Here is a 144179-nt window from a genome sequence, read left to right on the forward strand (position 1 = left end):
CATGATTTTGCCTTTATATCAGGACTTTGGTCTGTAAGGCTGTTCTTTGGTGGAAGATATGGGGGTCGAAGATTTGGGATTTGAGAAGGTCCAAGGACCAGTTGGGACTGTCACTGAAGGAGAGAATTCCACTAAGGAAAATGGGAAACTGGAAGAAGGGTCAGGCCATAATGAGCCCATAAAATTTGGATCACATGGTGATCGATGAAATGGCTAAAAAGGAAAGGAATGGGGTCAACGGCGATGGAACTTGTGAGAATTCTCCCTAGTGCAGAAGATGAGGTCAACGTAGCTTGTTTTCATCCTTCTGTCGGAGGTGGCCTTGTTTATGGAACTAAGGTAAGCAATTGGATTTGGTATCCTCCTCTTTTAACATATCTATAGCACATGTTTCCTTGTGTGGTAAGTTGGTAGGATGGGGTGAAAGTGATTTCATGTTCTAACTTTTGTTAGAAATAAGCTTTGACAACCATAACTCTTAGTACATATCCCACAGTTCTGGAGTAGGTTTATGTAACTTGTCTTTTTAACTATATTGACTTGATCTTGTCATTCTTCCTGATTGTATCATTCAAATGGGTTTTGAAATGATGAATTATGTTTGTTTGCTTTTTGAAAAATCCAAATTGTGGCCTGTTAATTGAAGATCATATACTCTTATTAACTAAAACAAATAGTACAAGCCTCAGAGAACTCTGTGGCCATATCTAGTCATTCTTTATACTGCCCAGTAATGTAGGACTTAAAAGTTTGTTTTGGAATTTGCTAAGCCAAACATTCTGCATTTCTTTGTCAGGATTGAGATCCATTTGACAAAATATAGTGAGCTTGATTGATTTTTAAATTTCAGAATTTCAATCTTTTCATTTCATCATAATTTGCCTTTTTCTTTCTTGAATGCATATCCATCGATAGTCAACATCACAACCTCACAACTTGCTCGTTTTGTTTCCTTCTACCATGCTTACGCTTTCCTTTTTTGTTTAGTGTATGTTAGTAGTCAAGCTTCACAACTTGTTCATTTACCTACAAAGCTTGGACTGGAGATTTGGAGATTTGGAGTGAATTAGAGATTTGGAGTCTCTAATTCATATACTGCTGATTCTCTCCATCTATTCGGTCTGGGTCATTCAATTGATATTCAATCTGTTTGTTTTAGGTTGATGCAAATTTCAAAAGAGGCAGAGGAGACCACAATAGTGATCCATTTGAGGCTACGTCACCGAGCAGGTTTTGTTTCTATTCGATTTGATTCATTGATTAATTGGTTTTAAATGATTTAATTAAGTGAATTCTATTTTTGATGTTTAGGTTTCGTCACAAACCTATAGTCTTGATGCGAATCTCTGCCTTTCTTCGTCTCTCTCAGGCGATTTAGGGTTTAGGAATAGAGTTTATGGTTTTGACTAGTTTCTATTTGGATTCTGTGCTATGTTATGATTTTGTTCTTGAAATTTTTTGGTGTAATTTGAGCCAGATCATATTGGCGCTCAAATTGTTGCTTGTATTTTGGTTAAGGTTTGCATTTCAATCTTGAATAGCTTTCGACTTTTGATTTAGATTGTTATTGATTAAGTGGTGGAATAAGAAATTTGTTTGAAGTTTTCTGTATGTTAATGTGTAGGCACTGATGGCAATGCCTGCTCTTGATTTCAACCTTTGTCACTTCCTAATTCCAGAAATAGTGGTATTGTTCTTTTATTCTCTACCGATTTACAATTTAATTGTTTCCACGAAAAACTGAGTAGTGCAGTGGTTGTTTGTAATCTTTCCCAAAATCTCAACTTGTTCTTGGTTTGGTTTTTCAAAAAGAGAGAATCTTTTTTGCTTGGTTTTTTTTGGTTTGAAACGTTTGTATTGTTTATTGGTGGTTTATAGCTGGTTGTTTCATCATGTTTGTTGGTTCGTCCATGGCTTAGATTTGTTTTTCTTACCCAACTTATGGGTGTTTGTACTATTGCAGTGCCATGCTTGCTGGCCCAAAATGGGCACCCTTTGCTTCTTGGCTCACTGATTGGTAATTATATCTTTGCTTTGTCTCAACTGAATCATCTCTTGGTAATCTAAAGTCTTTCACTTTAGGGATCTGCACTGGTTGACTTACTGAGCTTCACAGCTTTTGCGCTGAAGTTTTAAGTACATGCACTGTGTTTGAACATTCTTCTCGATTATGACTTCTTCTCTGTTTGTCACTTGGTCTAGAGTTTGATTGATGTGTAGTTCAACTCTCTCAATTTCTTTTTTTGACAATGTATAGTTCTTTCGATTAGGTGGATTTGGTGCTCACTATTTTTGTTCAAGATGCTAATCTCTTGTTCAAGAAGCATCTAACAATAATTGTCACACACTTGAAGCTGCCAGCAAGATTCAGTCAATTAGTGGTGGGATTTCTCTTCTGCAATTGATTATGGTGTTTTATTTTCTTCTCTTGGTGAATGTTAACTCATTAGTGGGATGTTGATTTGATTAAAATAAAGTCTGTTTCTTTGAGTAGTATGTGTGTGTGCATACATATATATATATATATATATATATATATGTGTGTGTTATGTATATATTTATGAGACCAGCACTATATATTTATGGGTCTCATTCTCCAGCAAGATATTCTTGTAGATATCTGGAGTGTGTGTGTGTGTGTATTTGATAACTCATAATAAATAGTGCTGGTGACGCCATTGCATAAAATAGTTTACCCTATGTTTAACTCTATTTGTGACCTTTTTCTTGTGTAATGCACATATAAATGTCAGAGAAGTTATTTATTAAAGCAGAGCAAATATTGCTGTAGAACTGCCGATAAGCACACATATTACATGTATGGTGTCACCAAGGTTCTTGGAATAGATGCGAGTGACAATATATGGGATTATTTGCTCATGAACTTGATGTTTAATTTATTTCCATGATTTCGATGAACGGATAAGTTTGATATTACTTTCACAAGAGTTGTGGTTTGCATTTCATGAGGTTCATTACTTTGTACTAACAAATTCTATTTGACCTATATTAGGGAGGGTGTCATTGGTTGCTGAGAAATGTGAGAAAGTGGACAGATAACTATTTAGTTGCTCGGTTTACATACTGCTAGTATTTAGTTGAGTTAGTTGAGATGTGGAACATGTGCTTTGTGCCGAATTATTGGCTAAAGATTTCTAGAGTTTGATCTTTGATTTATTGCATATCTGTGTGGGAGGTTTTTTTTTTTTTTTTGAACTATGCTTTACAGTTCCTATAATCACCAAGCAACACCTCTACTTTCCTTTGGTATTTATTTGCATATGTTTAGAAAAGAACCTTTTTTTAACATCTTGTGCATTCTTAATTTCAGCTTCTAGAAAAATTGTATAAGGAGAGATGGAATCCTGAGGATGGGGTAGGGTGCATTATTACATCTTCACAATCCTACTGAATTAGTGCTTGGAAGCTTCCAAAGCTAGACTCCAAATGGCCATAAGAGCAGCAAAGCTTGCAATGCTAGACTTCTTGAGAAAATTTCTAGATGTATATTGCTAGGAGAGTACTATTAGATGTATTTCTTTTGTGGATAAAAGATTACGTTTGCACAATCCATTTTGGTGCATGATTTGGATTATAACAATTAATTCTTCTATATATTGATCAATTACTGTTAATTTGGTCATTTTTGATTCCGCTTCCAGCATATATAATGCATTGAATCATTCTTTTAGTACAACAATAACCACACAAAGCTGTCATATGTACACAATATTTACAATAGCCTCAAAATTAAAACAGTTGTCTGAATGCAAAACAGATCACGGATGCTATGAAAAAACTGTTGTCTGAATAGCAGTCACACAACGGTTATAAAAAAAAACGACTCCTGAATCACAATCACATAACGGAAGTTGCTCGTTGTCTGAGTAACGTTCACACAATAGTTAATGTTGTCGACAGCCTATCGACATGCTGTCGACATGGATGCCTAGTTCTTCAGACGACGTTTTTCTAAATCATGTTTCATCAGACGGCAGCGAGATATATGACAGTCAGTTCTGTATCAGACGACAGTTTTTAGCCGTCGTCTGATTCAATTTTTGTACTAGTGTTCCCCACCTCTTGTTATTGTAAATTGGCTTTTTTGCTACTTATTAATAATATATCTAGCGAGCTATTCCAAATATATATATATATATATATATGACGGGCGATGGGGCCCTGGTTGTAGTGTGCTCCCATGGGGTTGTGTGGGTGTCTTGGCACCCCATTCAGACCATTACAAAGAGCTAATATCCTAATCCTTGTTAATTGGAAAAACAACAACAACAACAACAATAAAATGAGAGACTCATACAATTAGATCAAATCATAGTGAGTAGTGTTGGGCAAAACACACCTAAAATCCGGTAATAGACTGCACCGCACCGATTTTTTCGGCTTGTAACCAGACCGATTAAAAACAACGTTGTTATGAAGTCAAACCAAACTGACCTGCTTCATAACAGTTCAGACTCAGGTCCATGTCACAAAGACACAAACCCTCTGATATTAACTACCCAACCCGAATTGTAATTTATTTTATTTTTGAATTAATTTTATTACTTGTCTACTTATGATTGGTCATAAACCAAGCTTACCTTGACTTATATGCAGCCGATCTGCAGAAACCCTAACCTCTCTCAAAACTTTGCCACACAAACTCATTTGTCAAAACTCAAAACTCTCTCTTGACCTCTTCAAAACCACTTCTTCTCGTTCAAATCTCCAACCAAAAGATTTGCCCAATCCCTTCTTCTCTCTCCCTCGAGAGCCTGTGAGGGTAAGCTCTCTAAATTTTCTCATTTGTCTTGTTGTTTTTAGTCTTTTAGGATTGAATTATAATTGACTGAAGATATTGACTTCGATTTAGGATTGATTTATTGTTTTTTTGTCATTTCTGCTTGAAGATGTTTTAGATTGTTCTTTTCAAAAACTTATCACATTCAAAATCGAATGTGGTTTTTGAAAACATATTTAGGGCTTTTTATTAAAACTAGGGTTTCGACATTCATAGTCTCAAAGTGGGTTCTGGGTTTCAATATTGAGTTGGGGCTTTATGATTTAAGTGAAAATTTGAAATTAGGGTTTCAGAGTTTCATTATTGCAATGAGAATGCATAGTTCATAGTTTAGTTTTAGGCTTTCAAATGGGGGTTTAGGTTTGAGATGTTGCAGATTAGGTATATTAGGGCTTCTATCACAATGCCAAGGATCTAGTCTACATATGTGCAAGAGCAAGAAGATAGTCATGCAACAAACCTGCACCAATTCAAGCTGTGGAGTTGGAAAAAAGATGTCATGGCCAGTGATTAAGAATGAGCTGGACAAGTATCTAGTGGAAGCTCCAGAAGACCCTTCCAATCCAAAATTTCAAATTTTGGACTGGTGGAAGGTGAATGCTTCAAGATATCCCATTATGTTCAAAATATTCTAGGTTGTCTTTGTTCTACCAGCTTCAATAGTGGTTTTGAAGTCTGCCTTCAGCCTTAGAAAGAGAGTTGCGGATCCTTTCTGAGCTTTACTTACCCCTAAGATGGTTGAGGGGTTGGTCGATCTGCTCGAGTGATTGGCTAAGGGGAGGAGGATTTGATGCATACAAGGAGCTCACCAAAGATGAGATGGAGTTGTTCAATGAGTTGGAAAAACCTAAACCTATTTAGTGGAAAAACTAGAAAAACTTTTAGATTTCTCGCATGTATCCAGTCGCTTATGGAGACACGCCCTCACGCGTCTCCACAAACGACTGTAAGTAGGCCTCACGCTCCACCGACCTTGACCCCAACCCTGAATTGGGTACCAAGACCTATGCCAAATTGTTCGTTACAATAACCCCAACCATTCTTAAAACTACAATAAAGTCAAATCAAAGCCGTCTGATTTCTTCAAATCTTCTATTCACACTCCTCGCTTCGATTTGAACCACGTCATTTGGAAGGTTTGCTTTACGATGAATGGGCTTGAAAACCCAATTTGTTTTGTCGTCGGAGATACCCGGAACTAGATCGCTCTTGCTAGGTCGGCCTATGTGTGATGTCAAGTTGGAAATTTCTTCGAAACTCCTTCTCCGATGCAAATAGAGCCAAAACACACGACATACCTTAAAAGGAGGAAAAGGCGGTCCAAACCTGAGTAGTGGTGCGCCATCAGGTGGTCGGATGGTGAAGATCATGCAGGGTCAAGGTGAGGGTCGGGTCGGGTCAAAAATCTGGTCGGGTTAGAGAGAAACAGAAATAAGGTTTCTAACCGAAATGGAAACTTTCCGAAAATGGAAGGTGGAAAGTACTATTTATAATAGGTTTCCTAAAATAGTAACATGTGTTTTTCCAATCGTGACTTCCTCATATGAACTCTGATATTTGGGTATTGCGTGTCCATGGATTCGGTTTAACGTGCTCTGCAACTTTCTAGAAGAATTTTTTTTTTTAAAAGTGAGCAAAAAGAAAAAGTCAACTTTGGAAACCCCTAAAAATTCTGAAACGAAGGTAGAAGTAAATATTTTAATAATTTACCATCCAAATGACTGGTAAACAGGTAATTCTAGGTGCGAGGTGTAACATTATTTCCGTCAGAATTTTAGTTCTTGTAGTAGCATGGTTTTTTACAATTAAGCATGAGTGTACTGAAAAAAAGAAGAAGAAAAAATAATTTAGACACATCAAATTTTGGATAAATGAGATGATTTTTCTTCTTCTTCAAGAAGTACACAATATGATGTGGTAACGATTTAGTTGCTTGACATGGCATGCTGCATTAGAATGAGGTCACAAATTTTAGACACAATTTGAGGCCAACAATCATTTTTCATCTCCCTAGATACGATTATGTTTATAGTTAGGGCTGGCTTCAGCTCGGTAACTAAGTTTTTCAACGTTAGTTGATACCGAATGGAAACTCTTTCGTTTGCCTAAATTCTTAGTCGTAAATGTACCGGACTTTCCTGCTACCGAAATTGGGTATGCTGAGCTCTATGGTAGGTAGTAGAAAATTCTGGTGATGAAATATGGATTTTTTTTTTTATCTAGAGGTTCATTAGCCTAGATCTATAGATCTTGAGGTTTACAAATCTCAGATTTGTCAGCCAAGTGAATAAGATGAGTAATGCAATATGAGGAGAAAGACCAAGTGAATGAGATGAGTAATGTAATATGAGGAGAAAGAAGAAAGAGAAAAGAGGTGGAAGAAGGAAAAAAAAAAACTAAAGGAGGAGGATCAGAAGAATAAAGAGGACAGAGTTGAAGAAGAAAGAGAACAGAGCCACAAAGGTTGCAAAAGAGAGAAGAAAAAAAAAACATAAAGAAGGGTGGTAAGGACTAAATGTTATCTATGGGATAAGGGTTAAATGTTATCAATTAAACATGTAAGGAATAAAATGTTGTTTGTATGCAATGTAACAACTAAATAGTGAGGCATGGTGGTTGAGGCTGATTGTTTGCTTCTTAGAAAGAGATGGTTGAACCCTGCAAACAATAGAATGAAGGCACATTTAATTCGTAATTAAATTGCTTTATTTCCGTCGCTTCGGGCTAAGCCAGGCATCTGGTTTTCTTGAACCGGAACCTTGCTTTTTTAGACCGGTTCAGATTTGTTTGGTAAAATAAGAAAAAATCTTACCGTTTTTGACCGGTTTCAGTTTGTTCAGTAAAATAAACCAGCCCCAGTTATAGTTACAATTATTACTACCTAAATGATGTATATAATGTAAAAGTAAAATGAGAATTAGAATTGGTCTACTCATTTCATTTTATAGCCCCTTTATATAAGGAGAAAATTACAATGGAAATATCAATTACAATGATGACATTAAATGCTGATTGGTCTGTAATCCTTGTTGATAGATGGTAATCGCTAATTCCTTGATTCCATTTTAGCTAATCACTTTGACGAATGCACATAATGTGTTTTTCCTTTAACACTCCCCCTTATGCCAAGTCAAAGAAGAAATGGTGCATGAGTTGTTGCCTCACTAAAAACCTTGCCAAGTAACAATAAAAACCCTGTGAGACAAAAAAAATACATCTTGGTCTAATAAAAAGAGCACAACGCACATTTTACATTTGAGTATAACATGTGTGTGTTAGACTCCCCCTGACATCTACACCTCTCCCTGATACTTACATTAATCAGGGGAGCTGGGAAAGTCTTCGCATTCCTATGGTTTTCACATGTTTCTCAAATATGGCCTTAGGAAATGATTTGGTGAACAAATCTGTCACATTCTCTTCAGACCTTACTTGATTCACTTGAATCTTGAGGAGGGCCTGTTGTTGCTGATTGTAGAAAAACTTTGGCGATATGTGTTTTGTATTATCACCCTTGATATATTCTAGCTTCATCTGTTCGATACAAGCTGCCTTATCTTCATAAATGCAAGTAGGCTCTTCAATGGTATAACTCAAACCACTAGTCCCTCGAATATGTGTAATGATAGCTCTTAATCATACATACTCACGAACCGCCTCGTGTAGAGCAATGATCTCTGAGTGGTTTGAGGAGGTAGCCACAAAGGTTTAGTTGGTTGATCTCCAAGATATCGCCGTGTTCCCAATGGTAAATATATAACCAGTTTGGGAACGACCTTTATGTGGGTCAGAGAGATACCCTGCATCAGTAAAACCAACCAAAACGTCATTTGGCATTTCGGTGTAGCGAGTGGCGTTTTAACCATCAACATTTCCTTTAGGGATTGCAGTTCCATCTTCAGTCCCTCTTGTCTCTCTGTAGGGAAAGAACATTCCCAAGTCAATGGTTCCTGATTACAAGCATTTTTATGCGCGTAATTACGTTCTAAACACTATAATTAAGCTAATCTCCAAAGTAATTATTATGTAATTAATCCATTTTTATTTATGTTGTAGTAAATAAGCGGAGTTGTGGATTTCGGAAGAAGTTGTGCGAAATTAGAGAAAAAATGAGGTTTTCGACAAAAGGACGAAAAATCAACTGATTGACCATCGGGTCAACCAAGTAAACTTGGCCCAATAGCATACAAGTGAAGAGCCAAACCCATTTGTATTAGAGTTTTTTTATTGAAACCTCCAAATTTACTCATTTGACCTCTATGCTTTTTACACCTCTTATCAAATTTTCAAATACTAAATTTACTCACTAAACCTCACTAAACTTCCTCAAATAACCTCACTATAGAATTTGCAAACAAATTATTATCTTTAAAATAAAAAATTTAGTCATTTCAATGATTTAATCACTCTATAAATCTTAACTAAATATACATTTCTCAATCAAACTTGAGTTTAAAAAAATTAATGTCTAATCAATAAGAAAATGCCATGAACTATTATGTTTTTTTTCTATTTTAGCTGTGCAAAAAAAAAAATGACGAAACCATTTGTTTTTATTCTCAAAAAAAAAAAATCATTTGTTTTTTATTTTTTTTTTCTGTATTTTTTGTACCACATGATTAATTATTTAAATATTTTTTTATTTTTTATTTTTATAGCAAATATGATGGATTAACTTAGATTTGGGTCATAAATCATAAGATGATTTATTTTGTTTTCCCTCACCAATATGCGTTCAACATATATATCATACATTTTTATGTCACATGATCTTAATTAGGGGTCGTCAACGGGCCGGGCCGGGCCGGGCTTTATTAAAAATCAAAGGATCCAAGCCCGTCCATATAAAGCGGGCCTTGCGGGCTTTTTCGGGCCGGGCCGGGCTTGGCCTTGCGGGCTTTTTTGGGCCGGGCCTTGCGGGCTTTATTTATAAATAAATATTTAAAGACACAAGTTTTTTTTTTTAATCAAGCTTTGGAAATTCAATGGATAATGATCAAATACAACCAAAGATAATAGATCTATATAACTATATTGTACCAAAAAAAATCTATATTTATATATAGATACTAATTTATTGATAAATAAATTTTTAAAGACACTAATTTTTTATAAACCTATATTTATATATCATACACTCCAAAGAGCAACCCCTATCAATTCAAAGAAAATGGAAAAACCGACCGTTGGATGGGTTTATTACAATAAATTATGAGTATGGTAAAAAATTTAGCCAATTTCACCATATTTTAGAATCCGATCGGATTGGTCAACCGTAGTCACTTATATGTTTTATTGGTTGACCGATGGCGTGGCAACCGCGAAACGTGCTTATTTTTTCACATCACGTTTGTATATATTCCATCGATGGATGTGCGTGGACATAAGATAAAAAAAAATTAATTTTAATTACAAACACATTGGTGTATACCAATTTTATTCCTTTAGTTGTATGACTTATACATTGCATTTAAATTGTTTAGGTTCATTCTAAAGCAACCATGAAGTAGAAAATGAATTCGGAGAAACCAACCGCTCGATGGAGAGATTGTAATGTTTTATGGTGATTGTAGAAAATCTAGCCAATTTCGTTATTGTTTCGAATTCGATCAACTAGGTCAAACTTAGTTACTCTTATAAACCTATATTTATATATCATACACTCCAAAGAGCAACCCCTATCAATTCAAAGAAAATGGAAAAACCGACCGTTGGATGAGTTTATTACAATAAATTATGCGTGTGGTTAAAAATTTAGTCAATTTCACCATAGTTTTGAACCCGATCTAATTGGTCAACCGTAGTCACTTATATGTTTTATTGGTTGACCAATGGCGTGACAACCTCGAAACGTGCTTATTTTTTTCACATCACCTTTGTATATATCCCATCTATGGATGTGCTTGGACATAAGATACAAAAAATTAATTTTAATTACAAACACATTGGTGTATACCAATTTTATTCCTTTAGTTGTATGACTTATACATTGCATTTAAATTGTTTAGGTTCATTCTAAAGCAACCATGAAGTAGAAAATGAATTCGGAGAAACCAACCGCTCGATGGAGAGATTGTAATGTTTTATGGTGATTGTAGAAAATCTAGCCAATTTCGTTATTGTTTCGAATTCGATCAACTAGGTCAAACTTAGTTACTCTTATAAACCTATATTTATATATCATACACTCCAAAGAGCAACCCCTATCAATTCAAAGAAAATGGAAAAACCGACTGTTGGATGAGTTTATTACAATAAATTATGCGTGTGGTTAAAAATTTAGTCAATTTCACCATAGTTTTGAACCCGATCTAATTGGTCAACCGTAGTCACTTATATGTTTTCTTGGTTGACCAATGGCGTGACAACCTCGAAACGTGCTTATTTTTTCACATCACCTTTGTATATATCCCATCTATGGATGTGCTTGGACATAAGATTCAAAAAATTAATTTTAATTACAAACACATTGGCATATACCAATTTTACTCCTAAAGTTGTATGACATATACATTGCATTTAAATTGTTTAGGTTCATTCTAAAGCAACCATGAAGTGGAAAATGAATTCAGAAAAACCAACCGCTCGATTGAGAGATTGTAATGTTTTATGGTGGTTGTAGAAAATTCAGCTAATTTGGTTATCGTTTAGAATTCGATCAACTAGGTCAAACTTAGTTACTCTTATAAACCTATATTTATATATCATACACTCCAAAGAGCAACCCATATCAATTCAAATAAAATGGAAAAACCGACCGTTGGATGAGTTTATTACAATAAATTATGCGTGTGGTTAAAAATTTAGTCAATTTCACCATAGTTTTGAACCCGATCTAATTGGTCAACCGATTACCGATATGTAGAATATATATATATATGCACATATTCTATATAGAATAATAGAAGTATAAGAACTTCCACACACACACACACACACACACACACACACACACATATATATATATCTATATATATTATTATATTAAATATATAAACACACACACATATAAATATATATACATATATATAAACACACACACACACACACATATATATTATATATATAAACAAACACACACATATATATATATATATATCTATATATATATCTCTATATAAACACACACACACACACATATATATATCTCTATATATATATATTATATATATAAACACACACACATATATAAATATATATATATACATATATATAAACACACACACACACACACACACATATATATATATATCTCTATATATATATTATATATATAAACACACACACACACACACACACACATATATATATATATATATAAACACACACAAATATATATATCTATGTGTGTGTGTATATATATATATTTATAAACACACACACACATAACTACAAATATATATATATATATAATATTTTACGGGCTTTTACGGGCCGGGCCTACGGGCCGGGCCGGGTTTTTGCGGGCTTTAGGCGGGCCGGCCCTCGGCCCACCAAGGCGGGCTTTTGCGGGTTTTTTGACGGGCCGGGCCGGGCTAAAAGCCCTCCGGGCCGGCGGGCCTCCATCGGCCCACTTGATCCGCGGGCTTTTTGATGAGGCCTAATCTTAATCATATTTTTAACTCTTATTATATATATATATATATATATATATATATATATATATATATATGAATGTTTTAATGAGTATGTAGTGAAATTGGAAAATGAAAATAGATAAGGAAAATAATAAGGAATACAATCTAATATTATTGAATTGGAAAGTCTACATAAAATAAATATAATATTTTTTGGGTATAATTATTGTCCTTAATAGTCATTTTATAATAGGTTATATATGTCATTTAATAATTCATAATAGAGTGAGGTCAAGTGAGCAGATTTGGAGGTCCAAATAGAAACTCTCTTTGTATTACATCATTGTATTCAAATTTCAAATTCAAAATTGATGTAATAACAATAATAATTAGTGGACCACACACCTCACACACATTACACATGTGGGTGGAGATATTTATTTGTGTTCACACTAGGCACACACTCACTTACATTTTTGCCCTCCTATTTTCTTTATATTTTCCAAAATGTTTTCTACACTTCTAATTCTCTATTTTTTTATTAGGTTGTTTTAGTCTTTTCATTTTACCAAGTTTCTACTTGTTTTTGAGCCATTGGATCTAGGGTACAAGTCCAATATTGACCCTAGAACCCAATGAGGTATTTAAACACCATTGCACACACATTGCACAAGCTTAAGACCCATTTTTCTACCCCTAGGCCTTTGGCTGAATTTAGAGACCTCTTTTCCATTTTCCATCTTCTCTCTCATACTCTCTAGCTCTCATCCATTTTTGAATCTCTTATCATTTTCTCTCAAAATTGGAAGGAGCAATTAAGGGGCTTTCACTTCACATCATCAAGGCTTCATCACCACAAGGGATTTTGGCTTTAGTAAAGAGTGGGGGCTTAATATCAAGTTGGGTTCATGTTTACCTATAGCAACTTGTGAGCTTAATTTGTGTTCCCTCTCTCCTCTATCATTTCTCTTAACTTCTTATGTATTGGATGATGTATTTGATAATGGGTTGTGAGTAGTTCAATTTTGGGAGTGAGGGTTGTGAAGCCCTAACTCATCTTGTATAAAAGTTGATGCTTTACTTTTAATAAATGCAATTTCCATTGTGTATGCTTTAAATCATAATTTATTGGTCCTTAGAAGCATGTTTCTAGGCTTTGTCACCCTTTGAAATTATGCTGTGGGCAATTGTGATGAATAGATTGATAAATTAACAACTTATTAGTCTTGTGGCATCTCCGATTTAAGTGTGGTGACCATTAGCTAGCTTAATTGTAGCTAAGCTTGCTTGGGTCTCTATTATCTTGCTCTCTAGGCCTCTAATTTTGGATATTGCGGCCTTAACCGGCGTAATGCCTAGATTAGAGAGTTGATTGTGGCCTTAACCGGCATAGTCAATATACACCGAAAGGATAATTGGTTTAGTAGTCTTAACCGGTACTAGATACGAGACTCGACACATATAGGAAATGCATGCATTTGTGAAATTGGCATCGATATTTACAAGATAGTTATGTGAATCACCCGACACTCCCATGTTTCCATTAATTTGAAAATCCAAATTTAATTTCTTGCATGATAATTAGTTGTTTGCTTTTATTTTAGTTTGCATTTAATTTAGTTAATTCCTAGTTCAAAACTCCCAAATAAAATTCTACCTTCCATTGTGCATAACTCATTTGGGCTACAAGTTAGTGGCTTTGATTAGGCTTAGTGTGAGCTAAGCCAAGCATTCTCGAGGCTTGGTGCCTTCAAATTTTATTTTACTTATTTTATTTTTATTTTTCATTGTATGCATTTGAGTTATCCTAGAGCCAATTACCTCGGTTAGGTCCAACGCCTAATCCCCGAGGTACGATAAACTAAGGTCCAAATACTTCCCTTACTTGACACAATTCGTACGCTTGCGAGAGTTTATGATTCAAGTCAGCTCCTTTTATGTATCAGAAAATGTTCTTGATACTATTCCAGTGACACAGTGTTAACGCTGAGCTAAATCGAGCTAACAAGTTCACTGAGAATGCAATGTCTGGTCGATTACATTAGGCTAAGTACAATAATGTGCCTACTGCACTTAAATAGAGAATTTCAGCTCCCAACACGTCTTTGTCATCTTTCTGATCTTTCTTTGCATCCAAACTTCGACCGATCATGAGAGTGCTAACAGGATGCGCTTTATCCATGTTTAATCGCCTAAGCATCTTTTGGATATACGCAGACTGGTGAATGAGTATTCCATAAACTTGGTGTTCTAACTCAAGGCCTAGACAGAATCGAGTTTTCCCAAGATCCTTCATTTCAAATTCGAATTTCAGGTAGCTAGCGATTTCTCTTATTTCATTAAGAGTACCTATGATGTTCATATCATCGACATATACAGCTACAATTGCAAATCTGGAACTTGTTTTCTTTATGAATACGCAGGGGCACAATTCATAGTTCTTATATCCCTTCCTAATCAAGTAGTCACTTAGATGGGTATACCACATCCGCCTGGATTGTTTCAATCCGTAAAGTGAGCATTTCAATTTAATTGCAAACACACTCCATGTTTTAGAGTCACTTGACATGGGTAATGTAAGGCCATCAGGCACTTTCATATATATATATATATATATATATATATATATATATATCTGAATCTAGATCCCCATAGAGATATGCAGTAACCACATTCATGAGCTGCATTTCTAGTCCTTCGGAAACTACCAAGCTAACTAAGTAGCGGAACTTTATAACGTCCATTATGGGAGAGTATGTCTCCTCGTAGTCAATTCTAAGGCGTTGTAAGAAACCTTGTGCCACAAGGGAGCCTTGTACCTCAGGACTTCATTCTTCTCATTACGCTTTCTGACAAAGACCTATTTTTGTCCTACAGGCTTTACACTTGGTGGGGTTAGCACTATCAGACCAAATACCTGTCTCTTTGCCAGAGAATCTAGTTTTGCCTAGATTGCTTCTTTCCATTTGGGCCAATATGCTCTTTGTTGACATACTGCAACAGAGCGTGGTTCGATATCATTGTGTTATATGATTTCTTGAGCAACAATTAATGTATGCAAATACATCATCAATGTGTATGGAAGATCTTTCTATCAACTCATACGCACTCTCATAATCCATTAAGATTTCTTTGTTCTCTGGAATCATTTCAAACATCGGAGCGTCCTCCAGTATTGATCATGGACATAACTATAATTAGAGACAATCTCATGAGAGGGATTCTCTACATTGATGATTAATGGATCGGTTTGTGTCTTACTCGCCATTTTCTTCCTTGGGTGAGTGTCAATCGAACCAAGTGGCCTCACCCTCTTCCTTTGGGGAGCCACGGCCTCAACCACACCTCCGCTAAGTGTGGTTGCAGTGCCTCTATCTGCTGCACCGTGCCCCTTATTGGGGACTTCTAACCTTGTAGGCATATTTGCAGCTGGTATATGTGATCTAGTCACTTTTGTAATATCAGTAAACGCATCAGGCATCTAATCTGCTACGTTCTGAAGATCGATTATTCTTTCCACTTCACTTTCACATTGTGAAGTGCGGGGATCAAAATAAGACAGAGTGGGGATAAACCACGATAATTCCTATCTCATCAAAGTGACAATCTACAAATCTAGCAGTAAAGAGATCGCTTGTCAAGGGTTCCAAGCAGCGGATAATTGTTGGGGATTAGTATCCAACAGAAATACTTAATCATCTCTGAGGACCCATTTTGGTGTGTTGTGGGGGTGCAATAGGCACATATACTGCGCAACCAAATATGCGTAAGTGTGAAATGTTAGGCACATATACTGCTCAACTAAATATGCGTAAGTGTGAAATGTTAGGCTCATATCCAGTTACCAACTAGTATGCAGAAAATGGTTGGCTAGCAGTGGTCTGAAACAAATAAGTAAAGTTGCGTGCAATATTGCATAACCCCATGCAGATTTAGGCAAGTTGGTGCGCATAACCAATGCGGCCACCATCTGTAGCCTTTTGATGCTGGCTTCTGCGAGACCATTTTGTGTATGCACATGGGGTACATGATGCTCTACATCGATCCCAATAGACATGCAATAATCATCAAATGCTTTTGATGTAAACTCTCCAGCGTTATCAAGCCTTATAGACTTGATAGGGTGATGATCAGGGTGGTGAGCCCTTAAGCGTATAATCTGTGCTAGGAGTTTTGCAAATGCAGCATTTCTTGCAGACAATAATGCGACATGTGACCAGCGTGTCGAAGCATCTACCAGAACCATAAAGTACTTGAATGGTCCGCATTCTGGATGGATAGGTCCACAGATATCTCCTTGTATCATTTGTAAGAATGGAATGTTTTGTTTTGTGTCTTTAGCATAGGAAGGTCTCGATCCTATTTTTGCTAAAGAGCAGGCTTTGCAAAATGAGTGATCTGCCTTTGAAATAGTCAATGAGGCATAATGGGAGGGAGGTAGTGCTTCTGGTACTTTAGAAGGCAATGGCTGCATTTGAGCAGTACTAGAACTAACACCTTGGCGCCTTGCAGTGTGGCGGATTTTTGTCTCATTTTATTTTTCACTCAAAAGAAGGGATGTCTGTGTGAGTTTTTTAAAATACAGATCATCATGTCACTACCAGGGTTCCTTACCCGGTCATACCAAAGCTTGTATGATTCAGTGTCCCACATTTCATTGTTGGTGATAGTATAGGATTCAATGATCCGAATAGTAGTGAGGTACAATCCACTAGATTGACTCATAAGTTTCTCTAAAATGGGTTTCCTTCCACATTTATTGGAGGTAATATAAAGGTATTCAGTTCCATTCTCACAGTGTGTTTCTACATGATAACCGTTGGCACGAATATCTTTGAAACTTAACAAGGCTCGATTAGCTCTTGGTGTATATAGAGCGTCTGTGACTTTAAATGTTGTGCTATTAGGCAGCAAAAATTTAGCAGTTCCTCGCCCTAGTCACAGAGGAATTATAGACTATTAATTCAATGAATAATTGCCTATTCTTTAATATGGTGTGGGTAGTCCCACTATCAACTAAGCACTCAAGTTCTCCTCGATTCATTCCTACAAATAAATGGGAGGTATTATTAATTAATTTAGAAAATATATCTCATGTTCTTTAGAGTATTTCTATTTTATTAGAATGATAATCTTTTCATTCTAATAATTTTTTTTCTCTAGATGTATTGCTTTACATCTTTATAGTGCTATTTCGAACCATGTAAATATTTGTAGTAAATAAAAATCGAATAAATTCAATGCTTCAAAATAAAATCCGAAATTTATTAATAAGCCAACGATAATCAAATCAAGGTCTTGTTCAGAAATCTAATTCATCAAACCATTATTCAAATAAACTTTAAAACCAAGTAATAGTCTAATTAAAAATGAGGCATTATGCCTTCACATCTGTCTTTGGAAAATAAAATAAATAAAGCAGATCAGTCAAGATTAAGAGCATCTATTGACTGAGCAAGTTTCTCATTGCCATTGAAGTCTGGAATTTTGAGGTTGACATCTAGGTCACGACCTCCTTCTTCCATATAGTGAGTCTCTTGTTCTTTAGACTCCCTATATCTCTAGTAATTGGATGCTACTCTGTTGCTTGCTTGGTAGTTCTTGTACCAATGCCTAATGACTCCACACCTATAGCATGGTTCATTGTCAACTCTTTTCTTTTTGATAGAAGGATTCTTAGGTGCCTTTTGCACCTTGTTTCTATGACCCCCACGTCCCTTTCCACGTGGTGCATTGTAGCAACGTGGGTAGGAATGAGCACGTCCAAACCCCTTTGCATTGGGGTTCTTTCCACCTTTCATTTTACCATAATTAGCCTCGAAAATTTTCTTTGTTCCAATGGGCCTGACATTGTTGTTCAAGAGAACCTCATTATGCCTCTCAGCCACTTGCAGTAGGTTGATTAGCTTATTGAAGGTTGTGATTCTTTTGTTGTCATACTTTCAGTCTATACTAGTTTGCTAGTATAAATGCTGAAGTAGGAAAAGTGGAAAGAGTCTTCTGGATCATATCATCTTCTATGAGTTCCTTTCCACAGAAATTTACATGTGCCTTTAGGCGCAACTTGTCCTTGTTGAAGTCATTGACCATTTTGTAGTCAAGTAAGCAGATTTCATTCCACTGAACGGTCAGTTCTGGGAGCAAGGTGTCATGAATGTTCCTAAAACGTCCCTTAAGGGTATCCCACAGTTCTTTGGGTGTCTTCAACTGGAAGTACTCCCAGCGTAGACTATATCAATATGTCGCCTCGGAAACATTAAGGCATTTGCTTTCACCTTATTAGATGGTTCATCATCTTTGGGGTCGGTAATGGTGGCAGTGTAGTCTTTTGCCACAAAGGCAGTTTCCATATCTGAAATCCAACAATGGTACTCAAGTCCTTTTGAGTCCAAGATGTCAAATTCAGGTAGAGTTGGATTATCCATCTACATAAACAAGAGGGAAGATATAAATTACGCAGTCATAAAGACATCCACGTGAATTATTTTCCAAAAATATGAATTAGATTTCAAGACCAAGATTCGTAGTAGTCACATTTTTTCGATGCTATGTGAAAATGATTTATCACGGTAAGTATGTACGTATAATGTGCATGAATTTTCATTATCATGGAAAAACACAATTTTTGTATAGCATTCTAGATAAGGAATAAGCATAGCACGTAATAAAGAATAAAACATATCATATATAAAAATATAATTACATGGCATGCTCAAATTGCACAAATATACAACAAAAGATATGCTACATATATCATGTGTAAAAATAAAATAGAAACAATAGCATAATATAAAGACATGCTTAGGAATAATTATATAAGCATAAATAAAATAAAACATGCTCAAAATTTCATGATAAAAACATAAACAATAAAATATAACCCATGCTTAAAAATAGTAAACATAAATGAAAATCACATGCTTTAGATTTCACGAATATATATCACATATATAACAAGCAATAAAATAGCATGCTCAAAAAAATTCTAATTATAAATAATTAAATATACCATAATATGAAATTAAATAAATAAAAGTGAACATACTTGGTTTCGAGAAAATAAAACAATCCTAGAGCACGCGGGTGTTGATGCAGGAGTGCATAGCGATTTTTTTTGTTTTTTTCTTCAGTAGTGGGCCAGGGCCTTCTTCCTTTTTTCTTTTATTCTTCTTGTTGGGCTGCGTCACCAATGAAGCCTGCTTTTGTTTTGTTTGTTTTTTTTTTTTCATCTGGGCTGGGTCACAATCGTGGGTCACGGGCCCTTTTTTTTTTCTTTTTTCTTTTTTCTTTTTTTTTTCTCTAGGCCTTCTGTTATGTTTTTTCTTTGTTGTTTTTTTTCTTTCTTTTTCTTCTTCGAGGCAGAGCTGTTGTGTCGGTGCCGGAGACTGCAAAGTGAACTAGGTGAGCGAAGGGCCAAGGTGGGCTGGTGACTGGGCTAGGCGGGGGCGGGGTTGTTGTAGGCATGTGTTGAGGCCGTGCGTCCTGCTACAAGGCGAGGAAGTAGCGCCGTTTGGTGATGCAAGCGTGGAAACCACTCGATGGTTTTAGCAGGCGTGGGGATCTGGGTCGAGGCCGGTTGTGGGAGGCTGCAAAACGCTGAGCAGAGGCTGTACAGGCGCGGATGGGCTACAGCAAAGGTGAGAGAATGTGCGTCGGAGGCTTGACGCTGGTGGCTATGTGTTGGAGGCGGTGCTGCAAAGGTGAGGGGGCTATGCGTCGGAGGCGCGATGCTGGTGGCCAGAGGCTGGGCAAGGCTAGGCCCTTGTGGGCTGGGCTACAGGCTGGGAGGAGGCCGGTCTGGACTGAGCAGGGGAGGCCAGTTTGGACAGGAATTATTATTTTTGTATTGGGTGGCGGCAAAAAAGAAAAAGTTTTTTCTTTTAGGGTTTTGTTTGTTTTTTTTTAAGCGAGGGCTTTTTTCTCTTGGCTATTTGCTCTGAGCGTGCTGATAACGTGTAAAAGTAGGCCTCACCATTTGGCCATTCGGCCCTAAACCTACCCTAAGCCCGCCCGGCCCGTAGGGCCAAAGCCAGACCCGGCCCTTATATTAGGGTGGGCCGGCCCAACCCTTTTTAAAATAGGGTAGGGTATGGGTTATGCAATTGAAGCCCGGCCCGGCCCTAAAAGCCCGACCCGGCCCTACCCTAAAATTTATATTTTATTTATATTTATTTTCTATATTACATATTTACATAAAAAGAAATAAGAAATATGTTATTTTAGATAATGGGTATTAGATTGAACCCAATTAATTTATGAGGCCTGTTTTGCCTAGACTGAACCCAAAGCCCAAAGTGTTGTCAACTAGGTCATTGACTAGAGTCACTCGACCTAAAGACCCTAAAGACTTCCAATTCGCATCAGCCACCCTATACTGCCATATCTTATCGACTCATCCATTTGAGAGAGAGAGAGAGAGAGAGAGAGAGAAGTTGTCCGATCCGCGGCCAAGTGCGGATCTAGGATTGAAACTTTGGGCGGGCTAGGATTTCTTCAAAAAAAAAAATGAAACTATGAAAGGAAAAGAAAAAAGCGCCTCAGATTCTCGGAAAGCGGTAGACACATTGACTCAAGCTTTTGCCATTCACTTAATCCCTTTGTGTTCCACTTCGTATTTCCAGACTTGGAATATCAAACAAGACAACAAGTGCAGCTAAAAAAAGCAGCAAATAGGTTGGTTCAATGAAACCGCTTGACAGTTTACACAAATCAATCACAATTCATTGACAGATCACAGATATGTTCCCATTTCATACAATCATACCTCCATTTATAAGTTCTCTAGTTGGATCATCCACTTAATCAATTAATCAACATTCAAACCCACTTGATCAATTAATCAAACATTCAAACCCACTTACCCACATCAGATTTAACCCACAGGCCACAACAATTAAACAATAAAATGATAAATTGCAGATTTGCAAGACAAGGAGAAGGAGAGAACGCTCAACAGTCAACACTGCATACCAGATTTTCAGAATTCCAGACGATGAGACGAAGAGAATTTGACCGCAAGTCCCGAAGTCCGGAACCTTCATTCTTCAGTGAGTTCAATCCACGAAATCTTCACCTGAATACAACCTACGAACATGAATTTCACATCAATCCTTAAACCCTATAAATTGCCCCAAATTGGATTGATTCAATTAAACAAAATCTTACATTGAATCATTGCCCCAAATTGATGTTGATGTCTTGGAGAAGCCGAGAATGCCAGAGCCCAGAGGCCAGAGCTACATATTTGCAGAAGTTTAGAGGAGGGGGAGGACTTGAGGAGTCGACAGCCGAGGGTCGGATTAGACGAAGTGACGAACTGGGGTCGGAGCGTAGTCGAAGAATCAAAGTCGAGTTAGTCGACTAGTAGAGTGAACAAGAACAAAAAAATTGGACGGGCTTGGGCTGGAGTTATAGACAATACCCAACTAAAAAAAAATGTATACATCTAATTTTTTTTTTTAGCCCAAAATTCTCGGACGGGCTTGAGCCCGCCCCACTTATAGCCTGGATCCGCCCATGTCCGTGGCGCCGACTCCGAGACCCCGTCGCTGCCTTTCACCGATCTGGTAATCCATCCTCCTTCTCCAATCCGTAAAGCCCTCCTCCTCCGCCTGCAGTCCAGTCCGTCGCAGACCCCGAGACCCATCCTCCTTCCTCGACCTCCTTCGCCGATCCCGAGACCCATCCTCCTTCTCTGATTCGTAAACACTTCCTCCTCCGCCTGCAGTTCAACCCATCGTAGACCTCGACCCATCCTCCGCCTGCAGTTCAACCCTTCGCTGCCTGTCGCAGACCTCGAGACCCATCCTCCTCCGCCTTGCAGTCCAACCAGTAGCAGCCCTCCGCAAACTCCGAGGCCTGGCACCGCCCTCCGCCGATCCTGAGACCCAGTCGCCGCCCTTCCTGACGCCTTTACCAATATAAAACGCAAGCATTCGACTATTCGAGAATAAAGACTGAAGCTTTTGCTTATGGGTAGCATGATGATGGAGATTGGAAAATAAAGACTGAAGCTTTCCAGTTTCACAACTGTGGGTAGTGAAATAACCCGATTGTTTGTCTAGGTACGCCAATTAGCTACTCAATTTAACATTTCCTTTGGTTTTACAGAGAATTTTTCTAGTTACAGTTCAAATTTGATGACCTACTTGTTGGTGTTTTCTGATTTTCTGTTTGGGTTGAGAGATAGAGAGAGACGGAAGAAGACTCCCACTTGTTGGTGTATTGTTTTGAACTGCACATTACGGTTCTTATAACTAAGTATTGTTTTGAACGAGTCAATCCCAAATATGTGCATAAGTAATCTGCACTTGTTGGTTTATAGATGGTTTAATGTATTGTTTTTTAACATATTTTTGTTTTGTGTTTTAACAGATTCATGGGAAGAGAGGATTATTGGATCTTGACTACGGAAGTCTTCAAGAATGACACCTTTCCTACTATTTTTTTTCTTGAACTGATGTAGGCTACATCATTTAGTAACTTTAGTTTATGTAAATATTGTAATTGATGATATGAAGATTTCAGAATTCAGACTATAAGTCTATGATATTGAAGACATTCAGTGATTTCAGTTATTCAAATTAAGAGTTTAGATCTTTGAGAGTTTGAGTTAAAAAGTGTTAAATTGTTAAACAGAGAAAGGCCCGGCCCGGCCCTTTCAACCCTTGTGAAATGGGCCTTAAGGGCGGGTAAGGGTTTACATATTGAAGCCCTGGCCCGGCCCGGCCCTAAGTTTTGTTGACTTGGTCAAAGCCCGGCCCGGCCCGACCCTAAGCCCTAAAATTTAGGGTAGGGCTGGCCCAAGCCCGGCCCATGATGACCCCTATGTAAAAGTAAAATGAGAATTGGAATTGGTTTATTCATTTCATTTCATAGCCTCTTTATATAGGGAGAGAATTACAACGGAAATATCAATTACAATGATGACATTAAATGCTGATTGGTCCGTAATCCTTGCTGATAGATGGTAATCGCTAATTCCTTGATTCTATCTCCGTCAGTCACTTAGACAAAAACACATAATGTGCTTTTCCTTTAACACATAATGCTTTTTTTGATGACTTTTAGCATGTGGTCATGTTCTTATTACCCTTTAATTTAGATGGACATCTGCACCTTGGTTTTATTTTTATTTATTTATTTATTTTTTATTTTGATGTTCTTTTTGCATCTATCTATTGTACTCTGTGTCAATATACTGATTGTTGTCTTTTTTTTCTTTGAACAAATTGTCGTCTTTTCCTTGAAAAAAAAAACAAACAAACAAATTATGAAACATTGCAAGATCAATTTCAGATAGAAATTGAAAAAAAAAATTTGATTGATACGCTTGCCAGTGAGTGGCTAGGGTGAAATATTTTTTTTGGTCAGAAGTTTAGGGTGAAATCCTTCAGGTTTCTGGAAGTTGCAGATTATATAATCAATCAACTCAAGAAAGAAGGGAGAAAAAAAGGTCTATATATATATGGTCTTGGCTCCGCTATGTTTATGCAGCTCCAAATTTTGTGCAACTATTTCTGGAACAACTTCTCCTTTGCGAAAATAGACAAAAAAAAAAAAAAAAAACAATGGCATACTAGTTAGCTAGCTGAAACTCTGAAAGAAACCAACGTAGGAACGCCCTTTTGAAAGCTCTGGCCAGGCGGAAGCGAAATCTCTGGTGTTGAGAAAGCAGAGATGGCCTTTATGCTTTCGCCTGGGGTCTCGCGAATCGTTACTATTGTATTGAGGGTCCTGGCTGCCATTGTTCTGTTTGTATCACTCGTGATGCTCGTCGCCAATAATCAGGATTATCCAGACCCTAGTGACAACGGAAACACTAAAACCGCTCGTTTTTATGATCAAGTTGGATTCCAGTATGTATATATATGCATGTCAAATTGATCCATCACCAGTGTGTATATATATGCATGTCTATACACATGTCAAATTGATCCATCACCAGTGTGTATATATATGCATGTCAAATTGATCCATCACCAGTGTCAATCATCCCCATGCATCATCAACTTGTACTCTCATGTATGCTATATCAACATTATAGACGAAACTCAGTTTATTTCATTAATTAAATGCAGATACATGGCCGCCACAACAGCTCTCGGAATTGGGTTTTCAATCTATGGAACCGTTGTTGTAGCTTTGCGCATCAAGAGAGGAAATGATGAAGGGAACCTGTTGATTGATTTCTATGGCCAGAAGGTATGGGTGCTATTTGTGCGGTTACTTAATTTGCACTTTTCATTATGTTTATTTTATTTTATTTTTGATACAAAAAAAGAAAAATTACAACAAAAAATCACAAACACAACCCCGCCCAGCTGATCCAAATGAAACATTAGAAACACAAAAATGGGGAGATAAGAAAACCAAACAGCAGGCTTATGAATTCTATCATAGTCAAGATCCACTAATTTGTCAGTAACGAAATTCGCTTTCCTATAGATGTGCTTGAACAAAATAAATTAAAACTTGGGAGCCATGGGAAGGATAACTTTTCATTATGTTATTATTTCATCAATACAGTATCAAAAACATAGGCCTGTTTGATAAATTAATTTAAGGCGTATGAAACTAGATTGTCAAGAGGACATGACTTCGCTCGATATGAGCTTTACCGGCCTGGAGAAATTCACCTCGATAAAACGAAATCTGGGAACAAGAAAAAAGAAGTTAATTTGGTTGTTTGATTTATAAATTGAGAGGATGGATGATACTTATTGGGTTTTTGTCCATTTACCCCATTTCTAATGGGTTTTTTCCCACTTACCCTATTAAATTTTTTTAATTCCTCCTTACCCCCAAAACACTTTAAGGAAGTTTTCTCTAATACCCCATTAAGTTTTTTTTAATAGACTAATTTACCCTCACCCCTTTGTTACTTAGGGGGAGAGAGAGAGAGAGAGAGAGAGAGAGAGAGAGAGAGAGAGAGAGAGAGAGAGAGAGAGAGAGAGAGAGAGAGAGAGAGAGAGAGAGAGAGAGAGAGAGAGAGAGAGAGAGAGAGAGAGAGAGAGAGAGAGAGAGAGAGAGAGAGAGAGAGAGAGACTTCGCCGGAATCCTGCGACCGGTGACCGAAATCAGGTAAAAGAATCTCGTGACTTCACCTGAATTCGGTCACCGGATTCCAATTACCTACCGCCGCCCACCAGACTTTCTAAAAACCTCGCCAGATGTCCCCAAAGAGATCGTCGGAGATTTCATAGGTCGCCGGAACTTTGCCCACAATAGCAGTCTATAAACCTTTATTGCCCCCAATAGATGTCTATTGTCTTGCCCCCAGTAGAACTTTAGGTCGCCGGAATAGAAACTAATCTTCCTAAAATTAGACAAATAAAACTTTGATTAGAAAAAAACCAAGAGATTATATCAATTCAAAACGTCTATTGCCCACCCAATAGACATTCAAATTTTTTTCTCTTTCCTTCAGCTCCATTCAAAATAAAAAATTGATTTGGGCACCCAGTCTTCTTCTTTCCCCTTCTTTCCCGGTTGCAGACCATCGGAACCCTTACTTCTTTGTTATCTTCTTCGGTTTCAGAATTTTTCCATCATAATTTCTTTTGATTGATCTGCACCCACAAAATCGTTCAATCACAACCTTAGATTTCAAAACAAAAGGAATTAGCAACTTAAAGAGAGTGATAGAGAGAGAGAGAAAGTACAAACGCAAAACATGACGCCGGCGATGCCGAAGATGATAACGACTACGTCGGTGTTGGAAAACGATGGGGAAGAAGGCCGACGGAGGGATGAGTGTCGCCGTTCCGTTGCTGTTCAGATCGATCGGCTCGGTCACCAGAATCGAAAAAGGCTCCAAAAGATCGGCTGCCAAGTTCTTCCATGGCTCTACCTTCCCTGAAATGTAGTACCAGAAATTCTGTTACCGTGGGAATCCACCAGCGTCGTGCTGGAGAGAGAGAGAGAGAGAGAGGTGCCGATGACGGGTCGTGCTGGAGTGAGAGAGATGAAGAGTGGCATTGCTGTAGTTTATTAATTAGATTGGGGATAAAATAATCATTTCATTTTTAATTGGGTTAGTGGGAATAAAAATATGTTGGTTGGGTATGTAAGTGAGATAATTTTTACTCATTTTAGTGCTTTGAGTCAAAGATCTATAATTATTTATGGTTTCATAGTCATCCTTTTTTTTTCAATCAGTCATACTAATTGGTAATTAATCGAAAACTATCTGGATGATGTATATAGCAATTGGAGTTTTTTGCATTTTTGTATTGTAATTCTATTGCTTTCAAATATAGCAACTGGAGTTGCGAGTTGACTCCTTTCGATAACAATCAATCACCAATTTTGGCAGGTTTTGTCGAATTTATTAGTTACAGGAGCTGTTGCAGGATTTCTTACGGTCCAAGCTGTGGAAAAAGCTCTCTCTGATTACGTGGGCGACACGTTCGCGGTGCTGGTCACTAACAACTATTATTGGGGTATGTATAAGACGTGTTCTGGACTTGTCCTCCTTGGCTTCTTCTTGTCTGTAGCACTGTCGATCCTGTCTTCCCATACCCTTGTCAGGAGGAATTATTAGACTCACAAGTCACAACATGCTTGAGTATCGTTGTAGCTTGTACCCACTAATTAATGAAGAGTCTCTACTCGTTGCGTTTGGGTCTTGTGTCACAGCGATCATATAATCATATATATACCAAAATGAGACTTTACGATTTTTCCTTCTTTCGAGGAGAATAAATAATTTTTCTGGTTAAAATCTTTCGACCATACTATTTCAATGCTTACAGAGAGTGTTGCATGCGTTAGGATTCAACTTCTTCATAGTGTTGATGCCACACATGGACAAATCAAAAGCGTTCCTAATTAGCGACTCTCATTAAGTGCTTGGATTGCACACTTATTCAATGACTGAAAGTAAAACAAAAAGAATTCGAACATGAAATAAACCCTAGCTAGTCTATATAAGACTCATCTTCACGTAGCTTACATGCGTAAGGATATCGTTTAAGAACTCTTGGTTGTTTGCCAATATTACTCCGATAAAGGAATGCCACAAACTAGGACTGGGATTTGGAACCGTAAAACCGGAGGAATCGCACCAAACCGGACCGAAAGTCTCAGTTTGGTTCGGTTATACGACATATGTGTTTGAATTTTTCTCGGTTCGGTTCATGGAGTTGTCAACTCGGTTCGGTTCCGGTGCTTGATTTAAAAACCTCCTTGGAACCGAAATACAGATGTCAGTGTATAATTGGATAATAAGGCCGAGCTTATTTTTGTAAAATAGAAAGCACCTCACGTGATCAGGCACGAAGTTATGCGATCACAACCTTCCATCTTATGTCATAATCTCCTATCCATTCGATCAAAAAATTTTAGGGTTATCTCTTCCCTCAAACTCTCACTCTCTGAGTCTCCATTCGATCACAAACGGAGACGACTCTGACTCTCTCACTCTCTCATCCCTAATTCAGCAATCCTATGATCAAAACCCAGACGAGCGAAACATCGAGTCTTAGATTTGTGTTGGCCATCTGCAATTTGGTTGATGCATCTCCGCCTGGGATTTGGTTGATGATCCGTCTTCGATTTGGGTCATGGCTGAATATAAGCTTTCAATCCTTTCATTTTTCTCGCTATACTCTCATCACTCTACAATTTCCCGTGAAATCTGACAACTTTTTCATTTTCGTTTGAAGTTTGAACCCAGTCCTGCAGTGAGTGTAGTCTAACGATTTTAGCCTATGATTTCTTCCCGTGAGCACTTCGAGTGAAATTGGTAAGCTCCAGAGTCCATGAATATTGTTCATTTATTGGTATTCCATCATTTTGGATATGTTGTTGACTAAGGTCTTTGTATTGGCTTTGGAAGACGATCAATTATTTTATTACTTAAGCATCTTTCTCTTAGGTGATGTCTGGGTAATGGTACAATTGTGACCATTTTCTGGGCTACAAAATCTTTTTATAATGAATTCAGTGGTAGATATAGTTCAGTAAGTATATCTGGTAGACAAATGAGTTTGGTTAATTTGTCTGGTCCATGCATCTAGTGCAGTTGAGATTAATTATAGCTGTGAAGTTACTGAGTTTGGTTAATTTTTCTGGTCCATGCATGACAGTGAGAAATTAATTCTTGTGATGGTGACTTTTTGCATGGTGTGGGAGCTAGATGCATGAAAGTTTAGCAGAGAGGGAGAATTCCAGTAGTAACATGATTTCTGGGTTTTGGATTAAGGTTGGTTGGGAAGAATTGATGGCTAGGGATTCAAAGATAATGCTTGATCTCTTGCTTGATGTTTCTGGGCTGTTGTGGCTTGGTTTCCTACAGCAATGAACTCGCCTTTTATAGCGGTGATAGACGAGGAGCATTTGTGCCAAGAACCAGAGGCTTTGAAAGGGTATTCTCAGTTTTGGTGGGATCATTCTAAAGCTTTCAGCTTTTGTTTTCCCCATGAAACCAAAAGAGTGAAAGCTTGCTTTGGCTATGAGGGTGAAGACCAGTGGCACAGGTATAGGACGGTGATGGGGATCCCAGATTTTGTGCTGCTGTGATCTTTGAGAGATCATAATCCCCTAATTTGTGTTATTGTAAATTGTGATCACAAAAATCTAAGAGTTATTGGCAATTGAGGCAGGATTTCGGAGGATGCGAGTTGGGAAGCTTTTGCATAGATTTGGGGTTCTTACCAGAAAAGGATGGAGCAATAATCCCAGCAACAGCTTGGTGGAACAGCGTTCCTAGTTTGGGGAAGACGACTCCAACGAGTTTTTGGGCTACAGACTCTGGTGTAATGGACTTTGGGTAGGGGAGTGACTCTAGTGGGCTCTAAGTCTTGTTGGGCCTGCTTTCACCTCTCTACTAGCCCATGTTAAGATGTTGGCCCTCAAAGCATGAATTTTGGTTCCTAAGTCCAAAATTATCGACGGGCCTTATCATAACAACGGGCCTCGCATGATCCGTTACCTTCCACACCACATCCTGCCGTATAAGCCCCAAACGTAGCTTGGGTCTACGCGTATCGCATGGTAAATAAGCGTGTTGGCTCCTTTGGAAATACCTGTCAATCTTTTGAGTATTTAGGCATCTCGTATTGTTTATTAAATAGAGAACTTCCTTTTGACGTGAAATGGGCTTGCTTGAAGGCTTAATTAGGTTTAGAGGTCGATGACTCGTTCCCTTTGCCTGTCATTAGTTAAATTCGAACTTGTGGAAATTTGGGTACCAACAATTCTATATATGGTACAGTTGTAATTTAAAACTCCCTCAAGTATTGTATTTTTTCGGTACTTAGGCTACAGGTTTTTTTGTCTCCAAATTGCTGGAATCTCTTTGGCAACATTTTGAGACTTGAGTTCTCTCCTCTCCCCCAGATTGTCTCGTCTCTTCGCTCAACCTGCAAAGATTCCCTCTTATTTACACACGTCAAATTCCCTGACTACAAATCTGGCAAGGTAAAAAAATTTCTTATTTTGTGGAATGGTGGAAGTGGAATATGATTTTATAATTATAGTTGCATCTTTATGCATTATGTTCTACATTTTGCAGTTTGGAAGCACAATATCGTCATGAACATGCATCTTTCACAACAGCTGTTGGTTTGAACAAGTCCCCTGCCATTAACTTTTCAGCAACCAGCGGTACCCCCACCATTGCTTTTGTCTCATTGTAAAGACCAGTTGAATGGAAATGTTTGCTGCATCTAATTGGAAAATTTTTAACCTAACAATGCTTCCAAACATAGTTTGAAATTTAGTAATAGTTGGTGCCATGGGTGAATTTTTATTAGTTCATTGTCCATGACTTTATCATGTATATGTATGTATATAATTGCGAGTTTTATTTCTACAAACCAGATAGAGCATATAGAGCTTCGGTGACATTAATACTTGTGCCATTTGGCAACATAAATTGAGCAGGTCCTCGACCATGAATCAATTGTGATGATCCAGCCATCGTAGTCACAGAAAATCGACTAGGCGTCATCGATAGAAATCTTTGCCTATGTCGCAATATAGTATGTGTGGTGCCACTATCAACAAGGCATTCCAACTCTCCAGGAAACATACTGAAAAATAATAAAGTTCGGAATTAAAACATGTCCATGACATCGAATAATAATACGATACTTTATTAATAAAGATAGCCAATGATTACATCAAAGGTCCCAAAAAGTCTAATCCAAAATAAAATCAAACTAAGACACATTGTAGTCACTCTATCAGTTTGGTAACTCCAATCAAATATGACCAGGAAAGTAGAGAGAGATGTTGGTGGAGCGAGACTCTCTTAAGTACCATTAATCTCAATGACTTTCCTAAACATCATATTTCATTGGGTGCACCACATAAGAAAGAGTTTAATACAATTGTCATTTATTGACTAAGGCATATTGCCATTACAAAAGTTCTTGAAAAATAAAAGGACTAATCTAATCAAAGTCTGCAGCATCCTTATGCACTTCATCGTCAGCTTTGAAGTCCTCTATGATGAGATGGATGTCTCTACCATTTTCTTCTTCTTCTGCAAGGTACACTTCTTGCTCCCTTAAGTCCCTGTATGCCCTGTATCTTGAAGCTAGTTGCTCACTTGCCTTGCCTTGCATTGCTTGAACCAATGCTCACTTGATCCACATCGATGACACATGTCATTGTGGTTGCCTCCCTTTAACTGAGGTGCACGTTGTGGGCGTTCCCTAGAAGGGTTGGTGCCACCACCACGACCCATGGCGCCTCCACCACGAGCCATGGTGCCACTACCATAACCACCTCTCCCACGTGTGTCATTGCCACCACGTGTATCCTCACCAAACCTGCGGTTTCCTTCCTTGTTAGGGCGGTTATATGGACCCATACGTCCCTCATATCCCTTATTCTTAGGGTTCTGCTCCTTGCGTCCTATTTTGGGTACATTATAATTCGTCTCATGAACGCTTTTAGTTCCAATAGGCCTTGAATTATAATTCCTCACGAGTATGTTATCATGTTTCTCAACTACAGATATGAGATTGATAAGCTGATGAAACCTCGTGATCAGTCCAGCATTGACTTCAGTGCGGTATGGCTTTGATACCACAAGGGTTGAAACGGGGAAGGTGGAGTGAGTTTTCTCAATTAGCTCTTACTCTGTGACAGGTTGTCCACAAAACCTCAACATGGACTGTAGGCGAAGAGCTCCTGAAATATATTCAGCAACAGACTTGAAATCAGCAAAGCGCAGATTGTTCCATTCAACCTTCAAGTCAGGGAGGAGGGAATCTTGGACATTGCCAAAGTGCTCTTCTAGCGCTATCCATAGCTCTCTTGCATCCTTGATCGACATATACTCCAATCTGAATGCCTTTTCCATATGGCGTCGCATCAAGATAACTGCTTGAGCATGCTTTGTAGGTGTTCACACAAACACACGATCCGGGTTAGGTGCCTGGATTATGGGTAATATTCCCTTAGAAGTGAGGTGCGGTTCTTAACATCAGTTACCCAACTGTGGTAATCCGAGCCTGTTGAGTCAAGCATGGGAAAGTTGAGTCTAGATTCGTTCGACATCCTGAAAATAAGAAGAGAAGATATATTAGTTTCGAAGCTAAACTTCCACGAAAACTAAAATAATAAGATTTCCGAGCTATGCTACCAAGAAAACAATTTCCAAGAATCTCTTTTGGATTAGACCAAACAATAATGTTTTAATATGGTCACAATTTGTTGCTTACGGACGCTCTTAATCCGAGCATTATGAACACTCTTAGTTCATACGAACACTCTTAGTTCGTTAAGTATGAATCCCCACAATTCTACTTTATTAAATAATCGAACTCATGTTCGTATATTGAAAATCCTGTAGAAAATAAAGGAATTTAAAAGACAAGAAAGCAAGAACTTTAATCTTTAAAACTTACTTGTTGAAATTCGGAGCAGATTCGCTTCTGAATAGCTCCCACTTCGAATGGTGTATAGATCTCAAAATGATTCCAATATGAATGAAATTTGGAGGTCAGATAGAAGAGGCAGAGACGAACAACTTTGATGAGGAAGGATTTTGATCTGAGGTCCCGATCAAGAAGTTTCGGGGGGTGCAAACAGGCTGATATGCACAGGAATGAGTGTGCTGCTGTGCTGCAAGGGCAGCAAGCGTGCGATGATGTTGTAGGGGCAGTAGGAGGCATATGGGTGCTCAAGGGCTGCAGGAGCACTGCACGGTATGGCTAGCAAGGGCTAGGTGCTTGCGGTAGTTTTTGGTGAAAGAAATTTCGGGTGTTAGAGTTTTTTTTCTGGCTAGGGCTTGGGTTAGAGCATCGTGCTGATAACATGTTGTAGAGAATTGGATAATTGTATTGTATTCATCTCACCATGAGGTTTATATAGGGTTACATCATGTATACAAAAAGCAATACATAATAGCTATGCTAATCAATCGCACATTACAAGTATGTCAATTGCATACATTACGAGTCTGTCAATCGCATACATTACGAGTTTGTTAATCGCATACATTATGCAATACCTATTGCATGAATAGTCATTATCATTTACAACAGAAATTGCATTTTCTAACTATAACAGGTAGAGGAGGAAAATGTAAACTCGATCAGGTTCAAAACCTTCCATGACACCTATTCTACTAAAGCAGTTGTAGCTCCAACAAAACAAGACTTACTCAGGGAGTCAGGGTCCATGAGACTTTCCTTTTATTAAAGGGGCAGACCTCCATTTATAAGGAAGAATTAACGTCAATACAATAAGGATGAAGGGCTAAACGAAACCCCTCCAAATTAAAAAAACAAAGCAACCTACATACAAAACTTAGCAGCACTAAATGAAACTCAGTGAAGAAAATGAAAATGAAGTAACCCATTTAAGTTGATCCCCGATAACAAAGGTCCACAAGGAAATGGAGAACCTTGCATGATGCAACATGAGAATCTTGGGTTGATGGCCAAAGAGGATGACCTCTTGAGGTGGTTATTACCATAGCAGGTGCTCCCAAAGGCAGTAGGGGTGTCCGCGTGGTCAGGAACAATCTGAAACCTAATTCTGGGGATCGATACTCACCTGTCCTCTCCATCTTCAGTGATATCTTTGACTTCTACTGCTAGTAATTGTTCCCAAGTTGTTGTTGGGTTGGGACAAGATCCCATTGTCTAAGACGGGTCTCATACCTCACTTTTAATTATTAGGCTTGTTTGTGGTAGGGCTGGCCTCGGGTCGATTCTGCAGTTTCATTTACTGAACCCGGATCCGGAATCGACAAGTGGTTATCGGTTCGGGTTCGCTGTTATTTTTATCAAGAACCAATATAGAACCGAACAGACCATTCTCGGGTCGGTTTCTCTGTTTCTCAGTTCCATTATCAATTCAGTGCCCAGCTCGGTTTCTCGATTTTCGGTTCCAATCTCAGATCGGTTCCAAAATCGGTTCCTCGATTTTTCCATATAAAAACACTGCTTTTCAGCAGTTTCTAGTTTCCAGTTTTCCTGATTTCCATACATACAATCAAATGATTCAATATTGCACAGTCTATTCACTCATTCAAACTCAACATTATGTACAATCTACATATTCAACAATCAACATCAACATAGCAAATAAGCAATTTCCTGCAAACTCTCAAACTGTCAAAGCATGAAAGATGAAACTGATGAAAGCATTAAACCATCAAACACTCAAAACTCTCAAACTCTCAAACTGTCAAACACTCAACACACAAGCAATTTCCAGCAATACAACTATAAACTGAAATAAGCAATTTCCTGCAAACTCCCAAACTGTCAAAGCATGAAAGATGAAACATCTTCACCATTAAACCATCAAACACTCAAAACTCTAAAACTGTCAAAGCAAGTCTGCAATAATACACATTCCCAGCAAACTGCAACACATAAAAATAAACAATAGACTTTCCAATTTGAACAATGCAGCTGCATTAATTTACAGCAAACTAAAATACTGAAAGTCTGAAACTCATGAGCTTCCTCCCTACTTTCTGTTGTACCAGTAGCCAAATCGTGCTTTGAGAGCATGAAGTCTTGACAATTTCCTCTATCATCACTGCGCATAACCACATATGGACTATTCAGAATCAGAGTTATGTTCTCCATTGTCAAAGTAGTCAGCTGCACATTCAATCACCAGAAGATAAATGTTAAGAGTTGGAAAAGACATATTGTATTAAAGCACACTAACTGGCCCTCACTTAGTTTCAATATGCTACAACTGAAAATCTGCATCTTTTTTTTTTTGGTAGGATACAAACAATACAATGGACAACTGGAAAAGAAGTCCCCTAACAAAAACTAGAGAACCGCAGCTATGAGCTAACTAAAGCCAAAACAATTTAACAGAGGCTAAAGTCGCCAAACCATTATTATTGAAAGTAATTGTACAACACCTTCAAATCAAGATCATACCGAGGAAAAGTCAAAAACTTTTATGCACTTTGAAACTCCAGCAGTGGCGAACAACTCATAATCACGGTCAAATTCAATGCTTGATACTATATTGAGCTAGATTTATTGATTTTAAAGCAAACCTACATTGGTAGCTCTGCAATGACAGTAAAGTACAGTAGGCAATGTAGAACCTTTCCATGTTTAGCAAAATAGACATTGCAGAATTGATTTTGTACTGATATTCTACCTAATCCTCAATTTGTAAAAATAAAATTGAACTTCAAATGAAGCAAAAATGTTCAGACCTTTATGCAACCTTGATTGTTGAGTGAATTGGTTCATTTTTTCTGCCTTTTCTTCTTGGTTGTAGGGGCTGAAGCTGAAGTTTCAGAACTCTTGGTTGCTCTGCCACTTGGTGTAGATCTAGATGCAACAGTAGTGTTCTTGGCCTTCTCTTTCTCTCTCTCCTTTTTTTTCATGGTCTGCACAATGTGAAAACTCACAACAGTAAATCACATAGATTTTGAAACTAGTTTCTTGTACCAAATTCAAAAACAGTAAACTTCTTCTCTCCTATTTTTCTCTTGGTAGCAGAGCTCTAAGCCGTAGAAGCTTTCCTTTGTTGACTCAATTTTGGAACAGTGTTGTTGGCTGCTTGTTGAGATGTTTCAGGGTTGCTGCTTGCAACCACAATTTCATTGCAAGCGGATGGTTCAGAATTGGAAGCGGATTGGTCAGAGGAGCTAGCAGATGCTTCCGACATGGTAGTAGAGATCTCCAAGGCAATAAGCAAGAAGCAATATGTAAGAAAAATCCAAACAGTTGTTAAAAGTATGAACTATGTCAACAGTTACAAAAAAAATGTCAGAACAACATGCATAAATTCATAGCTAATCAATACTTACTGAACTATATCTACCAATGATAGTGAGAAGCTTTGGAATAACAGCTTCCAATTGTTATAAGATTCCAACCATGGTATCAGATTTCTAGTTTCTCTTTCATTCCAATTGTTATAATATCAAGCATGAAGCAAGTGAAGAACTCAAGAACACAACTGAGAAGAAAGAAATTTAACAGAAATAATAGAGCTAGATAAGTAATGAAGTACCTGAGAATATTAAAGAAAGAAACTTTGGAATCTTAAAGAAAGAAGCTTTGGAATCTGAACAGAGAAGATTTCTGGGGAAGAAATGGGGAATGTCAGAAAGTAATTAAAAACTTTCTGGAAGTAAAACTCATCATACAATTTCACAACAAGCTACACCCTCCAAATAAAACCCAATCCCTTTGGAAGCAAACATCTATTTCTATCCATGATACGAGATTTGTGTAGATTAAATGAATACCTTTCTCAAATTGAAGGGTTTCTCTTCTAACTTCTCAAATTCAGTTTCATCCGCAGGTGAACCAGTTTCAGATGTTGCTTGTTTCAATATAAGCAAATCCCAATATTAGCTTACCATCTGGTTTGTAGAAATAAAACTCGCAATTATATACATACATATACATGATAAAGTCATGGACAATGAACTAATAAAAATTCACCCAAGGCACCAACTATTACTAAATTTCAAACTATGTTTGGAAGCATTGTTAGGTTAAAAATTTTCCAATTAGATGCAGCAAACATTTCCATTCAACTGGTCTTTACAATGAGACAAAAGCAATGGTGGGGGTACCGCTGGTTGCTGAAAAGTTAATGGCAGGGGACTTGTTCAAACCAACAGCTGTTGTGAAAGATGCATGTTCATGACGATATTGTGCTTCCAAACTGCAAAATGTAGAACATAATGCATAAAGATGCAACTATAATTATAAAATCATATTCCACTTCCACCATTCCACAAAATAAGAAAATTTTTTACCTTGCCAGATTTGTAGTCAGGGAATTTGACGTGTGTAAATAAGAGGGAATCTTTGCAGGTTGAGCGAAGAGACGAGACAATCTGGGGGAGAGGAGAGAATTCAAGTCTCAAAATGTTGCCAAAGAGATTCCAGCAATTTGGAGACAAAAAAACCTGTAGCCTAAGTACTGAAAAAATACAATACTTGAGGGAGTTTTAAATTACAACTGTACCATATATAGAATTGTTGATACCCAAATTTCCACAAGTTCGAATTTAACTAATGACAGGCAAAGGGAACGAGTCATCGACCTCGTAACCTAATTAAGCCTTCAAGCAAGCCCATTTCACGTCAAAAGGAAGTTCTCTATTTAATAAACAATACGAGATGCCTAAATACTCAAACGATTGACAGGTATTTCCAAAGGAGCCAACGCGCTTATTTACCATGCGATACGCGTAGACCCAAGCTACGTTTGGGGCTTATACGGCGGGATGTGGTGTGGAAGGTAACGGATCATGCGAGGCCCATTGTTATGATAAGGCCCGTCGATAATTTTGGACTTAGGAACCAAAATTCATGCGTAGTAATCCACCAGGGATATCAATTTTGGAGTTATATGCCTGAAGCCCTGTATGGTGAGAGCGAGGATTTGGAATAACCATAGGGTATTCACTTAACAAATTACCACTACAAACCAATTTACCATAAAAGAAACAATAAAGATTGTAAAAAACTGACTGGTGAATTAAATTTAGTCGTTTGTTCAATCTTGTAACCTAAATAATTTCAACTGCTGGCTTGATACTGCATGTTTCTAAATATTCTTGTATTATCTTTCTTTTATAGTTTGTGTTTCTAAGTTTGGCACCAATTTGCAGGTGCAAAGCGGTTAATTGGTAGGAGATTCAGTGATTCAGCAGTTCAGAATGATGTGAAACTGTAGGTACAATTCTTGTACATATCGTATTGGCATTCCCATACAAAACTATGACAAAGCCCTTACTGATCTCGGAGAGTCACAGGTAAATGCATCTGCATATGCATGGGATTGCAATGTGTGTTGCAATCCCCGAGTCAGCTGTCAGTTTTATGTGGAGTCCGATTTTGGAAAGTAGGTTTTAGGTTTTATGTATTTATGTCTTTAAAAGATTTTTCTGAGTGTTAAAATCGTGGTGTTGATGCCCTAGGGTTTTTAGGACTTGTCTATTCACTACAACACAGACGGTAATTTCCGACGACGAAAAATGGTCGGAAATAGGACAATTTCGTCGGAAATACCTTTTTCCGACGAAAAGTCGTCGGAACTGTCACGGTCGGAAATAATGTTCTTCCGAGAGAGTATTTTTTTGTAGTGATTCCTAATTGATTTTCTTTAAGATTTATTGGATTTCATATATGGAAAGTTACTTTCCTAATTAAAAGACAATTATCTTTGCTAGAGATGTTTTGCCGTTGGTGCTTGATATATATTCAGAAAATATGCACGGCAGAGGTGTGGATCTTTGGAGGCAAGAATTTTGATAGAGTCTTGCATGGTTGTTTGAGTTTGTGTCTTCACAAAGAGTCAAAACACTTGGTCCATGTATAAGTGTTTGTGATCATAGTTTCATATGCATAATACTCTCTCGAGATCAGTAGGGAGACTGTAAAGAAAAAAGAACAAGACTTGAAGATCGTGCAAAGCAAAAGGAGTTCAAGAAGGAAGACAAATTTTGGAGTAGACTTTGTCTTATCTTTGTAGCCAAGCTTGTGCAATTCAAGTCTGTAAAAGAACATATCCTTTATAATAAGATGATTCTTATTTTGGGCTCTCAAGAGTAAGAGCACCGCAGTGTTTTTAATCTCAGAGGTTGAGGCTTTCACTGCGTAACCAAAATTTGTGTTCTGTTTGTCTATTTTGGTTTCTGCTGCCCAGTAAGGATTGATCCATAGCCTGCAATCCCCGTTTTTCCAGAAAACGTATTCTGTCCTTGTATTTTTTGGCCATTCAAGGTCATTGAAGGTCCTAGTGACAGGCCCTTGATTGCGGTTACCCAAAATGGTGAAGAAAAACATTTTGCTGCAGAAGAAATCTCATCCATGGTTCTCGGAAAGATGCGAGACATAGCTGAGGCCTACCTTGGCTCAACAGTAAGAAATGCAGTTATTACTGTCCCTGCTTACTTCAATGATTCACAGCGTCAGGCTACAAAAGATGCTGGTGGCATTGCTGGCCTAAATATGATGCGGATTATAAATGAACCAACTGCCGCAGCCATTGCTTATGGCCTTGACAAGAAGGCCAGTGGGTATAGTAGGAGAAATGTGATGATATTTGATTTAGGTGGTGGTACCACTACTAGCAAAACAACAATTACCCACGGATTTTAATCTGTGGGTAATAAGACTATCTCACACTGATTTCAGTGTGTGATAGCTTTTACACACAGTGCACGCACAGATTGGTGTTACCGTGTGGTTTGGAGGGGGGGTAATGCTCATCTCACACGGATTATGTTGTCCGTGCGAAATACTAACGTGGGCCCCACTATAATTCCATAAATATAAATTACCAGAATGGAACGAAATCCGTGTGAACAACTCTATTTCACACGGATTTCTGTAGCAAATGTTTACCTATCTCACACGGATTTCTGTGTCAAATATATACTTATCTCACACGGATTATTTTATCTGTGTGAAGATTAGACGTGGGCCCCACTGTCTTTCCATGAATATAAATTACCGTAATGAAATGCAATCCGTGTGAATAACTTCCTATCTCACACGGATTTCTGTGTCAAATTCTTTTACCCTAACTCTCACTGATTTCTGTGTGTAAAAGTAATAGCATTTATAAAAAAAAAAATAAAAATAAAAATAAAAAAAAAAATCTGCTAATTAATTAGGAACCAATTTCGTTAATTTTCTTATTATGCTTTATGTTCTGTATTACTTAATTAAAGTTGACACAATCAGATCAATAACTCATAAAATAACAATAAATTAAGAAAAGAATATGCGAACTTATATTCATAGAGTCATCACATACAAATAGTTTCTTAATTGCAAATCCAAAAGGAAATACAATATCCTAGAAGCTATTTATGGACATTAGTTCCTTTACCACATGTGCAAAAGAAACTTCCTAAAAACAATGAGCGGGTGTGTTGAGGTGCTGGTGTTGCATCTGAGAGTGGAGGAAGTCTGAACTTCGCTTTCATAATCTTTTTCCTCATCAAGTTGGTGACAATTGAGATTCCATCTGCACCATAAAAATTCCATGAAGAATGGAATCAAACGTTATGACTAATAAAGATGTATATAGCTTCCCACTACAATCAACCATCAATAAATTAATAGCACAACTTCATTGCAACTTAACAACCAAATTGCAACCCATATTTTCAGAAAAAAAAAAAAAAAAAAAGATGCTGCAATATTATCCCTTGCAAAGTTCCTGTGCCTAGCGGCATTGCATCGCACTCATAACCTCTAAAATGAATAATTGATAAGTTAGTTCCAGTGCTTGATGTAGATAAGTTAGTTCTATCTAAACAATTAAACAGATGAAAAATCAAAATCCATTATCAATTTACTACCCCTCGCTAAACCAGGTTCACTTCTCACTCTTTATTCTTACTAACAACCAACAAGACTAGTTCAAAGTATCTGCAATTCATTAAGTATGTTAAGCACTGATCCTCATATTCTCCATCTCAAATTAACATAAAAGTAATGAGCTTGGCTTAATATTTTAATATACACAGATATTATCCTAAGAAACATCCACTACCATCAGAAGTCATCTTACAAGAATTTGGAAAATCAATACCCATTATCAATTTACTCATTATCTTCATCATATCCACCAAATCTACCTTAAAGTTTCTGCATTTAAACCAAAAGCAAAGCCTAAAGGCAATCCTAGACAGTAATCGAACACCTACACGACCCTTGGAAAAAGAAATCAAGGACAAGGCCATTACTTACCCTCTCTTCTTCTCAAAGAAGCATAACACAAGGGCCCCTGCTGAAATACATTTATCATGTTTGGATTTTTAAACTTCTACAACCCAATTCAATCATCAAATCAACTGAAGAGAACCAAAAGTATAAAACCCAAAGATATTAACGAAAATTATACCTGATTCAGGGAGTACTTCGATATCGAGCCCAGGAGTACTGCCTATAAACACCCAAAAGGCGAAAACCAAATCCAAAATTCAATCCATAAGACACTCAAATTCAGAAATAGATGAAATCCAAACTAGTAACACAATTACAGAAAAGAATGATTACAAAACAGAATGACTGATTTCGACATAAATGGAAGAACAAAATGAAAACAGAATATATCGATGCTCACCTCCGTTTTCCAAGTAAGACGACGTCGGTTTGAGAAAAAGCACAGGGTCCATCACGGGTTGTTGCCGGAAGTCAAGGAGGCTGCGTTAAACTCGTCAGAGGTCGGTGAGGTCTGTGATGGTGGAGGTGAGTCACGGTGGTGACCGAAAGTGGGTGTCGGAGGAGAGAGAAAACAGATCTAGTTCCTCTGTCCTCCATTAAACCAAAACAATTTGGAGATGAGAAAGAGGGAGGCAGAGAAGAGGAGCTGGGATATGAGAGAGAGGGGGAGGCGGAGAAGAGGGTGGGGGAGGGGGCAGTGGGTGGAGGAGATGAGAGAGAGGGAGACAGAGGAGAATTCGATTCGGAGGAGGCTTTTCAATTTACCCAATCTAGTTTTAACTTTTAAGTAGCAGTGATGCACGGAAATCTGTGTGTTTATAATATTTCACACAGATATCCGTGTGAAATACATATACATTTGTTACAGATATCCGTGTGAATTTACTTCAGTAACTCAATAGCTTCAGATTTGGATCAATTTGCTGGTTATAAGAGGAATTTCCACGGAAATCCGTGTGAAATACATTTACCTTTACCACTGATATCCGTGTGTATGTACCTCAGTAATCCACGGAAATCCGTGTGTAATACTACTAGGGGAGGGAAATTGAATTTGTTCAAAAAAGTGAGCGGGAAAAAATTTGCCACGAAAATCCGTGTGAGATACATATATATTTACTACTGATATATATCTCGGTAATATATAACTAGTCATGTTAATTATTGTTTACACACGGAATTCTGTAGCTAATGGTTCTTTTCACACGGATTTCCGTGTTAACATTTCACACAGATATCCGTGTGTGTTACTCATTTCACACAGATGTCTGTACAAAAAACCGGTCAACCCTTTAAACGCTTCTACTTCCCTAAGGGGAGCCGACCCTTGAGGAGATAAAATTTCAGAAATTTTTACATTAGTTGATATAGCTTCTACCCATGAGAGCATGAGAGTTTACAGATCAAAAAAATAAGTTACGAGCGATCGGTTATGAGCATATTAGTTTTATGTAGTATTTAAGGTTTATGGTTGACCTACTAGATCGAAACCCAAACGACCACGAAAATCGCTGAAATTTTGAACACAACCATTTATTCTTATCATGATAACATCCTACGATCGATTTTGATAAAGTGTATTTCCTACGCATTGTTGCTTATGGAATGTATACTTTTCATTATAACTAATAAATTAGTTATACCACATTAGTAGACATATAAGAATTTTGTGCAATCCAAAAAATAAAAATAAAAAATTGATAAATTTGACATTACTCATCTATTTATAGCGTATTAATAGGTACGGTGTAAAAAATTAACTCAATCTGCCGTTCTTTCAATATCAAATAAGTGGTGAACTTTATATACACATATACTTTTTCACACGGAATTCTGTAGCTAATTTTTCTTTTCACACGGATATCCGTGTGAATAGGTTTTAGTTTTTACACAGACATCAGTTACTGTTGTTTATTCACACGGATTTCTGTGTGTAGTCTCCTTTTTCACACGGAATTTTGTAGCTTATTGTTCTTTTCACACGGATTTCTGTGTTAACATTGCACACAGATATCTGTGTGTATTACTCATTTCACACAGATGTCTGTGTGTATTACTCATTTCACACAGATGTCTGTACCAAAAACTGGTCAACCCTTTAAAAGCTTCTACTTCCCTAAGGGGAGCCGACCCTTGAGGAGATAAAATTTCAGAAATTTTTACATTACTTGATATAGCTTCTACCCATGAGAGCATAAGAGTTTACAGATCAAAAAAAAAAGTTAGGAGTGTGCGGTTATGAGCATATTAGTTTTATGTAGTATTTAAAGTTTAGGGTTGACCTACTAGATCGAAACCCAAACGACCACGAAAATAGCTGAAATTTTGAACACAACCATTTATTCTTATCATGATAACATCCTACGATCGATTTTGATAAAGTGTATTTCCTACGCATTGTTGCTTATGGAATGTATACTTTTCATTATAACTAATAAATTAGTTATACCACATTAGTAGACATATAAGAATTTTGTGCAATCCAAAAAATAAAAATAAAAAATTGATAAATTTGACATTACTCATCTATTTATAGCGTATTAATAGGTACGGTGTAAAAAAATTAACTCAATCTGCCGTTCTTTCAATATCAAATAAGTGGTGAACTTTATATACACATATACTTTTTCACACGGAATTCTGTAGCTAATTTTTCTTTTCACACGGATATCCGTGTGAATAGGTTTTAGTTTTTACACAGACATCAGTTACTGTTGTTTATTCACACGGATTTCTGTGTGTAGTCTCCTTTTTCACACGGAATTTTGTAGCTTATTGTTCTTTTCACACGGATTTCTGTGTTAACATTGCACACAGATATCTGTGTGTATTACTCATTTCACACAGATGTCTGTGTGTATTACTCATTTCACACAGATGTCTGTACCAAAAACTGGTCAACCCTTTAAAAGCTTCTACTTCCCTAAGGGGAGCCGACCCTTGAGGAGATAAAATTTCAGAAATTTTTACATTACTTGATATAGCTTCTACCCATGAGAGCATAAGAGTTTACAGATCAAAAAAAAAAGTTAGGAGTGTGCGGTTATGAGCATATTAGTTTTATGTAGTATTTAAAGTTTAGGGTTGACCTACTAGATCGAAACCCAAACGACCACGAAAATAGCTGAAATTTTGAACACAACCATTTATTCTTATCATGATAACATCCTACGGTCGATTTTGATAAAGTCTATTTCCTACGCATTGTTGCTTATGGAAGGTATACTTTTCATTATAACTAATAAACTAGTTATACCACATTAGTAGACATATAAGAATTTTGTGCAATCCAAAAAATAAAAATTGAAAATTAATAAATTTGAGATGGGTATTTATAGCGTATTAATAGGTATGGTGTAAAAAAATTAACTCAAATTAAAGCCATTATTTCAATATCAAATAAAGTGGTTAACCTTATATACATCGATACTTCCCTAAGGGGAGTTAAACCACAAGGAGATAAATTTTACAAAATTTTTACATTATTTGGTATACCTCATATTCATGAGAGTATGAGAGCTGACAGATCGAAAAAATAAGTTGCGAATGAGCGGTTATGAGCATATTAGTTTTATGTGGTATTTAGGGTTAAGGCACCTATATTTTTTCACACGGAATTTTGTAGCTAATTGTTATTTTCACACAGATATCCGTGTGAAAATGTTTTAGTTTTTACACAGACATCAGTTACTATTGTTTATGCACACGGATTTCTGTGTGTAGTCTCCTTTTTGGCTTTTTCACACGGATTACTGTGTCAACATTTTCACACGGAAATCCGTGTGTATTACTCATTTCACACAGAAATCTGTATCAACTACTTATTGTAACGGAAATCCGTCCCTCCATAATTCACATAACATAAAAAATTAATGATTTCAAAATAAACTAATTTATAATACATACAGAAATCCGTGTGAATTGTTTTTCACACAGATATCCGTGTGAAAAGGTTTTAGTTTTTACACAGACATCAGTTACTATTGTTTATGCACACGGATTTCTGTGTGTAGTCTCCTTTTTGGCTTTTTCACACGGATTACTGTTTCAACATTTTCACACGGAAATCCGTGTGTATTACTCATTTCACACAGAAATCTGTATCAAATACTTATTGTAACGGAAATCCGTCCCTCCATAATTCACATAACATAAAAAATTAATGATTTCAAAATAAACTAATTTATAATACATACAGAAATCCGTGTGAATTGTTTTTCACACAGATATCCGTGTGAAAATGTTTTAGTTTTTACACAGATATCTGTGACTGTTGTTTATTCACACGGATATCCGTTGATATTGTTATTGTATAAATTATTGTGGGCCCCATTATGCTCATTTCACACGGATTTCTGTCAGTATTTCTATTTCACACGGATATCTGTGGCTTTTAACTACAGTAAATCCGTGTGTGTTGTTATTTTGCTAGTAGTGTACTTTAGATGTGTCATTAATTACCATTACTGGTGGTGTCTTTAAAGTGAAGGCCACATCTGGAGACACTCACCTTGGAGGTGAAGACTTCGATAACAGAATGGTGAATTACTGTGTTAAGCAATTTAAAAGGAAACATAATTTGGACCTTAGTGGTAACTCTAGAGCTCTTAGTAGGTTAAGAAATACCTGCGAGAAGGCAAAGAGGAGACTTTCTTTTATGACAGAGACTGACATTGAAATTGACTGTTTGCATCAAGGTATTGATTTCTATACTAGTATTACTCGAGGAAAATTTGAACAACTGAACATGGATTTCTTCAACAAGTGTGTGGAGCTTGTGGAGAAGTGTCTGGAGGATGCAAATATGGGCAAAAGCAGTGTACATGATGTTGTTCTTGCTGGTGGCTCTTCTAGAATTCCAAAAGTACAACAGATATTGCAGGATTTGTTCCAGGGGATGGAGTTATGCAAAGGCATTAATCCAGATGAGGCTGTGGCATGTGGTGCTGCTGTTGAAGCTGCTGTATAAAGTGGGAATGGAAATGGGGAGCTTCAAGACTTCACTCTCTTGGATGTCACCCCTTTCTCACTTGGCGTTGAGACTGGTTTTGAAGGTAATATGACAGTTCTCATTCCAAAAAACACTACAATTCCTGTCATGAAAAACCAATATTTAACTACTACATGTGACAATCAAGTTGCGGCCCGATTTCGTATTTATGAGGGCGAGAGTGCAATAGCAGTAGACAATAATCTCTTGGGTGAATTTTTGCGGCACGGCATTCCTCCAGCTCCCAAGGGCGTTCCTCAACTGAATACTTGCTTTCATATTGATTGTAATGGTTTATTGAGTGTCTTTGTTGAGTAGATGTCTACCGGCCAGAAGAAAGGGATCACAATCAAGAGATAAAAAATCTTGAGGGTATTGGAAAGTTGAGGTAAGAACTTAAAAATAATCTATGGCATACTAAGGACATTGCATTTTTAATAAAATCAATCTGGTGCTGGTGTTCCTATCTTTTTGACATTTTTGTTTTTGTTTTTATGCTTGATCCAGGTTATTGGAAGTTTACTCGGATTGAATCAAAATTTTGGGGCAGTGAGGTAGCCAGCTGACTTTTCTATGCTGTTTTGGTTCTGGGGTGTAAAGTGCCTATTTAATTGTTTTTCTTTTCCTGGGTAAGAGGCATAACTGATTGATTACTAGAATCATTAAGAACAATTTGAGTTCTACAATATCATTACTACTCACTGCATATGCATGTTTGACAATATATACACAATTGAATATCATGTTTTTGAATCACATTATGATGTGGGATCAGAAGTGGGACTTGGTAATTGATTAAGTAATCTGGAATTCACATCCAAAACCAATTGGCAATGGATGGAGTGGTCCAAACTCTTATAAACACATAGGCAAGGTCCCATTTTTGCCCATGTGGGATGTATATATTCTCAACATGCCCCCGCACGTGTGGCGAATTTTCAAGCCATACACGTGGACAACTTTGGGTGACGTGGAGCGCGTGTGCCACCAAGCACGTAGTAATGACAATGTATACTCTGATGTGGATATATGCAAGTTCCCTATAGTGGTAGAATATCACCGCCCTACCATGGTCCACAACATGATTTCTCACAGAAATTTGGGGATCCTTCTGGGAAGTTCTATGAAAGAAGCTCTAATAATATTTCAGAGAACAACAACAAAAGTTGTTATCCTCAACTTCCAATCAACAGGATTCTCAACTACAACAAGAAAAACAATGGCAAAGTGAAGACTTTTTCACAGCAGCAAAATGGTGGTTTTCAGCAAAATAACAAATTGCAACATCTTGGTGCCCTTACACAGGAGAGAGAAAATATTGACTTGAATAAGGGTGTTGCAGAGAATATGGGAAAACATGTCACTGCGGCGGAAATAAATAAGAAGGCTGGAATCAAAGGGGCTGAAGATAGCTTGGACAAGATCATGCTTAAACCTATGCACAGGTTAGAAAGAGAGAAAATGCAAGTCTTGGCAAAGGGAAACAATTATCAATATCGTACACTTGAAAGGAAAAAAGGAGGAAACAATGTTACAGAATGTGAGAGCTTGGACAAAGTTTTAGTAAAACATGTTCCCAGGCTGGAGAAAGAGAAGATGAAGATGAAATTTGGTGCCTTCACAAAACTTGGTGTTGTGCCTCCTGCAACCAACATGAATCAATCTCAACACAATGGTTCCGGCTCTACTGTAGAATGTCAAGCCCAGGCTGCCTTCTCACCTTTAAACCAATGCTAGTCTCCATTGATATCCCAACATGGCAACAAGCTATACTCAAAGAAATCAACACTGTGTTGATACAAGGCTCTTCACAGCTACACTCCACTCCTCCAGATAGACCATTAATGAATTGTAGGAAGATCTGTCATGAAATGGGGCTGCAACAATCACAGCAACTCATTCCACCCGGATAAGATAAACATGTCATGAAATGGGGCTGCAGCAAACCAATGCTAGTCTCCATTGATACCCCAACATGGCAACAAGCTATACTCAAAGAAATCAACACTGTGTTGATACAAGGCTCTTCACAGCTACACTCCACTCCTCCAGATAGACCATTAATGAATTGTAGGAAGATCTGTCATGAAATGGGGCTGCAACAATCACAGCAACTCATTCCACCCGGATAAGATAAACATGTCATGAAATGGGGCTACAGCAATCACAGCAACTCATTCCACCCGGATAAGTTAAACATCTCTGTGCTCTGTGCTCCTGTATTGACTACAATCTGATACAATGATAAAGTAATTTGGGATTCACATCCAAAACCAATTGGCAATGGATGGAGTGGCCCAAACCCTTATAAACACATAGGCAAGGTCCCATTTTTTCCCATGTGGGATGTATATATTCTCAACAGTACGTAATTGAGAGAAAATAGACTAGAAATAGAAAACGGACTTTTGGGGTTTTAGAGAGTAGCAGCATGTAGCTTGAGCGGAAAAGAAGATGTTAGAATAGACAACAGTTCAATTTATAGAACTGTACGATTAAATATCATGTTTGACATACACGTACGATTGAATATCATGTTCTTGAGACGTGATATGATGTAGTATCAGAGGTGGGATTTGGAAATTAAAATAAAATAGTGAGGAGCAATAGAAAAGGGAACTTGGTGTTTTAGACAGAAGAGGTTTATAGATTTGATTGATCAAAGAAACAGGTTGAACAAGCAGCAGGTAGAGAGTAAGGTATCTGGGAGAACTCATTTGCTTAATCCATCAAATTAGGGTTCAATAAAAGGTCATAAATAATCCTATTCTACTAACCTTAATGTATAAAAGTACAAAACTATACTAGTTAGTGATCACTACTCGATCATATGATTAGTATCTTCGTTTTTTTGGTAGATTGGCGTTTAAACTCCAACTTATTTGTTGACAGGGTTGAATGTGAACGAATGCTTAAGAAAATCGACAGATTTGCGAAGCTTATGGAAGCAAAATAGTCTACAGAACAAAAGGTTGTGCTGCTATATAAATTATCAGTTTTTGTTGCTTAAACAGTCCAGAAGCTCCATAAATAGCCACCATAAGCTCCAGGAGGCAATTTTGGTTTAACTAAAACAAATTAACACAGTCGAAATCTCAAACAGTCATGGCCTCATGGGACATGCATGTATTTCCTTTCGGCTCATACATCGTTACGCTCTTGGAAACAATCACCCAAGTGGTACAAGCTCCTCTCTGCTTCAACGTTTTCCAATCCCACATTATTTCCAATGTTCAGTCAAAATTCGAAAATCAATTCAAAAGGAGGTGCCAGTGATTTTAAGTAGATGCATGAGATGATGAGATTCTCTACAATCTACATATATCTTTTCTTAACCAACATCCCCATGCAATTTCATTAGTTCGGTGACTTCGGTCAAATGTTATTGGTGACATATCCATGAAAGTCATAACATCATGCTTAATCATCTAATCACTTAGATTTCCCTTTAACAAAGCATACACAAGCTCAATCATACTAGTTTTCTCTGTTCATGAAGGGATTCGAATGGTGGGAGACCTTGGTCAATTCTGGCCATCACCTAGAAAGAAAGACACATGTGTCAAGTCATGATTGTTTTTTTTTTTTCTTTTTTTCTATGAAGCAGGTTTTTATATATTTTTTTTATACAATGCTACCACTCTGAATCGAGACCTGATTTGGATAGAACTCTCCCCAATAAGTATTTTTCACAAGTGGATAATCGAACACTGGATCGCTTTGAATATTCAACTCACATTGCAGGCCTAACCAAGTTTCCACTAGACCAAATCTCTTGAGTGAAGCAAACGTTTTTTTGTTTTCATTTTTTTATTTTTTGGGGCCAATTCATTTTTCAGAGCCCCAAAGTTAAAGCGGCATACATTCTATAAAATAAAAAAATAAAAAAATTAGGGAGCTTCTATTCATACCTCCAAAATTGATATTTAGACCTCTTCCTTTTTCCAAGTAATAATTGACTTTGTCAGCTCATGTCAAATTACCAATAAAGACACAAATAAGGAAAAACAAAATCTCTTCTTATCTCTACGAGATGTTACTTGGGAAAAATTTTCTCCTCAAATGTAAACCCTAAAATATATATCTCCGAATATTATTTAATGATGAAGTCAAAATTTTTTGAATTTGAATTTGTCTTCGTAAAGTGATAGATTTCCTTACTCACATAGCTGACAATTTACAAGATCTATCACTGCGCTATAAAAAAAATGAAAAATAAAAGAAGAGAAAATGGGAAATACAAAGACACCTCAGTTGATGAGGCCCTAATCATTCTGAATGTAATCAAACATGTGAACGAGCGATGACAAAAAGCAGTACTCCAACACGTTTATATGACAAAAGCAGCAATGGGTAGTTGTCCACAAGGTCTTCCTGCACATCATCAGCGCAGAGCAATTTTATGTGGAACTATTCTATAAATATGATGAAAAATTCAACCATCTAATATAAATCCATGGAGAATGCACTAGACTCTTGGTTGATTATTGTAATTTCCTCCACTATCCCATACATATTTAAAACAAAAATACCATGCATATTCATTTCAAGCTGCTATGGAAACAAGTAGGACAGAATCAGTTTAGGGACAAGGACACCTAAATGCAATGAAAATAATACTTGGAAAACATATTTATACGAGATGATGAGCAAACATGGTATTGTTGCCTATGCTAACCAAGAGTCGACAATTCATTGAAAAAATGCTATCACCTCTGTTACTCGTAAATGGAGGATGAACTTTAAAAAAAAAAAAATTGCTGCAATTCCAAATCTTTAAAAACTGAAGGAGATCCAACTACTGATTTTTGAAAGTATGAATAGAATTGAAAAAAAAAAATGTCTTTTATTGATTTCATTGGATGATGGGCATTATAGGAAAATTAGAGAGATGTAGATAGCAAATTAGCAGAAGCTCCCAAAAAATTAAAGCGGGATAGAAAAAAAAATCCCAGCTTTAAAAGCCTTTTGCTTTGTCTTTAGAGGAAAAGAACTTTGCTTTTGCCTTCTCTATAATTCTTTGGTGGGTTTCTTGATGATGATCCCATTGTTCACCCAAAAATAAAAATTTTGAGGGCATAAAAGGATAGAGGCGAGAAATATCCCTGTGAAGACGCTCTGGTTTAGGCTTACTCTGCTCCACACTCGAGATCGTTAAGAACTCAAGAGGTCCTGCTTAAAGGTAAGGCCTTTCATTTTCTACTGATTACATGTAAGAACTTGATGTTTAAAGGTTAGACCTTTTATGCTTGAAGGTAGGACCTTTGAAGTCCTCTCTCCCTTTAATCATTTTGATTTTATAGTTTCGGATTTTTAGTTGGGTTTTAGACTGAATTTGAAGTGGGACTTTTAGGTATTGTTCAGAGAGAGGTCTCACATATTCTCTCCAGCCTAGTGATAATAGTATATTAACTTCTAAATTCGGATCAACCCTGCCATGAATTTTGGGGCTGGTTTAGATATAGTAGAGAGAAAACGTCAATGTGTTGCTTTATTTTCTAGAGAAAACATCACCAATGGTCACTGAGTTATGACATATTCGACACTTAACTCACTGTATTTTCAACAATATCACTTAACTCACTCAGTTTTACATCCGTCTTTCACTTAACTCACTGCCGTTAATTATGCAGTTAAAAACTATTAAAATTGAGGGTATATTTGTCTAAACACTAAAAAAATGCATTTCTAACTTTTTTTTTTTTAAAGACAAATTTTTTTTCAAATTATATTTAAGTAAAAAAAATCATTTTTCACTAGAAATCTCAGAAATTTAAAAAATTGAAAAAAGTCTAATAAATGTAAATTACGAGTATATTTGTCTAAACACTAAAAATATGCATTTCTAACTTCTTCTTTTTTTAAAAAAGACAATTTTTTTTCAAATTATACTTAAGTTAAAAAAATCATTTTTTATTAGAAATTTCAGAAATTTTAAAAAATTGAAAAAAAGTCTAATAAATGTAGTTTTTTTTAAGTTAAAAATGATTTTTAAGTGTTTTGACAAATATATCCTCAATTTTAACGGTTTCTAATGGTAGAATTAACGGCAGTGAGTTAAGTGAAAGACGGATGTAAAACTGAGTGAGTTAAGTGATATTGTTGAAAATACAGTGAGTTAAGTGTCGAATAAGTCATAACTCAGTGACCATTGATGATATTTCCCCTATTTTCTATGTTCAATTGGGTCTGTGTATAACTGAAATGCCAATTAAGAAAGAATTGAGTATAACTAAAACCTGATCAGGAACACTACTAATCTCAAACAAACTCATGAACATACTACTGTTTTGTCCAATTATGGGACATGTTTTTATTTGTTTTTGATACATGGGGCCTATACCTCAAACCATCTAAAGGATTGAATTTGGATAGCCTTTATGGATTGTTTAGTTGTTATTGTGTAGTGTCATGATAAATAATCCCATGGAGCTGTTATTCTAGTTTGAGAAACAATGACAATTTGGGGAACTTGTATAATAATTCAGCAACCTTGATTCCCCTTTTTCTTGTAGATCCGTCATTAGAGAAATGTGATTGTTAGCTATATATTGCATTTTAAGTTTAAGTTTATATGTTTATCAGTTCATAGCAGTTCTACAAAGTGAAAATGTAATCAATCATCCTTCTGCATTCTCCTTGTTTAACTTTCTCTTTGATCGTTTTTCTTGTTTGCTCTCCAGCTTTTGAGATGAGTATGGGTGGAAAAGAAGGTCATGCAATCGGGATTGATCTCGGGACAACATATTCGTGTGTGGCAGTGTGGAAACACGACCTTGTGGAAGTCATAGTGAATGAGCAGGGCGACAGAATGACTCCATCTTATGTTGCTTTCACTGATTCTGAACGAATGATAGGTGATGCAGCATATAACCAAGTCATCAGAAACCCTGCAAACTCAATCTTTGGTAAGTTTATTCTCACATCCATTATTGCAGTTAAGTACCCTAACAGTATATTTAGAGAGTAGTTCTATAAAACATGGAATGATTGATTATACCATAGATAAACCATGTTTAGTAAAGAGATGTATAGTCTATATCTTTTAATGATAGAAATTATCTTAATAACTGATAACAGATTCTTCTGACATCAATTTGATCCAGAAATATGCATACAACAAGATTTTTTACTCGTCTTCAGGAATTCCCCATTTATTGCTAAAACATGCATACAAATTTATTTATGCATGTCTAGTCAATCAACTGTATTTTGTAGAAGTGCATGCAATGTGTGTGGGGTGAGTATTAGTGAAGTACACAAGTATAGCCATATGTCATAAAGGCAAATATATACATTATAAACTGTAGAAAATTCTTCAAAATAGCAACTTCAGCTTCATGTAGTTTCTGCGATAAATCATGGTGCATATGAATGATGCATATGTAACACTTTACTGGGATGAAAAACTTACTTGTGATGTTATGTCAGAGTTGGGCATGAGAAATCAAAATATCGATAAACATTTTTGATACGGCTATCTGACAATTAAAAGCCCATTCACCATACTAAATATTGTTTGGATGTAACATGGTTATTATTTTGTTAATTGATCATGTATATGAGCTAACTGAAATTTCCAGTGTTATTCCACTCCTTTCTAAAGTTTGTCTCCATTCTCTTGATCTAATTTAGTTTCTTACTATGATATCATTTTGCAGATGCAAAGAGGTTACTTGGTAGAAGATTTAGTGATGCATTTGTTCAAAGTGATATTAAGCTCTGGCCCTTCAAGGTCGTTGAAGGTCCTGCTGACAAGCCCATGATTGTGGTTACCCAAAAGGGTGAAGAGAAACAGTTTGCGGCTGAAGAAATCTCATCCATGGTTCTTGGAAAGATGCGGGAGATTGCTGAGGCCTATTTAGGCACAACTGTGAGGAATGCAGTCATCACTGCCCCTGCTTACTTCAATGACTCACAGCGTCAGGCTACTAATACTGCTGCTGTCACTGCTGGCCTAAAGGTGATGCGCATTATCAATGAACCAACTGCTGCAGCCATTGCTTATGGGATTGACAATAAAGTTGGTTGGTATAGCAAGAGAAATGTGATGATATTTGATTTAGGTGGTGGTACTATAGATGTCTCACTGCTAGCTATAAGTTCTGGTGTCTTTGAGGTCAAGGCTACGGCTGGAGACACCCATCTAGGAGGGCAAGATTTCAGTAACAAAATGGTTGATTACTGTGTTGAAGAATTCAAGGAGAAGCATAATGTGGATGTTAGTAGAAAATCCAGAGCTCTTAGTAGGTTAAGAAATGAATGTGAGAAGGCAAAGAGGAGGCTTTCGTTTACAACTACGACTGACATTGAAATTGATTGTTTGCATCATAATAATGATTTCTACATAACTATTACCCGTGCCAAATTTGAACAACTCAACATGGAGTTCTTCAATAATTGTATGGAGCCTGTGAAGAAGTGTTTGAGAGATGCTAACATGGACATAAGCAGTGTCGATGATGTTGTTCTTGCTGGTGGCTCTTCTCGAATTCCCAAGATGCAGCAGCTTTTACAGAATCTGTTTCAGGGAAAGGAACTGTGCAAGGGCATTAATCCAGATGAGGCTGTGGCATATGGTGCCGCTCTTCAAGCTGCCAGTTTAAGTGGAAATGGAAAGGAGAATCTACAAAATTTGGCTCTCTTGGATGTCACCCCTCTATCACTTGGGGTGGAAGCACTACTGTCAAGTTCTGGCGATCAACATTTCATGACAGTTGTGATCCCAAGAAACACAAGGACTCCAGTCAGGAAGCAGCAAGTTTTGGGATCTAGTGCTCATGACAAGCAACAGGTTGTTCGCTTCTGCATTTACGAGGGTGAGAGTGAAAGCACCTTAAATAATAATTTTTTGGGGGAATTCAGTATCGACGGAATTCCTCCAGGTCCAGAATATGCTCACACGTTTGTTGTTTGCTTTGATATTGATGCAAATGGTATGTTGAGTGTGTGCGCTGAGGACAGTCTGAATGGGCGGAAGAGGGGGATTACTATCAATCGTGAAAAACCTTCGGGATTTGAGAATATGAAGGAGTGGTAATCTCTATACTTACTATGACTGAAGATAGCAACTATTCTCGGGCAATTTGATCTGCAGGTTTAGCTATATTTGAACATTATTTTACTTTGTCCAGGTAAGCCACAAGTCTTTATTATGTGCCAGTTCTGTTTTTTTTTGAAGATGGATTGAAGTCCACTGGCACTTTTTTTTCTGGCTTTCATATGTTACCGTTATTGTGACTTGCTCGCCGTTTTACTAACATAACTTTTCTGGTTTGATTTTTGTTTTTGTTTTGCTTAGAGCTGGATAATACCTGCCTGATTTCTATAGCTATCCTTTTGTTTTCAGATCTATGATCTTACAAGCTACACGAGAAAAATCTGGCTGTTCTCAAATGTGATGTTTGCTTTAATATTGATGCAGATGGTATCTTGAGTGCCTTGGCTGAGGACATGTCCAGCGGCCAAAAGAAAGGGATTAATTACACTATTACAGCCAACAGTTACAAAACTTCCGACGGAATTGAGAAGTTAAGGCAAGTAATGATAATTTATGGCATACTAAGAATGAATACATAGTTTGTCTTGTAAAACAAAAACACTAATGACAGGTGAGCAGTAATTCTCTATTATTCGCTGGTTCTGTTTGTGGGGATGAATCAAAAGTTGGGAAAAGTGAGGCAGCTGGCGGTACTCTTTTTGTTTGCTGGTTGCACATGTAACATGCTTGTGCTTGTGCATTTTGCTAATTACTTTCCATGGTTTCATTCTCATTTTGCTAAGAGATCCTCCTGGTCATTCTAATTTGTTGCTTGCCTGACTAATACAATTTTACAGAAACAATGTTTTCTATCATCTTTATTTTTTTTATTTTTTATCTATTATCTCACTGCAGCTCAATGAATGAGACATGGTTCATAATATCTAGGATATATCCACAGTTAGACTTCAGGTCCAGCTTGTTTTTTCTATTAAATGCTTAAATTAGTATCATTGTGGTATGAATGGTAGGATCAATATTCATGTATTCTGGAGACATTGAGACAATAGGCGATATATTGCTGCATGGGGGTTCTACCATTCGATGAGAATTGTTGATTAAATCTGAAATAGTAACTTGCATGTAAGTTTACTGCCAATCTGCCATATACTCAAATGCAAACTAAAGGTAGCAGAAAGCTAGCTAGAAGCATAAATTAATCTGTATTGTCGGGTCATGAATGTAATTAGCAATACGAGTATACGACTAACAGAAAGTGAAAAGCCAGAACTACTAGATCTCTCTAGGGCTTTATAAATGTATAGAAGTTTGATCCTTTTCTCTTAGAAGGTAAAACTAAAACGTCATGTTCTTTACTAACTAATTATTTTTGGAGATTGATCGAAGACCAATATATACGAAATCCAGAATAAGTAGGTTTCTCGCCTAACTTATTTTCTCTCAAGTTACGCGGCTTACGCCCATAACCTTAACCCTAGCTTTCTTTCCCCTTGGATTCTTGCAAGACGGCCAAGCCATTCAATAGAGTAGTGTTCTTCGGCCTTCTCTGCCAACAGTAGTCTTGTCTTTCCAGAGAAGAATGAGCGGTAGTGAAGAAAAGGGTCATGCAATAGGGATTGATCTAGGTACATGCCACTCGTGCGTGGCAGTGTGGGAAGACGATCGTGTGGAAATCACAGTGAACGATCAAGGCAACAGGACCACCCCATCTTGTGTTGCCTTCACTCAAACCCACCGCTTTGTTGGCGATGCGGCGACCAAACAGGTCAACTCATCAGAAACCCTACCTACTCCATCTTCGGTAGGGTTCATCATTCTCCATTTATATATCAATATTTTATGTTCCAATTACTATATTTGCAAAATTGCATCTGAAATTAGCTTTCTAAGGATTCTTTTATATGGTTTGGGTAAACATTGCCAAGTGAGTAGTTCCATCAGTACTGCTAAACAATTCTAGTTAGAAAAAATAATCTAGTATAGAACGGTAACTAACCACATAAAGATTATGTAGTTCCGGCTTTTCATCAGTACTTGCACCGATATTGTTTTGAACTTAACCATAACTGTAATTATGGTGAACAAATTAATATTGGCAAGAAAGTAAAACGGATCGAATAGTTGTTATTTTGGAAGAGATGATCTAAGACAAGCAAACAGAAAGGAGATTTGGATTATTGGATTAAGTGTAGTCATCCAGAGACCTGTTACTACCTTTCAGGCTTCAGCCATTTTCAGTTTTGCTTTCATCACTAATTGCATACGTACATATTTTTCAGTGAACATACAATTTTTGTTTTCTATCACTAATCACATTCATCCTTTTATTAACTCCTTCATGTCTTATTTTAAAATTTAACATATATTCAGATGCAAAGAGGTTAATTGGTAGGAAATTCAGCGATGCCTCTATACAAAGTGACATGAAGTTATGGCCATTTAAGGTCATTTAAGGAGCTGCTAACAAGCTATGATTGTGGTTAACCACGAAGGTCAAGAGAAACAGTGTGCTGCCGAAGAAATCTCATCTATGATTCTCTCTAAGATGCGTGAGACTGCTGAAGCTTAGCTGGGATCAACTGTAAATGATGCCGTTAGCACCGTCCCTGGTTACTTTAAAGACGCACAACGTCAGGCTACAAAATCTGCTGGGGTCACTGCTGGTATGAATGTGATGCATATTGTCAACGAACCAACTGCAGCAGCCATTGCTTATGGCCTTAGCAAGAAGGCCGGTCGGTATAGCGAGAGACAGACGTGTGCTAATATTTGATTTGGGTGGCGGGAATTTAGATGTGTCACTGCTTACCATAAATAATGGTATCTTTGAAGAGGTGAAGACTTTGACAACACAGAATGGTGAATTATTGTCTTAAGCAATATAAGGAGAAGCATAATGTTGATGTGAGTGGAAACGCCACAGCTCTTAGGAGGTTGAAAAACGAATGTGAGAACGCAAAGAGGAGACTTTCCTTTTCCCGAGTAACAGATATTGAAATTGACCGTTTGGATGAGAGCATTGATTTCTATACAACTATTACTTGTGCCAAGTTTGAACAGATGAACATATGGACTTCTTCAAAACGTGCATGGAGCCTGTGGAGAAGCGTTTGAGGGATGCTAACATGGACACAAGCAGTGTTGATGACGTTGTTCTTGTTGGTGGCTCTTCTAGAGTTCCCAAGGTGCAAGAGTTATTGCAGAATGTGTTCAAGGGCAAGGAGCTGTGCAAGGGCATTAATCCTGATGAGGCTGTAGCATATGGTGCCGCTATTCATGCCGCGGTCTTGAGTGGTGCGAATCAAATTGGGAAGCTTCAAAACTTGAGTCTCTCGGATGTCACCCCTCTATCACTTGGGTGGAGAGTTTTGTAGAGTATACTGGTGATCAACATGGAATGTATGTTGTGATTCCAACTTTCCAAGGAACACAAGAATTCCCGTAAAAGTGAACATTACTGGGACTACTGCATATGACAACCAGATTTCTGCACTTTTTCCAATTTATGAGGGGGAGAGTTCAACAACATTAGATAATAACTATTTGGGTCAATTTAAACTCGCTGATATTCCTCCAGTTCCTCGGGGTGTTGCTAAATTCGATATCTGGTTTGACATTGATGCGAACGGTATCTTAAGCGTCTCTGTTGAGGACGTGTCCACTGGCCAGAAGAAAGAAATTACAATCTCTACTATCTTATAAAGTTCTCTAATATATACAGAGATGCTAATTTTGTTGCTGATCACTAATTAGCTGCTTTGGCTCATAACTCTCAGACGCTTTTGGTTTTGTTTTTCTGCCTTGTGTCCCCGAACTAAAGGACGTATCCCCAGCGTTCCATTTGGATCAGCTAGGAAATGGGAGTTTCTAGAGGTTTTATGATTAGTTTCTGTCATAAATAAAGAAGTAAAGTTCCCTAAACCTTATTTTTATAAAATCAGTTCGGTATTCTATGGTTTTAGCAATATTTTCAAGTGAAGCCTATCAAGCACGATAAAACATGAAGAAATTGAGACAAGCAAGGTAAAATTTGAAGGAACTGGAAATGATCGAGGCGAAGAAGATAAAAGTTGAGATCGTGGAGCTAGATTAATTGAATTTAATGTTATGGTTATTTATTATGAAATCAAACATTTCGCATGGGGGTTTGATAAAGTCTTTGAAATGCATGAACTCTTCCTTAGTTTTTGGGTACAAAAATCACCAAGGAAATGGGAGAATTGAACGGGTGGTATATATCACTAACCAATTTCAAGATTATATGCAAATTCACATTTCAGCAGTTCGTGTGCTCAATCTTGCAACATCGATCTCTTATCATGTAATGATAAAACCTTTTGATAGTTGGATTTGTGCTGCATCATCTGTACATAAAATAAGAAGTGTTTACGAGCCAAAGTTTAACACAGTAAAGTCGAAGTATATATTTTATTCGATACAAACTCTTTTTTTGTTATCTAGTGCTAGAAGCTTCGCCAAAAGCAAGCAAGACGAGGTGTCTTTTGATAAGTTGGATTTGTGCTACATCATCTGTACACAAAATAAGAAGTGTTTACGAGCCAAAGTTTAATACAGGAAAGTCAAAGTATATATTTTATTCACAAATATACAAGGCTCTGCTTTGTGTATGGTGTCGAAATATTTTTTAAGTGTTACATAATTGAGGGCATGCACACTCAATAGTCAAGACAAAGAAATCACTATGATGTATCTAATGCAATCATCTTTTCGTTAAAGAGAAATCCAGTGAACCCTTCATTCATGATATATACCCACGTTTATTAACTTCTCAGAGGAGATAGAAGAAAGTTTCATTGATCTAGACCTAGTATTTAAATATATTTGCCAATTAGATTGACTATATAGAAGTTCGAGAGCTTCATGGGGTTTGGATTAACTGCTTGTTTGAACATAAATGAGTTCTCCTCCCATCTTTGACGTGTTCTCTGTAGATGATGATCAGTGTATGTATATACAGAGATGAGGGGGTTGAAGTTGGTCGATCGGCAGCAATTGTTAAGCACTATGAGTGAGTGGTGGGTTTAAATAAGGATAAAGTTGAAAACTACAACTGGCTATATTAAGAAATTTACTGGATACATTTAGCAAGACCCATTCAAATTTCACCAAGTCAAATCTCTTAGGATTCTACATTCTACTTTGGAACTCATAACCTCTACAATGTTAGTAAAGCCATGTAACTAACATTCCATGACTTACTGACAGATTCTACTCTTTTTTCTATTTAACTCTTCTTTTGTAAGAAATTTTTTTTTCTCCTTTTTTGTTGATCTTGGAGGCCGGAAGGGGAGAATTTGAGACCTCATCCGCAACATTGTTGAGAAATTGCCAATAATGGACCAATTCGGTTTCGGTTTGTAGCCATGTAGGAATCATCAAGCCCAATTAAGTCTTGTTTTTTGTCCCTGCAGTTGGTGTAAGGGCATCTCCAACAGAGTAGCTAAACTCAATTTTTAGCTATATATAACTATTTCTAATGCAAAATTCAGCTCCAACAGACTAGCTATAGGTAAGTTAAATTTAACTATAGCTAAAATGGTTAGCTATATTTAGCTAGAGTATCCTACATAGCTAAAGCAAAACTTATATTTCTCTCTCTTCTTTTGTCCACATGTCAGTTTACGATTTGGTAAAATATAGTTATTATTTACAAATAGCTATCATTGCTAAAGCAACATTGCTAAATCAATACCTATATTTCACAATTTTAGCTAAATTTAACTAAGAAACAATTTCTACTGTTGGAGATGCTCTAAGAGCATTTCCAACAGAGTAGCTAAATTTAATTTTTAGCTATATTTAACTATTTTTGAAGCAAAATTCAACTCCAACAGACTAGCTATAGCTTAGCTATATTTAACTTTAGCTAAATTGGCTAGCTATATTTAGCTAGATCCTACATAGCTAAAGCAAAAGTTATATTTATCTCTCATCTTTTGTCCACATGTCAGTTTACGATTCGATGAAATATAATATATCACTTACAAATAGCTATCATTGATGGAGCAACATTGTTAAATCAATAGCTATATTTCACAAGTTTAGCTAAATTTAACTAAAAAATAAATTCTACTGTTGGAGATGCTCTAACATTTGACAATTTTGCCTATGTTTGCTTATTTTGTTGAAGTCCACCGCTTTCATGTTTCATCAGTCGGGGCTGTTGAGCATATCATCAACATTGAGAGAGAGAGAGAGAGAGAGAGGTTCTCAGTTGTTATTATTTTTTGACTTAGAGGGAATAGGAGGACCATAGTCTAATACTAACTTAATTTCGGAGAACCTATTGGGCTAACCCCAAGTTTTTTTAATTATTCGGCCATCAAGGAAAAGGAAAAGTCACGTCCATATTTGGGCCGCTAGGGCTCCTCTCTGCAACCAGTTTAGGTATTCTCCTTCTAGACTACTATTTACTTTCAGCATTCTCTCGAGTCTCCTCGACCAGCTTATGTTTAGGTTTCCTCTCCTCTCATACTTGAAGAGTTGAAGACGATGGGGGGAGGAGGAGGAGGAGAGTGTCATGCAATAGGGATTGACTTAGGGACAACCTATTCATGCGTAGCAGTATGGGAGCACGATCATGTAGAAATCATAGTGAATGATCAGGGAAACAGGACAACTCCATCTTATGTTGCCTTTACTGACTCAGAGCTATTCGTAGGCGACGCTGCATTTAACCAGATCATTAAAAATCCCACAAACTCAATCTTTGGTACGGTCTTCTTCCCACACCCGCAACATTAAAATTCATAGTCATCTGTTTTTCAATGTAGCACGCTTTATATTCCTTTGAGATTCTTATATTTCGAATACCCTAATAGCATACACTACACAGTATTAGTTGTTGGTATCCTTTATTATGTAGGGACTGAGTATTGATTTGAATAGTATAGACCAAGATTACGAGAGTACCGTGAAGCTTAATGTGTGATTAAATTTATTGTTGCTTTGTATTTTCAATTAGCTCTTTGCGGTTTGAAGGGTTTTAGCTTTCTTGTCCACTCCCTATTAATTTGTTTCTGTTTTGTAAATTTCACTAAAAAAAAAAATTAAGGGTGATTTATCTATGTAAGTGTTGCAGTGACCGTGGTGCACGCTTATCCGAAAGATAAATTGTAGGTATTGAAAAATCTTGAATAATTTCAGTGACTATGCTCGTGTTCCGGAGTATATATCATATTGCGAATCTGGAGACAAAGTAGATTAACTGTTAAAGATCTAGACTCCAGAGTATGACATACTGTGCAGTACCATACATAGGAGATTAATTAGGAGGTCTCTCTAAAGAGTCCATCACCTATATCTCGGAGCTAAGTACTTGCTTTTTAACTCCAGCTCTTAAGAAAGTTTGATATTTCATGCAAAAAAGGTTTAATACTTCATTGACTATAATACTGTTTTTGGTCTAAATATTTTATTATTCCTATTGCACTCTTTCTTCAACATAGGCTATTTCACAATTTCACATTGTTTAAAACATGCACTAGATAGAAACGATGGTGCAAATAAACATGCTCAATCAGTAGCCATATATGACAGAGTAGTTGTGGCATAAGAAAGGAGCTACTGGGAGAATTTGGAAAGTCATAAATTCATTTAGAATTTCAAACAAAAGATAACCGAAATTATGTTCATATGACCTGTTTCTTCTTGATCATTGACTTGCTCTTTTGGCATGCATGTGTTTCTAAATTGAACTTTCGTCTGCAGATGCAAAGCGTTTAATAGGCAGGAGATATAGTGACGCCTCATTTCAAAATGATCTTAAACTCTGGCCATTCAAGGTTACTGAAGGTCCTGCTGAGAAGCCCATGATTGTAGTTACCCACAAGGGCGAAGAGAAACAGTTTTCTGCTGAAGAAATCTCATCTATGGTTCTCGCAAAGATGCGGGAAGTTGCTGAGGCTTATCTTGGTTCACCTGTGAAAAATGCAGTTATCACCGTCCCTGCCTACTTCAATAATTCACAGCGTCAGGCTACAAATGATGCCGCAGTCATTGCTGGCCTAAACGTGATGCGTATCATCAACGAACCAACTGCAGCAGCCATTGCTTATGGACTTGACAGAAAGGGCGGCTGGTATAGCAAGAGAAATGTTATGATATTTGATTTCGGCGGTGGTACACTAGATGTGTCATTGCTTACAATAGGTGATGGTATATTCGAAGTGAAGGCTACAGCTGGAGACACTCACCTTGGAGGTGAAGATCTTGATAACAGAATGGTGAGCTATTGTGTTGAGGAATTCAAGAAAAAGCACAATCTAGACATCACTGGAAACTCTAGAACTCTTAGGAGGTTAAGAAATGCATGTGAGAAGGCAAAGAGGAGACTTTCATTTGCGTCTATAGTTGACATTGAAATTGATTGTTTGGATTTCTATACTACTATCACTCGAGCCAAGTTTGAACAACTCAACAAAGACTTGTTCAACAAGTGCATGGACCCTGTGAGAAAGTGTTTAAGCGATGCTAAAATGAAGATAAGCAATGTCCATGATGTTGTTCTTGCGGGTGGCTCTTCTAGAATTCCCAAAGTGCAGGAACTATTAAAAGATGTCTTCAAAGGGAAGGAGCTGTGCAAGGGAGTTAATCCAGATGAGGCAATCGCCTATGGAGCTGCTGTTCAAGCTGCAGTTTTGAAGGGGCATCAAGATCGGAAACTTCAAGACTTCGCTCTCTTGGATGTCACCCCTCTGTCACTTGGGTTGGAGAGTACCAAACTTGATAGGCTCGAGAAATACATGAATGTTGTGATTCCAAAGAACACGAGAATACCTGTGATGAAGAGAACAAAAATAACTACTATTTATGACAACCAACGGTCGATCGAATTCCCCATATATGAGGGTGAGAGTAGAGTAGCCAAAGAGAATAAGTTTTTGGGCGAATTTAGCCTCTTCGACATTCCTCTGGCTCCCAAGCATGTTCCTAGGTTCAATGTTTGCTTTGATATTGACGCAAGTGGTATCCTGCGTGTCTCAGCAGAGGACATGGCTACTGGGCAGAGAAAAGAGATTACGATCAACAGTGACAGAAGAAATTTTGGAATTGAGAACTTGAGTCTTGCTGACAGTCGATAGTCTTTTTTTTCCAAGTGTAGTAGTGCATTGCGCATATGTTGGGTCCTTAATTAGCTAATGGACTTGGGTGTGTTTTGCTGCCATAACTTTGGTAGAAGTCTTTGTTTTTGAGTTATAAGGGTCATATTTTGCTGGAAGTAGCTCTAGTGTTGGGCAGATAATTGGTGCTAAATCTAATTATACATGTTGCATAAGCTGGTGGGAACTATCTTTAGCAAAAGCCTGAATTTATTGCAGATGTAATTGCAGAAATTTGTGAAGTATATCTGATCCGTCAGGCGTCAGTACTATATAACAGTTACAAAGGTAAATCCTATTTCGACTGAAAACTGTAATTACGAAGTTTTTCCGGGCACTGTAATTTTAACTCAATTTTACACCTACCAACACCACTTTAGGTTCAATCTAATCCAACCTTCATTTTTGTTCCTCGGACGATGTGGTTTTTGTTAATCATTGCGTTTTAATTCAAATTTTCACGCGCTGTGCATGATTTTCAGGATATAGTCTAAGTTATGACACGTTAAAAAAAAAAAATTGTACGATTTCCCCCATTTTACCAACTTTGAGGGAAAAAAAAAATTCCATTTTTCAACCTCATCGATATACATTGAAGATCTATCCGTGTGTGTGGTTCCTGGTGCGATCCAATTGTCATGGCCCACTACATTCACTAGTGAATAGTACTTCCCGACTACTCTCATTCCTAGTAAACTGAAGGGATCTAGTTACATTCCTAGCCGAAAAGGAAATGGGCTCTAGTTTAGATGGTTCAGTATCATTGGGGTTTTTCTAACTTTAAATTTCAAAAAATAAACGTAATTCATGTGGCAGCCAACTACTACATCATTACAAATGGCGCCTAATCCCATCAATGTCAGAAAGGCTCTGGCTTTGCGTATAAAACCTTGCAAAAAATCGATCTTTTCTGATCTTCTCGTTCTAATAACTCACGTTTCTGTGGTTAAACGGTTAAACCAGCTCAGTTGACTCATTTCACTTGTATCTTCCCCAAGGGGCTTGCTTTTCTCTTACCTCTTCACTGTTTTCAACTCTGTCTCTTCTTCAAGAAGAAGCCCTCATTCTGTCTTTTCAAGGACTTCAAGAAACCCATCACTGAGTTTTTGAGCCAAAAATGGAGGGAAAAGAAGAACATGCAATAGGGATCGACCTGGGAACCACGTACTCGTGTGTTGCAGTGTGGCAGCACGGTCGTGTTGAGATCATAGCCAACGAACAGGGAAACAGGACGACTCCGTCTTACGTTGCCTTTACCGACTCCGAGAGCTTGGTCGGCGATGGAGCTATTAACCATGTGGCCAGAAACCTCACCAACACCGTCTTTGGTATGTTCATCTTTCCCTGTGTACACTCATATATAGGTTTTGAGTTTGGTTTAGGGTTTGTAGGATTGTTGGCTAAGAACGAGCATGAATCAAATAGGAGTGTAAATGGTGGAAAATATATACTAGTGGCTGGCTGGGAACTACAAATCTTTCACTTATTAGTTAGACCAAGTCCTTGATATTCGATTTTATACTTGGACTTTACCCACAATAAATTTGATACAGTACTCTTGTGATTTAGGGAAAAAAGTCTTTGATCTATTGGTACAATTACTATTAGTCCTCCGCAGGTTTAGATTGAAACTTGGTTGTCTTAAACAATTGGAGGTAGTAGGCTCAATTAGGTTGAACACGAACTTACATAATAAGAATTCGACATATCATACGATCAGGGCAACAGGACTACACCATCTTATGTTGCATTCACCGACCCTGAGAGCTTAATTGGTGATGCAGCATGTAACTAAATCCTGAGGAACCCTACCAACTCAATCTTTGGTCGGACTGTTATCTTCTAAGACCACCAATTTTATTTTGATTTTCTCATCTGTTAAATTGTTGCTCTGTGGATGTCTTTTTAAAGTTTTGAGTTTTGACTGCTTTCTCTTTGATCTGATATATAGCTACAGAATGTGTGCCTAAGTTTGAGGTTACGGTATGCGTGCCTAAGTTTGAGCTTGCTGGATAGGCAAATGGGTTAGGATTATAAAAAGTTGGGGGTTCAGTCTGCTTTAGTATAATTAATCAAAGCTTTCTTAAGTCCTGTTAAAAGAAGGTTGGGGTTTTAGGAGCTCAAAGTTTTATGTCTTAAGTTTCATCTTTGGTTCATTGAAGGAGAGAGTGTTTTCCTATTTGTTCGGTAGTACACCTACTCAACTCTGACTGACTATATCAGGTTAACATATTTTTGATAGAGTACAGCTCAGAAAAAGTGGGGATATTTTTTAGTGATATGATCTAAAATCGCATCAATATGTCAATTTGCAGATGCAAAGAGGTTGATTGGCAGGAAATTCTGTGATGCCACTGTTCAAAGTGATTTGAAACTCTGGCCATTCAAGGTCGTTGAAGGTCCTGATGATAAGCCTATGATTGTGGTTAACCACGAGGGACAGCTAAAGAAGTTTGCTGCTGATGAAATCTCATCCATGGTTCTCACAAAGATGCGGAAGACTGCTGAAGCCTACCTCGGATCAAATGTGACGAATGCAGTTATCACTGTCCCTACTTACTTCACTATCTCTAAACATCAGGCTACAAAAGATGCAGGTGCCACTGCAGGCCTAAATGTGATGCACATCATCAATGAACCAACTGCTGCAGCTATTGCATATGGCATTGACAAGAAGGCTGGTGGATATAGGAAGAAAAATGTGCTGATATTTGATTTAGGTGGTGGTACTTTAGATGTGTCACTACTGAGTATCTGTGATGGTGTTTTTGAAGTTAAAGCCACGGCGGGAGAGACTCATCTTGGAGGTGGAGACTTTGATAAAAGAATGGTGAATTACTGTGTAGAGCAATTCAAGAGGAAGCATAAGGTGGACCTTATTGGAAACGCTAGAGCTCCTAGGCGGTTAAGAAATGAATGCGAGAAGGCAAAGAGGAGGCTTTCATCTACGACTACAACAGAGATTGAAATTGACTGTTTGGGATAAAGAGAATGATTTCTATGCAACTATTACCCGTGCTAATTTGAACAATTGAATGTTGATTTCTTCAACAAATGTACGAAGCCTGTCGAGAAGTGTTTGAGGGATGCTAAGATGGATGTAAACAGTGTCCACAATGCTGTTCTTGCTGGTGGATCTTCTAGGGGGTAGGAGTTGCTGTTCTTGCTGGTGGATGTAAACAGTGTCCAAAGTGCAGCAGTTACTACAGGATTTGTTCAGGGGGAAGGAGCTTTGCAAGGGATTAATCCTGATGAGGCTATAGCATATGGTGCTGCAGTTCAAGCTGCAGTCTTGAGTGGGAATGGAAATGAGAAGCTTCAAGGTTTTACTCTCTTGGATGTCATTCCTCTATCACTTGGAGTGGAGACTAATGATTTTGGTGAGCCACATTTTATGTGGGTTGTGCTTCCAAGAAACACCAGAATCCCCGTGACAAGAACGGAATTATTTTGGAAACTTCCATTGACAACCAGGTTTCAGTTCCATTCTCAATTTATGAGGACCAGAGTTCAGCAACTTTAGATAATAACTTTTTGGGTAAATTTTGTCTGCATGGCAGTCCTGCAGCACCTGCAGGTGTAGTTTCCTTTGAACTTGGCTTTGATATTTATGCAAATGGTATCCTGACTGTCTCAGCCGTTGTCAGGGGCACTGCCCAGAAGAAAAAGAAAAAGATTACAATCATCACTAATAAATTGTGAAGAAACTGATGGCATGAAGTAAGAAGGCATATTTTATGCCACAGTACTGGAAGCGAAATGACTTGCATATGAATAAATTGATCAGAAAAACTTGCATATGAATAAATTCATCATTCTGATATTTTAATAGTTTTACCCCATATCTTCAAGTTTTATGCAAGGCTTGATGACCTTGTCTGAATATTGTACTAGAATATGAATGTTCTACACTGAACTGGTAATTTAATTGAATAATGGGAGCGGGGAGAAATATGAGTTCATTAACATATTACTGAATTAAGTTTCATTCATATTTCTAATATTGTGCTATTATCACTGTAAATTAGTAAATCCATGAGGGCATGCCTCCTTTGTTTTGTTCGGTAATGAATGAGTGACTCAATGGAGGGAGGCAACCAGCAATCCCTTTGTTGGCTTGGTTATTTCATATGTTATGAGATGTCATTTTGCTTCTTACAGTATAAGTATCTGCTTCACTATGTCTATTGCCAGTCTGCAGTGTAGTTCAATAGTGGAAAGCATCCATTGTTTAGGTCACTCTTCAAGGATAGCATTGGAAACTCTCTGCAACGACTGTACTCTTCTAAAGTTCTCAAGGTGCATTAATTATATAATGATGGAATGTCTTCAAGTGGATGGTGTTGCACAAGGCTGTGCTCATGTTGCAGTGTCGAGTCAAAATCTTAGCGAGGAGCTTCAATCAAGGTGTCACACACTTTTGTGGGGAGTACTCGTAGTACTGTAAGTAAATGAAGCATTACACTTTTTCTGGTGCCACTTTCTTTGATATTTACTTTTGGCAAGAAGTTGACACTTTTCTTATGTAAATTTTGTTTATAGCTTCCTTGGGAGATCGGTCAGAGAGGCCCATGATTTTTCAGAGGAGTTGGGTTGCTGCTACACTCATGGAGAATACCAAAATACTGATCTGTTTCCAACTGTAATGGTCAACATCCCCACCTCTCTTCTTCATCCATCTCTGAGCTGATACGCTTTTTAGGTTTCTGTGCACCTCTCACTAATTTGTTTTTCTTTTTAAATAAGTGCAGCATAGAATACAGATCATTATATAAGTGAAGGATCGTGTATGTATTTTGGGTTTTAATAGCCTTCATTTTTGTTCTGCAGAATTATGTTCAAGTCAACGGTTGAGTTACCAGTATAGGGTTTGTATCATTTTTCAACTGCTAATTACTTAAGCAGAAAAGAGTCTCTGTGCATGTTCAGTCCACTAGTCAATGATTTATGCTTGGGCATTTTACTTGTAATATTGAAATCATTTGCCTCCTCTCTCTCTCTTTATGCGCGCGAGCGCGCACACACACACACATACATACATCATACTAGTGATTGATCATATATATTTATTTGCTTTGGTAGGGTGTGGAACTGTTGAAGGAGTCTCTGCAGTCCAAATCGGTCCTCACAAATGTCTTCCTTGGGAAGAAAGCTGGGATTGGCATTGATATCTTGGAGCCACTACGTAAAGGTGGGATTTAATGATCATGCTTTTGGATTTCATAACTTTTTTATGGGAGTCGAATGTTTAGACTCTGAAGGAAAACTTTCTTATGTAATATGCTTTTTAAGCAGCGTGCTAGTTGAATGTTCTAATATAACTATGTGGCTATCTTTAATCAGTGTTTTCATAAAATTTGTGGATTCATTTTCAATTGGTTTATTGGTCTCAGACCAACATCATATATGCTCTTAAGGTACGCGAAGATGTTTAATTATATATTTAGCTAAAACTCCCCGGACTTTTTTAACCCTGCCTGTAATATTGAAATGCCATTGGATCTTAGTGGGGGTCACCTATATTGTACCATTGATCAGTCTTTTAACATTTGATCCGTCTAAAGAATCCCACTTTATAACTTTATGATCAAACTTTTAAGGTTTGAGATCTGAATGCGAGTCTGGAGCTTTAATTTGAGTGAGGACTTTATCAAAGACCTAGTAAGACCAAGACTTTTTAAAGGTGGAAGAGTATAGCTGTAAAGAATAGATAAAATCCTTTCGGCAAAAGAAAAGATACACATACCTAGTCATCTCTTGAAGAAAAAGAAAAGAACCACAAGAGCTGGTCCAATTATTTTGAAGATCAAAGTCAGCCAGTCAGGTTTATAAATAGGTCTTTTACCTTCAATTATAAATAAGCGATTTGCTGAAGATCAAAGTCAGGTCTATAAATAGGTCTTTTAAAATTTTCATAATTTTTCATTACATCTCTTCTCTATTTATCTTCCCAAAGATCTCATTTTTTTATTATTTTATTTCCCTCTTCATCCAGTGTCCTCTCTCTGAGTCATAATTAGTAATTAACTGCCTATTTACTCTTCCTCTCGACTCTCTTCAACTCCATCTTCCTCTCTCTGAACCCCAAATAAATTCCATAGAACGATTGCATTCCCCAACACGACTAGACTCTGCATCACTTAATTCAGCTCTTTTTATATAAAAATCAACCAACCCTTGTAGAGGGCCATTCTCTTCTTCAGTTTTTGAGCAAGCAAAAAGGTGTTCAACTTGTTTGGTCTGAGAATGGGCGGAGGAGGAGAGGGTCATGCAATAGGGATTGACTTGGGGACAACCTATTCATGCGTAGCAGTGTGGGAGCACGAGCATGTAGAAATCATAGTGAATGATCAAGGAAACAGGACAACTCCATCTTATGTTGCCTTCACTGACTCGGAGCTTTTCGTAGGCGACGCTGCATTTAACCAGATCATTAAAAATCCCACAAACTCAATCTTTGGTACTGTCTTCTTCCTATATCCACAACACTAATATTCATAGCCATCTGTTTCTCAATCGTAGCTTTATATTCCTGTGAGATTCTTATATTTTGAATCCTAACTAGAATAGCGTACATTTGTATCCTCTCCTTTGTTATGTAGGGACTGAGTATTGATTTGAATAGTATAGACCAAGATTAGGAGAGTGCCGTGAAGCTTAATGTGTGATTAAATTTTTTGTTGCTTTGTATATACAATTAGCTCCTCGCGGTTTGAAGGGTTTTAGCTTTCTTGTCCCTTCTCTTTTAATTTTATTTTTGTTTATTTTCTTTAATTAATAGCATTCTCTTGCTCGTTGAGATTTCACTAAAAAAAGAATTGTGAAGAGTGATTTATCTATATAATTGTTGCAGTGACCGTGGTGCTTAGTGCTTACCTATGTGAAAGATAAATTGTTGGTTTTGAAAATTCTTGAATAATTTCAAGTGACTATGCTTATGTTGCTAATTGGCAAACAGTTGGAATTTAGAACAAATACAAACATGTCATTTTGCTTAACCACTGTCACAAAGTGCAAATTTTATGGCATTTTTCCGGAGTATATGTCATACTGCGAATCTGGAGATAAAGTAGAATAACTGTTAGAGATCCAGAGTATGACTTACCGTGCACTAACATTGGAGAATAGAAGGTCTTTCTAAAGAGTCTATCACCTATCTTGGAGCTAACTACTTGCTTGTTGACTGACATAATAGCTCTTAAGAAAGTTTAATATTTTATGGGATAAAGGTTTAATAACTTCATTGATTATCATACTGTTTTTGGTGTAAATAATTTATTATTCCTGTTGCATTCTTTCATCAACATAGGCAGTTCTAACTTATTTCACAATTATACATTGTTTAAAGTATGCACTAGAAGCGATGGTGTAAACAAACATGCTCAATCAGTAGGCATATATGACAGAGTAGTTTTGGCATAAAAAAGGAGCTACTGGTAGAATTGGAAAGTCATTAGAATTTCCAAAAAAATATAAACAAAATTGTGTTCATATGACTTGTTTCTTCTCGATCATTGGCTTGCTTTTTTGGAATGTGTTTCTAAATTGGACGTTCGTCTGCAGATGCAAAGCGTTTGATAGGCAGGAGATATAGTGATGCCTCAGTTCAAAATGATATTAAACTCTGGCCATTCAAGGTTATTGAAGGTCCTGCTGAGAAGCCCATGATTGTAGTTACCCACAAGGGCGAAGAGAAACAATTTTCTGCTGAACAAATCTCATCTATGGTTCTTGAAAAGATGCGGGAAATTGCTGAGGCCTATCTTGGTTCACCTGTGAAAAATGCAGTTATCACCGTCCCTGCCTACTTCAATAATTCACAGCGTCAGGCTACAAATGATGCCGCAGTCACTGCTGGCCTAAACGTGATGCGTATCATCAACGAACCAACTGCAGCAGCCATTGCTTATGGACTTGACAGAAAGGGCGGCTGGTATAGCAAGAGAAATGTTATGATATTTGATTTCGGCGGTGGTACACTAGATGTGTCATTGCTTACAATAGGTGATGGTATATTCGAAGTGAAGGCTACAGCTGGAGACACTCACCTTGGAGGTGAAGATCTTGATAACAGAATGGTGAGCTATTGTGTTGAGGAATTCAAGAAAAAGCACAATCTAGACATCACTGGAAACTTTAGAGCTCTTAGGAGGTTAAGAAATGCATGTGAGAAGGCAAAGAGGAGACTTTCATTTGCTTCCATAGTTGACATTGAAATTGATTGTTTGGATTTCTATACAAGTATCACTAGAGCCAAGTTTGAACAACTCAACAAAGACTTGTTCAACAAGTGCATGGACCCTGTGAGAAAGTGTTTAAGCGATGCTACAATGAAGATAAGCAATGTCCATGATGTTGTTCTTGCGGGTGGCTCTTCTAGAATTCCTAAAGTGCAAGAACTATTAAAAGATGTCTTCAAAGGGAAGGAGCTGTGCAAGGGAGTTAATCCAGATGAGGCAATCGCCTATGGAGCTGCAGTTCAAGCTGCAGTTTTGAAAGGCCATCAAGATCGGAAACTTCAAGACTTCGCTCTCTTGGATGTCACCCCTCTGTCACTCGGGTTGGAGAGTCGCACACTTGATACGCTTGAGAAATACATGAATGTTTTGATTCCAAAGAACACTAGAATACCTGTGATGAAGAGCAAAATTATAACTACTATATATGACAACCAAGAGTCGGTCGTATTCCCCATATATGAGGGTGAGTGTAGAATAGTCAAAGAAAATTACTTTGTGGGCGAAGTTAGCCTCTGCAACATTCCTCTGGCTCCCAAGAATGTTCCTAAGTTCAATCTTTGCTTTAATATTGATGCAAGTGGTATCCTGCGTGTCTCAGCAGAGGACATGACTACTGGGCAGAGGAAAGAGATTACGATCAACAGTGACAGAAGAAATTTGGGAATTGAGAACGAGAGAATTGCTGACATCGACTAGTCGTTTTTTCCCATTAAGTTTCTTTGCTGTACTGCATTGTGCATATGTTGGGTCCTTAGCTCATGCACTTACCTTGTTTTTGTTCGTGTTTTGCTGCCATAACTATGATAGAAGTCTTGTTTTTGAGTTACAAGGGCCATATTTTGCTGGACGTAGCTCTCGTGTTGGACTGATAATTGGTGCTAAAATTAATTATACATGTTGCATAAGCTGGTGGGAACTGTCTTTAGCAAAAGCCTGAATTTATTGCAGATGTAATTGCAGAAATTTGTGAAGTATATCTGAATCTGATCCGTCAGGCGTCACTACTATATAACAGTTACAAAGGTAAATCCTATTTCGACTGAAAACTGTAATTACGAAGTTTTTCCGGTCACTGTTGTTGAAGTCAACATCATGCGTGCCTCTTCAAATTAGGGTTTAGTCTTAGAGTTGTAAGAGCAACTCCAACAGATTCCCTATATTTTGATTTTTCTCTACTTTAGGGAAAAATAAGCCTCTTTTGCTCCAACAGATTCCCTATAAACTATCCCTATTTTAGGGAAAGGAAGGAAGGAGAAAATCAAATTCCCTATATTTACAGTAAACTCTAAAATTTTAAGGAATAATATGGAGATTTTAGATATTGTTGTAAAATAGGGAATCTGTTGGAGTTGGAGAAGAAAAAGAGACTAAAGTTTTGGACTTTTGCTCTAATAGGAGAAGGTTCTAGATTCCCTAATTATGTTCAGATTCTATTACCTTTGGTGTACTCTGTAAATCCCTATATAGGGCTCCTATTATCAATAATACTAACACAATTCTCTCTGCAATTCCATTTTTACGTAAACACGTTATCAGCATGAGCCCTAACTCTAGCCCTAAAAACCAAAAAGCTGCCGTAAACCCTAGCAAACCCTAACACCCGAAATTTCTTTCACCAAAAGATGCCGCAAGTTCCTAGCCCTTGCTAGCCATACCGTGCGCTGCTCCTGCAGCCCTTGCGCACCCTTGTGCTGCCTACTGCCCCTGCAGCATCGTCGCATGCCTGCTGCCCTTGCAGCATAGCAGCACACTCGTTCCTGTGCAGATCAGCCTATTTGCACACCCCGAAACGTCTTGATCGAGACCTCAGATCAAAATCCTTCATTCATCAAAGTTGTTCGTCTCTGTCTCTTCTATCTGATCTCCAAATTTCAGCCATATTCGAGTCGTTTTGAGACCTGTACATCATTAGAAGTGGGAGCTGTTCAGAAGCGAATCTGCTCCGAATTTCAACAAGTAAGTTTTAAAGATCAAAGTTCCTGATTTCTTGTCCTTTAAATTTCTTTATTTGCTGCAGGATTTGCAATATACGAACATGGGTTTGATTATTTAATAAGCGGAATTGTGGGGATTCACGCTAAACGAAATAAGGGCGTTCGTAATCAATGAACTAAGAGTGTTCATAATATTCGAACTAAGAGCGTTCGTAACCAATGAATTAAGAGTGTTCATAATATTCGGACTAAGAGCGTCCGCAAGCATCAAATTGTGACCATATTAAACATCAATGTTTTGGTCTAATCCAAATATTCTTGAAAATTGATTTCTTGGTAGCGTAGCTCGGAAATCTTATTATTTTAGTTTTCGTGGAAGTTTAGCTCCGAAACTAATTCGTTCTTGTTTCACCCTTTTTCAGGATGTCAAACTCGAACATACTCTATTTTGTTCAATTGGATTATGCAGGCAAAAGATAGCTAATGTGGGCTCAGGATGTTGAGCTCCACCTTATTGCTCGTGACTTATTGCATACAATCCAAGAGCTTTGTCATAAAGGAACTGCTCCAGACCCTCAAACTGAGATCGACAATTCTAGGACACTTGCCCTAATGATGCGTCACATGGATAGGGACCTCAGGTTTGAGTTCATGAATGAGGATAGTGTTATAAAGCTATGGCAAGCGCTTCGTGAACGTTATGGCAACGTTCGTGACTCCATCCTTTCGAATTTAGAAGCAGAATTGAATGATCTTCGCTTCTCTGACTTTGATACAATTATACAATTTTATTCGGAAGCTCTCCGCATCACAGGAATGATGCGCTTATGTGGCAAGACGATCACAGAAGAACAATTGATTGAGAAAACCCTCAATACCTTCCCTGTCTATGCTATGAGGTCCTGTGATTTATTTTGGACTCATATAAATGCAAGAAGGATCACAAGCTTTCAACAGCTTATTAAAGCTATGGAAATTGCTGAAAGGAAAGACAACGAGCTTGTGAGAAGAGAAATTGATAGGCTTCGAGATAGCTATCCAGAGCGTCGCCCTATGGCTAGAGAAAGTTGCCATAGACGTCATGATCTATACGATTGAAATGCTCATGAAGGTAGTTGCCAAAGGCGACAATCACGCCACCATAGGAGCCGTGACTTTGAGGGATGAAGGGTTGGAAACCATAGAGCCAACTTTGGCCATGGTCAGAATTTTTCAACGTCTCCGGTCCTAGGGACCATGCACATTGCGCCAATGCGCCTCAATCAAGGGAGAATCCTCTTCATGGTGTCTATTTCTGATATGGAACGTCTGATCAATGGACCTGAATTTGCAATGTGCCTAAGAAGGTAGCCGCATCATGGTGATCAAGACATCGAGTTCAAAAAGACTTTAAATCTGGCGATGAAGACAAAATGCCACAGATTTTTATTTTGAATAGTCTTTTATTTTTCCAAGAATTATGTAATGGCAATTATACCTTAATCAATAAATGACAATTTTGTATTAACTCTTTCTCAAGTGGCGCATCCAATGAAGTATGATGTCTAAGAAAGTGATTGAGATTAGTGGTACTTAAGAGAGTCTCGCTCCACCAACATCTCTCTCTACTTCCCTGGTCATATTTGATTGGAGTTACCAAACGGATTGAGTGACTACGATTTGTCTAAGTTTGATTTTTATTTTGGATTAGACTTTGGTTAAGAAACTTTGATGTAATCATTGGCTATTAATAAAGTGTTGATTCTTTTACTTAATATCTTGGACATGCCTTAATTCGAACTTTATTTGAAAGATATAAAGCAAATGGTTTTCATGTGGAAACATTGTGAGAATGGACAAGAGTTCATTTGCATCACCTCTAATGACTACAGACATAAACGAGTACTAGAGAAACTTATGTGTCACTCTAGTGGGTTGTATGCAACCACTATTCTAGTCATTGAATCCAATCATGTCATGAGAGATGACTTATGAGATTCTGACACATATAGGCTTTGGCACGACCGTTTGGGACACCCAGGTCATGATATGATGATCCGTGATACTAAAGACTTCACACGGACATCTCTTCTTCAGAACGAAGAGAAGTGAGAATCCAAAGTCAATTCAAAGAGAGCATTGCACCGCCGCCATGCACCACCGGCTGGCCAAAGCCGGCGCCGTGATCCCCTTGAGGCAAAATCATGGCTTTGAAGCCATGTATGGAGACTTGGCTCCTCTCTCTACTTCTCAAAGTAAATTGTGACATTGTGGCTCAACCAAAACCTTCATTGGTTGATTATAAGGCCAATCTTTCATTCTGTAAAGCCTGTTTTTTTTAGGATCAAGACCATCCTATGCAAAGGACACTAAATAAATAATTCCATTCTTACATAGAATCCAAGGGGATTTTGTGGATCGATTCAACCAACTTGCGGACTGCTTAGATGTTTTATGGTGTTGGTTAATGTGTGGACACGCTGGTCACGTGTCGCGCTATCATCAACTTGTAATGCTGCTTATGATGAACTCCTAGCCCAAAACATATGGCTACGGGCTCACTACCCAGATCATCCTATTCAGTCAATTTGACTTGATAATGCTAGAGAGTTTACATCGAAAATTTTCGATGACTATTGCATATCATTGGGTATTGATATCAAGTATCATATTCCCATGTACACACCCAATTGGTCTCGCGGAAAAGCCACCATTAAAAGACTACGATGGTAGCCCGGACTTTGGTAATGCGCACCAATATTTTCGCTTGGGTTATGCAATATCGCATGCAGCTATACTAATTCGTCTACGACTCATAGCAGCCACTCAACGTTTATTTGCGTTACAGCTAGTGATCGACTGGGTTCGAGTCTAATATCTCGTACTTATGCATATTTGAGTGTGCGGTTTATGTGCCAATTGCGCTGCCACAGCTCATCAACATGAGTCATTGCAACGAATGCATATATATATTTGTGTTGGACATAAGTCTCCAACCATAAGTCTGCTATGTAAAACCCTTGACAGACGATCTCTTTTTCACTGGATTTGCGAATTGTCACTTTGATGAGACAGTCTTCCCGTCGTTAGGGGGAGATTAGAACATCAATGTTCAACATAAACGACAGGAATTGTCGTGGTTTGTCCCCACTATGTCTCATCTTGATCCCCTAAAAGTGACGAGATCACATATACCTGCTGCAAACATGTCTGCAAGGATTGATGTCCCCACAAGAGGACATGGTGCCACCCAGAGGAGATGGGTACGACACCACTACCATGGATGGTGGTATGGTGATGCCACAAAGGTGGCATAATGGCGTCTTAGGCCATGGGTTCCGCTAGAGAGCGTAGGAGACCCATAAGTTCGATGGATTCTCGCCCTATGAAGAGAGCGAGTTTGGCACAACTTGATCCATTGATCATTGATACTCAAAATCCGTCTCATGAGAATATTCTGGATTGTGTTTATGTCCAAGAGACATCGTTGAGGGATGCCTCAATGTTAGAACCAATTCCTGAGAAGATAGAGATCTCTACGAATCACACTAGTGTACATGAAGACGTGGAATTATTGAGACCAATGACATCGAACCTTACTCCGTTGAAGAATGCTAACGTAGAGAAAATTGACCTAAATGGAAAAATATGATCCATGTTGAATTGGATTCACTAACGAAGATGAATGATTTCGAGGCCTGAGATGCCAACACCTCCTAACATAAAACCTGTTGACATTAATAGGTCTTCGTTAGATAGCGTGATGAGAAAAAGAGATGATAGTCTTGCCTTATGGCGCAAGGCTTCTCACAAAACGCCATGGAATCGACTACGAGAAGACATATTCTCTCGTAATGGATGTCATTGCACTCCACTACCTTGTTAGTTTGGTAGTTTCCAAATAATTGAACATGCAACTTACGAATGTGGTCACTACATATCTCTGTGGGGATCTAGATACGGAATATAATGAAGGTTCTTGTAGACTTCATTTACCCAAATCAAGTGGCTCTTGACCACGGAGCGCGTTTGCAATGAGAGTGAAACGCTCACTAAAGTGACTACTTGATTGGGAAGGGATATGATGAACTATGCCCCTGCGTTTTCATGACAAGTTCTGGATTTGCAATTGTCACGGTTTATGTTGATAAACATAATTGGAACCCTTGAGAGTTAAGGGAAACTGTTGAACACCTTAAATCTAAGTTTGAGATGAATGACATTGGGAGAACACGGTTTTGTCTAGATTTAGAACTTGTACACCGTGTCAATAAATGCTTTGCATTTTGATAAAGTCAAAGATGCACTCCCATGGTCGTCCATAGTCTTGACCCTAAGAGGGATACACTCCGTCCCAGGGATGATGACGAAGACGTGTTAATTGGCAGAAGTGTCTTACCTAAGTGCAATAGGCTCATTATTGTACTTAACACAATACAAGACCGGACACCTCATTTGTTATGAACTTGTTGGCTAGATGTAGCCCTGCGCCAACGCAACGCCATTGGACTGGTATAAAGACAATCTTTCGTTACTTAAAATGTATGATAGATATGAGCTTGTTCTATCCCTGCAGAGAGAAAAGAATGACGGAAGAATGAGAACGGATCTCATTAGCCCAAGTGGCACCGTCCAAGACGCCGTGATCAGCAAAGCCGTCGGCCACCCATCCTCCTCCCTTACATCAAAACGATGATGATGTTTTGATGGATTTTGCTGATGTAGGGTATCTCTTTGACCCTTACAAAGGTCACTCCCAAACGGGTTATGTCTTTACCATGGGAAGCACTGCGATATTTTGGAGGTTTACAAAGCAGACTCTTGTTGCTACTTCCTCAAATCATGCAGAGATTATTGCTCTACATGAAGCCGTGCGAGAATGCATATGGCTAAGGTCTGTAATTAGACATATTCGAGGAACTTGTGGTTTGAAGTCTACCACAGATGAACCTACATGCATTTATGAAGATAATGCAGCTTGTATTAAGCAAATGAAATTAGGTTTCATCAAGAGCGACAACACAAAGCATATATCACCTAAGTTCTTTTACAATCAGCAACAACAAGCACTTCTAAATATCGAAGTGAATCAAATCCGATATGAGGATAATGTAGCGGATTTATTTACTAAGTCGTTACCTAAATCCACCTTCGAGAAACATGTGAAGAGTATCGAATTGAGAAAGTTATCCGAACTCCCATGATTGTAGCAATCAGGGGGAGATATTGACATCAGGGGGAGGTATGATGTCTACATGTTCGATCTCGAAGAGTGAAGGACGTGTTGTGCTCTTTTTGCCCTTCGACCAGGGTTATTTTTATCCCACAGGGTTTTTGTTACGTGGCAAGGTTTTTAGTGATGCAACGATCAAAGCGTCATGACCAAGTTTGAGCGGCACAAGGGGGAGTGTTGAAGGAAGTCGACATCATGTGTGTCTCTTCAAACTAGGGTTTAGTCTTAGAGTTGTAATAGGAGAATGTTCTAGATTCCCTAATTATGTTCGGATTCTATTACCTTTTGTGTACTCTGTAAATCCCTATATATAGGGCTTCTATTATCAATAATACTAACACAATTCTCTCTGCAATTCCATTTTTACTTAAACAACTGTCTAATTTTTAACTCAATTTTACACCTACCAACACCAGTTGGGTCCACCAACCTCGTATTAGCAATTAGCTAGTCGGCTAGTTGGGTTCAATCTAATCCAACCTTCATTTTTGTTCCTCGGACGATGTGGTTTTTGTTAATCATTACGTTTTTATTCAAATTTTCTCGTGCTATGCTTGATTTTCAGGACATAGTCTAAAAGTTAAGACACTCAATAATATGAACAAAAACCGCCACAATAATGTAGAAAGTGCATTGTTCCCATTAGAGAGAGAAGCTCCTGCTTCTCTCTAACCTAAGCTCTCTCATCTCTACAGCAAACCTTTCTTCTTTGATTCCCTCACCCATCTGGTGACTCCTTATCCCCTGTGGTGACTCCTTATCCCCTGTGGTGACTCCTCATCCTATGTGGTGATTCCTCACCCAAGTGGTGATTTGATTTCCTTGTTTTTTCCTCTTCCTTTGCATCTGAGTTTCAGCCCTCACAGATCAAATTTGTGTTTAGATCTTAGATCTGGACAGATTTGTTCTCATGGTCATTCTCAGTTTTTGTTCTTCCTTTACTCCTCAAGATTCCCAAACCATGAACAAATCTCCTTCTTCTTGTCTACCTTGTCCTGCCATGGAAGATTTCGTACACCTCTGCAACCACCTCTTCAGATCTTAGGTTTCTTTGCTAAGATCTATTTTGGTTTGGTTGTTGTTATCCTTTTAAGCGAGATATTTTCGTAATCGGTCAACTGGAGAATGTATGGTGGCTCTGTCCGTATCCTCACCTCTGCAGACCACCCTTGGTTACCAATCCTTGCTCGCGATTTCCGTCGGAGCTCCGGTGACGAATCTGCTATGGCGGCTGCAAAGTGGAGAGGAAGAAGAAGCTTTGATTAGGGCTTGGGTTTTTTTGGGCTGCTTGGGCTTTTAAGTTTTAATTTAGTTTTTTAGTTATTATCCTACTCATGTCTTAATTTTTATGAATTTCTGACTTTGAGGGGTTTGTTGCCTGCCCTTGGCTTTGTTTGGGCCTCCATATGCCTTTTGGCTTTATAAATATCAGTTTCACGACCAAAAAAAAAAAAATATTAACAAAAAAGAAAAAAAAATTGTACGATTTCCCCCATTTTATTAACTTTGAGAAAAAAAAAAATCCAAAAAAGTTCCATTTTTCAGCCTCATCGATATACATGGAAGATCTATATGTGCGGATGGTTCATAGGTCCACCAGTTGCGATCCAATTGTCATGGCCCACTACATTCTCTAGTGAATAGTACTCCCCCATTACTCTCATTCCTAACGAAGTTGTAAACTACCTGAAGGGATCTAGTTCCATTCCTAGCCGAAAAGGAAATTGGTTCTAGTTAGATGGTTTAGTATCATTGGGGCTTTTCCAACTTTAAATTTGAAAAAATAAAGCAATTACGGTCATGTGGCAGCCAACTACATCATTACAAATGGAGTCTAATCCCATCAACGTCAAAAAGGCTCTGGCTTTGCGTATAAAACCTTGCAAAAAATCGATCTTTTCTGATCTTCTCGTTCTAATAACTCACGTTTCTGTGGTTAAACCAGCTCAGTTGACTCATTTCACCTCTATCTTCCCCAAGAGGCTTGCTTTTCTGTTACCTCTTCACTATTTTCAACTCTGTCTCTTCTCAAGAAGAAGCCCTCTGTCTGTCTTTTCAAGGACTTCAAGAAAGCCTTCACTGAGTTTTTGAGCCAAAAATGGAGGGAAAAGAAGAACATGTAAGGAAAGTAATCTGCCATAATATTGTAGATCTGTCATAATCTGTCCTATTATTGCAGATTGCTCTATCATACGATTTGTACAATAGCTGTAACCTTCCTTGTATGTATTTTAGGTAGTTAATAGATTCCAGACTTGTAGGGATATTTTGTAATCACACTTGTATAAAGGACACGATTCTGAGTTAATGAAATTCATCTCTTCAGTCAATTGTTTTCTCCTTCTTTCATGGTATCAGAGCAGGACTAGATCCTGACTCTTCTTCTTCCCTGCTGCACTCTATCTTCTCGTGCAGCTTGCTCTCTAGCCTCTCATCAACCCAACCAACATGGTTAAAGATGATCCTCCACCTTCAAAAGACCACGGCAAGTCACATGCCGATTCCTCCAATCCTCCTATATCCGAAATGTCAAAATCAGAACTTTCTATTCCTTATTACACTCATCATTCAGATCATCCAGGGCTAGTCCTAGTCTCTAAACCTCTGAATGGAGACAATTATGCAGGGTGGAAGAGGGCTATGACTTTAGCTCTGAATTCCAAGAACAAGCTGGGTTTTGTGAATGGTACAATAACGGCCCCTTCAGAAGAGACCGATCCAAAAGGCTATGCTGCTTGGTCACGCTGCAATGATATGGTCCACTCATGGATCATTAACACAGTAGATCCAGAAATCAGTGACAGTGTCATCTACTATCCTACCGCACACGAAGTATGGGAAGACCTTCGTGAACGGTTCTCTCAAGGTAACGCCCCACGAATCTTTGAAATTCAGCGAGAGATCGCCTATCTCCGACAAGAACAGCTGTTAGTCTCAGCCTATTATACAAAATTGAAAAGCCTATGGGATGAACTAGCTACCTATTCTGAGATATCTCGTGGACCACAGGCAGAACAATAAAGACTCATGCAATTTCTGATGGGGCTGAATGATACTTACAGTTCAGTACGCGGACAAATTCTTTTGATGGTTCCTTTGCCAACAGTCCGTAAAGCATATGCAGCGGTCACTCAAGATGAGAAGCAACGTTCTCTTTGTGCTTCTCATCCCACTGCAGAATCCTCTAGCGCCGCGATGGCTGTGCGCAATCCAGGAAGATCCAATTACAATTCAGGAAGAGGGGGACGTTTTGAGAGGAGTGATCGCCAAAACCAACGTCCAGATCGTAGTTTTGGGTCCCAGGAAGGACGTCGTGTTGACACCGAACGGCGTCAAGGATCCGGCAGGGAGAGACCGCATTGTACCTACTGTGGATATCAGGGTCATTGGGTACAGACTTGTTATCAATTAATTGGGTATCCCCCAGGTCATCCTAAAGCAAAGCAGGGCACCGGTTTTTCGAAGCAATCAAGAGCGACAATGCCTTCAGCAAATCAAGTTAGTGAAGGAGGTGAAGATGGTAATGGGCCGACGGTGACTCTCACTGAAGCTCAGTTTAAACAGTTTATGGCTGCCCTTAGTAATCCAACTTTGAAGCCCGATTCAAATGCCAGCTCAGGTTCCAAAGCTAATGTTGTGACAAAACCAGGTTTGTCTAAAGTTGTTTCCCGCAATTGGATCATTGACAGCGGTGCAACTGATCATATTACTTCCTCTACGCAATTATTTCATAAAAATAATAAATGCCCATTACCACCAGTTTTATTGCCTAGTGGAGATAAAGTTGACATTGTTGCAAAAGGATCAATACCACTGAGTACCATGTTTTATCTGCATGATGTGCTTTCTGTGCCTAAATTTAAAGTCGATTTATTATCGGTTAGTCGATTGACGAGGGGATTGAATTGTTCAGTGACTTTCTACCCATATTGGTGTGTTTTGCAGGATCTGGCTACGAGGAGGACGATTGGTTTGGGTGAACAACGCAACGGATTATATTATTTGATGGCATTAGCGACGGAGAATTCCAAAATCAATCCTTCCTTTTCCACCGCACGCCCAGCTTGTCATCTTACCGTCACCTCCACCGATTTATGGCACAACCGCTTAGGGCATGTGTCATCATCTTGTTTAGGCTTCATTGCTAAGATTTTTTTGCATGTTTCCATTCCGTCTAATAATGCTTGCCATATATGTCCTTTGGCCAAGCAGAGTCGCCTACCTTTTAATACTAGTACCATATCTTCAGTCAAACCATTTGAAATTATTCATTGTGATATTTGGGGTCGATATCGATTTCCTTCTATTTCTGGTGCTCATTATTTTCTTACCATTGTTGATGACTATACACGTTTTACTTGGATATTTTTAATGCGCCATAAAGATGAAGTCCAATCACTCATTAAACATTTTTTTAGCTATGCTCTCACTCAATTTGATTCTCACATTAAAACTTTCCGTAGTGATAATGGTAGTGAATTCTTATCCCTTCGCTCCTTTTTTAATGATAATGGTGTCGTTTTCCAACATTCTTACGTTTACACGCCCCAACAAAATGGGGTTGTGGAACGTAAACATCGACACATTCTTCAAGTGGCTCGTGCACTCAAATTTCAAGCACACCTCCCTTCTCAATTTTGGGGGGAGTGTGCCCTTACCGCAGTCCACATCATCAACCGCTTACCTTCTCCCATTCTTTCTTTCAAAACTCCTTTTGAACTTCTTTATTCGAAACCTCCTTCTTTCTCCCACCTCCGTGTTTTTGGCTGTTTAGCTTATGCCACTAACGTTCATCCCATTCATAAATTCGATCAACGTGCCATTCAGTCCATTTTCATCGGGTATCCTATCGGTCAGAAGGCCTACAAGTTATTTGATTTATCCCGCAAGAAGGTCTTTACTAGTCGCGATGTAAAATTTCATGAGCATATTTTCCCTTATTTCACTCAGCCCAGTTCTATTGTCTCTTCATTGGGCCACCAACCTGGCCCTATTCCCTTGCCCTCTGACGTTGACTTCTCTTTTTCTCTTCCCCGTCCTTCGCCTCCTTCGTCTCCATCTTCTTCCACTTCTGTCTCTCCTTCTGACCCCGTTTCTTCTCCGCTGCCGACACCACCCTCATCACCTCCACCGCCGCCATCATCACCGTCTTCGCCATCGCCCCCATCACCTCCACCACCACCTTCTTTCCGTACCTACTCCCGTCGTCGTCCGACCCATCCTCCGGCCGGCGACGCTGTCCTTAATCCTCCGGCCATCCTTCCTGCTCCTCCTTTCTCTCCAGCACCGCTTTCTCCTCCTCCTTCCTCCTCTCTTCCCACCGGTCCTGTTCCCAATCCGGATCTGCCTATTCCCACTCCGGATCTTGCTCCTCTCCGTCGCTCCAGCCGTCACGCTCGCCCACCAGACCGCCTCACTTACCATGTTTGCTCCACCCCCTCCGACCAATCGCCCTCCTTGCTGCCCGGTCCGGCCCACGGTACTCACTACCCCTTGGCCCATTATGTTTCCTATCATCGGTATCTGCCGCAGCACCTTGCCTACACGGCCAACATCAGCCACGTTTCCGAGCCCCGCTCCTATTCTGAGGCTGTCGTTCATCCTGAGTGGCAGGCTGCCATGCTTTCTGAATTACAGGCTCTTCAAGCTAACAGAACTTGGACCCTGTCTCCTCTTCCGGCCGGTAAGGTCCCTATTGGTTGTCGTTGGGTTTATAAGGTGAAACACAAGGCTGATGGTTCTGTGGAGCGGTATAAAGCCCTCTTCGTTGCTAAGTTAGAAGGGGTCGATTATCAAGAAAATTTTTCTCCTACTGCCAAAATCATTACTGTTCGATGTTTGTTGGCTTTGGCTGCAGCTCGTGGTTGGACATTACATCAATTGGATGTGAATAATGCATTCCTCCATGGCGACTTGTCAGAGGAAATTTACATGTCTCCTCCGCCTGGTCTTCGGCGACAGGGGGAGGAGAATCTGGTATGCAGATTACATAAATCCTTATATGGTTTAAAGCAAGCTTCACGGCAGTGGTTTGAGAAGTTTTCTGATGCTGTACGGTTAGCCGGGTACGTCCAATCTAAAGGTGATTATTCATTATTCACTAGAAAGCATGGGAATTCATTTACTGCACTCTTGATCTACGTTGATGATATATTGATTACCGGAAATGATTTGGAGATTATTGCTGCACTTAAAGCTTTCTTACATAGTCAATTTCGTCTCAAAGATCTTGGAGACTTAAAGTACTTTCTTGGTATTGAAGTTTCGACTTCCAAACGGGGAATTTTTATATGTCAACGTAAGTATGCTCTAGAGATTATTGAAGATGCAGGGTTACTTGGAGCTGCACCTGTGGATACTCCCATGGAAAAGGGTTTAAAATTGTCTGATCATAGTGATTTACTCAAAGACCCTGGAAAGTACAGGAGGTTAGGCAGGCTTATATATCTCACTGTTTCCCGCCCTGACATCACTTATGCAGTCCATGTCCTTAGCAGATTCATGAATCAACCAAGAAAAATGCATTGGGAGGCAGCTTTGAGAGTAGTACGCTATCTAAAAGGCTCTCCTGGACAAGGTCTGTTTTTCTCTTCCACCAATGATCTAAAATTGAGGGCTTATTGTGACTCTGATTGGGCGGGATGCCCTGTCACTAGAAGGTCTACCACCGGATACTTTGTTTTTCTTGGAGGTCAAAACGTCAAAAGACAGTATCCTTGTCTTCAGCAGAGGCGGAATATCTTGCTATGACAGGAACGTGTTGTGAGCTGACTTGGTTGCGTTATTTGCTTAGAGATCTAAATCTATCTCTCTCTGAACCGACTCTGCTGTTTTGTGATAACAAGGCTGCACTGCATATTGCTGCCAACCCTGTATTCCATGAGCGAACTAGGCATATTGAGATGGATTGCCACTACATTAGAGACAAAATTCTAGATGGTATTGTGGCCACGAGGTATGTGAATTTAGCTTATCAACTTGCTGATGTTCTTACTAAACCTTTGGGGAAAGATGTCTTTGTCCCTATGATTCGCAAGTTGGGAGTGCAAGATATCCACTCTCCAACTTGAGGGGGAGTGTAAGGAAAGTAGTCTGCCATAATATTGCAGATCTGTCATAATCTGTCCTATTATTGCAGATTGCTCTATCATACGATTTGTACAATAGCTGTAACCTTCCTTGTATGTATTTTAGGTAGTTAATAGATTCCAGACTTGTAGGGATATTTTGTAATCACACTTGTATAAAGGACACGATTCTGAGTTAATGAAATTCATCTCTTCAGTCAATTGTTTTCTCCTTCTTTCAGAACATGCAATAGGCATCGACCTGGGAACCATGTACTCGTGTGTTGCAGTGTAGCAGCACGGTCGTGTTGAGATCATACCCAACGAACAGGGAAACAGGACGACTCCTTCTTGCGTTGCCTTCACCGAATCTGTGAGCTTGGTCGGCGATGGAGCTATTAACCAGGTGGCCAGAAACCTCACCAACACCGTCTTTGGTAGGTTCATCTTTCCCTGTCTACACTTATATATAGGTTTTGAGTTTGGTTTAGGGTTTGTAGGATTGTTGGCTAAGAACGAGCATGAATCAAATAGGAGTGTAAATGGTGGAAAATATATACTAGTGGCTGGCTTGGAACTACAAATCTTTCACTTGTTACTTATTAGTTAGACCAAGTCCTTGATATTCGATTTTATACTTAGACTTTACCCACAATAAATTTGATACAGTACTCTTGTGATTTAGGGAAAAAAGTCTTTGATCTATTGGTACAATTACTACTAGTCCTCTGCAGGTTTAGATTGAAGCTTGGTTGTCTTAAACAATTGGAGGTAGTAGGCTCAATTAGGTTGAACATTCAAACTTACATAATAAAAAAACGATATATCATATGACATTTTTTGTTTTGGTATTCCTTAATGGACTTGGTTTCCACGTCAATTGGACTGTGTTTTTAGCTTTAACATCAATTTGCAGATGCAAAGAGGTTGATTGGTAGAAGATTTCATGAAACATGTGTTCAGAATGATATGAAGCTCTGGCCATTCAAGGTCATTGAAGGTTTGATTGACAAGCCTATGATTGTGGTCAACCACAAAGGCCAAGAGAAAAAGTATGCTGCTGAAGAAATTTCATCCATGGTTTTGGCAAAGATGCGTGAGATTGCTGAAGCCTATATATTGGTGCTACTGTAAAGAATTCAGTAATTACGGTCCCTGCGTACTTCAACTACTCCCAGCGACAAGCTACCAAAAGGGCTGCTGCCACTGCTGGCTTCAATGTGATTCGCATTATCAACGAGCCTACTGCTGTTGCAATTGCTTATGGGCTTGAAAAGAAAGCTGGTTGGTATAGCAACAGAAGTGTTATGATTTTTGACTTGGGTGGTGGTGCTTTAGATGTTTCTCTGCTTAGCATAAGTACTTCTGCTGTCTTTGAAGTGAAGGCAACTGCTGGAGATACTCACCTTGGTGGTGAAGACTTCGATAACAGAATGGTGAACTTTTGTGTAGAGGAATTCAAGCAGAAGCATAAAGTGGATGTTAGTGGAAACTCCAGGGCTATTAGGAGGTTAAGAAATGCCTGTGAGAAGGCAAAGAGGAGGCTTTCATTTGCCACTATGACTGATATTGAAATTGAATGTTTGCATCACGCTACTGATTTCTTTTTAAGTTTTAGCCGTGCCAAATTCGAACAACTCAACATGGATTTCTTCATCAAGTGCATGGACCCTGTGGATAAGTGTTTGAAGGATGCGAAGATGGATGTGAGCTGAGTCCATAATGTTGTCCTTGCTGGTGGTTCGTCTAGAATTCTGAAGGTGCAGCAGCTATTGCAGGATCTGTTCAAGGGGAAGCAATTGTGCAAAAGTGTTAACCTGATGAAGCAGTGGCATATGGTGCTGCTGTTCAAGCTGCAGCTTTGAGTGGGAATGAAAATGAGATGCTTCAAGGCTTTGCTCTCTTGGATGTCACCCCACTCTCACTTGGCATTGAGGCTCGAGACTGCAATTTCATGTATGTTGTGATCCCAAGAAACACTAGAATTCCCACCACAATGAAAAGGGGTATTACTACTTTGTACGAATACCAAACTTCCATAGACATAGCCATTTTCGAGGGGGAGAGTTCAACAACATTAGAAAATAATTTCTTGGCTGAATTTACCATCAATAATGTTCCTCCAGCTCGGAAGGGAGCTCCTAAATATGATATTTGCTTTGATATTGATGCTGATGGTATCCTATCATGTGTCTCTGCTGAGAATAAGTCCACTGGTGAGAAGCAAGGGTGTACAATCATCTCTACAAGCAAGATAAAGCAAGAAGGAATTGAGTCCAGTAAGAGAAAACTTGAAAGAAGTGAGCTAAGCAAGATAAAACATGAAGGAAATGATACTAGCAAGATCAAACGTGAAGCAACCGAGACAAGGAAGTGTGACATGCAAGATAATACCTGCGATGGAACCGAGTTAAGCAAGGAAAACAGTAAAATGTGAAGGAACTGGAACTGAGGCCAAGTCTAAATCAATGGGTGTTTATTTTTGATATTTTACTGGTGTTTGGGTTATTGCGCGTGTGGTTTTGGATAAATGTTCATAATGTATGAACTATTTAACATATATTGTCATCTTTAGTTTTGGTGGAGTGAGGCAGTGGATGGGCTTTGTTTTGCTCGTGGTTCATGCATGTTGCGACTTGCTGGTTCTTTTGCTAACAGACTTCTGATTTTGCTATGAGATTATGCCTGCTTGATTACTATAGTCATGTTTATTTATTTTTTTTGTTTCAGTTCTATAAAGTATTAACCACAAATCAATGCAGTGGACATGTTTTATGAAATGTTTGAACTAGATAACACAATTGAACTTCTGTTCTACATGTTGTTCTGTTTTGTAGAATACTTGTAGTCACCATAAGACTTGTATTCTTGCTTTCTATAGTTGAACACATTGTTATTCACGGGTTGGCTGCCTTGGGACAATAGAAGAGGGGATATATTGCACGACATGGTTTGACAGTACTGTTCAACATGAATTGCTGATCAATATAATTGAAGTGTTCCGAAAGCTAAACGGAACTAAATGCAGCAAAACATGGAAGCATAAGGTGAACTTCAGAAGAGCTTGATGTGTTTTCTGTATCGACACACTTACTAGAAATATGATTTACAACATTTGCAACTCGGAAGTAAAACATAACAGCTTATATGTCTCAAAGATCTGTAGCTGATGCTAGGGAGTTCTACATTTGTTGCGTGCAGAGCTAACTGTAGTTGAATCAATTTGGCCATGTAAAATATGAACAAAACAACAAATCAAGTCAAATTAACTTTGTTTTGCTACACTACAGTGTTATATAGAAATAGGTCCATTCATTTAACTTCCAATCAAAAGAAATATTTTTCAGAAATAAACTTTTTTTGACCTAGCCGCTCTGCTAGGGTTACTTTCTAGGGTTAGAAAGCAAATTTGCAGCTCCATGGACGTGGATATGCTAAGTTGGAATTGCAGAGGGATCTGTAATGATGCTACAACACGAGCGTTGAAGGATCTGTGTTCACAAAACAGGCCACATATTGTTTTTTTGTGTGAAACGAAAATCAGCCGCGTTGAAGATTTCGACCGGCTGCGTAGGGCTCTTGGTTTCGCTCATGTCGAAGCAATGTTTAGCGAGGGTCAGTCTGGAGGTTTGGAGTTGTTCTGGACCGATGATGTGCATTTGCAGATCGGTACTAAATCTGCGCATCATGTTGATGCGCTTGTCATTGGTGATTCTGGGACTCCATCGTGGAGGGTTATTGGTTTTTACGGTTATGCTAGAACAGGAGAGAGGGATCGATCTTGGCAGCTGCTAAGGGACCTTTCCGACCTCGACTCTCTCCCATGGGTTGTGATCGGGGACTTCAACGAAATTTTAAACAGTGGTGAAAAGATAGCTGGTCCTCTTAGAGCAGAACGTCAGATGAGGGGATTTCGTGAGGCTTTGGGATACTGTGATCTGCTCGATTTAGGGTTTGATGTTTTTGGTCATTCTAAACTCTTCCATTTGCCTCCATCTGATTCGGATCATGTTCCTCTACTATTGAGGGCTAGTACAACTCGTCTTCCTGTAAGATCCAAGTCTCATAGATTTAAATTTGAGTCTTTTTGGTTGCAACATCCGGACTGTGATAGCATGGTTAAGGATGCTTGGGGAACAGATGTGGCTGGGGCGCCGATGTTTTGTGTAACTAAGAAAATCATGTTTACCCGGATCAAATTAGATAAATGGCAGAGAGAGGTGTTTCGGGGTAGACAATTGCAGATGTTGGGGATTCGAACCCGGCTGGAGGAATTACTTGAGGTTCCTATATCTGACGTGATCCAACAAGAGAAGAAAACATTGTCGGATACTCTCCAGAATGTGCTATTTCAGGAGGAGCTGTTCTGGAAGCAGAGGGCTAAAGTCACATGGCTTAAGGAGGGGGATCGGAATACCGGATTCTTCCATCGAAGAACAGAAAATAGGAAATGCAAAAATATGCTTCAAGGGCTGTATGACGAGGACGGTAATTGGAGGGAGGATGATGCTGGTTTGGAGGAGGTTATAACTAGCTATTTTACTAAGATGTTTTCAGCGTCAGAAATTGACATTGGGGCCCTTGATCGTACTTTGGAGGCGATTGTTCCATCAGTCACCTCCCAAATGAATGAGGATCTATGTGCCCCGTATACTCGGGAGGAGATCAGGTTTGCTCTTTTCCAGATGTATCCAACAAAGTCCCCAGGACCAGATGGTATGCCTCCACTCTTTTTCCAACACTATTGGGACCTTATTGGTCAGGATGTGGTTGCAGCAGTTCAGAATTTTCTCCATACAGGGTTGATTCTCAAGAAAATTAATTTCACGCATATTTGCCTCATTCCAAAGGTCGACAATCCTGAGACTATGTCAGACTTGAGACCCATTGCCCTATGTAATGTCGTTTACAAGATTTGCTCGAAGGTGATTGCTAATAGATTGAAGGTAGTCTTACCGTCGGTGATTTCTCCTTTCCAGAGTGCTTTTGTTCCAGGGAGGTTGATTACAGATAACATTTTAGTGGCAAATGAGATGGCTCATTTTGTCCATAATAAGAGGGATGGAGAGGTCGGGTACATGGCTCTGAAGCTAGATCTAAGTAAGGCTTATGATAGAATGGAGTGGGTTTTTCTGGAAAAAGTTATGCTCCGTTTTGGTTTTGCACGGCGTTGGATTGATGTTGTGATGCAGTGTGTATGCACAGTACGGTATTCTTTCTTGGTGGTACTAGGGGTTTGAGACAGGGGGATCCCTTATCTCCCTACCTCTTTCTTCTTGGAGCGGAAGGTTTTTCGGCCTTGTTGCGGCAGAAACAAGCGTCTGGTTTGTTACCCGGGATTGAGGTGTGTCCTAATGCTCCCGCTGTGAATCATTTGTTATTTGCGGATGACAATATGCTCTATGCACAGGCTTCTATTGGGGCATGTCAAGAGCTCTTGGAAGTACTGACAATTTATAGGCGAGCTTCGGGGCAATTGGTTAACTTTGCCAAAAGCTCGGTGGTTTTTAGCAAGAATGTATCCGAGGAGGTGAGGGAGGAGATCTCGGGTACCTTGGGTGTGGAGGTTGTAGCCTCACATGAGAGGTATCTCGGGTTACCCACTTACGTGGGACGCAAGAAAACTTCAACCTTCCATTATATCAAGGAAAGGTTGGGGAAGAAGTTGTATGTTTGGCAAGGTAAGCTATTGAGTGGGGCAGGGAAAGACATTTTGATACGTGTAGTAGCACAGGCACTTCCTACGTACGCTATGAGTGTCTTTCAGTTGACCAAGAGTTTCTGTGATGACTTGGAACAAATGTGCGCCAGATTCTGGTGGGGCAGTACATTGGATAAACGGAAGATTCATTGGAAAAATTGGAATGTGTTGTGTAATCCAAAGGAAGAAGGTGGGTTAGGGTTCCGGAGCCTGTCCAATTTTAACTCGGCTATGTTGGCCAAGCAAGCTTGGCGTATTTTAACTAATCCCTTGTCTTTAATTGCTCGGTTCTACAAAGCAAAATACTATCCTGACTGCTCTTTTTGGGAGGCTTTACCGCATGCTAATCCTTCGTACTCATGGAGGAGTATCTTTTCCACAAGAGAGCTGCTTCAAGAAAACTGTGTTTGGCAAGTGGGTAATGGAGATTTAATCAATATATTTATGGATTGTTGGGTATCGTCTTTACCAGGTGGTAGACCGGCAATTTCGGCGTTGGCTATTGCAGAGGTCGCAAAAGTGGATGATCTATTGGTGGCTCTGGGGATGTGGAATGTTCCCTTGATTAACAGGTTGTTTTCGGATGTGGAAGCAGCGGCAATTATGGCTATTCCCTTGAGCAGTAGGAATGTGGTGGACCGTTTGGTTTGGAAGTTATCACGGGATAGGCAGTTCTCGGTAAAGACTGCTTATCGCTACGCTTTTGCTCATTCCTCAAGTTTTTGCCCTTTGCCTTTGCCGGTGGGGAGTGCTTTATGGAAGAAGTTTTGGAAGGTGGCTATACCGAACAAAGCAAAGATACATATGTGACGAGTGTGCCTTGACATTCTGCCATCTTTAGGCAGTGTGGCTACGAGGAGGGTTGTGTTGGACTCTCAGGAGTGTGTGCTATGTGCTGCTCATAATGAAACGACGCTCCATCTTTGTAGGGAGTGTCAGTTCACAAAATCGGTAGTGCAAACCAATGTTGTCCTTCAACTGGTATGCTATGATCCTAAGATCGCGTATGGGGATGTTCTTTGTTGGTTGCAGCGGTGTGCCCAAGCTCTTTCTTCTCTTCAGTTTGGGGAATTGTTGTTTTTGCTTTGGGAAGTATGGAAGGAACAAAATGACAGGGTCTGGAAACAGAAAAGAAGGGAGGCCGGTGATGTGTGTTTGGGATTGATATCCCGTTTACAGGAATTTCGGTTTCATAACTTGATGCCTCCCCGCAGGCGTATTGCTACTTCAAGGGCAGTTCGGTGGGTTGCCCCACTAGTAGGTTTTCTGAAAATAAATGTGGATGGAGCCTTCCATCATCAAACTAGTGCAGGTCGATTGTGTTTTGCGATCAGGGATTAATGGGGTACTATGTTGGCAGGGGGGTCGTGTCCTTTGCGTGGTTTGATTTCTCCTGAACATGCGGAGGTGTTGGCATGCCTCCATGCTTTGGAATTCGCTCGCAATTATGGCTTTGGTCCAGCACTCTTGGAGACTGATGCTATGGAGGTGCACCGGCAACTTATGGCCTGCATAGGGATGGCAATGGGGCGGGTTGGGGATGAAGATCACAATACCATCCCCATCCCCGAGGTCATTTTCTACCCGCATCCCTGCCCCAACCCCCAATAAAAATATATTGGGGATTTCCCGTCCCCATCCCTATTGGGGACTAAACCTCCAAACCCGCCCCAAATCCCCAATAAGAATTTAATAAATAAAATAATTTTTTCTCATATTTGCCTTTTTAAAAATCAAAATCTACAACAAATAAATTTAAAATATGATTAAATTCATAAATCATAATTCAGTGAGTGCAAAAATCAAAACACTGTTAAAGTAAAAGTGTAGCCATTAATGTATATATTTCTGATTTATATTATAAAAAATAAATTAAAAAATATATATAAGTTAACCATATGTATATATTATTGGGGCGGGTTTGGGGATGGGGATCACAATACCATCCCCGCCCCATCCCCAATCTTAGATAGCGGGGATTGGGGATCCCCATCCCCATTCCCCATTTGTCCCCGAATTCTCCCCCATTAGGGGCGGGTATCCAATGGAGCTCCTCCCCACTAGGGATTTTTGTCATCCCTAGGCCTGCAACTCGGCCAATACTTCTGCACTGGGCAGGATTTACGAGGATGTGGGGGTCCTTCTGGAAGGTCAGCCTGGTATGCAGGTGTGTCATGTTGGTCGTCAAGGCAATAGAGTAGCACATCAGTTGGCTACACGAGCTTGTGGTCTTGGTGAGGCTCAATTTTATTTTATTGCTCCTGCGTTTCTTATAGCTGCTGTCATAGCAGATTTCTGTACTGTGTAATTTCTTTCTATTTAATAAAGAGTTGACATTGTTGGATTCAAAAAAAAAAACTTTGCTTTGCTACTTATTGATTGAAGACTTTCTCCAGGCTAATCATAAAATCATCACCAACAAGTTTTGGACCAATGCGCTGACTGTTCATGAGTCATGGCAGTAGCAATGAGAGTAGAGATCATGGGTACTGGACAGACGAGTAATTTTTTTTTTTGAATCAAGCCAGAATAGACCGTTATATACCCTCGGGACAGACGAGTAATTGTTCTAGACTTCTACTTAAAAATGGGTTCAAATCATTTAAAAAAGAAGAAGAAGAAGCCAGACAACTATATCCCACTACAAATGGGTTTAAATCACATCAGCGTCAGAACTCGGAAGGCTCTGGCTTTTCCCCTTGCGTATAGAACCTTGCAAAAAATCTCTCTTTTCTCAAGTCTCTCTCTCTCTCTATCTCCCAAAGCTCTCATCTTTGTTTTATTTTATTTCTCTCTTCATCAAACTTCCTCTCTGTAAGTCATAATTACTGCTGCTTTACTCTCCTTCTTGACTCTTTTCAACTTCATCTTCCTCTCTGTGAACCCAACACGACTCTGACTCTGCATCACTTAATACAGCTCTTGTTATATAAAAATCAACCAACCCTTGTAGAGGGCCATTCTCTTCTTCTTCTTCAGTTTTTGAGCAAGCAAAAATGTGTTCAACTTGTTTGGTCTGAGAATGGGCGGAGGAGGAGAGGGTCTTGACCAGATTATCCGAAACCCCGCCAACACCATTTTTGGTAAACCCATCAGTACTCCACTTACACAATCAATTTACTCTCCTTGTTCTCATTATTGCAACTTATTTCATTCTTGTCTATAACTCACTATTTACAGAGTTCTTAATTCATGGCAGAGTAAGAGACTAGTACTGAAAGAATTTGAATTAGTATTAGATTTTTCGTCATATATGTAACAGAAGTTAATAATATAGTTAATGACTGATGTTCATATAAGCTATATCATATGATCTATTTCATGGTGATGATTATAGTTTGAAACCAATTTGTAGATGCAAAGAGGTTAATTGGCAGTGATGCTTGTGTCCAAAATGACATGAAGCTCTGGCCATTCAAGGTTACAAAAGGTTCGGAGGACAAGCCTATGATTGTGGTTACCCAGGAGGGTAAAGAAAAAAGATTTGCTGCAGAGGATATCTCATCCATGGTTCTTTCAAAGATGCGGGAGGTTGCTGAGGCCTACCTCGGCTCAACTGTGAAGAACGCAGTTATCACTGTCCCTGCATACTTCAATAATTCACAGCGGCGGGCTACATATAAGGCAGGTACTACCGCTGGCCTAAATGTGATGCGTATAATAAATGAACCAACTGCCGCAGCAATTGCTTATGGCCTTAACAAGAAAACTGGCTGGTATAGCAAGAGAAATGTGGTAATATTTGATTTGGGAGGTGGTACTTTAGATGTGTCGCTGCTTAGCATAGGGGGTGATGTTTTTGAAGTGAAGGCCACTTCTGGAGACACTCATCTCGGAGGTGAAGACTTTGATAACAAAATGGTGAATTATTGCGTTGAGGAATTTAAGAGGAAGCATCAATTGGACGTCAGTGGTAACACCAGAGCGCTAATGAGGATAAGAAATGCATGTGAAAAGGCAAAGAAGAGGCTTTCATTTGCTTGTTCTGTTGACATTGAAATTGATTGTTTGTTCTCGAGTACTGATTTCTATATAACATTTACTCGTGACAAATTTGAACACATCAACATGGATTTGTTTAACAAGTGTATGGAGCCAGTGGAGAAGTGTTTGGGGGATGCTAAAATGGATACAAGCAGTGTCGATGATATTGTTCTTATTGGAGGCTCTTCTAGAATTCCCAGGGTGCAGCAGCTATTGCAGGATGTGTTCAAAGGGAAGGAGCTTTGCAAAGGAATAAATCGTGAAGATGCTGTGGCTTATTGTGCAGCTGTTCAAGCAGCAGTCTTGAATGGGAATGGAAATGGAACTGGAAAGCTTAAAGATTTCACTCTCATGGATGTCACCCCAATGTCCCTTGGGGTTAGGACTGAGAGACCTAATAGTAATAATATGTGTGTCGTGATTCCGAGACACACTAGGATTCCCATCATAAAGAGCAAAACTTTTGATACTTCCAAAGACAACCAAATTTCATGTGTGTTTGATAGTTTTGAGGGCGAGAGTGAAACAGCATTAGAGAATAATCTCTTGGGTAGCTTTAGCCTCCACGACCTTCCTCCAGCTCCCTAGCGTGCAGTAAACTTCAATGTTTGCTTTGATATTGATGCGAATGGTATCTTGAGGGTTTCTGCTGAGGAGAAATCTACCGGCTAGAAAGAAGGGATTACAGTTACTAGTGACAGAAGAACTTTAAGAATTGAGAAGATGAGGTAAGATATGATAAGGCTGAAATATCATACATATACTATAGAATCAATTTCATGTTTTGTGGGCTTTGCTATGTTCCTAAGTTGTTTTACTTATTCCAGGTGAGCTGAAGTCTCCATTTGGTGATCAAGTGAGGCAGTAGGTGGACGATCTTCTTTTGCTGTGATGGTCCCTTTTGTTAATAGACTTGCCTTGTTATGCTAATAGATATCCCTGGTTGAGTACTGGAGTACTAAAATTATCAAAGTAATCATGTATTTGAATTCTGTAATTTTATGACAACTCAATGCATGAGCATTGATACTCAACAGTATACTGAGTCCTTATTGCTCTGATAACATGCTTCACTGTAGGATTAGGATTAGTATCCTTAATTGATATACTATTTGACAAGAATTGTTGCCAAGTCTAATTTGACTCTTTTGGAATCTAAAGGAGACGAAGTACTGTGAAGAAATAAAAGAAAAAGAAAATCTATAAATGTGAATAGCATAGAAATGTTGATGTGATTTTTGTAAAGCATCCCACATCATAAATGCAATTTACACTCATATCACATGTAGAACTCATGGTACCAAACCACCAAGTATGAAGTATTTGTTCAATTCATGTCATCACCAACTGTACCTTAGTAAATATTTCTTTCATTACAGTACAGTTAATTGATAGTTTATGTTTGCATGATGGTATTACCCCAAGTAACTTGAATGGTAGCCCGGTCGCCCATTCTTTTATTAGCAGAGCTAACCTTGTTATTCTGTTAGCTTAAAATGTTTCTGCTAGCATGTGCAACCTGTAGAGAAACGATCAAGGTGCTAACATGGACATAAGCTGTCCATTTCTGTTTATAAATTCTCGAGGTGTGACAGCTATATATGTTAGGAAATCAATCATGTTAAGAAAGTAATCCTAAATATCCTCTGTATGATCTGTAGATATCCGTTACTTTTGTATTCCTTTATTATAGCTTGATTATAGGATAAGTGAGATTAGTTACCTTATGAATAGGTTTGTACCCTCTATATGTAATCTGTATGTAATCGACAATGTATCAATGCAATATCATCTTTCTCATTCTTTCATGGTATCAGAGCAGGACTAAAATCCTGACTCCATAGCCGCTGCACCTTATCTTTCGTGCAACGAATTTTCTTCTCATTACGTTGTACTCTATATCTCGTACAACAATCCTTAATCTCGTTTCCATGGGAAATCAAAAATTCAGATCATTTTTCATTGATCATTCTGATCATCCGGTCTTGGTGATAGTGTTCAACCAACATAATCGACCAAACCAATCTAATCGGCAAAACGGTTCCTCCGGTTGCAGTCCTCTCTCTGAGCAACAACTTCAACAAGTTTTGGCTATTTTGAATCACAAAGTATCTGATGATTCTTTTAGTCCTCAATCACATTCAGCTACCGTCGTTGTTAGGAGCAGCAAGCCCAATCAGTCTAATTCACAAGCCAACGCTGCTGTAACTAAACCAGGTTTATCTAAGATCGCTTCCCGCAACTGGATCATTGACAGCGGGGCGACGGATCACATCTCTTCATCTCCAAAATTATTTTCTCATAAAAGTAAAAATTGTTCATTGCCTCCTGTGTTATTACCTAGCGGAGAGAAGGCTAATATTGTTGCAAAAGGATCATTGCCTCTAAATTCTGTGTATTATCTGCGTGATGTATTATGTGTGCCTACATTCAAAGTTGATCTATTATCGGTCAGTCGTCTGACAAGGGGCTTGAATTGTTCAGTGACATTTTTCCCATATTGGTGTGTTTTGCAGGATCTGGCTACAAGGAGGATGATTGGTTTGGGTAAGCAGCGTGATGGATTATACTACTTAGTAGCATTGGCAACGAAGAAAACCTTGACCAATTCCAATTCATCACCAAACCATCTACCAGCCTGCAACCTCACAACCTCCTCTACTAATCTCTGGCATAGCCGTTTAGGTCATGTTTCTCATTCCCCGTTAAAATTCATTGCTAAGAATTTCTTAAATCTTTCAGTTCAGCCTATCGATGCTTGCCCTATTTGTCCTTTGGCTAAGCAACATCGCTTGCCATTTGGTGTTAGTTCCATTTCATCTGAAAAACCGTTTGATTTAATCCATTGTGATATTTGGGGTCGATATAAACACTCTTCTCTTTCTGGTGCTCATTACTTTCTAACTATCGTTGATGATTATACTCGTTTTACTTGGATATTCTTAATGAGACACAAAAGTGAAACACAATCACTTTTGAAGCATTTTTTTCGCTATGTGTCTACTCAATTTTCATCACATATTAAGACTTTTCGAAGTGACAATGGTGCTGAATTTCTCTCACTCCAATCTTTCTTCAAGGATAATGGTGTTATTTTCCAACATTCCTGTGTTTACACGCCTCAACAGAATGGGGTAGTGGAACGCAAACATCGCCACATTTTGCAAGTTGCACGGGCTTTGAAATTTCATGCTCACCTCCCTACACAATTTTGGGGAGAGTGCGTTCTTTCTGCCATTCATATCATCAATCGTCTTCCAACTCCTCTTCTTTCTTTTCAAACTCCTTTTGAACGCCTTTACAATAAAATCCCTTCTTTTTCTCACCTTCGGACCATTGGTTGTTTAGCTTACGCTACAAATCCTCGTGTTGTTCATAAATTTTCTCCTCGTTCCATCAAGTGCATCTTCATTGGTTATCCTGCTGGGCAAAAAGCTTACAAATTGTTTGATTTGTCGACTAGACGAATCTTTACTAGTCGAGACGTCATCTTTCACGAAACCATTTTTCCTTATGCCTCTGTTGAGCCCAATTCAGTTTTCCCTACTTTGGGGACCCCTTCAGGCCCAATTCCAACTTTAATCCCTGACCCAACTCCTTCCAACGTTGACTCTCCAATCCCAGTTACTTCTCAGACCCCTTCGACCCCATCCCATCTTCCAGCCGTTCCACCATCTGCAATTTCTGCAATTGACCCTATACCAGACCAACCCGTACCCGCCTCATCCTTGCCGGCACTCTCTCCGGCGCCTTCTACCCATTCCGATCTCCCAGCCACGTCTTCCTCTTCTTCCCAGTCCATCGCCCCAGAAACCGTTGACCTCGCGCCCCCGTCCTCTCCTCCTCCACCCCTTCGCACCTATGCTCGCCGTCCCACAACCCCAGCACCACCAGACCCACTCACCCACTCATCGACTTCCGACCACCCCGCCTCCCATTCTCCTCCACCAGCCACTCTTCCTTTGCCCGTGCCCGACCCACCAGTAGCAGAGCCCCTTCGTCGCTCCAGCCGGACCACTGCTCCTCCGGTCAAATTCCGGGATTATATAGTCTCACAGGTCACGCTTCCCCGCTCCGATCAGTTATCCTCATTGTTTCCAGGTCCAACCAGCGGCACCCGCTATCCCCTCTGCAATTATGTTTCGTATCACCGATGTACGCCTGCACACCAATCTTTCCTTGCTCAAATCAGTCACACCACCGAGCCCCGTTCCTATTCTGAGGCTATCTCCTATCCGGCATGGCAAGAGGCGATGCAGTCTGAATTGCAAGCTCTCCAAGACAACGGAACCTGGACTCTCACTCCTCTTCCGCTTGGTAAGACCCCAATTGATTGTCGATGGGTTTATAAAATTAAACATCGGGCTGATGGTTCCGTCGAATGATACAAAGCTCGCTTAGTTGCCAAAGGATTTACGCAGCTGGAGGGTGTTGATTATCAAGACACTTTTTCTCCCACTGCCAAGATTATCTCTGTTCGATGTCTCCTTGCTTTGGCAGCAGCTCGTGGCTGGTCTCTTCACCAGTTGGACATCAACAATGCTTTCTTGCACGGCGATCTTGAGGAAGAAATCTATATGTCTCCTCCGCCAGGGCTTCGGCGACAGGGGGAGGAACACTTAGTCTGCCGACTCCACAAGTCGTTGTATGGCCTAAAGCAGGCGTCCCGTCAGTGGTTTGCTAAATTCTCAGAGCCTATTCAGTCTGCCGGATATGTACAATCAAGAGCTGACTACTCTTTGTTCACCAAGAAACACGGCAAGTCCTTTACTGCTCTCCTAATTTATGTTGATGATATTTTAATTACCGGAAATGATCCAGTGAGTATTGCTGCACTTAAGAATTTCCTCCATTCCCATTTCCGTATTAAAGATCTAGGAGACTTGAAATATTTTCTTGGTATTGAGGTTTCAACCTCTAGCAATGGGATCTTTATCTCTCAACGTAAATATGCATTAGAAATTGTCAAGGATGCAGGGTTAATAGGCGCAGCCCCTGCTGACAGCCCTATGGAAAGAGGTTTAAAATTGTCTGACAAAAGTGACTTGCTAAAAGATCCAGCTCGTTACCGAAGACTTGTTGGGAGATTAATATATCTTACAGTTTCGAGACCAGACATTACATATTCGGTACATGTACTAAGCAGGTTCATGCATCAGCCACGAAAGCTGCATATGGAAGCAGCTTTGCGTGTTGTCCGGTATATTAAGAAGGCACCAGGTCAAGGATTGTTCTTTTCTTCTAAAAGTGATTTTAGATTGCGTGCTTTCTGTGATTCTGATTGGGCAGGTTGTCCAATTACTAGGAGATCCACCTCAGGTTATTGTGTCTTTCTTGGTCCCTCATTGGTTTCATGGAGATCAAAGCGACAGAAAACTGTTTCCCTTTCTTCAGCTGAAGCAGAATATCGAGCAATGACTGGTGCTTGTTGTGAACTCACATGGCTTCGATATCTTCTCAAGGATTTGGGAGTATTGCATCAAGAACCAGCTCTTCTATATTGTGATAATAAAGCAGCGCTGCACATTGCAGCAAATCCTGTCTTTCATGAGCGGACTCGACACATTGAAATGGACTGTCACTATATAAGAGATAAGATACAAGATGGATCTGTTGTCACGAAGTTTGTGGGTTCTACACATCAATTGGCAGACGTTTTCACCAAAGCTTTGGGAAAGGAAATCTTCATTCCTATGGTTGGCAAGTTGGGAGTTAGAGACATTCACTCTCCAACTTGAGGGGGAGTGTTAGGAAATCAATCATGTTAAGAAAGTAATCCTAAATATCCTCTGTATGATCTGTAGATATCCGTTACTTTTGTATTCCTTTATTATAGCTTGATTATAGGATAAGTGAGATTAGTTACCTTATGAATAGGTTTGTACCCTCTATATGTAATCTGTATGTAATCGACAATGTATCAACGCAATATCATCTTTCTCATTCTTTCAATATATTCAAGAATGTCTTCAAACTGCAGTCTTTAGTGGAAGTCTAATCGAGGAGATTTTCTTCAACGTCACCCTGTTTTCATTTCAGGGTAGTGCTAGTAGTACAAGTTAGTGAAGCTCTGAGCATAAGCCACCTTCCTCTGCAGTTGTTTGTTGTTATTTTGTTTATAAAACAAGTTTACATTTTTCTTATGTAAATTCCGTTTACAGCTACATTGGGAAATCGGTCACGCAGGAGCGAGATTTCTCTGACATTTACATCAGACAACAAATTGCTTGTCCATTTCCAACCCTATCTTTCCCAAATGCATCTCTCAGCTGGTAAGCTTGGACAGGTTTCTGTATGCATTTGACTTGGTTTTTTGTTTCTAAATAAATGGGGCATAGATTAAAAATTATAGGCACAGAATCAATGGATCTTGTATTTTGGGTAGTTCTTGTTATTTTGCAGAACAAATGAAGTTGTGTAAGTCAATGGTTGAGTTGTCAGAGTTGGGTAGTAATCATTATAAATTTAAGGGTTAATTACATATAAGTGCATCTTTGAAGGTTTCTTTAGCCATAAGGCCACCAACTAGTTTTTTCCCTCATAAGGCCACTAGATTAAAAAGAGTGTTATATTTTAGATATTAAAAACCAACATATTTACATAAATGCCACTAAAGTACAAAGTCAACAATCATTCTCTCTCTCTTCTCCGGAGAGGTCTCCGGTCAATCCCGGCGGGTCTCCGGTCAACTCCGACCAACTTCCGGCGAACTCCGACGGGTCTCCGGCGACCACAAAGCTACTGTCACAAACACCAAAAGCTACTGTTGCTAGCAACAAAAGCTACTCTGGTGAGATTTCCGGCGAGCTCACAAAAACTACTGTCACTAGCAACAAAAGCTACTGTCAATAACAAAATATATTCTCCCCAAAATCAAAAGTTGTCACTAGCAATAAAAGCTACTGTGGTGAGATTTCCGGCGACCTCCGGCGATGTCACAAAAGCTACTGTCACCAGCAACAAATGGTACGCTCCCCAAAATCTAAAGCTACTTTCACCAACACAAAAAGCTATTGTCACCGACAAAAAAAACTACTTTCACCAACAAAAAAAAAAACTACTTTCACCAAAATCTAAAGCTACTTTCACCAACACAAAAAGCTACTGTCACCGACACAAAAAACTACTTTCACCAGCAACAAAAAAAACTACTCTCACCAGTAATTAAAGCTACTCTCACTATCACCAAAAGCTACTATCAAGTAGAACAAAAACTACACTGACCAACACAAAAACCTACTATCACAAATATCAAAAGCTACTACCATAGAAAAATTCACATTCATCAAAAAAAAAAAAATTACGGAAGCACATTAGCAGCGTATTACATGAATTAATATAACGATTAATGCCTAAATTAGCAAGAACAGAAAACCTTGAAGACGAAAGTCTGCGAATCTACGCAGTGAATGCAGATCGAGTCACCGTGATCTCCTCTCTTTGGAGCTCAAAGGCCTGAACCGAACGCAAGCTGTTACACTCGACATTTCTAATCGAATCAAACCTGCAAAAATTCAAACGCGAAAATCAAAACAAAAAATCCACACATGATTTGTTCGATTCTACTAGAAATCCAAACATAATCGGATTTCTGAGCTGATCGACTCGAATCAAGCTCCAGCTTAGAAAACCGAAAATTCGATCAAAAACTGAAAAAGACATCGGTTCAGTTTCTTGGCAGCCAAACAGCGAAGAGATTCATCGTCTCAATAGCTCATGAGCTTCGAGATCTGTTTGGCTACTCAGAAATCTGAAGGAGGAAATTGAAATTTGCAGAAATAATCAAAGAGGAGGTCAGAGAGAGAGCACTCATCGTCTCAATAGCTCATGAGCTTCGAGATCTGTTTGGCTACTCAGAAATCTAAAGGAGGAAATTGAAATTTGCAGAAATAATCAAAGAGGAGGTCAGAGAGAGAGCACTCATCGTCTCAATAGCTCATGAGCTTCGAGATCTGTTTGGCTACTAAACAGTAGTGTGTAAGCCAGTGACTCCGGCGACAGTGATATGTGGGAGACCGGAGTCGGCGGAGAGAGACAACGGCGGAGTCGAACGGATATGGGAGATCCAATTGATTCTGTGAGATTTGGAGTTGTTGATCCGCTAGTCTTGAATTTGGGCTAAGGCTTCGGTATTAGGTGCATGCGGAATGGCTCGGACAGGTTCGGCGAGGACCTGTGGGTGGTTCTGCACGACGATTCATGGCTGAGAGAGTGAGGGAGGGAGAGAATTGCAGTTGGATTTTAGAGAGGGAGAGAGAAACTGTTTTGATTTGAGAGAGAGAGAGAGAGACTGTTTGTTTTGTTTGTAGAGGGGCAAAATAGTCAAGACAAAAATAAATTGAAGATGAAAGTGGCCTTATTTGTACAAAAAATACTAGGTGGCTTTATAACTAATTAAAGTTTTAAAATGACACTTGTGAGTAATTTTCTATAAATTTAAGTAGCTCTATAACACCATTATATTTTTTTCTTCTAATAATTTAGGCAGCAAAGTCTCTGGGTGCATGTTCAGAACTGTTGTTACATATCATTTCTCGTTTTAGAAACAACGAAACTAAACTGTGCAAACTCTCCTATTAATTCATAGCATAAACAAATGATTTTTCTTTAAAACTTGGACGAGTTCTGCAATTTGACTTGGACGTTTTCCCTCATTGACTTGGTGCACAGGCACTTTATATATCTTCCACAGGTGTTGATCGCAGCAGTAGTTTAATTTTGTTGTTCATTTTATTGTTTTTTTCTTTTTTTCTTCAAGTCCTTGAGCTGAAGGCCATGCAATTGGGATTGATCTGGGGACGACGTATTCATGTGTGGCCGTGTGGGAGCAGGAACAGGATTATGTAGAGATCATAGTGAACGATCAGGGAAACAGGACGAAACACCATCTTATGTTGCATTCACTGACACTGAGAGCTTAATTGGTGATGCAGCATTTAACCAAATCCTGAGGAACCCTACCAACTCAATCTTTGATAGGATTATTATCTTCTCAGACCACCAATTTTTTTTCAATTTTCTCATTTGTTCAATTGTTGCTTTGTGGATATCTTTTTAAAGTTTTGAGTTTTGACTGCTTTCTCTTTGATCTGATATATAGCTACCGAACGTGTGCTGGATAGGCAAATGGGTTAGGATTATAAAAATTTGGGGGTTCGGTCAACTTTAGTATAATTAATCAAAGCTTTTTTATGTCCTGATAAAAGAAGGTTGAGGTTTTAGGAGCTCAAAGTTTTATGTCTTAAGTTTCATCTTTGGTTCATTGAAGGAGAGAGTGTTTCCCTATTTGTTCGGTAGTACACGTACTCAACTCTAACTAACTATATCAGGTTAACATATTTTCATAGAGTATGGTTCAGTAAAAGTAGGATATTTTTAGTGATATAATCTAAAATCGCATCAATATGGTTCAGTAAAATTTGCAGATGCAAAGAGGTTAGTTGGCAGGAAATTCACTGATGTCACTGTTCAAAGTGATTTGAAACTCTGGCCATTCAAGGTCCTGATGATAAGCCTATGATTGTGGTTAACCACGAGGGGCAAATAAAGAAGTTTGCTGCTGAAGAAATCTCATTCATGGTTCTCACAAAGATGCGGAAGAATGCTGAAGCCTACCTCAGATCAAATGTGACGAATGCTGTTTTCACTGTCCCTGCTTACTTCACTAACTCTCAACGTCAGGCTACAAAAGATGCAGGTGCCACTGCAGACCTAAATGTGATGCGCATCATCAATGAGCCAACTGCGGCAGCTATTGCATATGGCATTGACAAGAAGGCTGGTGGGTATAGGAAGAAAAATGTGCTGATATTTGATTTAGGTGGCGGTACTTTAGATGTGTCACTACTGAGTAAATGTGATGGTGTTTTTGAAGTTAAAGCCATGGCGGGAGTGACTCATCTTGGAGGTGGAGACTTTGATAACAGAATGGTGAATTACTGTGTAGAGCAATTCGAGAGGAAGCATAAGGTGGACCTTATTGGAAATGCTAGAGCTCTTAGGCGGTTAAGAAACGATTGCGAGAAGGCAAAGAGGAGGCTTTCATCTACGACTACAACAGGCATTGAAATTGACTGTTTGGATAAAGAGAATGATTTCTACGCAACTATTACCTGTGCTAAATTTGAACAACTCAATATTGATTTCTTCAACAAATGTATGAAACCTGTCGAGAATTGTTTGAGGGATGCTAAGATGGATGTAAACTGTGTTGACGATGTTGTTCTTGCTGGTGGATCTTCTAGAATTCGCAAAGTGCAGCAGTTACTACAGGATTTGTTCAAGGGGAAGGAGCTATGCAAGGGAATTAATCCTGATGAGGCTATAGCATATGGTGCTGCAGTTCAAGCTGTAGTCTTGAGTGGGAATGGAAATGAGAAGCTTAAAGGTTTTACTCTCATGGATATCATCCCTCTATCACTTGGAGTGGAGACTAATAATTTTGGTGACCCACATTTTATGTGGTTTGTTCTTCCAAGAAACACCAGAATCCCCGCCAAAAAGAATGGAATTATTTTGAAAACTTCCATTGACAACCAGGATTCAGTTCCATTCTCAATTTATGAGGGTGAGAGTTCAACAACCTTAGATAATAACTTTTTGGGTAAATTTTGTATGGATGGCATTCCTCCAGCACCTGCAGGTGTAGTTTTCTTCGAACTTTGCTTTGATATTGATGCAAATGGTATCCTGACTGTCTCAGCCGAGGACAGGGGCACTGGCTAGAAGAAAAAGATTACAATCATCACTAATAAATTGTGAAGAAACTGATGGCATGAAGTAAGAAGGCATAATTTATGCCGCAGTACTGGAAGGAAAATGACTTGCATATGAATAAATTGATGGTTCTGATATTTTAAGGGTTTTCCCCATATCTTCAAGTTTTATGCAAGGCTTGATGAACTTATCTGAATATTGTACTAGAATATGAATGTTCTACACTGAACTGGTAATTTAATTGAATAATGGAAGCGAGGAGAAATATGAGTTTATTAACATATTACTGAATTATGTTTCATTTGTATTTCTAATATTGTGCTATTATTGCTGTGAATTAGTGAATCCATGAGGGCATGCCTCCTTTGTTTTGTTTGGTAATGAATGAGTGACTTGATGGAGGGAGGCAACCAGCAATCCTTTGTTGGTTTGGTTGTTTCATGTGTTATGAGATGTCATTTTGCTTCTTACAGTATAAGTATCTGCTTCACAATTAATGTCTATGGCCAATCTGCAGTGTAGTTCAATAGTGGAAAGCATCGGTTGTTTAGGACACTCTTCAAGAATGGAATGTCTTCAAGTGGAAGGAGATACACAAGGCTGTGCTCATGTTGCAGTCTTGAGTCAAAATCTTAGTGAGGAGCTTCAATCAAGGTGTCACACACTTGTGTGGAGTACTCGTCGTACTGTAAGTTAATGAAGCTGAACTCTTTTTCTGGTGCCACTTTCTTTGATATTTACTTTTGGCAAGAAGTTGACACTTTTCTTATGTAATTTTTTTTTATAGCTTCCTTGGGAGATCGGTCAGAGAGGACCATGATTTTTCAGAGGAGTTGCGTTGCTGCTACACATGGAAAATACCAAAATGCTGATCTGTTTCCAACTCTAATGGTCAACATCCCCACCTCTCTTCCTCATCCCTCTCTGAGCTGGTACGCTTGGTAGGTTTCTGTGCACCTCTCACTAATTTGTTTTTCTTTTTAAATTAGTGCAACATAGAATACAGATCATTACATAAGTAAAGGATCTTGTATTTTGGGTATTAATAGCCTTCAATTTTGTTCTGCAGAATTATGCTCAAGTCAACGGTTGAGTTACCAGAATAGGGTTTGTTTCATTTTTCAACTGCTAATTACTTGAGCACAAAAGTATCTGTGTGCATGTTCAGTCCACTAGTCAATGGTTTATGCTTGGGCATTTTACTTGTAATATTGAAATCATTTGCCTCTTCTATATATATATATAGTCCTTCTTGGCTAAGAACGTCCTTACCTAAGCTTAAGTACGGATTTCCAGTTTTTGGCCACTTTTCGATCACATATTCACATCTTAACCGTTCCGTTTTTAGGTCCTAATGTATAGATCATCTCTGCAAAATTTCAGCCAAATTGATGATCGTTAAGGCATTCAAAACTGCAATTTACAACAATGAACACGAACAGTTCCGGTTCGACAGATTCGGTTCGTTCGTGTAAATTGCAGTTTTGAATGCCTTAACGATCATCAATTTGGCTGAAAATTTGCAGAAGTGATCTATGCATTAGGACCTAAAAAATAAACGGTTAAGATGTGAATATGTGATCGAAAAGTGGCCAAAAACTGGAAATCCGTTCCATAAGCTTAGGTAAGGATATCCTTACCTGAGAAAAATCCTATATAAATTGATTGATTGATACTAGTGATGATCAGTATTTTGTTTTGCTTTGGTAGGGGGTGGAGCTGTTGAAGGAGTCTCTGCAGTCCAAATCAGTCCTCACAAATGTCTTCCTTGGGAAGAAAGCTGGGATTGGCATATCATTCTCGGAGGAGCAACTACGTAAAGGTGGGATATAATGGTCATGCTTTTGGATTTCATAACTTTTTTATGGGAGTCGAATATTTAGACTCTGAATGAAAACTTTCTTATGTAATATGCTTTTTAAGCAGTGTGCTAGTTGAATGTTCTAATATAACTATGTGGATATCTTTAATAAGTGTTTTCATAAAATTTGTGGATTCATTTTCAATTGGTTTATTGGTCTCGGACCAACATCATATATGCTCTTAAGGTGCACTAAGATGTTTATGTATTTAGCCAAGACTTCCCAGACTTTTTTTACCCCTGCCTGTAATACTGAAATGCCATTGAATCTTAGTAGGCATCACTTATATTGTACCATTGATCAGTCTTCTAACATTTGATCAATCTAAAGAATCCCACTACATTACTTTATGATCAAACTTTTAAGGTTTGAGATCTGAGTGCGAGGTTGGAGCTTTAATTTGAGTGAGGACTTCATCAAAGACCTAGTAAGACCAAGACTTTTTAAAGGTGGAAAAGAGTATAGTATAGCTGTAAAGAATAGATAAAATCCTTTCGGCAAAAGAAAAGATGCACACACCTAGTCATCTCTTGAAGAAAAAGAAAAGAACCACAAGAGCTGGTCCAAATCTTTTGAAGATCAAAGCCAGGTCTATTAATAAGTCTTTTAACTCTTTTAGGAATTTAAGTTGTCATAATTTTTCAGTACATCTTCTTCTCTATTTATCTTCCCAAAGATCTCATCTTTTTTATTTTTTTATTTCCCTCTTCATACAACTTCCTCTCTCCGAGTCATAAAAAACTGCTGCTTTACTCTCCTTCTCGACTCTTTTGGGTCTTTTCAACTTCATCTTCCTCTCTCTGAACCCTAAATAAATTCCCATAGAACGATTGCATCACTTAATTCAAGCTCTTTTTAGATAAAAATCAACCAAGCGTTGTTAAGGGCCATTCTCTTCTTCTTCTTCAGTTTTTTAGCAAGCAAAAAGGTGTTCAACTTGTTTGGTCTGAGAATGGGCGGAGGAGGAGAGGGTCATGCAATAGGGATTGACTTAGGGACAACCAACTCGTGCGTTGCGGTGTGGGAGAACGATCATGTTGAAGTGATAGTGAATGATCAGGGCAGTAAGACCACTCCCTCTTGTGTTGCTTTCACTGATACACAGAGCTTGGTAGGTGATGCAGCACTTGACCAGATTATCCGAAACCCCGCCAACACTATTTTTGGTAAACATATCAGTACTCCACTTCCACAATCAATTTACTCTCATCGTTCTCATTATTGCAACTTATTTCATTCTTGTCTCTAACTCACTGTTTATAGAGTTCTTAATTCATGGCAGAGTAAGAGACTAGTACTGAGAGAATTTGGATTAGTATTAGATTTTTCATCCTATAAGCTATATCATATGATCTATTTCTTGGTGATGATTCTAATTTTGAGACCAATTTGTAGATGCAAAGAGGTTGATTGGCAGGAGATTCAGTGATGCTTCTGTTCAAAATGACATGAAGCTCTGGCCATTCAAGGTTACTAAGGGTCCCGAGGACAAGCCTATGATTGTGGTTACCCAGGAGGGTAAAGAAAAAAGATTTTCTGCAGAGGAAATCTCATCCATGGTTCTTGCAAAGATGCGGGAGGTTGCTGGGGCATACCTCGGCTCAACTGTGAAGAACGCAGTTATCACTGTCCCTGCATATTTCAATAATTCACAGCGGCAGGATACATATGATGCAGGTACCACCGCTGGCCTAAATGTGATGCGTATAATAAATGAACCAACTGCTGCAGCAATTGCTTATGGCCTTAACAAGAAAGCTGGCTGGTATAGCAAGAGAAATGTGGTAATATTTGATTTGGGCGGTGGTACTTTAGATGTGTCGCTGCTTAACATAGGGGATGATGTTTTTGAAGTGAAGGCCACTGCTGGAGACACTCATCTCGGAGGTGAAGACTTTGATAACAAAATGGTGGATTATTGCGTTGAGGAATTTAAGAGGAAGCATCAATTGGACGTCAGTGGTAACACCAGAGCTCTTAGGAGGATAAGAAATGAATGTGAAAAGGCAAAGAAGAGGCTTTCATTTGCTTGCTCTGTTGACATTGAAATTGATTGTTTGTTCTCGAGTACTGATTTCTATATAACATTTACTCGTGACAAATTTGAACACATCAACATGGATTTGTTTAAAAAGTGTATGGAGCCAGTGGGGAAGTGTTTGAGGGATGCTAAAATGGACACAAGCAGTGTCGATGATATTGTTCTTATTGGTGGCTCTTCTAGAATTCCCGGGGTGCAGCAGCTATTGCAGGATGTGTTCAAAGGGAAGGAGCTTTGCAAAGGAATAAATCCTGAAGAGGCTGTGGCTTATGGTGCAGCTGTTCAAGCAGCAGTCTTGAATGGGAATGGAAATGGAATTGGAAAGCTTAAAGACTTCACTCTCACGGATGTCACCCCAATGTCCCTTGGGGTTAGGACTGGGAGTCGTACTTCTGAGGAGTCTGATATTATGGCTGTTGTGATACCAAGAAACACTAGAATTCCAGTCATAAAGAACGAAACTTTTGCCACTTCCGAAGACAACCAAATTTCAGCCCCATTTACTATCTTCGAGGGCGAGAGTGAAACAACCTTAAACAATAATCTTCTGGGTGAATTTATCCTTCATGACCTTCCTTCAGCTCCCAAGGCTGCTGTTGAGTTCAGTGTTTGCTTTGATATTGATGCAAATGGTATCTTGAGTGTCTCTGCTGAAGAGAAATCTACAGGCAAGAGAAAAGAGATTACTATTGCTTGTGACAGAAGAACATTAAGGATTGAGAAGATGAGGTAAGAAAAGATAATTATTTATGCTGACCAAGGCTGAAATACGATATATGTTATGAAATCAATTTAACATATTGACGGATTTAATTTGCTATATTTCTGAATTGTTCTACCATGACAGGTGAGTGGACGTACGTCTCCATCTCTGCTTTTCTTTTCTGTGCACAACTAAAAGATATGGAGTGAGGCAGTCATCGGACACTCCTGTTCCTGGATGCTCGTTGATCCGTGGACTATCGATCTGGATCTTTATCTTGTATGTGGACTACTTTTAAGCTTTACTCTATTGCATTTATACCAAGTAATGTGACCAAGACGGTGGCTTTGATGCTCTTAATATGAATTTGAAGCGGGTTTGGTTGAGGTGGAGCTGTGGATTCAAAGAGAGGAAGAAGAAGAAGGAAGGGGTGTTATGCGCAATTGTTCATCTGGGTTCATTAAACCCAGAATTCATTTTTTTGTTTTAGTTTTAATTGTTTTAGGAAACTGAATTGGGAGATAATATGGGTCTCTTTATAGAGAGGATTACAAGACATAGAGATATAATTGAACATGGAAACATAATCGTACATTGATTGGATATCTCCTAAGATTCTCCGAGAATATCTCTAATATAAACCTTATTTCAACTAGAGCAAGTAACCTCGAGTTTGGGTCAGACACATATTTTGGATTTACTTGAACACTCCCTCTTGTGTCGCCCAAAAGTGGTGCTCCTCTTGTTGCCTCATTAAAAAAAACCTTGCTGAGTAACAAAAACCTAGTGGGACAAAAATAACCTAGGTCGAAGGGGAAAAAAAGCACAACACACCATTCACGTTTCGAGATCATATGTGTAGACATCTCCCCCTAATGTCTGCATCTCCCCTTGATGACTACGGTCATGAAAGTTTGGATAACTTCCGCAAACGATGCTACTAACATGTTTCTCATAAGTGGAATTTAGGCAATGACTTAGTGAGCAAGCCTGCCACACTGTCCTCATATCGAACCTAGTTCACTTTGATCTTGAGGAGAGTTTGTTGTTGCTGATTATCCTTGGTGATGTCGCTTTTGATGTAGCATTGCTTCATTTGTTCAAAACAAGCAGCATTATCCTAAATGCTCGTAGGCTCATCTATGCTAGACTTCAAACCACAATTGTTTCAAACATGTGTAATTATGGATCCAATCCATATACATTCACGAACCACTTCGTGAAGAGCAATAATCTCTGCATTGTCCAAAGATATAGCGACTAGGGTCTATTCTGTAGACATCCAAGATATCACGGTCTTTACCCATGGTGAACACTTAACCATTTTGGGAATGACCTTTGTGTGGGTCAGAGAGGTACCAAACATCAGCAAAACCGTCCAAAAACACATGTCGTTTTGGGATGGGGATAGTGGACGCAGGCCAGTGTTGGCGGCGTTCCTGGTGTGTGATGGGTCCGAATCCATCATCTCTCTGTAGGGATAAAGCAAGCCCATATCAGTCGTACATCTCTAGTATCGAAAGATATATTTTACACCAATCCAATGGCGTCTCGTTGGCGCAGAGTTATACCTTAGCTAACAAGTTCATGGCAAATGAGATGTCCGGTCTTGTGCATTGAGCTAAGTACAATAATGCACCTATTGTACTTAAGTAAGACACTTTTGCCTCTAGCACATCTTCGTCATCATCCTTCGAACGAAGATGATCCTTTTCAAGATCAAGACTACGGACAATCATGGGGGTGTTTGAAGGCTTGACCTTGTCAAAATGCCTAAGCATCTATCAACACGATGCTCAAGTTTCAAACCGAGACATAATCGTGTTCGCCCAAAATCTTTTCTCTCAAAATCAGATTTCAAGTGTTCAACGGTTTTCCTTAACTCCTTAAGGGCTTCCAAAGAAGATCATGTCCAACATGAACCGTAATAGAATCCGAAACTTGTTATGGAAACGCGTGGGCATATTCCTTCCCAATCAAGTAGTCACTTTAGTGAGCGTTTCAACCTTTTTGTAAAACGCGCTCCGTGGTCTAGAGCCACTTGACTTGGGTAAATGAAGTTCACCATGAACCTTCATGTATATTCCGTATCTAGATCCCCATAGAGATACGTGTTGACCACATTTGTAAGCTGCATGTTCAGTTACTTGGAAACTACCAAACTGACAAGGTAGTGGAGTGCAGTGACATCCATTACGAGAGAATATGTCTCATCGTAGTCAATTCCAGGGCGTTTTGTGAGAAGCTTTGCGCCATAAGGCGAGATTGTCATCTCTTTTTCTCATCACGCTTTGTAACAAAGACCTATTAGTCAATAGGTTTTATGTTAGGAAGTGTTGGCATCACTAGCTCGAAAACCTTCCTCTTCGTTAGAGAATTCAACTTAACCTGGATAGCATCTTTCCATTTAGGCCAAATTTCTCTACGTTGGCATTCATTCATCAACGGAGCGTGGTTCGATATCATCAGACTCAACAAACTCATGCGCAACTACATCATCAATTATAATGGAGTTTCTATCCCACGTCTCATGTACACTAGTGTAAGTTTCATAGAGCTCTATATTCTCAGGAATAGGTTCTGACGTTGAGACGTCCCCCAACGATAACCATAACCCGGAAGATTCTCATGAGATGGATTTTGAGTGTCGATGATCCAAGGATTAGGTTGTGCCAAAGCATCATTCGAACCCACGGGCCTCCCACGCATCCTAGCTGGGGCCATGACCTGTAATGCCAGAGTGCCACTCTCTTTGGCACCATGCCTACCTCCGTGTAGGGTGGCGCTACGTCCTCTCATAGGGACGTACTTCCTTGCAGACATATTTGCAGCAGATGTGTGATATCGTCACTTTAGTAGGGATCGAGATGAGATATATTTGGGACAGACCACGATAATTCATGTCGTTCATGCTGAACATCTGTGTTCTTATCTCCCCCTAACGATGGGAAGACTGTCTCATCAAAGTGACATCCGCAAATCTAGCGGTAAGGAGATCGCCTTGCAAGGGTATTAAGCTGCGGACGATTGTTGGAGTCTCAAATCCAACTGAGTTACCCATTCGTCTGTAAGGACCCATTATAGAGAGTTGTGGTGGTGCAATTGGCACATAAATGTCACACTCAAATATGCGTAAGTACGATATTTGTACCCAGTCACTAGCTGTAACGCAAAGGTAGATTGAGTGGCAGTGGGTCGTACACGAATTAGCATAGCTGCATGCGATATTGCATCACCCCAAGCAGATATAAGGAGATTGGTGCACATTACCAATGTCCGGACTACCATAGTAGTCATTTCCGCAAGACCATTTGGGTGTGTTCATGGGAATATAATGTCCAACATCAGTCCCAATGCAATCATCGAAAGTCTTCGATGTAAACTCTCTAGCATCGTCAAGTCTAATTGACGGAATATGATGATTCGGAGAGTGAGCCCGTTGTTGTATGATATGTGCTAGGAGTGTAGCATAAGCAACATTTACAAGTGGACAATGACACAACACGTGACCAGCGTGTTTGCGTGTTAACAAACATCATGAGATATTTAAACGTCCGTAAGTTGGTTGAACTAGTCCACAGAATCCCCACAGATTCTATGTAAGAACATAATGAGTATTTTTATATCCTTTGCATAGGACGGTCTCAGTCCTAATTTCCCTAAGGAACGGGCTTTGTAAAACGAGCGAGAGGCTTTAGAAGCAACCAATGAGGATTTTGGTTGGGCCTGAGCGTCTGAAACACTATTTGAAGCAAGTTGGTGATTACAGCATCACTTGGGGCGCCATCACCATGATGGACGTCATCTATGGCGTCATGGATAGGGACTGCGCCAGCCCTAGGCTGGTGGTGGACAGAGGCGGTGCCCAAGGCAACATCGTCGGTCACACTTAGTCTAGGAATCAACTTTTGATTCATGTTTCGTTTCGCTCAAGAGAAAGGATGTCCATGTGAAGTCTTTAGTAGATGGATCATCATATCATGATCAGGATGACCTATCCTGTCGTGACAAAGCCAATATGTGTCTAAATCCAAGAGATCTTCTCTCATAACTTTTATTGGATTAATAGCTCGAATAGTGACGTAGAATCCACTAGAGAGACACATAAACTTCTCTAAGATGCGCCTTGGTTTGCAATCATTAGAGGCAGTGCAAAGGAACTCATTTTCGTTTTCTACATGTGCTTTCGCGGAATCCGTTAGCTATTCATAGGTGCGATTTACCCTAGGAGCGTAGAGAGTTTCTGTGACCGTAATCAAGGTGCCATTTGGCAAGGGGAACTTGGGCTATTCTATGTCCTTGAATTAATACTGATGGCCTAGCCATCGTAGTCACAAAGTCATATTAAAATGGAGTCATAATGAAAAGAACTCGAAATTTTATTCATAAGCCAACGGAGTTACATCATTGTCTCTTTGGCCAAAGAAAATCTAATCCAAAATGCTAGCTAATACAAAACAATGGTAGTCATCTAACTTCTTTCGGTAATTCCAAAATAAATGTGACCAGGTGAGTAGAGAGATGTCGGTGGAGCAAGGCTCGCTTAAGTACCACTAATCTTAGAACCTTCCTAGACATCACACTTACTTTAGGTGAGCCTACTTTGAAGAAAGACTAAACCATTGGCATTTACTACAAAAATATATGGCAATTGCCTATTACATCTCTTGGAAAAATAAAGACTTAAACATACAAAATTGGCGATCTATTGATCCCAGCCAGATTTGTAGTCTTCAACCCTTCACTCTAGATCATTTTCTTGATCTTCTTGTTCCACATAGTGAGCTTCTCTTGCTTCACAATATGCTTTGTAGGCGGTGACAATTTCTTCACGAGCTCTACAAATGTGTGCCCAATGACCAGACACTCCACATCGAGAACATACATCTCTTTGCTCAGACTCCATTGATTGAGGCGTTTTGAAAGCGTCATTTAGATGGTTCTTAGTGTTGGTGGCGACACCAACATGGCCAGAGGCGTTGCCTCCCTCTCTTTTTCCACGTTGACCTCTTCGGTTCCGTGTTCTCCTATTTTGGCTGTTACCTTCCCAGGTAGAGCTATTATATGGACCAGAACGTCCAGTAGTATCCCTAAGATTAGGGTTTCGCTCTTGGCGCCCTCTCTTAGGGACGCAACTATAATTGGACTCCGGAATATGCTCTGTTTCCACGGATCTTGAATTATAGTTCTTCACAAGGATGTTGTCATGCTTTTCAGCGACATTCATAGCTCCAACAAGCTCATGAAACCTTGTCATCAGTCCTGCAGTAACATCGATTCGATAGTTCTTAACAACGATCAACGCAGAGACGGGGAAGGTAGAGAGAGACTTCTCAATCAACATCGCATCTGTGATCTCTTTACCACAAAATTCCATTAAGGATTTAATGCGAAGTGCTTACGAGTTTTAGTCAAGAACTGACTTGAAATCACAGAAGTGGAGGCTATGCGATCTCACTTCTAGGTCAGGAAGCAGGGAGTCACGGACGTTGCCAAATCGTTCTTCGAGTGAGACCCACAGCCTTCTGGGGTCTTTTTCATTCATACACTCGTACTGGAGCGAATCATCCATATGACGAGTCATTAGGATAATGGTTTTCACCTTATTTGCCTCTAAGGCTGCTCTATTTGCTTCCAAAGCTTGAGCTTGCTCAATAGTTAGCACGTCCTGGCTAGGCTTGAGAATCATATCCAGGATTCCATCGGCCTTGAGATGCTGGCGGACATCACGAACCCACCTATGATATTCAGAGCCAGTTGTTCCCAATGGAGCAAAGTCCAATTTGTTCAGATTACTCATCCTGAAAGAGAACAAGAAATTAGGATTAGTTTCGGAGCGAAAAAGGCTATCAGGAAAACAAATAAAATTTCTGAGCATAGTCGCTTCCAAGAAATTAGGAATTTCCGAGCGTAGTCGCTTCCAAGAAATTTCATTCCAAGAAGGGTTGGATTAGATCGAAACAATCACTACAAGAGAAAATAGTAAAAGCGAGGAATTTCATTGTGACAACCCAAAATTCGTCGCAAAAGCTTGGCAAATACGAGAAAATTTCAGTTGTCGCACATGATCCCATCTGCAACAACCAATTTGTCACATAAAGTAAGCATTTGCGAGAAATTAACAGTTGTTGCCCATATGACATTATGCGACACCTAATTCCTCGCAAAATGTCAATTATGCGACAATTTCTACAAATTGTCAGTTAATGTTTTTGTGACAACTTTAACTTCCTCACAAAAGATTAATCAGGTGACAACTTCTTCGAATTGTTGCTTAATGTTTATGTGACAACTAGATATTTGTCGTTAAAGACTGATTTAGCGACAATTGCTATGAGTTGTCGGTTCATGTTTATATGACAACCTTAACTTCCTCACTAAAAATCAATTGGATGACAACTTTAATGGGTTGTCGCTTAATGTTTATGTGACAATTTGAACTTCCTCACTGAAAACTAATTAGGCGACAACTTCTACTAGTTGTCGGTTAATGTTTATGTGACAACTATAATTTTCTCCCAAAAGCCCAATTAGGTGACGACTTCTATAGGTTATCGCTTAATGGTTATGTGACAATTTGAACTTCCCCACTGAAAACCAATTAGGCGACGACTTTTACGAGTTGTCAGTTAATGTTTATATGACAAATTTAATTTTCTCTCAAAAGGCCAATTAGGCGATGACCTCAATGAGTTGTCACTCAATGTTTATGTGACAACTTGAAGTTCCTCTCTAAAAACCAATTAGGCAACGACTTATATCAGTTGTCGGTTAATGTTTATGTGACAACTTTAATTTTTCTGCAAAAGACCAATAAGGTGACGACTTCTACATGTTGTCACATAATGTTTATGTGACAACTTGAATTTTCTCGTTGAAAACCAATTAGACGACTACTTGTACGAGTTGTTGATTAATGTTTATGTGACAACTTTAATTTTCTCATAAAATACCAATTAGGTGACGACTTCTATGGGTTGTCGCTTAATAATGATGTGACAATTGGAACTTAATTCCTTGCCGAAAACCAATTAGATGACGACTTATATCATGAATTGTCATTTATTATTTGTGCAGCTATTAGAACTTAACCGCATATTATTTGAAACTTCTTGTCGACATGAAAATTTTCTTTTCTAGTTAAATTATATTACTTAAACTAGTTTGATTAGGTAATATATTATTGGATTATGATTCTAATCTTAGTCAACTTTTATTTATTTTAGGAGGAATGTCTAAAATCTTATGGAGGACCAATAACAAGTACAAAATCATCATTTTCTTGTATAAATGAAATCAAGCGATCAAATAAATAGGTATAGGACAAGGATTAGAATATCCCAATATATATATATATATATATATATATTTTGGAGGGACCGATATATTATAGAGGAAATATATCTTATCTTCTACCGTTTCTGTAAATTTTCTCCAATATCGTCAAATATTTCTGATATACTAGATATTTGGGATATATCTGCATAAAATGTGAGAAGAGAAAAAAATAAAAAGTTACTCGATTATTCATAGAGAAATATATAGTATGGAGTATGGAGGTTATGTGTGGTGTAAAATTTAAGAATGGTTTCTAGTTAGGAAATGGCCTAATAGAGAGGCAACACAATCTATTTGGAAAACATTTCTCAAGGTGAAATCTCTCAAGGCAGATCTGGGTGAGGTGAAGCCCCCTCAAGCCGAATCTGGGTGAGGTGAAACCTCTCAAGGCAGATTTGAGTGAGGCAAAATTCCCTCAAGGTGAATCTGTGTGAGGAGAAATCCCCTAAAGACGAATATGGGTGAGAAGTAATCCTTAAGTGGAATCTAGGTGAAGAGAAATTCCCTCGAAGGAAATCCGAGTAAAGATAAATCTCCTCAAAACAAATCTGAGTAAGAAGTAATCGTCTTGAGAGAAATCTGACTAAGGAGAAATTCCCTCAATCATATGAAGGTTTCAAAGAATTTTTTTTTTTCATTTCCCCAAACTACTACTGCTTTTCTTGATGATCTTTATGAAGTTTCTAGACCTAAATAATTTGTTAGATACTTTTTCTTTTTGTTGTTTTGGGTCTTTTTAAGACCTCCTTATAACCATAAACGAAAGAATAACCATGTAATAAGGACGAATTGAATATATGTTATGCTATTTTAAACTAATATAAAAATCATATAAAAAATTATTCTAATGAATGCCTCTTATATGAAGAAAAAAGAAAATATCCCGCCTTTACATCCCACTTCACACTTCATATTCCCTCCATTAGATTGAAATTAAAAAAAATTAAAAAAAATCTTACCTTATCCCTTTAGGTAAAAATAAAAACTTACCTTATCCCTACGTACTCCACGCTCAAACCCTAAAAATTCTTCGATCTCATATATTCTCTCTACTCGCCGCTGCGCTGTGGCCTAGCTCCTTCTTGGATAATTGCTTACAGTTTTTCCCTATTCTCTTTCAAATTGTTGAACTTAATTAATCTTACAACTATTATTATTGATATCATATTTCTTTAGGTATAACTACAGAGTGAGGGGGCTTTGAAATCATGTTTGATTTGATATCTTGGTTCTTTTTCAATAAAGAGAAAGAATTTAGATATCTTGTTTCGTTACCTAGCCTTGTTGCAGATTTTATATGAATTTCATCTTCTATTAATTTGTCCCTTGTATATGTGTTTATTTTTTGATTTCTTTGAAATTTTCCTCGGTTCTAACAAAATAGAGCTAATTAATTAAGTATTTCTTCTTCTATGTGTAGGAAGAGTCGTACAAAATTGGAGGCCGAAGCTTCCTTTTGTATTTCTTCAAACTGGTATATACTTGAGCAATCTTGTTTTTTAATTGTTTTGCTTAAAAGAATTCATTTCCAATTTTTGTTAAGTATATATTCTTTTTTCTGTTCACCATTGTGAGATTTTATAAGCAGTCCAACATAGAAGGACTTTTAGATACTTAAATTTTGGGGAACATATATGTGTGCTCGATCTTATATATGAAACTTTCCTTATTAAATTCCGTATTGTATTAGTTTTGTATTTGTAGTTCGCTTCAATGAAGCTTTTTGGCCAAAAAGGGCCAAGCTTTTTATCTTCTGCATATATTCTTAACGTCCTCAATATATGACTAGCTTGTTGGCTCATAATTTCAAATATTCGAATATTTGAGGAGATCAATTCTGGCCTTTCGGTCACCCCTCAGTTTTGTATTCCTTAATTTGTATTTGAAAACTTTTGATTCACCTGCTTTTGTTTGTTCTTGTTTGCAGCATATACAAATATCCAGCCTCCAATATATGGCAAAGTTGGCGGAGAGACAAACAAGTAAGTTGTTTCTCTATTTGGTCAGATTGAGGAATCCATAATTTTAAGCTTATTTAATATTCACATACCTGGTGTTTATGCGCTCTTGCTTGAGTTCTATAGATTTCGGCTTGTAAACTCAGGCCTCCTATATGTTAGCATGCAAGAAGGAAAAACACTAGGGTGATCAAAATGCTCACTCATTCAGGTATAATTTTTAATATATTTTAGAGGATTTATAGTTTTGGTTCTCTGCATTTGATTAGATGATTGAAATTGGTTTTTAACTTGTTATCTAAGGAAGGTGACAATGGTCAAGCTTGAGTTTAGTAGGTAATAGTAGACATATTTTTATTTGATGTGGGAATAGAAATGCAGATTTTCGCCACATTAACTTCTTATATCAAGTTCATATCATATATATGAAAATCATTTTCTTGACATTGTAATGTGGTAGATAATGCAATTAAACTTGATGGGTATCTAAGTTCAGTTCAATTTGAGTTTCAATTTGATAGCTATTATATTACTATTTGGTTTTTATGTCTTTCTATTGTTAACAAATACATTTGCAGTTAGTGTGTCTTTTGTAGTCGTCCTTTGGTGCAAAGATTAATTATCTCTTAACACTAGACACTCACTTGTGAAAGTTTTCATAAGGTACTCTTCACTGACTTGTCTAATTTTCCTGTTATATGCTATCATTACTATGTTAGATGGAACTAACTTATCTACATATCAAGCACTGGAACTGACTTATCTAATGTTCATGTTAGATGATATCAGTGCTATGCAGATGGCATCTCAATTGCCACCAACCCGAGGAAAAAGATTATGAAAGCTAAGTTCAAACTTCCTCCACCCCGGGTGCAACACCATCACCTCAACACACACTAGCTCATTGTTGTTCATGAGCTACTATATAGGAAATTTCTTTTGCACATGTGGTGAAGGAACTAATGTCCTTAAACAGCTTCACATGTGGTGAAGGAACTAATGTCCTTAAACAGCTTCTCAGATGTTGTATATCCTCTTTGATTTGCAATTAAGGAACTATTTGTATATGTTGTGAATAATTATATGCGACCGCGTCTATATTTTTATAAAGCTGTCGTAAAAAGTCTACATTTCTCGCTTAATTGAAAATGCAATGACTTTGGGTTGTCACAACCGATTGTCGCATAATGTGTTTTACTGACTGTCAAAAGTGACGAAGTTACACAATTGTCTCTTTTTCAATATGCGACGCAATTAGTTCCTCGATGAAATTATAGAAGACGAAAAAGAAGTCTCGCATATAATTTTCTACAATAAATACATATGTGTCACATATTAATATATGCAACAAAAATGAAACCTCGCAGTTATTTTTTACAACAAAAAAAGTCTCGCATATAAATTTTTTATCAAACATGTAAGCCTTGCAGACGGAATATGTAATGTAAACGAAGTCTCGTATATTAGAAATTGTAACAAACATAAAGTCTCGCGTATAGCATTCTGTAACACAGTTACATGTCTTGCAAGATGTCATATGCGAGGAACAAATTGCGTTGCTTATTGAAAATGCGACAAACATACAAGCCCCGCAGATGAAATATGCGACATAAACGAAACCTCGTATATTAAAAATAATAACAAATATAAAGTCTCGCATATAGTTTTTGGTAACGCACTTGTGTGTCTCACAATTTGTGATATGCGAGGAACCAATTTCGTTGCATATTGAAAAAGCGACAACCGTGTAATTCCATCGCTTTTGACAATCAGTAAAACACATAAGGCGACAACTGGTTGTGACAACCCAAAGTTGTTGCATTTTCAGTTCAGCGAGAAATTTAGACTTTTTACGACAACTTTGGGTTGTCGCCGATGACATTTTCTCTTGTAGTGAATGATGTTTGCGGTCGATCGTTTTATCTCAACAAACTCTAACTTTGGAGGACTCTACAAGCTCTAAGCTTGGAGTGAGCACGATCCCCCACAGTTTGGCTTAATTTGGTCTCCCTTATGAAGAAGAAAGGGGGGGGGGGTAGAAGAAGGGAGGTTGCAAGTCTCCGAAAAATAAGAGAAATTGAATGTAAAAACTCTAAAAAACGGAAAATTTTAGAAAAAAATACCTTGAAATAGGTCGCTAGAAAATTTGGCAGGAAAAAGTCGCAGGAAAACTGGTCGAAAAGTCGCTGGAAAACTGGCCGGAAAAAGTTGACCGGAGATGGTCAACCGGCGTTGACAGTGCTGACGTGGCGCTGGGTCAGTTGCAGTTGCTGACGTGGCAGATGCTTCAGTGGGCCGAGGCGAGTCAGTAGGCCTCTGGGCTTCTGTCCCTTTCTTTCTGGGCCGAAAGCTTCCTATTCCTCCTCTTCTGGGCCGGGCTTCGTTCTTTTGTTTTTTTCTTGGGCTCGTTTGGAACAGAGAAGGAATAAACTGGAATAGCAGGTGGCGGTTCAAGATGCAGCTGCTTCTAGTGGGCGGTTCGGGTGTCTCTTGGCCGGTTCTAGAAAGAATTTTTCCGGTTCCCGAAAACTAGAATCAATACTCTGGTGGTGACAAAATATGGTGATCAAAGGTGGATTGGAAAGGTACGAACCGGACAGGGGATTTTATGCTTCTTCTAGTGGCCGGTTCGGTGATTTTCCGGCTGGTTCTTAGGGTGGGGCCTCCGGTTCTGGATTCATGGAGTTGAGAGCTTCAAGGTGGGCGGCGGAGGTCTCTGGGATTTGAAGGCTACGAATTTAGGGTTTCAGGGTTAGGGTTTCGTGCTGATAACGTGTTTTAGGAAAACTGAATTGGGAGAGAATTGAGTCGTGCTTTCATTGATAATAGGGGCCTCTTTATATAGATGATTACAAGACATAGAGATAGAATTGAACATGGAAACATAATCGTACATTGATTGGATATCTCCTAAGATTCTCCAAGAATATCTCTAATATAAACCCTTTTCAACTAGAGCAAGTAACCTCGAGTTTGGGCCAGACACATATTCTGGATTTACTTGAACATTAATTAATTATTAGAGAAAACAATTTTACCTTTAATAAAAATATCACATGCGTGGCACATGCTTGACACATTAGCTTTTTAACAGAGCATTGAAGGAATTTGGACGGAGGCATCACGTAAATATCAAAATATGAATTTAGGTATCACATCGGTACAATTATGAGGGGGCTTTTTAGCGCCCCCGCTTATAAGCAGATATTGCAATAGCGTTTGGTAACCCAACTTCTAGCCGGCTTTTTCCAGAAGCTGCTGCGGCTTCCGTTGAAAAGCAGAAGCGGCCTCACCCCTCCTTTTAAAAGCCAGAAGTCGGGAGATCATTAGTGACGGTAGATTAATGAAATTTCGATAATACCAGTCTCTACCCTCCATTTCTTGAAGGAATTACGCAGACGGCATGAAGGAATTACCAGTCTCTTCAGTCCTCACGCAGACGCTGCTCCTCTTCAGAGACGCACTCTCTCTCTCTCTCTGACTAGCATCACCTCTCTCCTTAACCCTCTGGCTTCTCTTTCTTTTGTACTCGTCAATCAACATCACGATTTTGGGTATTGGAGTTACGGAATTAAGTAAATATATTTATGGAAAGTTGGGGAATTGGGATTTAATTCTTCAGCATTTTTTTTTTCATATTTTGGCTTCAAGGAAATAGCTTTCTGGGTCTATGTTTCTGCTTATGAAATTGCTCTGGTCTGGGCATTTACTGGTGTGAATTTGAGTTCTCAGCTTAAATTCAAGGTAGCTGATTAGCTTAGCTGCCTCGGAACTTTGTTCTAGACGTTGGATACTGATTTGGTTGCGAAAATGGCTTGCATGTTCCAATTGAGAATGAAAAGATGAATGCTTGAGCTGTGTGAGTGTAATGTTGGGTTTGCTTTAGAAGTGAGTTCATGTCTATATTGTTATCAATATATTATCAAAACTTTGCTTTCTTTTATGAAAGTGAAAACTAAGAAGAGATATGAAAGAGATGTTTTGAACATTTCTGGTTTATCATTAGAAATCAAGGGTTGGGTTTGATGTATAGAAGTTTATGTTGTATATCACCCACGCTAGAAGAGAGTTTGAATCTGTGATTAAATCTAAATTATATGAATAGTTCTTGATGTTATTTAATTGATTTTTCTTTTGGTGAAATTGATTGATTGAACTTTGCTTCTGTTTGCTGGTAAAGGAATCAAAGTAACTCAAAGCAGTACTAAACGATCGATTGAGCCCTGGGGGTCTTCAGAAATAACATGTAAGAAGACAAGGCAGCAAGTTCCCCCTCTAGCAAGGTTTCTCATTGCTTCAGGTTTTGTACTTTCTAGAACCAGCTCATTGCTTCAGGTTTTGTACTTTCTGGTTCTAGCTCATTCATATTAAACCTGAAATAAGAGAAGTTAGATATTGTGATGTTTAACAATCTATGGACTGATTCAATGCTTTGATGAACTTTTGCCAGACTTTTATTCTAGAAAGGAACCCCACTATTCAATACTTTGATGAACTGTATGTGTGGTTCATTGTGATGAATAAAAGAGAATTGAGAGAGAACAAAAATATGAAAAGTGTGATTTTCATTGAATTGATTCCATTACAGTTATAGCTTGATCTTGTATCACTTCTATAGCTACTGCTCATTTTTCTCTTCTTTTTTGTTTCCTTGTTTTTTTTTTTTTTTTTGTGGTTCATTTTCTTAACTGATCTTAAATTGTTTTGAACAAATCAGATGTGGTAATAAAATCATACTGGGATATTATGATCAGTTTTTTTGCTCTTTTTTTTTTTTTGAGAATGATTATGATCAGTTTTTAATCTTAACAATTTGGGTTTTTGGTTTGTGTGAACAAGGAACAGTTTTGGGTTTCAGATCTGTTGAAAGATATAAGCTTGTGCAGTTGATCATTATGAATTTTATGTGGTTGTTAGCTCAAGTGAGTGTGAAGTGAGTTTAGCCGAGATTTCATTTTCATTATTTTACACGTTATGTGAAAGTAATTCCCAGTTTGGAATATCATTCTTAACCTGGCTTCAATAACTGGAATACTAAACAACTTTGGTTGATATTTTTTGTTTTTGTTTTGTTTTTGGTTATACTATATTTTCCAGCAACAAAATGGTTTCATAACCTTGGCTTGATGCGCTAATGTGTAGTTTCTATTGTATGTCTAATTTTTAGGTTGCATTCTGCAGGAAACTATTCTGCACCCCAACTTTGTCTTCTCAATGCCTGCAAATTTGTACTTAATCTGTTAAGTATTCGGCTGTTGAAATAGTTACGTTTTGCTTTAGAGATTGATATTGGGGTATTCGAAAATTGTTTCTGTTTCCTGCAATCTTGAATATATGACCTTGTGTTTGTCTTTGTATATAATCGGAAGAATGATCCATCCAACATGAAAGTCTCTTGCCCTTTGAGCTTTGAACTGCATATATGTTAGCCTTGATCTGGTAAGAGGCTCATACTAGTTGACTTCCAAGAGAATACCAATCCTTACTTTTTGTGTTTTCTGATACTTTTCACGGTATCTCTGAACAGTAGCTGCATGTGACAAAATCAAATGATGAGCAGCAATGTAAGGCTCAGTTCGTGAATTCCCAGCTGTGCAATTTCCATAAGCTTTGGAGCACCATGCCGGAGGATTCATTCCATTGTCATAGCCAAGAGCAACCACCACTCTAGGCTCATTGAATGTCATCGAGTTCTTCACTTTCCCAGTACCATCTGGGAAGATTCTGGACCATGATATTGAGATCCGATAGGCATCAAAATTTAGGTTTTTTCACCGACACTGAGTGCTTAATTGGTGATGCAGCATTTAACCAAATCTTGAGGAACCCTACCAACTCAGTCTTTGGTAGGACTATTTTCTTCTCAGACCACCAATTTTATTTCAATTTTCTCATTTGTTCAATTGTTGTTCTGTGGATATCTTTTTAAAGTTTCGAGTTTTGACTGCTTTCTCTTTGATCTGATGTATAGCTACAGAATGTGTGCCTAAGTTTGAGCTTGCTGGATAGGCAAATGGGTTAGGATAATAAAAATTTGGGGGTTCGGCGGTCGACTTTAGTATAATTAACTCGCGGCTGATTGGCCAAGAGAGGTTTTGATTAATTTTGCCCTGATAGACTTCTTCTAAGTGATTGTGGGCCGAGGTAGGAACCTTTTTGCAAGGACTTGCAGTGTTTTCACCAATGTTGCTTCTTTTTTATTTTTTTTTGATAAAGAAAGTGATTAAGATGATAAAGAAATAAAGTAAGAATACAATACCATTTGATGTATTGAAGTTGAGTTGTGTTAGTTGAGAACCTTCTACAATGAGTCCGAGTGTATAAACATAAGGTTTAGGAAAGTAAATACAATTGAATTTCAGTCTTAATGACAAAAAAATGGCCCATAGTTTCTTGCTATTTGCGGCTTTATTCTCCTTGATCGCACCAGAATTACTTTCTTCTTGCGGTACCATTATAATTGATTTGCTCTTAATTATGCAATATTGTCTCTAATGCATGCCTTCAAGTTCAATTATATCCTGGCATTAATTATTTTAACAAATAATTATCACAATTATTTCTTTCCCTTCCAACTTCTTCTCTGAAAATTAATATCTCATAACAATAAAATTTTATTGAGATACCAACAATAAATGCACCATATTTTCCTCATCTATGGGCTAAGGACTTACGAGCCGATTTTTCAAAAATAGGTACAAACATGAACATGTTCTAAAAATCATGCTCCTTCATGGTAAGATTATGACACGAAAGAAATTAATAGAAATGAATGTTGACAAGGTTTAAGTGTTTAACATGTCACAAAGTCAAATTATGTCAAAGCTACTTTGTTTTTCAAATTTTTAGTGCCATAATTTTATCATAGATTACGCATTATTTTTACAACATATTCCAAATGATAGCACTCAATAATATTAAACTAATTTTTTATTTATATGATTCCCTATTTTACTAACTTTGGAAAAGAAATTCAAAAAAGTTCCATTTTTCAACCTGATCGAAATAATAGAAGAACTCTTGTGTACGGTTCATAGGTTCACCAGTTGTGATCCAATCGTCATGGCCCACGACATTCTCTAATGAATAGTACTCCCCGATTACTTTCATTCCTAACGAAGTTGTAAACTCTAAGCTAGGAACGAAAAGGAAATGGGTTCTAGACTTCTAGTTGGATGGTTCAGTATATTTAGGGTTTTTCCAACTTCAAATTTCAAAAAGCGGATTAGCAATTAAGATCATGTGGCAGCCACGGCTGCTACATCGTTACAAAATCCCATCAACCTCAGAAAGCCTCTGGCTTTGCGTATAAAAACTTGCAAAAAAAAAAAAACCCATCTTTTCTGATCTTCTCGTTCTAATAATTCACTTTCTGTGCTCAAACCATCTCAGTCGACTCTTTTCACTTCTATCTTCCCCAAGAAGCTTGCTTTTCTCTTACCTCTTCACTGTTTTCAACTCTGTCTTCTTCACGAAGAAGCCCTCATTCTGTTTTTTCAAGGACTTCAAGAAACCCATCACTGAGTTTTTGAGCCAAAAATGGAGGGAAAAGAAGAACATGCAATAGGGATCGACCTGGGAACCACGTACTCGTGTGTTGCAGTGTGGCAGCACGGTCGTGTTGAGATCATACCCAACGAACAGGGAAACAGGACGACTCCGTCTTACGTTGCCTTCACCGATTCCGAGAGCTTGGTCGGCGATGGAGCTATTAACCAGGTGGCCAGAAACCCCACCAACACCGTCTTTGGTAGGTTCATCTTTTCCCTGTCTACACTTATATATAAACTGTTTTGTTTCTCAAAACTGAGCTAAGATTTTAGGTATTTGGTTTGTTTAATAATTTGGCCGGCTTGTATTTGGTTCGGAGATGAACCTTATTTGTGCAAGTTTTTGAGTTTGGTTTAGGGTGTGTAGGATTGTCGGCTAAGAACAAGCATGGATCAGATAGGAGTGTAAATGGTGGAAAATATATACTATTGGCTGGCTGCGAACTACAAATCTTTCACTTATTAGTTAGAGCAAGTCCTTGATCTTCGATTTTACTTGGATTTTACCCACAATAAATTTGATACAGTACTCTTGTGATTTAGGGAAAAAAAAGGTCATTGATCTATTGGGACAATTACTACTACACCTCTGCAGGTTTAGATTGAAACTTGGTTATCTTAAACAATTGGAGGTAGTAGGCCCAATTAAGTTTAACAGTAGAACTTACATAATAAGGAAAAAAGTGTCATATGACCTTTTTCTTCTTGGTTTTCCTCAATGGAATTGGTTTCCTCGTTGCACTGTGTTTTTAGCTTTGACATTAATTTGCAGATGCGAAGAGGTTGATTGGTAGAAGATTTAGTGACACCTGTGTTCAAAATGATATGAAGCTTTGGCCATTCAAGGTCATTGAAGGTTCAAGCGACAAACCCATGATTGTGGTCCACCACATGGGTCAAGAGAAACAGTATACTGCTGAAGACATTTCATCCATGGTATTGGGAAAGATGCGTGAGACTGCTGAAGCCTACATTGGCAAAACTGTGAAGAATGCAGTAGTAACTGTCCCTGCCTACTTCAACAACTCACAGCGTGAAGCTACAAAACATGCTTCTGCCACTGCCGGACTCAATGTGATTCATATGATCAACGAACCAACTGCTGCAGCCATCGCTTATGGGCTTGACAAGAAGGCTGGTTGGTATAACAACAGAAATGTGATGATTTTTGACTTGGGTGATGGCACTTTAGATGTGTCTCTGCTTAGCATAAATACTTCTGGTGTCTTTGAAGTGAAGGCAACTGTTGGAGACACTCACCTTGGGGGTGGAGACTTTGATAGCAAAATGGTCAACTTCTGTGTTGAGGAATTCAAGAGGAAGCATAACGTGGATCTTAGTGGAAACTCCAAGGCTCTTAGGAGGTTAAGACATGCCTGCGAGAAGGCAAAGAGGAGGCTTTCATATGCCACTGTGACTGATATTGAAATTGAATGTTTGCATCAGGGTACCGATTTTTTTGTAAGTTTTACCCGTGCCAAATTCGAAGAACTCAACAAGGGTTTCTTCATCAAGTGCATAGAGCCTGTGGTTAAGTGTTTGAAGGATGCTAAGATGGATATCAGCAGCGTCCATGATGTTGTCCTTGCTGGTGGTTCATCTAGAATTCCCAAGGTGCAGCAGCTATTACAGGATCTGTTCAAGGGGAAGCAGTTGTGCAAAAGCGTTAATCCTGATGAGGCAGTGGCATATGGTGCTGCTATTCAAGCTGCAGCCTTGAGTGGGAATGAAAATGGGATGCTTCAAGGCTTTGCTCTCTTGGATGTCACCCCACTCTCACTTGGAGTTGAGACTCAAGGCTGCAACGTCATGTATGTTGTGATCCCAAGAAACACTAGAATTCCCACCACAATGAAAAGGAGTATTACTACTTTGTACGACTACCAAACTGCCATTTCCACACCCATTTTTGAGGGGGAGAGTCCAACAACATTAGAAAACAATTTCTTGGCTGACTTTGTCATCTGTAACATTCCTCCAGCTCCCAAGGGTGTCGCTGGATATTATATTTGCTTTGACATTGATGCTGACGGCATTCTGTGCATTTCTGCTGAGAATAAGTTCACTGGTGAGAAGCAAGGGTGTACAATCATCTCTACAAACAAGATAAAACAAGAAGAATTCAAGAAAAGCAAGAGAAAACTTGATAGAAGGGAGCTAAGCAAGATAAACCAAGAAGAAAATGTGACAAGCAAGATCAAATGTAAAGCAACCGAGACAAGCAAGAGAACACTTGATGGAAGGGTGAAACATGCAAGGTAAAACCCTAAATCGTGAAGGAACTGGAACTGAGCAAGCAAGAAGATATAAATTGAGACCGTTGATGGCCTTTTTGTTTTTGATATTTTACCGGTGATGCCTTTGGCTCGACGGTTTTGGATAACTGTCCGATATGCCCAAACTGTTGATCATATTTAGTTTTGGGGGAGTGAGGTGGATGGCCATCCTTTTGCTGGTGGGTCATGCATCATTGTGACTTGCTGTTCTTTCACTCAGAGACTTATTATTTTCTCTGAGATTTTTCTTGCCTGATCACTATAGCTTGCAAGCATTTCAGTTCTATAAACCACAAATCAATGCACTAGACATGTTTTATGAAATATTTTTGAAGTAGATAACACGGTTGGACTTCTGTTCTAGCTGGTTTCTGTTTTGTGAGTTGGTTGCAGTCCCTATATTATTCTTGCTCCTCTTTGGTTAATTATTGTTATTCAGAGGTGGTTATCTTGAGATGCTAGAAGATTGGTTTATATTGCCCCCACATGGTTTGACAGTGTTTGACTTGAATTGTTGATCAATCTAATTTGAAATCTTTGGAAAGTTAAAACGGAACTACATGCAGTAAAACATGAAAGCATAATATGAAGTGCAAAAGAGATTGATGTGTTTTCTCACTTTCTGTAACGGTATGCACTTTTACAGAAATATGATTTACAACGTTAGAAACAGAACAACCAGGTGATAGGTTCAATTGTGTTGTAAGGTTCAAAATATATCGTGCGTTGTCTGGTGTATAGAACTGAAGTGCTTGCAAGCTATAGATGTCTCTATAGTTTGTAGCTGATGCTAATCGAATTCTAGAGTTGTTCAGTGCTAAGCTAACTTTGGCCGATCATTTTCGCCATGTAAATATGAACAGAAGAACAAATTAAGTCCAGTTCTCTTGTACAGCTCTCTAAGGGGTTCAAAAATCAGCCAATCCATTAACAAGAGAACTAATTTACGATGGTTTTGTTATTTTGTCCATGTTTCGCCCTTTGATTGATCGGTTGGACCACCGAGATTTTCTGGGACCTTGGTTGAAGAGTTTCTCCAAGCTCACTACAAGATCATCACTAACAAGTTCATATTAGATTTCAGATGCTAAACATTAAATTCAAAAAAAAAAAAAAAAAAACAGAGCCAGACAACTACTATCCCACTACAAACGGGTCTAAAACACATCAGCGTCAGAAGGCTCTGGCTTTGCGTATAAAACGTTGCAAAAAATCTCTCTTTTCCTGATTTTCTTTCTCTATTGGTCTTGCCAAAGCACTCATCTCTCTTTTATTTGATTTCCCTCTTCATCAAACTGCCTCACTCTTACTCATAATTATTACTGCCTTACTCTCCCTCACCGTTTTCAACTTCATCTTCTTCAGGAACCCTTCTTTCCTTCATTGATTCTGAGTTTTTGAGCCATAAATGCAGGGAAAAGAAGAATATGCAATTGGGATTGAGCCTACTCGTGCATGTAGCAGCGAGCTAATGACAATGTAGAAGTCATACTGAACGAACAGGGCAACATGACAACTCCATCTTGTGTTGCCTTCACTCAAAACAGAGAGGTTGGTTAGTGATGCAGCCATTATCCAGCTCATTAGAAACCCAGAAAACTCCATTTTTGGTAAAGCTCATTTCTTTATTTCTTAAATTTATTGCTGCAAAATGCTTTTTGATTAGCTATATATATATATATATATATATATATATACATGTTGCCCTTTTATAAGGTGAGACTGAAGATGGAAACGCGCGCCCTGGGTTATTTTAAGAGAATTTTAAGTGAGATACTGAACAATTGTGTCTTTCAAATTGTCAAGTCACATGACAATAAGCTCAATATCTGATAAGTCACATTCAGATTTCTGAGTTTTGTAATATTTGATATGATTGTATTTGATAAGTGCTAAGAGTTGTAAGTGTAAAGGGTATCTTCACTGTCTTTGCGGAGGACATGTCCACTGGCCAAAGGAAAGGGATTACAATCCACAAAACGGTGACGGAGAAGCCATGAGAATTGAGAAGATGAGGTAAGAAATGATCGTTTATGGCAAACTAAGGCTGAAATGACATATATGATAAAATCGTTGTGATCTTTACACTGAAAATTGTTGTAATTTTTCCATGTTAGGGGGAAGTTAGGCAGTCATTGGGTACTTGTTTTTGTTGGCCGGTTGTTTTGCTTACAGACTTTTTAGGTTATTTTTCTTGCATGTTTTGCTAAAAGAGTACCAAGTTTTGCAAGAAATCATGTTGGGTTCTGTAATCTCACCAGGTTGGAATTCAATTGTCAAGTTGTTTGTTTGGAGACAATATAAGAGTGATTTATATTGGTTCACATGATTTTATGTTTGTCGAATATAGTTTAAAATGGTGCAGAAGGTAAAGGAAACTAATATAGCAAAATTAATAAGCATGAAATTAAGTTTAGGGTACTAATAATACTACAAGTTAGTAAAGTTCTGAGTGTAAGTCACTTTCTTCTGCAGTTTGTTTATAACGTAAAGTATACATTTTTCGTATGTAAATTTTGTTCACAGCTAGGTTGGGAGATTGGTGCATGTTCAGAACAGTTGTTATGACTCATTTCTATGTCCTAAAACAATAAAATGGAATTGTACAAACTCATCTAATTCATAGCATAAACAAATGATTTTTCCCCAAAAACTGGACCAAAAGTTTTGGACCAGTTCTACAGATTGACTTGGACTTGTTCCCTCATCGACTTGGTGCGCAGGCACTTTTTATTTCTTCCACAAATGTTGATCACATCAATAGTTTAACTTTCCACTTCATTCAGTATATTGCTCACTTCTTCAAGTTCTTGATCTGAGAATGGCAGAAGCAAGAGGCTGTGCAATTGGGATTGATCTGGGGACAACATATTCGTATGTTGCTGTGTGGGAGCACGAACAGGGTCATGTGGAAATCATAGTAAATGATCAGGGCAATAGGAATACCCCATCTTATGTTGCATTCACTGATACTGAGAGCTTAGTAGGCGATGCAGCATTTAACCAAATTCTGAGAAACCCTACCTACTCAATCTTTGGTAGGATTATTAATTTTCTCAGACCATCAATTTTATTTCAAATGTTTTCATTGTGCAATTGTTGCTCTGTGAATGTTAGTCTTTTTAATTTGTTGACTGCTACAAATATAGCTACAGAATGTGTGCCTAATTAAGTTTGAGCTTGCTGGATATGGAAATGGATTAGGATTATGATAAGTTAGGGGTTTGATCAACTGTAGTATAATAAATGAAAGCTTTCTTATTTTCTGTTAAACAAAGTTTGAGTTCTTAAGAGGTCGAAAGTTTTATGTCTTAAGTATCATCTTTGGTTCATCAAAGTTTCCCTATTTGTTAAGTGGTACGCGTACTCAACTGTAGCTAACTATATTTAGTTGACATATTTTTGATAGAGTATAGTTTAGTAAAAGTGGGATATTTACAGAATTCTTTTCATGATAGAATCTAAAATTTCATCAATTTGTCAATTCACAGATGCAAAGAGGTTAATTGGCAGGAAATTCAGTGACGCCACTGTTCAAAGTGATTTGAAACTCTGGCCATTCAAGGTCATTAAAGGTCCTGATGATAAGCCGATGATTGTGGTTACCCACCAGGGACAAGAAAAGATGTGTGCTGCTGAAGAAATCTCATCCATGGTTCTCACAAAGATGCGGAAGACTGCTGAAGCCTACCTTGGATCAACCGTGATGAATGCAGTTATCACTGTCCCTGCTTACTTCACTAACTCTCAACGTCAGGCTACAAAAGATGCAGGTGCCACTGCAGGCCTATATGTGATGCGCATCATCAGTGATGAACCAACCGCTGCAGCTATTGCATATGGCATTGACAAGAAGGCTGGTGGGTATAGGAAGAAAAATGTGCTGATATTTGATTTAGGTGGCAGTACTTTAGATGTGTCACTACTGAGTATATGTGATGGTGTTTTTGAAGTTAAAGCCACGGCACGAGAGACTCATCTTGGAGGTGAAGATTTTGATAACAGAATATTGTGTTGAGCAATTCAAGAGGAAGCATAAAGTGGACCTTATTGGAAATGCTAGAGCTCTTAGGAGGTTAAGAAATGAATGTGAGAAGGCAAAGAGAAGGCTTTCATCTACAACTACAGCAGACATTAAAATTGACTGTTTGGATAAAGAGAATGATTTCTATGCAACTATTACCCGTGCTAAATTTGAACAACTCAATATTGATTTCTTCAATAAATGTATGAAGCCTGTCGAGAAGTGTTTGAGAGATGCTAAGATGGATGTAAACAGTGTCAACGATGTTGTTCTTGCTGGTGGATCTTCTAGAATTCCAAAAGTGCAGCAGTTACTACAGGATTTGTTCAAGGGGAAGGAGCTTTGCAAGGAAATTAATCCTGATGAGGCAATAGCATATGGTGCTGCAGTTCAAGCTGCAGTCTTGAGTGGGAATGGAAATGAGAAGCTTCAAGGTTTTGCTCTCTTGGATGTCATCCCTCTATCACTTGGAGTGGAGACTAATGATTTTGGTGACCCACATTTTATGTCGATTGTGCTTCCAAGAAACACCAGAATCCCTGCCAAAAAGAAAGGAATTATTTTCGAAACTTCCATTGACAACCAGGTTTCAATTCCATTCTCAATTTATGAGGTCGAGAGTTCAACAACCTTAGATAATAACTTTTTGGGTAAATTCTGTATGGATGGCATTGCTCCAGCACCTGCAGGTGTAGTTTCCTTTCGAACTTCGCTTTGATATTGATGCAAATGGTATCCCGACTGTCTCAGCTGAGGACAGGGGCACTGGCCAGAAGAAAAAGATTACAATCGTCATTAATAAATTGTGAAGAAACTGATGGCATGAAGTAAGAAGGCATAATTTATGCCGCAGTACTGGAAGCGAAATGACTTGCATGTGAATAAATTGATCATTCTGATTAGGCCTGGCATTTAAACCCGTAACCCGCAAACCCGCACTATACCCGCAAGCTAAAAACCCGCACATACCCGCCCGTTTATTAATCCGGGCTAAAAAAAGCCCGCACTCAAAAAACCCGCAAATTATCGGGTTTTGCGGGCTAAATCCATTGGAACCCGTTAACTAAAAATCCTTCCCAAAAACCCATTTCTCATTACCCATACGGGTTCCTTTTTTTTTTTTTTTTTTTCAACCAAGGCATTTTTATAATTTTTCTTATTCCCCATGAGAATCCGACAGTTGGATCTTCGTATAATTGTGAAAAGACTATTCAAAAGGAGATCCGTGAGGATTCTGAATCGTGATTCTTCTCTACGATTCAGAATTTCTGATATTTTAAGGGTTCTTCCCCATATCTTCAAGTTTTATGCAAGGCTTGATGACCTTATCTGAATATTGTACTAGAATATGAATGTTCTACACTGAACTGGTAATTTAATTGAATAATGGGAGTGGGGAGAAATATGAGTTTTCATTTTTATTTCTAATATTGTGCTATTGTCGCTGTGAATTAGTGAATCCATGAGAGCTTGCATGCCTCCTTTGTTTTGTTCGGTAATGAATGAGTGACTCGATGGAGGGAGGCAACAAGCAATCCCTTTGTTGGCTTGGTTGTTTCACGTGTTATGAGATGTCATTTTGCTTCTTACAGTATAAGTATCTGCTTTACAATGTCTATTGCCTGTCTGCAGTGTTGTTCAATAGTCGAAAGCATCCATTGTTTAGGTCACTCTTCAAGGATATCATTGGAAACTCTCTGCAATGACTTTACTCTTCTAAAGTTCTCAAGGTACATTAATTATATATGATGGAATGTCTTCAAGAGGAAGGAGTTGCACAAGGCTGTGCTCATGTTGCAGTCTTGAGTCAAAATCTTAGCGAAGAGCTTCAATCAAGGTGTCACACACTTTTGTGGGGAGTACTCGAAGTACTGTAAGTTAATGAAGCATAACACTTTCTGGTGCCACTTTCTTTGATATTTACTTTTGGCAAGAAGTTGACACTTCTCTTATGTAAATTTTGTTTATAGCTTCCTTGGGTGATCGGTCAGAGAGGACCATGATTTTTCAGAGGAGTTGCGTTGCTGCTAAATTCACGGAAAATACCAAAATGCTGATCTGTTTCCAACTCTGATGGTCAACATTGTTAAAGTTAATGCTTTATTCCTTATGTTTTCCTCTTTATGCTTTAACTCAAGTAAAACTCAAGTAGTTGTTGTAAAACCATAATTACTTTGACTTTTGTGTCTAAAGTGTGGTGTCTAATATGGCAGCTGCATCTCTAGAAACTAGAGAGGGAATCTGATCAAGAAAATATCAGAACGTAGCAGTGAGCAACAAAGTGTGCTGCAGCTTTTTCTTTCAATAAAAAAATCATCTTCTTGCATCTGTGTCTATACCATCACTTCTATATCAAATATATATTGGTGTATGTGTGTGATTGAGTGCAGGAGATAAAGATCAACTGATCTAAGAAGCTAATCAAGGCAACGTACCTGATTGGAGTTGTGAAGAGCAGTTGCATAACAAGGCAGCAAGCTTGGATCAAAGGAGGTGAGTAATAGCTCAACCCCAACATCTGGTATCAGAGCTTAGTCTGATCAAGGCTAAGCTGGGTGTTGTGATTTCTAAAAAAAGAAGAAGGAGCAATTAATCAAGTTTCTTGAAGAATCAACCATGGCAAGTTCAAGCTCAAGTGGTGATCTTCGAACTCCAATATTTGTTGGAGAAAAGTTTGATTTCTGGAGAATCAAGATGAGGATAATCCTTAAATCCTATGATATTTGGTATCTAGTTGAAGATGGTTTTGATAATCCGGCAAATATGGAAGGTTTGACAGAAGCTCAGAAGATGGAGCTGAAATCAAACATGAAGAAGGATGCTAAGGCTCTTGCAATAATCCATGGAGCAGTCTCAGAAGAAATCTTCCCCAGAATCTCAAATGAGGAGACTTCAAAATCTGCGTGGGATGTTCTAGACGAAGAGTACAGAGGTACTACTGAGGTTAGAGCTGTGAAACTTCAATCTTTACGTAGAGATTTTGAATATACTAGAATGAGAGATGGTGAAGCTCTTGAAGATTATCTCACTAGGCTAACAGATATAGTGAACCAAATGAAAGCTTATGGAGAAACTCTAGATGATAAGAGAGTAGTTCAGAAAATACTTATTAGCTTATCGGAGAAGTTTGATTCCATAGTTTCTGTTATTGATATGACAAAAGATATTGAAACTTTAGGGGTTCAAAAAGTCATTGGTTCTCTAAAAGCCTATGATCAAAGGTTGAATAAGCGTGCTGAAAGTGCAATGGAGAGTGCCTTTCAAACACTTAGCCTTAGTTCAAAGAATTCTGATCAACCTAGTTCTTCTCAAGGCAAAAGCAATGTGCCTAAGAAGAATTGGAAAGGCAAAAACAAGAAGTGGGAAAAGAAGAGCAGCAATGAAGAAAAGGGTAGTTCAAGTTATAGTGCTATGGTGAAATGCAAAACTTGTGGAAAGTTTCACATTGGTGTTTGTTGGTTTAAAGGAAAGCCAAAATGTCAAAACTGTAACAGGTTTGGACATGTGCAAAAGGATTGCGATCTGAACAAGCATCACGCAAACTTCACCGAAGAGCAAGACAATGATGGCAACATGTTCTTTGCTTGTCAAGCAGCAACTATACCAGAAAATGAAAATGTTTGGTTTGTTGATAGTGGCTGCAGCAATCACATGACAGCAAATCAGTCCATTCTTGTGGATATTGATAAATCTGTGATCAAAAGAGTGAAGATGGGCAATGGTGATCTAGTACAAGCAAGAGGAAGAGGAACACTTGTTGTTGAAACAAAGAAAGGAAGAAGATTCATAAGAGAAGTGTTGTTGGTTCCAGAATTGGATCAAAACCTTCTAAGTGTTGGGCAACTTCAAGAGAATGGTTACCCGGTACTTTTTGATGATAATTTGTGCACAATCTATGAAAAGAAAAATAAAATGCAGATTGTGGCAACCATCAAGATGGAGAAGAACAGAAGTTTTCCTATCTCTTTCAAATATCCAAGCAACATGGCTTTGAAGGTTGATGTTCTAGATGACTCTTGGCTTTGGCATAGGAGGTTTGGGCATCTAAATTTTCAGAGTTTGAAGCAACTACAACAGAGGAATATGGTGCATGGTTTACCAACAATTCAAGAAGCCAATGAAGTGTGTGAAGGTTGTGCCATTGGGAAGCATCATCGAGAATCATTTCCTAAAGGGAAAGCTTGGAGAGCATCTACACCATTAGAGCTTGTCCATACTGATGTGTGTGGTCCAATGAAGACAAAAACTCATGGTGGCAACAGGTACTTCATAACCTTTATTGATGATTTCTCTAGAATGACTTGGGTGTATTTCTTGAGACAAAAATCAGAAGTGTTCACTGTGTTTAAAAAGTTCCAAGTGATGGTGGAAAGGCAAAGTGGGCATCTTATCAAGGTCTTGAGAAGTGATAGAGGTGGTGAATATAACTCAAAGGAGTTTGATAAATTTTGTGGAGACATTGGGCTCCAAAGGCAACTCACAGTGGCCTACACTCCACAACAAAATGGAGTAGCAGAAAGGAAGAATAGAACCATAGTCGAAATGGCTAAGTCTATGCTGCATGAGAAGGGGATGACACATGAATTTTGGGGTGAAGCGGTATACACTGCTGTCTACCTAATGAATAGGTGTCCTACTAAAGCAGTGGAAGATAAAACACCATTTGAAGCATGGAGTGGTAGAAAACCATCAGTGAATCATTTCAAGGTGTTTGGTTCTGTTTGTTTTGCTTATGTTCCAAAAGAAACAAGGCAGAAACTTGATGATACAAGTGAGAAGTGCATTTTTGTGGGTTATAGCACACAAAGCAAAGGCTATAGACTCTACAATTTGAAGAAAAAGAAGGTGATAATCTGTAGAGATGTTATCTTCAATGAAAAAGCCTCTTGGGATTGGAAGCAAAATGCAGTCCAAAGTCCCAACATTGAAATGGAAGAAGAGGAAGAAGAGGTAGAGAATCAAGAAAATGAAGTTGAAGTTGTTGGAGGAACTCCACAACAAGTGACTCCAATGGGCAGTCCACAATCACAAACATCCGGATCTTCATCACCAAGTTCAACTCCTATAAGAATGAGGAATTTGAATGATGTTTATGCAAGCTGCAATTTCTGTGTCATAGAACCAGAAAACTTTGAAGAAGCAATGCAAGATGAAGCTTGGAAGAAAGCAATGGTGGAAGAGATAAATGTGATTGAGAAGAACAACACATGGGAGCTTGTGAACAGACCAAGTGACAAAGAAGTCATTGGAGTGAAGTGGATTTACAAATCAAAGTTGAATCCAGATGGTTCCATTCAAAGGAACAAAGCAAGGCTGGTTGCAAAAGGGTATGCACAACAACCCGGAATTGATTACAATGAAACATTTGCACCGGTAGCAAGGCTTGATACAATAAGGAGTGTGATCTCCTTAGCAGCTCAAAAAGGTTGGTCTCTACACCAACTTGATGTGAAATCTGCATTCCTAAATGGAGTCCTAAAGGAAGAGGTCTATGTTGATCAACCGGAGGGCTTTGTTGTTAAAGGAGAAGAGATAAAGGTGTGCAAGTTGAAGAAAGCTCTTTATGGGTTGAAACAAGCACCTAGAGCATGGTATGGAGAGATTGATTCTTATTTCATTGGGAAAGGCTTTCAAAGAAGCCACAATGAACCTACTCTCTACATCAAGATTGAAGGTAAAACTAACATCCTCATTGTTTCATTATATGTTGATGATTTAGTTTTTACTGGAAGTGATGAGAGTTTGATTAAGAAGTTCAAAGAAGAGATGATGAAAAAATATGAAATGAGTGATTTGGGTCTGCTACATTATTTTCTTGGAATTGAGATTTGTCAGAATGAAGATGGCATATTCATATCTCAAAAGAAGTATGCAAAAACTATCCTAAAAAAGTTTGGGATGGAAGGATGCAATTCTGTTCCTACACCATTGGTGGTTAATGAAAAACTTCAAAAAGAAGATGGAAGCAAAGAAGTGGATGAGTCAATTTATAGAAGCTTAGTTGGGAGCTTATTATACTTGACTGCAACAAGGCCAGATATTATGTATGCTGCAAGTTTACTATCAAGATTCATGCACAAGCCTACTCAAATTCATTTTGGGACAGCAAAGAGGGTACTAAGGTACATTCAAGGTTCAATAGATTTTGGTATTATGTTTGAAAGAAATGTGGTGCCAAAACTATATGGATTTTGTGATAGTGATTGGGGAGGCAGTGTTGATGATTCAAAGAGTACTTCTGGCTATGCTTTCACTCTTGGAACAGGTGTGTTCTCATGGCAGTCCAAGAAGCAAAAGACAGTTGCTTTGTCTACTGCTGAAGCTGAGTATGTATCAGCATCATTGGCAACTTCTCAAGCAATATGGCTGAGAAGTATCATGGAAGATGTTGGTGAAAAGCAAGGAGAACCTACTCCAATACTTTGTGACAACAAATCTGCAATTGCGATGGCTAAGAATCCGGTGTTTCACAACCGAACCAAGCACATAGCTCGCAAACATCACTTCATCAGAGATGCTGTTGAAGACAATGAAATTGATGTGGTATATTGCAGGACGGAAGATCAAGTAGCTGACATTTTCACCAAGGCATTGTCAAAAGAAAAGTTCCAGTATTTCAGAGAGCTACTGGGAGTCAAGAAACAAAGCATTAAGGGGGAGTGTTAAAGTTAATGCTTTATTCCTTATGTTTTCCTCTTTATGCTTTAACTCAAGTAAAACTCAAGTAGTTGTTGTAAAACCATAATTACTTTGACTTTTGTGTCTAAAGTGTGGTGTCTAATATGGCAGCTGCATCTCTAGAAACTAGAGAGGGAATCTGATCAAGAAAATATCAGAACGTAGCAGTGAGCAACAAAGTGTGCTGCAGCTTTTTCTTTCAATAAAAAAAATCATCTTCTTGCATCTGTGTCTATACCATCACTTCTATATCAAATATATATTGGTGTATGTGTGTGATTGAGTGCAGGAGATAAAGATCAACTGATCTAAGAAGCTAATCAAGGCAACGTACCTGATTGGAGTTGTGAAGAGCAGTTGCATAACAAGGCAGCAAGCTTGGATCAAAGGAGGTGAGTAATAGCTCAACCCCAACAAACATCCCAACCTCTCTTCCTCATCCCTCTCTGAGCTGGTACTTTCTGTGCACCTCTCACTAATTTGTTTTTCTTTTTATGTAACTGCTAGTGTGCAACATAGAATACTGATCATTATATAAGTAAAAGATCTTGTATTTTGGGTATTAATAGCCTTCATTTTTGTTCTGCAGAATAATGCTCAAGTCAACGGTTGAGTTACCAGAATAGGGTTTGTATCATTTTTCAACTGCTAATTACTTGAGCAGAAAAGTATCCTTGTGCATGTTCAGTCCGCTAGTCAATGATTTATGCTTGGGCATTTTACTTGTAATATTAAAATCATTTGCCTCCTATATATATATGAGGGCCCTTCCACTAATTTGTTGATTGATACTAGTGATTGATCAGTAATTTGTTTTGCTTTGGTATGGTGTGGAGCTGTTGAAGGTGTCTCTGCGGTCCAAATCGGTCCTCACAAACGTCTTCCTTGGGAAGAAAGCTGGGATTGGCATTGATATCTTGGAGCAACTACGTAAAGGGCTTTAATGATCATGCTTTTGGATTTCATGACTTTTTTATGGGAGTCGAATTAATGTTTAGACTCTGAATGAAAACTTTCTTATGTCATATGCTTTTTTAAGGAGTGTGCTAGTTGAATGTTGGAATATAACTATGTGGTTATCTTTAATGAGGGCTTTCATAAAATTTGTGGATTCTTTTTCAATTGGTTTATTGGTCTTGGACCATCATATATGCTCTTAAGGTGCACTAAGATGTTTATGTATTTAGCTAAGACTCCCCAGACTTTTTAACCCCTGCCTGTAATACTGAAATGCCATTGAATCTTACTAGGCATCACTTATATTGTACCATTGATCAGTCTTCTAACATTTGATCAATCTAAAGAATCCCACTACATTGCTTTATGATCAAACTTTTAAGGTTTGAGATCCGAGTGCGAGGCTGGAGCTTTAATTTGAGTGGGGACTTTATCAAAGACCTAATAATACCAAGACTTTTTAAAGGTGGAAAAGAGTGTAGCTGTAAAGAATAGATAAAATCCTCGGCAAAAGAAAAGATACACACACCTAGTCATCTCTTGAAGAAAAAGAAAAGAACCACAAGAATTCACATTCACATGAATTTAAAGCTTTTTTTAATTATTTTGCCCGTTCGTGTTCTGATGTAGACTTGAATTTGAAGGTTTTTTTTTATAATGGAAGCAGTAGGCGAATATATATTCATCAAAAGCTAGAATAGGCCATTACATACCCTTCCGCTGCCATTTACAGACAAGAAGATAGTGGTAGTACCCACAACGGTACATAGAAACACAGACCCACTCATTGTACAATCAATACGTAGACATAGAGGGAATCCCCCTTTGGTACTACGCCGGAGGCGCTAGAGAGATCCGGCCCTTCCAACCTAACTCTTTAACCAATAAACCTAGCTGCCTAGAGACCTCAATTGGTGTACACCTAGATCCACTGAGAATTAAGTTGACAAGACCAGACCAAATTCCAAAACTAAATACTAAAACTAGATGCACAAAGGTGCGTAGAATGTCCCTGGAAACAGAACCTTATTGTAATTAGAAAAACTAAAAAACATAGGATGGACCTAGGGCAAAAAACACCCCATCCCAAAAGAGAGCAGTCCCAAGAGAATGGGCCCAGCTCAAGGCCCAGCAGCCAAAGGATGACCCGAGCCTGCCACTTCCTCCCACCTCCAGCCATCGACTACGCTGCCCGACCCACGACCACAGCGACCTCCCCCACGGATCAGTGCAGAAACACCGCCCAGACGCCGCCACCACGTTCCGAGCAGATTCCATATAACCACGTCGCCCCTGCGATTAACCCAGACCACCAAAGCCCCGCTGCCCCACCAATCTGCCGAAAAACCGCCATGGCCACCACGCCGTCACAGGTCCAGGAGATTCCCTGCCGAAGATGCCCACAGCCATAGGTCATGGAAACCGTCGACAAGCACCACCTGCACAATCCGAAAAACCCAGGCTCCATCATCATCCATTCCGCACAAAGCCTCGAGCCACACCGCACTCATGAGACTACCGGCATAGCTTTCAAAACCCGCCCGGCAGCAGCCGAATCGGCATGGCGAACCACCACCGATGAGCGCCGCTGGACGAGAAGACTAGGAGATCTTGAAAAAAACCCTAGGCATGGTTCGGGTTTTGCGGAGCCGTAGAGAGAGATATCTTACGATTACAAAACTTAGTTCTATAGGCTTTGCTGGAATGACTTGAATTTGAAGGTTGGAAAGTGAAATCTTTGATCTAAGACATGGCAGCCTCATAATCTCATGCATCATTCAATATGGTAATTTACAGTGCGGTTATTCCTCTGTTAACCACAACGTCTACACATGGAAATACCTAGGTGATATTGTTCCAGTAAATTGTACATCTCCTTGTGATCCAGAAGCTCACAAGGAAAACGAATGCATTTGTGGTGTTCGATAATATGACATTGAACATTGAACCCTGAGATAGAATCTATTGAAAGTTGGTCAGACTCTGTAGTCGACATAAGGCCTCGTTTAGTTCGAGGAAAGGAAAATAATTCCTTTGTCTTTCCTATAGAAAGAGAAATAAAATTTATGAAGTACTTTTTTATTCCGATGTTTGGTAACATAAGAAAACTTATCTGGAAAATTGTTAAAAAGTATGTAACTAATGCAATAAAATAATGTGTTGTGAGTAATAAATTCAAGGAAAGAAAAGGAGAAAGTGATTCATTTGGAGTATAGAATGAACAATTTTCCCTCATATTTTCCTTTGTTTCATGAAAGTATTTATTTTCCTTTTGCATCCCAAACACAAGAAA

General features: G+C 38.6%; 9 protein-coding genes, 1 long non-coding RNA gene and 4 pseudogenes across 16 annotated transcripts; all 14 read left to right on the top strand.

The window, feature by feature from the left end:
- The first annotated feature begins 23927 nt into the window (after positions 1-23927).
- LOC121048900 (CASP-like protein 4D1) lies at positions 23928-27061 on the top strand. 2 transcript variants are annotated; one of them, XM_040519752.1, is made up of 3 exons: positions 23928-24236; positions 24459-24582; positions 26715-27061. In XM_040519752.1, exons 1-3 carry the CDS (start codon positions 24058-24060, stop codon positions 26874-26876), a joined length of 465 nt encoding a protein of 154 aa, XP_040375686.1. In that variant the 5' UTR covers positions 23928-24057; the 3' UTR covers positions 26877-27061. The 2 variants fall into 2 exon arrangements, with proteins under 2 accessions (XP_040375686.1, XP_040375650.1); XM_040519716.1 differs by having other exon boundaries at positions 23929-24236; positions 26696-27061.
- A 1619-nt stretch (positions 27062-28680) lies between these two features.
- Positions 28681-45840, top strand: LOC112170437 (annotated as a pseudogene).
- Positions 45841-50542: 4702 nt separating this feature from the next.
- Positions 50543-55367, top strand: LOC112182675 (heat shock cognate 70 kDa protein). 2 transcript variants are annotated; one of them, XR_005801886.1, is made up of 4 exons: positions 50543-50704; positions 52206-52430; positions 53184-54656; positions 54947-55367. XR_005801886.1 is itself a non-coding variant. In XM_024321191.2 (3 exons), exons 2-3 carry the CDS (start codon positions 52214-52216, stop codon positions 54560-54562), a joined length of 1596 nt encoding a protein of 531 aa, XP_024176959.1. In that variant the 5' UTR covers positions 50543-50704; positions 52206-52213; the 3' UTR covers positions 54563-55367. The 2 variants fall into 2 exon arrangements, 1 of the variants encoding a protein (XP_024176959.1); XM_024321191.2 differs by having other exon boundaries at positions 53184-55367.
- A 735-nt stretch (positions 55368-56102) lies between these two features.
- LOC112170448 lies at positions 56103-58340 on the top strand (annotated as a pseudogene).
- A 2696-nt stretch (positions 58341-61036) lies between these two features.
- Positions 61037-63627, top strand: LOC112170457 (heat shock 70 kDa protein 4). Its single transcript, XM_024307756.1, has 2 exons — positions 61037-61256; positions 62255-63627. Exons 1-2 carry the CDS (start codon positions 61037-61039, stop codon positions 63625-63627), a joined length of 1593 nt encoding a protein of 530 aa, XP_024163524.1.
- Positions 63628-64762: 1135 nt separating this feature from the next.
- LOC112182682 (heat shock cognate 70 kDa protein) lies at positions 64763-67194 on the top strand. The gene is given in 2 exon segments (XM_024321198.2): positions 64763-64973; positions 65961-67194. Coding segments are annotated over 2 exon segments (1419 nt in total). The 3' UTR covers positions 67169-67194.
- Positions 67085-73047, top strand: LOC112182681 (heat shock 70 kDa protein 4). 4 transcript variants are annotated; one of them, XM_040508963.1, is made up of 5 exons: positions 67085-67222; positions 67840-68088; positions 68188-68293; positions 68728-68836; positions 71209-73047. In XM_040508963.1, the coding sequence occupies exons 2-5, from the start codon at positions 67961-67963 to the stop codon at positions 72579-72581; spliced, it is 1716 nt and encodes a 571-aa protein (XP_040364897.1). In that variant the 5' UTR covers positions 67085-67222; positions 67840-67960; the 3' UTR covers positions 72582-73047. The 4 variants fall into 4 exon arrangements, with proteins under 4 accessions (XP_040364897.1, XP_040364890.1, XP_040364892.1 ...); XM_040508956.1 differs by lacking the exon at positions 67085-67222 and having other exon boundaries at positions 67354-68088; XM_040508958.1 differs by lacking the exon at positions 67085-67222 and having other exon boundaries at positions 67354-68088; positions 68188-68287.
- Positions 73048-73783: 736 nt separating this feature from the next.
- On the top strand, positions 73784-74976 carry LOC121050106. The gene is made up of 2 exons (XM_040508996.1): positions 73784-73841; positions 74242-74976. The coding sequence occupies exon 2, from the start codon at positions 74303-74305 to the stop codon at positions 74915-74917; it is 615 nt and encodes a 204-aa protein (XP_040364930.1). The 5' UTR covers positions 73784-73841; positions 74242-74302; the 3' UTR covers positions 74918-74976.
- A 19872-nt stretch (positions 74977-94848) lies between these two features.
- LOC121048758 (heat shock cognate 70 kDa protein-like) lies at positions 94849-111687 on the top strand. 2 transcript variants are annotated; one of them, XM_040508970.1, is made up of 3 exons: positions 94849-94882; positions 109757-111131; positions 111250-111687. In XM_040508970.1, the coding sequence occupies exons 2-3, from the start codon at positions 109810-109812 to the stop codon at positions 111251-111253; spliced, it is 1326 nt and encodes a 441-aa protein (XP_040364904.1). In that variant the 5' UTR covers positions 94849-94882; positions 109757-109809; the 3' UTR covers positions 111254-111687. The 2 variants fall into 2 exon arrangements, with proteins under 2 accessions (XP_040364904.1, XP_024176962.1); XM_024321194.2 differs by lacking the exon at positions 94849-94882 and adding an exon at positions 108945-109527.
- LOC112182680 (heat shock cognate 70 kDa protein-like) lies at positions 95199-96505 on the top strand. Its single transcript, XM_040508983.1, has one exon. The coding sequence runs from the start codon at positions 95199-95201 to the stop codon at positions 96369-96371; it is 1173 nt and encodes a 390-aa protein (XP_040364917.1). The 3' UTR covers positions 96372-96505.
- Positions 101945-106804, top strand: LOC112170488 (annotated as a pseudogene).
- An 11962-nt stretch (positions 111688-123649) lies between the features above and the next one.
- LOC121050107 lies at positions 123650-125810 on the top strand. The gene is made up of 3 exons (XR_005801907.1): positions 123650-124145; positions 124582-124701; positions 125771-125810. It is a non-coding gene; the product is annotated as an uncharacterized LOC121050107 (long non-coding RNA).
- Positions 125811-127757: 1947 nt separating this feature from the next.
- On the top strand, positions 127758-130524 carry LOC112182676 (heat shock cognate 70 kDa protein). The gene is made up of 2 exons (XM_040508967.1): positions 127758-128151; positions 128724-130524. The coding sequence occupies exons 1-2, from the start codon at positions 127941-127943 to the stop codon at positions 130211-130213; spliced, it is 1701 nt and encodes a 566-aa protein (XP_040364901.1). The 5' UTR covers positions 127758-127940; the 3' UTR covers positions 130214-130524.
- Positions 130525-133048: 2524 nt separating this feature from the next.
- On the top strand, positions 133049-135623 carry LOC112182678 (annotated as a pseudogene).
- Positions 135624-144179: the final 8556 nt, after the last annotated feature.

Source organism: Rosa chinensis, chromosome 1, assembly GCF_002994745.2.
Source record: "Rosa chinensis cultivar Old Blush chromosome 1, RchiOBHm-V2, whole genome shotgun sequence".
NCBI lineage: Eukaryota > Viridiplantae > Streptophyta > Magnoliopsida > Rosales > Rosaceae > Rosa > Rosa chinensis.

What these genes read in the sequence shown, in the direction of transcription:
- LOC112182676 (XM_040508967.1), top strand. Translation starts at nt 127,941, where the DNA reads ATGGAGGGAAAAGAAGAACATGCAATAGGGATCGACCTGGGAACCACG. An exon ending in CCCCACCAACACCGTCTTTG is followed by an intron (nt 128,152 to 128,723) that starts GTAGGTTCATCT and finishes ATTAATTTGCAG; the next exon opens with ATGCGAAGAGGTTGATTGGT.
- LOC112182681 (XM_040508956.1), top strand. Translation starts at nt 67,781, where the DNA reads ATGAGATGTCATTTTGCTTCTTACAGTATAAGTATCTGCTTCACTATG. An exon ending in TGGGGAGTACTCGTAGTACT is followed by an intron (nt 68,089 to 68,187) that starts GTAAGTAAATGA and finishes TTTTGTTTATAG; the next exon opens with CTTCCTTGGGAGATCGGTCA. An exon ending in ATCTGTTTCCAACTGTAATG is followed by an intron (nt 68,294 to 68,727) that starts GTCAACATCCCC and finishes TTGCTTTGGTAG; the next exon opens with GGTGTGGAACTGTTGAAGGA.
- LOC112182680 (XM_040508983.1), top strand. Translation starts at nt 95,199, where the DNA reads ATGAAGCTCTGGCCATTCAAGGTTACAAAAGGTTCGGAGGACAAGCCT.
- LOC121050106 (XM_040508996.1), top strand. Translation starts at nt 74,303, where the DNA reads ATGTGGGCTCAGGATGTTGAGCTCCACCTTATTGCTCGTGACTTATTG.
- LOC112170457 (XM_024307756.1), top strand. Translation starts at nt 61,037, where the DNA reads ATGGGGGGAGGAGGAGGAGGAGAGTGTCATGCAATAGGGATTGACTTA. An exon ending in TCCCACAAACTCAATCTTTG is followed by an intron (nt 61,257 to 62,254) that starts GTACGGTCTTCT and finishes TTTCGTCTGCAG; the next exon opens with ATGCAAAGCGTTTAATAGGC.
- LOC121048758 (XM_024321194.2), top strand. Translation starts at nt 109,314, where the DNA reads ATGGGCGGAGGAGGAGAGGGTCATGCAATAGGGATTGACTTAGGGACA. An exon ending in CCCCGCCAACACTATTTTTG is followed by an intron (nt 109,528 to 109,756) that starts GTAAACATATCA and finishes ACCAATTTGTAG; the next exon opens with ATGCAAAGAGGTTGATTGGC.
- LOC112182675 (XM_024321191.2), top strand. Translation starts at nt 52,214, where the DNA reads ATGAGTATGGGTGGAAAAGAAGGTCATGCAATCGGGATTGATCTCGGG. An exon ending in CCCTGCAAACTCAATCTTTG is followed by an intron (nt 52,431 to 53,183) that starts GTAAGTTTATTC and finishes ATCATTTTGCAG; the next exon opens with ATGCAAAGAGGTTACTTGGT.
- LOC121048900 (XM_040519716.1), top strand. Translation starts at nt 24,058, where the DNA reads ATGGCCTTTATGCTTTCGCCTGGGGTCTCGCGAATCGTTACTATTGTA. An exon ending in TATGATCAAGTTGGATTCCA is followed by an intron (nt 24,237 to 24,458) that starts GTATGTATATAT and finishes AATTAAATGCAG; the next exon opens with ATACATGGCCGCCACAACAG. An exon ending in TTGATTTCTATGGCCAGAAG is followed by an intron (nt 24,583 to 26,695) that starts GTATGGGTGCTA and finishes CAATTTTGGCAG; the next exon opens with GTTTTGTCGAATTTATTAGT.